Here is a 137,687-nt window from a genome sequence, read left to right on the forward strand (position 1 = left end):
GGACTTGGCATTTGGGCAATCACGACGGATATGTTCCACAGTCTCGGATGGCCCCTTGCATATCGTACACATAGGTTGACCCTACATTCCTCGACCATGAAGTAGAGCAGCCGAGGCAAGCCTATTTGGACAGCATAACCAGATGAATATTTGGACCCGAGGAATCGTTTTAGTGTCCCAAATCTAAGTCCAATCTGAATTAACAGTTTGTTCCACTCCATCAATCAATGCAGAATAAGCTGAAATGATATCATATTTACCATCCTTCGAGAGACCCCAGATGATAGAATCAAGAGACCCAATGTCGAGACTAATGGGCAGGCCATGAATGGTCTCACAAAGTTCCTCAAGCAGAATCATTGAGTCTGGAGAAATCCCAATTTCTGGAGGGCAAAATCAACTATTGTACATACCTCGAATCCTCACATGCTGATAACGGCCCTTGTATCATTGATCTGATGGGAGCATGACCAACCCACCAATCCTCCCAAAAGTTTATTTTAGTTTCATCTCCAATTCTCTACTTAGCTCTTATTTCCCAAGCCTCTGTTCCTGCTCTTAGAGCTTTCCAGGTATCTAAACCCTTCCTAATCCTCGCAAAGAATTATGTTGCGTTTGGTTTCATAGTAGGATTTTAAAATCAGATTTTTATTTTAAAAAAGAGTGATATAAATGAGATCCACCCTTTGACTTATGTTGTTTTGTTATGAAAAAAAGTGCTATAAATGGAATCCACTCTTTGACTTTGTATGAGTTATTTTGTTTTGTAGTGGGTAGAGTTAAGTTAGAATTGTGATTCTAAAATATCACTCACAAACCAAATAAGGCTTAAAGTTGGGCCTAGGGGGCGTCATCCTTTGTAGATCGCTCGACAAGTCCACCCAGGATGGCCTTATTCCTTTCTTCCATACGTCTCTATTCCCAAGCCCACCTTGATCATTCGGCCGCGTGACCATTGACCAGTTAACAAGGTAAAGTTTCTTCTTCTCCGAAGTAGAGCCCCATAAAAAGTGTCGGTTTATCTTATCAAGCCTCCGATTAACTTCTTTTGGAAGGTGCGTGCACTGCATCACATACGATGGGATTGTAGTCGTAATCGAATTTATCAAGACAGCTCGTCCTGCAATGGACATAAGTTGAGCCTTCCATCCCTCCAGCCTTGCTTTGACTTGATCAATAAGAAAAAATAAATCTTTCTCCTTCTTCTTTGAAAGACTTACTGGGAAACCGAGATGTTTTCCCAAATCCTCAGTGGCAGAGACATTTAATCGAGCAGTAAAATTATCTCGAAATTGGGTTGAGGTATTTCTGGCAAATAGAACCCGAAATTTATTCCTATTAATCTTCATACATGATTCTAGACAAAATCTTTGGAGAACCTCCTCAACTGCATTCAGCGTCGCTGACGATGCTACCTTAGTGAGTAGTATGTCGTCTGCAAATAACAAATGCGAGACCGAGAAGCATCCTTGGACTGGTTTGATCCCTTTCCATCTCTTATGGTCTATGGCTTCTTCTATCAGATTCGATGAATATTCCATACATAAGATGAATAGGTAGGGGGATAGTGGATCGCCTTGTCAGATACCCCGTGAAGGAGAGAAAGTCTCAGGGCAGCCCCCATTAAACATAATGGACATGGAAGTAGTTGAGATGCACGACTTAATAAGTCCGACCCAATCATCTGGGAAACCAAAATAATGAAGAACTTTCCTCAAGAAACCCCACTCCAACCCATCGTATGCTTTCTCCGAGTCAAGTTTAAGAATGAAGCCCTCGATATTACCGCTTCTAGTTCTGAACGACTGAACAATTTCCCGCAGAATAATGACGTTATCGGCAGCCCGTCTTCCCTTGATGAAGCTTCCTTGAAATGGTGAAATGAGGTTCTTCAGCATGGGGCGCAAATGTAGAACAAGAACTTGAGAAATAATTTTGTAAATCGAGTTACACAAGCTGATGGGACGATAACTAGCCACTGACTCGGAGGATGGGGTTTTTGGGATCAAAACTATGAGTGCTAGGGGTTGTTTGGAAATGGAGTAGAGTTAAACTCTACTATATTCCAACTATATTTATATATATTTAATTGGGGTTATAATAATAAGGTGGATGGAGAAAATAAAAAAAAAAAGTAATGATTATGTTGTTGAATTATGGGAAAAGATGAGAAAAAGTAATGAACAGTTGAGAGAAAGTAATAAATGTATTGTTGAATTGTGAAAAAAGTAATGAATAGTTGAGAGAATTTAGTATTAAAAATTGAATAAAAAGATAAAAATAATAATTGTATTGTTGAATTGAAAATAAGTGAAATAGAGTTAAAATTTTTTTTTTAAAACTAAACAAAGCCGATTTCTTTAGGAATAGAGAAATCTGCAAACACCTGTCCCACTATCAAAATTACAGGGGACCTAACTATCTCCCAATATCTATGATAAAAGCATGGATGCAGTCCATTTGGGCCCGGGGCTTTGAACTTTGAAGGGGCTTCAAGGATAAAGTAGCCTGTCTAATCTCTTCTGCAGTAACTTTGATCTACGCAGGTATCCGACAGGGCTCGTTGCCAATAGGGCCCCATCGAAAAAGTTTAAAGATGATGAAGAGAATTCCGTACAATAGAGAGTACCAGAGTGATCTTGAATTTCTTTTGGATAACAATTAGATCGTGGGTCCATTCTCCGACAGAATTCCTAATAGTCAATATCTTATTACGCCATTGATTTTGAATGGTTAAAGCGTGGAAGAATTTGGTGTTTCGATCTCCATCGGACACGTAATTCGTCCTAGATTTTAATGCCCATAGTTCCTCCTCTCGATTACGGATTGAAGTGAGCTCTCCTCGAAGATGTTTTTCTAAATCAACCAGGTATTGGTTTGGTCGATTAGCGAGGCATCCTAGAATCCCAGCAAGTCAAGCCAAACAACGTTTCTTTCGAGCGAACACATTTCCGAAGGATTCCTTATTCTACTTAGAAACATTGCCTTGGAAAACCAAAACAGCCTTTATGTGATCAAACTGGGCCTCCTCCCAGGAATGTGAAACCATCCCCTTGAATTCGCCATGAGAAAACCAGATTGATTCGAACCGGAAGCTCCTCGATAGTCTAGGAATACTTCTCGGATTTAGTGATAGAAGAATGGGGCAATGATCCGAATGAGATTTGGGGAGATGAGTAACCACTGCCTCCGGGAATTGAAGCTTCCAAGAGACATTAGTGAGAACCCGGTCGAGCCTCTCTTGGATTAAATCATCGAAATCCCAAAGATTAGACCATGTAAATCGTGGTCCCGTAAAGCCCAAGTCTAGGAGGGCACATTCATCCAACATTCGATTGAACAGAGACATATGTTTAGCCGAAGCAGCACTACCCCCTAATTTCTCCCAACTAGTAGCAGCTTCGTTAAAGTCTCCTAAAGCAACCCAGGGCATTTGAGTAGATGAAGCAACCTTACGTATATTATTCCAAAGTACTACCGTAAATGCAAGAGATTAACCATGATAGATTAGAAGAGCTAACCTTAACCAGCGCGTAAATTTCCTGATCTGTTGGTTCGAGAACATCCACGCGAACACGATTCGAATGCCAAAGCATCCAAACGCCACCAAAAGGTCCACGAGTAGGGGAGCAGGTAAAGCCATCAAAAGGGAACAGACTCACAATTTGCTGGGCTCGATCCCCAGACATTCGAGTTTCAGTGAGTATCACGATATATGGGGGAGTGCTAATGAACCAAATCCATCAGAGCCCTCCTAAACGCTACATTCGCAGCACCTCTGCAATTCCACACCAAGACGTTCATGCGAAATATGGAAGGATCCGTCAAATGGGCAGCTTGTCCTATTCGTCCCATATTTCTAATCATGGTGGGGGAGAGAGAGGTCATCAAACTAGTTATTGGAATGACTTTGAGGAAGGTCTCTACCGCCCCCTCGGGCAGCTACCAATACGTGGCGAAGACACAGATTTTCTTTACTAGCCTCTTCGGAAGGAGACTGTTAAGTTGCTCTTTGCGTTGACAGCCGAGTTGACATAGGGAGTCTCCAGAAGTCTCCCAATGAACGGTTGAGTAGTGGCCTGTTGAGTGGGTAAAACCATTTGGTTTTGGTTCCTCTGATCCCTGCACATATTGTTGTAGATTGATTACCTCCATAGATTCTGGGTGTTGTTGTTCATGAAAGCCGCCGCTTAAGCCGAAACTTGCACCACATATACTGCAAGTAGCTGTTGGAGATCGACTCCGCCTTCTTCTAATTCGATGGGGATCACCATTGTTAGAGGACCTGTTGGATTCTAGTGATATAAGTGTCCACAGCCCTTTGAGAACCCCTGGTCTGACGTCTATCATACTCTCTTGCCCAGGAGAGATCCATCGCGGTCATCGGGTCCACCATTCCTGAGTTCCTTTTGCGAAGAAGACGATCCCAGTAACCTAGGTGGGGACTCTGGCTCCTTTCCATTAGCAGGAGGGGGAGAAGAAGTTTTTTGAATCCCACTTGGGAGAGGATTAGCAGGCAGGTTCTTCTGTGGAATAGGTGGCGGTATGGAATGGCGTTTCTCTGTCAGCATGGTTGAACGAGCCGACAAAGATTTTACTATACCAGAAATTGCAGAGGCGGGACAACCGATGGTCGCTTTGTCTTTAGCGAGAATACCTTTTGGGGTAGACGTTATCCCCTTTGCAGGGTATAACCGCTGAGTTGGGACAGTTGTCCCACTGACGTCAGGTGTCATCTTTATCCCCAGAAGCCCTAATTTATCGCCGGAAGCTTTCCTCTATGATGGCTGAAGTTTTAGTGAACCAGCCTTCTCCGGACCAGAGTTCCGGCCACCAGCGGTCACCTGAGAGCTCTTCGAGACACTTACCACTTCAGTGCGACCGCCTGGACCATGATTATTTTGTTGTTTTTTTTTTACTTTTGTATGCGACCAGCATCCACGCTCCTGGGTTTTCCATTTCCTTGTCAGTTGTGACTTAGATGAGGTGGGTTTCGAGGAATGTAAGGTTTTCTATGGGAGACTATTCGGGAGCTTCAAAGGACAGTGGGACTGAACATGGCCAGAAATACCACGTTGGAAGCAGATTTTCTAAATGCGCTCATATTGAATTATTTGAAGATGATCCTCATTCCAAATGACGTGGGGGAGAGGGTTTGTAAGATCCACATAAATACGCAGTCGGGCAAAGTTGGCTCATTCTCCAAAGAAAGGTGCGACTATCAATTTTGAGAAGAGGTCCTATCTGATTCTCGACCTTTCTTAGAACCTTTTTCAAATAGAACTCCATCGAGAATTCAGGAAGTCTCTCACCCAGACAGCCAGCGAGTAAAGGGTTGCCTTGGCTAGTCGAAAGCAAGGTTCTCAGAGACGCATAGTAAGAAATTGCTGCCCCACAAACCAAGGTCCACCTCTAATTACCTTGTAGAAAGTGCTCTTTCATGCTGAAGGTGATTCGGAAGAATCCATGGCCCAAATCCACACTGGACATGGAGCCTTGAGGTTTCGAAATGGTGTTGAGCCTTTGAGTGAAATTTTACGGTTACAAGAGCTCGATTGAGCAGCTTCACAATAAGGGAGCACCTCCATGGTGCCCTTGTCACCTTCTTTTCTTCTCAAGTCAACAGAACTCTCGGTTCTCGACATCATTGTCGGTATCGTCGTCGTCCAGAACCTCTCTAGGCAAAAAGCGTTTTCAAAAGCACCGGGGATATGACCCACTAACTTGGCACGGTAAGAGATGCGACGATTCTATGGAAGGATCTTTGTAGTGCGAGAGATGTCCATGGAGAAAGCAGGAAGATCATGAGGAGAATAGTGGATTATGAAGAGTGTCCTTATCAGTTAGTGCATTGGACTTTGGCTAATGCAGGTTTGCAGCTTGGTTTGGGAGTTGCTGTTACTAATATAAAAATTCGTAATTAATGAAATATAAGTACTATTTCATAATTAAGAAAAATATTAGTTAATAATTTATAACTGTTGAAATTAAAATTATATTTTAAGATAGACTATAAGTAAAAACAATTTTTACAAGCATCTATTAACATGTCGGAGAAAAACACGTTTTCAATCGCTAAAATCAACTAAACAATTGTTTTAAAATAGTTTATTAAATACTGCTTCTACTTGATAATAAGTAAAAAGAGCACTTATGCAACGATCACCATATTCCCATATGAAGCCGCAATGTCAAGTCGCCGTATACAAGGATAAATCTAGCTTTCTCCATCTCACAATACTAGAATTCAAGATCTTACTTAAGGGAAATAAGTGTCGAACAATATGAACTAACCATTATTAGTTGACACACCAACACTTTTTTCGGCGGATAGAGGAGCCGGAGCCCATGACCCATCAACACTGTAAAAATACCCACTTGGGCCTACACGGACTCGAGCCCATCTGCAACTCAAAAGCTTAAGCTAATAGGTTACTGGACCCAAGCCTCATATAAGCTTGTGGTTTCTTTTTCAATTTTTCGATGTGGGACAACATATCTCAACACCCGCCCTCACGTGGCAACGTGTGGTCCAACACGTGCCACGTGCCTTAAACACCCGCCCTTAACAATTGATCCGAGCCGGGCATTCTCTTCCGTGCTCGGGCAAGGGGGGACAAATACCAAACTAGCCTCGAGCTCCACACTCGGGCCTAACTAGAGGTGCACCTTTAGCTACCTCGAAACTGGACTGGACCACTCTTGAGCCTGATTAACATGAGGCGCACTCTTGGCTACCTCGAAATCGAATCTAGCGTGGTGTGAGCCCACATGAGCGCGCGGAAGTATAACCCGCTCTGATACCATGTAAAAATACCCACTTGGGCCTACACGGACTTGAGCCCATCTGCAACCCAAAAGCTTAAGCTAATAGGTTACTGGACCCAAGCCTCAAGCTGATAAGTGGTGGTACTCAAGTCTCATATAAACCCATGGATATTCTTTTTCTTTTCCGATGTGGGATTTATCCCATTTTTAACTCCTCAACACCCGCTCTCACGTGCAGCGTGTGGTCTATTTCTGCCTACACGTTGTCACGTGCCCTTAAACACCTGCCCTCAACAATTGATCTCGAGCCGGGCTCTTCTTCCGTGCTCGGGCAAGGGGGGGACTAACACGAGGCGCACACTTTGGCTGCACTCGGACAAACTGGGCCTGGCGTGGTGTGAGTCCATGCGCATACGCGCGTAGGCATGCGGAAGCATAACCCGCTCTGATACCATAATAAATTTCCATTGGGCTTATACGGGCTCAGGCCCATATCCACTTAAAAGCTCAAGCTGATAAGTGGTGGTACTCAAGTCTCATATAAACCCATGGATATTCTTTTTCTTTTCCGATGTGGGATTTATCCCATTTTTAACTCCTCAACAAACACTTTGCCTTTTTTTTGTTGAATAAAATATTTCATTAATTAGGAATAAAAATTACATCAGTCGATGGACCCAGGTTTGGATACCCTTCAAAAATACATAAAGAATGAAAATTTGACATTGAGCCAAAATGGCACAAGTCATGGGGAAGGGTATTGTCTTCCTTAGGAATCTCTGAGCAAAACCATTCCGAAAAGTATTTAAGACTAGAAATAATATCCGCTACTATAGTTCTAATCTCACACGGAGTATTATGTGGGTGCAAAATGACATTTACTAATATTAAAGCGTCACTTCGCAGCCAAATCTTTGTTATTCCTCTTTCTGCAGCTATTGATAGGGCAAGGAAGACAGCTCGGGCTTCTGCTTGGACTGGCTTATCCTCGTTGGAGATCTAGAACCAAGATAGTATGGGTGGACTACTCTGGTGTTGTATGATTCTCGATAGGCATGCTCTGTTGGTGTTCCAAGCTACATCCGTGCTGATAATGCTCTAATATGGTCTAGTGGGTATTTGCGATACAGATAGTTGCAAGGGATGTGTTTGTGAGATTCTTTCTCTCTATTCCATGTTGCTTCCACTCTTACTATGCTCCATGAAAAACCTTTTGATTGTTTTGATAGTTTCGTGAAAATCTGCTGGTTTACCTGCATGCAAAATAAGATTTCGTGAATTCCACAGTTGATAGAGAGTTATTGTTGCATATAAAGAAAATTTGGTCTTATCATGAGTGTTCAGTAGTAGAGATGAAGGTGGGCAAACAACAAAATTAATGAGATCCTTTGCACTAGTGGTTGGGAAAAGCTGGATTGGAAATTCCAAGGTGATTTCCTCCAAATAACATGATAAAAGATACACTCTCCGTAGAGGTGGTCTCGTTTATTGGAGCTGGTTTGGCAAAGAGGACGAGGGTCTCACTTATTGGAGCTGGTTTGCCTGACTTGTTAATATTCAACTTTGACATGTCTCCTGTTTATTGGCCTAACAAAAGTTGGATTGTCAATGAGAGCTGCATAGAATTGAGACAAGTATTTGAAATCTAACGGGCCTGAGGGAGATGGAATAAGGAAGGCATCAGTTCTGCGGGGCCAATAATTCAAAACCATGGCCAGGCCATGAAAGGAGAAAGCTAAGGTGTTCGAGACCAGTTGGAGGAACCCCATGGGAAGATCCATAGGCTTATGAATCTATGAGCCTCCATTATTAAAAGAAAACCTTAGGTCCAAAATATGTAAATAATTTCCTTTCAATTTTGTTCAAATGGTTGACTTTCTAGGGTCTTGGTTACGTACCAGATTGATAGCTTCAGCACTATGTTACAAATGAATCGTGCATATCATTGATCAGCACCGAAGAGGAATCTTAGTATGTATAGGTTTCAAAACTAGAGGTACCGATGGTGCTCAGAAAATTACCATGTTCCATATGCTGGGTTCTTCGTGCTTCGACATGCCGCTCCAATCAGGCGAGGTCGAGTTTGAGCCCGAGTTCCCTCTTCGATGCCTTGCTTGTGTTGAGTATACGTGAATGAACATGTAGGGGAAAATTATGGAGGAATCAATCAATGGAGATAGTTTACCATGATTTTAGAGATCTCCTTAACAATAGGGGGCCTTGGTTGTTTCTTTTGAATTGAATGCTGAGAATATTTATTGGGCGGATTTAGGAGGCATTGCTGGGCCTACCCTGCGACTTATGGGCCCGCCTTGCACCCTTGGGCCTTTTGGGCCGAGGCCTTTAGGCAGCGGTTTTATCCATATTTTTTTCTCGATAGATTATCCATAATTAATTTGAGAGTGAAATAGTTGCAGCAAATAATTTTTTTTTTCTGGAGGATATATATATATATATATATATATTAGTTAATGCGCATTTGTATATACATATTCCGTTATAAAGAAAACTCATAGATTTATTATAAAAAAATCTAAATAAAGGGATATAATTAGTCTCACCGACAATATTCGAACATGGAATTTTTTTTTGTGAGCCTTGGTATTCGGAAGCTCAATTGGGTCCCGACTAATTCAGTCGAGCCGGGTCGGCCCACTAAGGGGTAAAACTCTTCCAACGTGGATTTTCTACATTCACAAAAAACTCGAATTCGAGATCTTGTTTAAGTTGAATAAACGCCAAATTGCCTGAACAAACTTACGTTGATAACTCGGAAATTTTTTTATTCCTAAGTAAAGACATGTACTACAACCCATTTTTCTCTATACTTAACCAAGGTGTATTATTGTTCCTTCAAACAAAAAAGCAACAGTTTCCGTATGGTTCCAAAGTCTATCTCCCTATAATTCTACAAGTTTAATAGAGAAAAAGAAACAAACATAAGCCATTTGGAGCACTGTAGTAAAGATCAAAATTGAATTTAAGGTGGTGTTTGGTAACGGATTAGAGTATGATTATACTTAACTCTACGGGATGAATACAAAAGTAGTTGGGGGAATTTATTATAAAAATATTGATTGTAATTATGGTTAAGAAAAAGTATGTGAGGGAATTTATTATTAAATTAAAGAAAAATACAAAAAAGTATTTATTGTATTGTAGAATTGAGGCAAAAGTAATAGATAGTTGGGAAAATATAGTATTAAAAAGTTAATTGTAATAATTGTTAAGAAAAAATATGTGAGAGAATTTATTATTAAATTGAAAAAAATATATAGAAAAATAATGATTGTGTTGTTGAATTTAGCGAAAAATAAAGTTAAGTTAAGTTAAATAGAGTATGATTTAATAAACAAATAAAGACAGACAATTATGTTTGTTTACAATATTAAATTTAATTTTACTTTACTTTACTTTTTCTTCAATTTCAATAACATAATCATTAATTTTCTATCTTTTTCTTCAAATTTTGTTTCATACTTTTCTTATTTATTACTATAATTAATTTTTTAATATTAAATTCTTTTAACTATGCAATATTTTTCCTCAATTTGAACACTTTTTTCCATAATTCAACAATACCATCATTATTTTTTTATTTTCTTCTTCAAACCTTCTTACATACTTTTCTCAACTACTTTTATCTTCGTCTCTTCAAATCAAACTAAATCAAATTAAATCAAACTTAACTTCGTTACTAAACGCAATGGAAGCCACCATTTATTAACAAGTCATCAATATAATTACACCAAATAGTAATGTACTTTTTTAAATATTAGAATAACAATGATAACAATAATAACAATAACAACAATAATAATAATAATGATGATGATGATGATGATAATAATAATAATAATAATAATAATAATAATAATAATAATAATAATAATAATAATAATAATAATAATAATAATAATAATAATAATAATAATAAAAAAATAATGTGAGTGAAACAGTCTGTTGCATCAATCAATTCAATATTTCAAATCGTTACTAAATATGGGAACAAGCAGGGACTGAGAATAAATTCTCATTCCCTTCTAAAATTTCCATAACCGGTCATGGAAGCAAACAAGATAGAAAACCAAGTCCCTCCCATGTGCACCCCTCTGCGACTGCTGTGTAATTAATACACACATACATGTATATATACCCACTTCGAATTTACAAATTTATGTTGGAAAACATAAAATACTACACGAGTTTAGTAGCTAATATTTTCCGTAACACGACAACTGACGTGAGAATTTCATGAAGAGATATCCAAATTTAATTGAAGTTCGAGTTAGCTGTGCCGAGCTGGGTTCATGAGTAAAAATGGGGAACTCCATTTGATGTGTGGAATTGCAATGTAAATATTCGAAACTCATTAAAAACATATCGTGGTTAGAGTTAGATTAACAATAAAACGAGGCTAGTGTCTGCTATTAAATTTAATTGATCGATGAGAATATCGTGATTAATAAAGAAAAAGAAATGGTACTCTCTTTTTTATATAGGTAAAGTACTCCATAAAAATTATAAATACAAACGAAATAACAAAAAGCTCATATGTATACGAATCAGTCAGAAATTTGGACGGGAGTTAGGAATGGTTTAGATTGGATCAGAAAACTGACACCATCACTTCCATCAGACCAGACAAAATCCAGCCAATCGACTTTAACTCTTGTTACACGAACTGGGTACTTCATAGTACCCGACTTGAGACAGCCTATGTGTTTCCATCTGTGTCTTCCCTTCTCCCTATATATCTATGTATACATAAATATATATGCTAGCATCTATCTATGTATATATATGGCTTTCTAGCTAGCTACAACCAGTGCAATTTCTAGGCCGTTTCTAGAACCATTCCCATGTTGATTGCGGTGACTCCCTTCACAAATTGCCTCCTAGTAACCACCAATACATATCTATGCAGCTGTACGCAATTGACCCACGAGCCGTTCGAGCGCCACAGAGGTCAGTCAGTGAATTGAACATGTCCACGAGATGTAGAGGAATTGGATCGAACGGTAATAAATAACACCGCTATATATATATATATATGATACTTTTACCGTGTTATTAATATTATTTTCACGATGGTATCTGAATGGTATATGAAAATAAAAAATAGAAAAAAAAAAGATAGTTCACAAAGGTTTTGAATCGATTACTTATTAAGACTATGGCTATTTGTCCTCCATATGCAAGAATTGGTTACAAATTGGCCCATGGCATAGTAAAGAGGAAGAAAATACTTTTAAATCCAGAATTTCTCAATGCAAGCAATGTTATATATGCTATTACACTGTATAATTATAAAACTTGTTCCTGCCAAATGAATTATTTTTCGATATGCACGTTAATTTACATTCGGAGGCGCAAGGAATCATCTGCCAAAGGAATTAAAACTTGAAAATGATGTTTTTGTTTTCGAAAATCGAGGGTTTGTACTCTTTTCTCTTTTTTTTTTGGCCTAATATCGAGGGTTTAACACACGCAGGAAACTTATTAGTACCCCAACCTTTCCATAGAAAACCGCACGTACATAAAAGTAAACGCATCAGGAAGCAATCCTAAACTTCACATCCATTAATAGTATTTGATATATCTCTGCGGTGCTGAGGAATGTTATATTTTGTGCCACTGTATTAGGATTGATTTTCCAGCATATATATACGAGACATGTAGCCCTCATATGTAAAATAATAAATGTTAATCTCGCTTGTTTCATATAAGCTGTTGTACATTATCAGAAATAGCTCGATCAATTAATTATAATCGTAGAAATCAAATGGTCTATAGTTCTGAGTTTCGACGCCAATGAATCTCATAAGCCGCCAATCAGATTTGGGACCACGCGAATTACAAATCGAAAATTGAGATGTACATAATAACAGTGCAATCCCCATCAGACCAGCTCGATGCGTCTCAATCTCTATTTAACACTCAGTGCAGTATATATATCTTCGAGAGACAAAGAACAAGCTCCCACATAAAGTCAAAGGTCGAGGTTTCATCAAATTCCCATATAAAGCAACTTCGAAAATCCAACACGGCCACACGCTTAGAGATCGCCGCCGTGTATTTTGGAGGAACCGTCGGCGTCAGTACCCACGAGATGGGGGGTTTGCATTGCATGGCTAACACTGTAGCCAAAAACTAGACAGCTCCTTTTAAGACACTTTTACTATAAAAAGGACAGGTCTAGGGTTCCACTATAGCTATATAGGCTGGTCGTTGAGGATTTTTTTTAATAAAAAATAAAACTGTGGGTGTGTGTTTGATGTGATAATGATAATAGCTGTTGACGCACAGTGTTGCGTAGTACTAATAAGAAAAATAAAAACTAAAGGAAGAAGAGACGCGTAAATAGTGCCCATGATGTGATGATCATTCATGTGTCTGTGTGGGTGTGTGTGTGTGTGTGTTCATGAGTTATATATATATCAATATATGAATTGTCTTAAATTTAATAATTCTCTTGTCTACAATTATTTACTGGGGGCGGATTCCGCGGGAGTTGGTGGCAATGTTTGGAGTGTAACAGAGGTTTTGAATGTATTTCCTAGCTAAAAGTTGATGTTTAGCGTAGACCTCATGAATGGCGAATGTTAATTTTGTATCATGTCGATGTTATTCATATATGGATATTGTTTTTTACATATAAATGTATCACATCCATGTTCAGTCGGTCGACTCTTTGTTCGTGACTATATACTATACATAGTAGCATTAAATGGACAAATAAATATTAGTTTTTGTAACTAGTATGTAATTGGTTTGTTCTCTATGCATTTCAAGTTAGGTGATCCCAGATGGTGCCTTAGTAAAGCTAGATTTCGACTCAATATGGTTTGTCATGTCAGTGGGAGAGACATCTTTGAATCCCCTTGTATGATGTACATTGAATCTAATTTGTAACTGGTGGTTATCCAATAACATACATCACACATGAACATGTACATAGTTTCTTCTATGTTACATGTGAATTCCAAATTAATTAATGTGACCACAAGTAACTTTGTCAGTGACTGATACTAGTAACCTAAGAAAAAGTCCCAAAAAAAAAAAGGGCACAAAGACTTCGACAAATAACATAATATTAGTTCTTTCTGAATTTTATGAACTCGAATTTTATATATATACATGTGTGCCTCTCCCTCTATCTGTATATAGCTATATATATAAATATATTATAATAATGAGGTGTTTCAATCTATTGACTAATTAAGACTAATCATATTCCTCACTCATAAATGAATTTAGCTCTATCCACGAGGTGTTTTTGATCGGTGGATTTCAAACAACTACATTATAAGTAAAATCTATCCATTTAAAACTATTAATTTGCCAGTTGTCCAATGCTCATGATAACTTATACGATCCTTTTATTTTCCTGGGGAGTACGAATTTCTAGACAATTAGGAAACAATCGCTTCGGCGTGGCAATATGGAGTGGAAATATGACTACAAGGGGGTCGTAATAATGTGACTGTGGGGGCTCTTGTTTTGACGGTAATGATAATTAATGGAGAGGGCTGGCTAGTATTGTATAAAAGAGGGAATGCATGTTGTGGGTATTACTGTCCCCTTCTCAAGGATTTGTGTGTACCAATTAATTTGGAGATTAGATGATGAAGTGACTTACTGCCATCTATTACATATCGGTTCTCTCAGTATCCCTTCTCTCTCTCTCTCTCTATCTATCTCTCCATCTATTCCCTCTGATAGGAGACTGAAAACCTGCAGTTAACTAATTGCATTCACTATGTGAAGATGTTGATTCTACCAGCAATATTTATTGGGAGCTGACATCTCTGTATCTATAATATCATAATACTTTCTGTTTTTCTTATAGTTGTTAAACTACACCGTTTTCTTATTCTATTGGCTGAGATTAATTTTGTTTGGATATCGGTTAAATCTTAATCGTAAGATGCATGTTTTCAATGGGTTTCGAATTTTTGCTTTGCAAGTAATATGTCTGCCCTCATAAAAATGTAATTGATTGCTACTTGTATCACATTTCGTAATTATTTGATACTTTTTTCTCGCTATCTCTTTGCTACTATAAAGACATCAATAAATTAAAAAAGGCTTAATTATAAAAAAATACAAACTTATCACATTTTATCAATTTTAGTGCGATTTTTGTCCTTAATTTAAAAATAGACAAATTATCAATTTGATATCAATATTAACACCCGTCAACTTTTTTGTTAATTTAAACGGGAATTGTTGCAGGATAGCCGGTGATCTCCGTAGTCGCCAACAACTTTATAGGGGGCGGTGGTAGCCTCCGATGAGGCCCTTACTGCCCGAATTTGAAAAAAAGAAAAAAAAGAAGAACAAATTCGAGAAAGAAAGAAAGAGCGATCAGTGGCGGGAGCCTCATCAACGGACATGCACCACCCCACAATTAGAGTCAATGGAGACATAAGTCATCACAGCCCACCTCGATTGAGGGCGGTGACCACCTTTGAGGCCTCACCGATTAAAAGAGATGACGCCGTGCTAATATTGATGTCAATTTGATAGTTTGTGTATTTTTAGGTAAAAAAAAAGTCATACTAGAATTAATAAAATATGAAAAGTTTATACTTTTTTAGGTAATTAACCTATTCAAAAATGATCAAAGATTAGTAAGCGTTAGCTAGTTCACGCATGGGAAGCCATCTTAACCTTTTAAATTAATTCTTATTAAAAAAAACTTTTAAATTCATCAATTTTTCGAGATTGTAATCGAGTTCATCATGGCCCAGATTTTCTTTTTATCTTTTGGTTTTATTTGCACGTTACACGTATATTCGGCTTGGGTTTATCCTCTTATTAATCAATTTAATTTTTATAGCAATCATCATCATGCAGATAATCGAAAGGCCAGATCTGGTCCTTCGATTATCCGCATGATGATGATTACTATGAAAAATCACTTCAGCAACCTATATATTGTCCAGACATAGCTAGGCCTGATGAGAGAGAGTAAAAACAAAACCAACAAAAACAGAGAGAAACACCTTGAAAGATTGATGAGCTTTTCTTTTCCATCACTCATGAGATGTCAAGATATGCATACACGACATTGAAGCCTAAATTTCTCCTATCAACCGAAGGATTAATCGAAGATAAACGGAAAAATACGACGTAGAAAGTAGGAAGAATATGTAGAATTCTATGTTAGATTGGATCAACTGGACCAAATCAACATATATGTCGTGCATATAGCTAGTTAAAAGTTGTCCCTCCTACTCATCCCTTTCGAGGGCCGGTTCTCTACTTCACCTTTCGTGGATCGCCAAGCCTGAGCTCAAGATCAAGGTCCTCCACCGAGCCAACCTTTAGCCCGGTCGATGACTGCAGAGAACAGCTACGGTCACTTGAGCATGGCCTGAGATAGAGAGCCAATGGCGATGAAGTACTAGTCTTAGGCTTCTTGAAGCTCATCTCCCCATTGTGTCCAAAGGCCCGAGGCCCCATGACTGTATCATTCAGCCCGACAGATAGGGTAGTGTCATCAGAACCATGATCGAAACATGTTGGCTCTTCCTTCCTCAAGAGAAGATCAAATGATCCCTTTCGAGCCATCAAAGGATCGTTCGGACAAGGAATACAACTGCCATCACCGTTGTTCTCCTTAGAGCTTGACACAGGTGAAACCCTGGTTCGAATTGGAAGCTGCAAAGGACTAGAAAAGTTGGGGCGGCTTTGATGTTGAAGAATTTGCACTTCACCGGGAGTAGCAGCGGAGGAGGTCGTGGTGGTGGTGATGAGGGACTGCTTAAGCCTAGCTCTATCCCTTCTATGGACATTCATGTGACCTCCCAGAGCTTGAGCCGATCGAAACTCTCGGTTGCAGAAGCTACACGAGTAAGACCTTGGGGGCCAAACGATCCCCCCGAGGACCCCGGAGGTATCATCTGCAAAAGCCTTCTCCTCCCACGAGAAGTTACCACACAGCTGTGGCGGTCTCAGAAGTCCTCTCCGCTTCATCGACATCAAGTACTGATGAGCTAGCTCCATGTTAGATCGATCAAAGACGAAGAAGAAGAAGAAGCTCTCTTAGCTTATTATGGGTGGGAGAAGTTTTATTGAAGAGTCTGGGATAGAGAGGGAGAAATGATATATAGGAGGAAGAGATATATAATTTGGTAAATCACAAGGAGAGAGCTATTAGGGCATCTAACTGACTTTGGTATGTTGTATGAAAGCTACTGCTAAGGAGAGAATCTGTGAGGAAAAGAGCTCAAACAGCAAGAGTCTTTCTACAAGCTTTAATTATATACATACATACATACATATATATATATATATATATATATAAATATTGCTGGCGCTATAGCAATAGTTTTGGTTTATCCATTGAAGCGATGCGTGACCGGACTTCTTGCTCTCTCATTATTTGCCAACTAATTAATTACATAGGATTTGGTTAATTTATTTGCAAGGCAATAAGTTTTCGATATTTGAGGTGGTGAACCGGAGTTGTGGCAAAGAATTTATCGATTTCAGTTATTTTGAGTTCGATTCTCACATATAGATCCTCGATAAGTCATAGCCTGCGGAAATAGTGTATCGCAACTTAACTAATCACTTCCAAGACCGATATGTTATAGATAGAGGGGAGACCTCTTCGTCGAGATCTTTAGACAGAGACACAGTGACAAGAACTAAAAGGATATACTAAAACAACTACTGCACTATTTTATTATATAGTATAGCTTGATGAAATACTCAATGAATATACAGAATAAAGGCTCAACCTAACTGGGCAATTGTCATTTCACGAAATCTTATTTTATGCCGAGCTGATCAATCGTTATTTAATTAGTCACGGAAATTAATTTAAGCCCCGTGCTTGTTTAGGACATGCCTAAACAAAACAATACGGAACAATTTAATGTTAAACACTAACTTGCCATCGGACCTTTCGTTTGATCCTTTGCAGATTTTCTGCTTGCATGTATGCAAATGTAAGGAACATGCTCGAATCTTGAGCTTCTTTCTTTATTGTCATGTTAAGTCAGCTAGTCAATTTAGAATTTCTTTCATCAATTATATATAAGTACAGTATATAAGAATATATATAGTTATAATCTACATCATCAATTATTTTAGCACATAATTTATAAGATTTTCCAGCCATGCTCAAATTTTCCTCAAGCAGTAAGTAGAAATTTTTTCATTTTGTACTTCAAAAAATTTCAAAAATAAATTATTTTAAAAAAAGTTGTTTATATGAGTATTAAAATACATAATTATATGTACCTATATTTGTAAATTATGCAATGTATATTCAATGATTTAAAAAGGAGAAAAACCGAGAAAGAGTCCTCTCGGGTCTTACGCAAGCAATAACTACCTATTGATTAATTCAATATGCCCTTCTTGGCTCGATTGATATTTGTGGGGATTGATTAGTAATCTAATTAATTGAATGCAATGGGTATTAATTACGATCTAGCTAGGAGCCTAGCTAATTGAAAAAACTATGTTCCCTTTCATTAATTGCCAAGAACCCCAATAATTTCAAGATCCATTTTTTATTGCAAAATTTATCATTTTTGCATTTCCTTTTTGGAAAAGTCATTTTCTTTTTTTGCAATTTTTATACACTTGTTTAGGCCAAGATTTTGCATAGTTCCAAAAGCATAAACGATGAGAGAAAGAGGACATGAACTTGCTTTGCTTAATCATCTAAGCAACTGACCACTAAATGTCGAAGATATATATATATATACTTATGTAAATTTACATTTAAAATGCTACTAAATTGTCTCATACAGATAGATATATTCTATCTAGAATGTCTTCACTATCAACTTGTAGAAGGAAGAAAAATCGATATACAAATGCAACACTAATGGCGCCACTCTTAAATCATGACTTGATCACAAACCAACAAAATGAGATTATATATAAAAATGACCATTCAAGAGATGGGATAATTTAAAATGGTTGTGTTGAGTGTGACATATGGGACATGGACATTGAAAATTTTTCCGTTTATGCGGATTGATAAGACACTCATTGACCGGTGGAGTATTTGTTTATTTAGTTTAATATTATTTCGCCCAAATTTAGTTAATTGTAAGCTATATTCACATGGAGGACTTGAAACAAATATCAATACTTATCTTCGGGAAGACACTCTATGGTCAAGTGAGCTTGTTCATTTTGCTTGTCTTCATGCCCTTAGAACGATTAGGTTCGACCTCTGAAGAAATTTCCAAATGTCTAATTGACCGCTACCAAGCTAGCTAGGGAGCTACAGTCTACCTAAATTTATATGGATATCTAGAAGTCTGATTACATACAAACATATATATATATATATATATTCTCGAAAAATATTGATTTTTATGGGTTGTGATAGTAAAAAATATATATTTTTTTGTATATATAATTTCTTAGTTCCTAATGTCTTTTAATATTTTTATTTATTTTCCTTACATGAAATATATATATCCTCTGTCTTTGTATTTCATTTCTTTGCGTTTGCTTGGCAATCAACAAGTGCAAAGCAAAAGGCACCATAAATTGCAAGGTAGAGCACACATTTTTTCCTCTCAAAAAGGAATGTGAACTTTCATTAAAAAAAAAAGAAAAAGAAAAAAGAAAGAATGTGAGCTTATGAAGCCCAATTTTGTTTGGGCTGATTCCCCTTAGCCCAATAGCACTTTGGACCACAGGTGACCAAAATCTGGTGTCGGTAATCCATACTACTACAAAAGTAAGATCGAAAACTATCTATCACCTTAGCATTCAATTTCCTAAAATGCCCATTCCGAATAACTTCAAAAAATTTGGAGCATTGGATAGGAAAAAAGTTTATGACAAATTTGTAAATTCATTTTTCCTTAACCACCACTCAACTCTTACTTCCACAATTTTCTCCCAACAATAGCTTCATTTTAACTGTTTCTCTCCCTTCCTAGCTAAAATAATTTAGTTCTCTTCCTAAATTTAACTTACAATCTCTTTTTTGGTGTACAAATTTAATTTACCACTTACTCCATTATTCATAAGATCTAGATACAATGACAAGATCAATATTCTGTGGCGAATGCCATTATCAGAGGATTGACAAATAATAATTAAAACTTAGTTTATATAGATTTTTGTGCATAGCGCGGCTACAACATCTAGTCCTAACATATAATATATGGCAACATCTAATTGAATTAAACAAAGTAGAATGTCTAGTTCAGTTAAATACTTCCATATATATATATATATATACATATATATTCCCATGCCACGTGAAGGATCGTTACCATATTATTTGGTAAAAAAATCTACTTTTGAATTATTAGTATCTTTACTAAAGTTAGATTTTCGAGAACGGAGCCTTTATAGGCTTTTGGATCCTCTGTAATTTCATCAATGAGCTAATAGCTGATAGTCAATATCTAAATTCAATCACTTTTTTTTTTCCTTTGAGATCAAATGAAAATCTCATGCTTACTTCAATAGAAAAAAATTTCTTGAAAAATGACTAAGTTTTGATTCTCGCAATTTTGATCCAAATTAGGAATAACCTTACAATTACATATCAACTACAAATTAAGAATCCAGATCCACCTCATTGGAGCTCCATAGGCCATCGCCGAGCTTTTCCTGTCATCAAAGGTTAAAGTTGTACCAGCTAGGCCGGACTTGCGCATTCATACACCACGTGTCTGTGGTATCGAATTGCTCTTTTAACCCTCACATCTTGATCTTAAACCCGATTCATGAAATCCTGTTAAAGCTGGTGCATACCATTACACATTCTGATCATTGAGCGTCCAATAGGCCCCTCCTACGTCCGTACATGGAAAGTAATACGTGGTTACCGTTGGATATGGATCCTGCAAATAACACGACATCATCATTCGACGCGTCTTCCTGACCACACGATCTCTCATTGTTTTCAAGAACCGGCCCATCCAATGATCACAAGAGATCGAGCATCCCTATGGGCCCCGCACGGCACCGGACCGACATTAACCGAAATGATTGCCTGATGATTCGTGGCCATGGTAAATTACTTCATCAGTGGACGCTGCAGATGATGGCACGCGTCACGATTGCACGGGGGCTGTGACCCGATGCTGCAGTGGGGCCCTAGTTTGTTGAAGCTTTGTTGGGTTGTGCCATGCAATGTCCACCGCTAGATTGCGGGCCACGTTGGCGCAGTCAAGTCAATCGTTGGACATGCCCTGCTGACCACATGATTGACCGACCGGCCGGCCGGACTTTGGTGACCCATCAAATGGATCGAACAGAGCCTCACATGTTATTATTGGTTCGAGTTCTCGGAATGATGGTGAGCCATGAGGGAGATCAGCATGCTCCCACCTTAATAATTCACAATGCAAGTAGTTAATACACGTACATATTTGCTATCCAGTATGATAATTCGATCTTGTCAATGTTGTTACCACATGTTAATGTGATGATCATTCTTATCCCATCCTTTCAATTGTCATAAGCTCATCGTCAGTCCGTGGTTGAAACAATCATCTTTATCTTCACAGGGCAATAGCATCAATCACTGCTTCGAAGATGACTTTCTCGAATTAGTTAGGTGCACCGAGGGTATTTTCAATTTTGCATTGGTCCGTACGGATTTAGACTCGTTTCCACACTAAAAACTTGAAACCCACTACATATAAATGCATCTATATATATTTGCTTGTTTGGTCAGTTTGAATTTGAGTCGCTTTCTTAACTCTCAACATACGTCCTCATGTAACAATATGTGGTCTTTTTCGCACTTGCCTATACATATCATGTGCTCTTAAACACTCGCTCTCAACAAATGACCTCAGGTCGAGCTCCTCTTTTTCCTTACTCGGGCTTAATTACCATGTGGTGGACTTCCCCTTCCACATTCGGTCGAAGTGCGACACAGTTGACTAGCCAAGCTTCCATTTTTGGACTCGAATATACTGCCCTAATTCCACACACTCGGGCCTGTGCACGATGTAAACCCACACTGGGGTGTAAAAACCTACTTCGATGCCCTTAAGTGATGAAAATGTTCAGAGATAAAAAGAAATGGAGGAGGAGCGGCCAAATTCTTCTATTGCTTCTCTTGTTTTCATTCTTACAGAACAACCACGAAGGGAGCGCTTAAATATAGTGTACATACGGGAGAGAGACGAAAAATAATAAATGCTACATGTCATAAAACTCATGTATAGCTAAGAAATGATATAGGAAATTTATCATAGAGCCTTGGAATACTCTCCCTCAAATTGGAGCTAGCATGAATATCATGAGTACTTTGCACAGTGGAAAAAAACGATCCTTTCTCAGTGCCTCAGTGAAAATATCGGTCAACTATTGCTTTGTCGATACATAATGAGTAACAATGTCATCCAACTGAATATGCTCCGAAATAAAATGGCACTCGATGTCCATCTGCTTAATGCACTCATGAAATATCGGATTAATAGCGATATGCAAAGCTGCCTGGCTGTCGCAATTAAGGTGCATAGACTCGGAAACAAACAGAAGACAACAGATTGCGAAGCCAAAGAAGCTCCGAGATTGTTGCAGCATGGATTGATACTTTGCTGCATTGAGGAACGAGCAACTGTCGTCTATTTCTTGATTTTCCAATAGATAGGGCAACCACCAAGCGTGTGTCACAAGATAACCTGCTGAGGAATGTCTTGTCATCGGACAATTAGTCCAATCTGAATCGCAGTAAGCTCGTAACTAAGGCATAATAGGACGTAATTTACCAAAATTATTCTTCACTGTTTTTTTTTTCGGTTACAAGTATTCTTCGATGTTTTTTATTGGGGCAAAGAAACGAGAGGCCGCACGGGTCCATACCCAGTCGACCACTTAAAAAAGAAAAAGAGAAAAAAAAAAAGGAAGGAGTGGCTTGCAGTTTGTTCAGTTGATGTTTTTCAGTTGGGAGGAGTATCCATGGCATGAAGGGCCCATTCAACTTATCCGGCTTCTGCAGTGTGCATTGATTTAATTTGAGCCATCGATGGACTTACTGGTCTCAGTTTCATGGGCAGGGCTTCTAGCGGGTCCACTGTCGGGTCAAAAGTCCAACTCATAGTTCCACCTGTGTCGTGCAATTGGGTCCAACCTTGGCCTTGTGAAAAACTTGTGGCCTCAAGATTGCATGATGTGAAACCAAACCATCAGTCTAAGAATAAAGAACTGGTAAAAAAGGGTTCGGTGCAATTATACTTGTTAAAGTAATTCTGCGTTTGATACAAAGCTAATTAGTTACTCATATATATATTTTTTGGTAATATCCGTATTTTTCAAATGCATGATTATATTTGTCTTTTTTTTTTCTTTGTAACTATCGAGACATAACGGTGATGAGATACCGTTGTATAACCATGAAAAATTAAACCATTATATGTAAAATTCATGAATTGATCCTATAAGAGTTTATATAAAATTCCAAAAGTTTAGGACCAAGCCAACATGATCCATGATGACGGTGCATCTCAAGATGATCTTGCAACACGCTTATTATATAGCTAGAGCATCACTGATCACCCATTAGAAAATCTTCCCTCTTTATTAACGTGGTCAGTTCAAGTGGTTTAAACACATTTTTTTCTTAAACAAAGTTTGGTATTTGAGCTTGTAAATAGAAAAAGTTTGTGATAGTGAGCCGACTTGATTTGAGCATGCATTAATCGAAGCGGTGCTCACAAAAAAAGAAAAAGAAAAAGTGTTTCTTCTTTATTCACCCGATGTATTGAGTTCAAAATTTTAATTGGAAATATTTGCACCAAATGATGTATTGGCTGTTTTCCTTCTATAGATGTTCGTTGCCTGCCACCGTTCCATTAGGCACGTGCAAAGTTCTCAGTCGACTCCAAAAGCTGTCACGTCAAGATGCATAATATGTCGATTTTCCCCCAAAGCTTATAGGCAAAAAGAGGAAGGAACTTTCCATTTCTCTTTTATTTGTTAACTCAAAAAAAATCTCAATTGGGTCTTAACTCATTGAGACCGGGTCCCACCACGTGACGTGGAGGGGCCCACAGGTCCTCGTATGCCAGCCTCACGCGTGGCAGCACGTAATGATTGGAGGCCACGGGCCGCCCTTCCACGTGTCGACGGCAGAGGCGGGCCACGACAGTGGGAGAGGGGAGTGAAGGTGAGGGAAAACTTCTGGTGAAGAATCGAAAGCTCGGGGGAGAGCTTCCAGAAGCTTCCGCCGAACTCGTGGCTGAGGATTGCCGAAGCATCTCGAGGCTCAGGAGCCGCCACGTGTCGTTGGCACCACGTGAGCGTCCTACGTGGCGGACCCGGTCCTTCCGAAAATGATACGCCTACCCCTCAAAAGAGCAGTCCGCCCCCCGCCCCGCTTCAGCTTAGGGCGCTTTCCAAAAGGACAAAGCGAAAGCTCGCACCGACCGAACATCACTTAGGCCATTCCCTCCCTTCCGCCCGTCGTCTCTCTCACCTTTGTCGTGAGACTTTTGAAGAGGAAATCCGAGAGCGCTGAGCGGCCGGACGGTTGGGATTCGCTTCTCCCCTCTCTCTCTCCTTCTCTCTTTATCTCTCCTCTGATTTGTTCTGAGAGAAATGAATGGAGAGGGGCAGGTCTTGGAAGAGGAGAGCGTGAAAATGGAGGAGCCCAAGGAGAGGTTGGTCCACATGTGGGGGTACCTTCCGGGGGCCCTGCCCCAGAGGTCGCCGCTCCTGTCCCCGGTGGTCGTTAGGTTGCCGGCTTCGGTTGGAGCTGCTGGGAGCTCGTGGAAGGACGTGTGCGGTGGCGGCTGCGGATTCGCTATGGCCATTTCAGGTGCCAATGTCGACCTCTGTCAGGCCCGATACATTCTCATTTTCATTCAGTTTTGCTGAAATTTCACCCTTTTTTTTTTTGGCCCCTTTTATCCTTCTTGGCTTCCCATTGGTGCTGATGTTATTAAGGGAATGCTCGATTTGCTCCCCTCTTGTTCTTTCGTTTCCACTTACTTGTCTCTGCGATTTCAAGCTCGGGTCTTTTACACGGTCGAACTCGTTACTTACTAAAGTCAAACTCTAGTCAATGGTTTCTCAGCTTAGCTTCATGTCGGGATTTTTACTTGAACGCAGGAAACCAGGTTCTGTGTTCTTTTTCTCTTTGACAATAAGTTTGTCCGTTCATTCAATGCTTCTTTGTTCACTGTTAAGTTAGTTCAGTTCGGGTTAATCGTGCTTCAAAATGTGTTCCTCTCCACTACCTTCTTCGAATTTGCAATATTGACTCGTGATTTGCCATCCTATGTCAAAAGCAGATTCTGGGAAGCTCATAACATGGGGTTCAACTGATGATCTCGGCCAAAGCTACGTTACGTCTGGAAAGCATGGGGTATTGCATCCCTACGTGAAGCTCTGGTGATTGATTTGAATTTTTCGATTTCTCCATTCATTGAAGCCTTACTTAATGCTCTTTTTCCGGATTAGGAAACACCGGAACCATTTCCTCTCCGGACGGATGCTTCTATAGTGAATGCGGCAGCTGGTTGGGCCCATTGCGTTGCTGTTACAGGTAAAAGCTCCTTTTTGCACGCTCCCTACACTCTCTGTAATCTCTATGGTGGTGGAGATAGTTGATATTGCCTTTACGGTGATTACGTTGTGTCCTGTTTCTTGTGTTCTTCTTGCTGAATCAATTTTTGCTTTCTGAAGTTCAGATGTTGGAGAAGTATACACGTGGGGCTGGAAAGAGTGTGTTCCCTCTGGTAAGGTCTTTGGAGATTCTTCTGTCAGTAGAAGTCTAGAAAAGGATGCATTGGACAGACACACCTCCTTCCTGAGTGAACAAGGTAGGTCCATGAGACCATGATCGAGCATGTTGCGGTGATGGTGCATTCTTGATTAGCTGATCAGATGATGACATGAGAAGAGATTTACATTATTGTAGTGAGCCCTCGACCTCAAGGCTTGAGATCCAGCAGTGGTACGGGCACCTTATCTGCTGGTGATAGCAAAGGCAGTGGAGAAGAAGGCACGAAGAGAAGAAGGGTTTCAACGGCTAAACAAGCAGCTGAAAGCTCATCCTCTTCTGAAGAGACTCTCTCGGCTTTGCCTTGTTTAGTGGCATTGAATCCTGGAGTGCGGATTGTGGCTGTTGCAGCTGGGGGACGCCACACTCTTGCCTTATCAGGTAATTTTTCAGTGGCCCAATGGACTTTTTCTCTGAGAAAGATGGAAGTAAGAAGCTCTTTCCTATTCTGTGGGTTGATTTTGAACTTCTGGACGCATGATTCTATTAAAGCAAAGAACTTTGACGTGCAGATCTGATTCTTTGTTAATTTCAGATATGGGACAGGTTTGGGGTTGGGGATATGGAGGTGAAGGACAGCTCGGTTTGGGCTCCAGGATACGGATGGTGTCCTCTCCGCATCCGATACCTTGTGTAGAAACATCTTCATATGCAAAGGAAAGGTCTATGACCCTTCCTCGAGGAAGTGTGAGCTCTGAAATGCAAAGTTACCGAGTCCCTGGGACTTATGTGAAGCAGATTGCATGCGGTGGACGGCACAGTGCAGTAATCACAGGTACTCACTGACATCTGAAATCTCATTGATGGATGAGATTTGGTTTATGGTACTTCAGAATATCGGCTCTTTACCTTTGTGAGATACATCTCCGCATAAATTTTACATGTGAATGCCTCTCCTGTTGTGACAGATGCAGGAGCTCTTCTGACTTTTGGCTGGGGACTCTATGGACAGGTGATTATCCTAGAATTAATTTCCCCTGCTATCTTATGTAAGGCTAAACTGGCATATACGTGGAGGTGAAATCTGTTCCTAATAGTTGTTACTATTATCGTCAAAACTCGACTTAGCCATGGTCCCAGTATGTCGATGTTCGAGTGGTTTATGTTCTCTCCCCTAGAATCTGAATATCCACCACGAGATTCATGTGCTAATGGCTTAAAATTATTGCTGGATCATGTGGATTGTTTTCGAATTGAAGCTGTTGACACATACATGTCTGAGGCCTTAAGAATTCATTCTTGCTCTGAAGGCGTTCAGGATGCTTTTCCTATAAGTCCTTGTCTTTGCAGTAAACTTGAAGCCAATTGGCCTTTTCCATCCCTTATCAATACAGTAACTCATTTACTTCTTGAGAATGTCGTAACGTTATCCTTGGTCTCAGAGCTCTATTAAATGATATTTCCCAGGTTCCGAGTTAATGCTTGTTATTCTCATTTTCTTCTCTGTTGAAAATTTAACATAACTTTATTGCCTTTTCTTTTCCATAAAAAAAGAAAAAAGAAAAAAGAAAAGCAAAATATGTTATAACTTTCTTGATATACAGTCTTTCACTTTCTCAGCGTATTAACCGTTCTGCGGGATCAACATGTAGGTAAAGTAAAATGGTGGGGAAATAGAGCACAGTAGATGTTCAAGATGAAGATCACTAAAAAGGGACAACCTTACCTTTCACTAATCTTGCATCTTTTGCATTATTTTATATCGAGGTTTTTCTCAGTTTACTCTGGTCTCTGAAGAGCTAATTTTATTCATCTATGTACTATCCGATTGCAGTGTGGACAAGGAAGTACCGATGATGAATTGAGCCCAACATGCGTATCGTCTTTACTCGGCATCCCAATAGTAGCTGTCGCTGCAGGTCTTTGGCATACCATCTGCATATCTGCTGATGGTGATGTCTATTCATTTGGCGGGAATCAGTTCGGGCAGTTGGGAACTGGTTCTGATCAAGCTGAGGTACATCTAGGAGGTTGCTCAAATTATTTGGAACATTTATTAGCCTCTCATTCTTTGAGCTGGACGATGTTGCGGCATATGTTTTCTGTTTCCTCTTCTAAACTATATCATGCAATGAGCCGTTTCTGCTTTGCTTTCTTTGTATATTTTGACCAATAGGAAAGCAACTAATTCATGTCTTCTGGATCAGACTCTGCCTAGGCTGTTGGATGCTTCAATCTTGGAAAATGTCCACACAAAAGCTGTCTCTTGTGGAGCTCGACACTCTGCAGTGATCGCAGGTATTATGTCCACCATCACCCTCTGTTTTCCCATCATTTTTCTCCGAACCATAAATCAATGTCACCGAGCCATACTTACAATGAGGAGAAATGTTAAAAGTTCAGTTCATCTCTTCTCTAGGTTGTTATCTAGATATTTAGACAATCAAAATTAAAACTTCTCCGTCCTTTTACGAAAAAAAGGGGAGTATTCAAGTTTGGAACGGACTTCAATTCTGTTCCGTGTTTGTAAATATTCTTGATCTCCTTTAGTCCTTTCTGTCATTCGATTAATTTCTGTGCTTTTGTTTCTTGAAGACGATGGTAAAGTTTTCTGCTGGGGATGGAACAAATACGGGCAGGTACTTATTTACACTTTGTCGCTGATCCTCTTTATGAAATCCAACTTTGAAGAGTAGCGATGGATGTTGGTACACTCAAGATGTCAATTCTCGTTGCATTTCACAGCTTGGGTTAGGTGATGTGATTGACCGCAACATTCCCTCTGAAGTGACAATCGAAGGATGCATCCCGAAGAAAGTGGCCTGTGGATGGTGGCACACTCTACTGCTGTCCGACTCACTGACGTGAATGAAGGTTCCTCTTAACATTCTTTAGAAGCTTGAGATCGACCCACAGTTTTGATAGGTTAGTGTAGATGTTGGATGATGGAAAGGATCACTAGCATTTCTATGTAATATGTAAATACGCCGAGCCATGTAACATATGCTACATTAAATGCGCATGGAATGGCTAAGTCGTCCGATTCTTTCGTGGCCAGACTAAACCTGTGGCCCTAGGTAGTTGCTTACTTCACATGAGCTCTTGGTACATTTTCTTAGGCATATTTTTAGTTGTCGTTTTCTGTTTCCTATAGAGAGGTGGATTTATGTTCCTAAGCCTGCAACCTCCACCTCTTGCTTTCGCACTAACTCCACACAAAATTTGTCGCCTGAACTGCTAGTGCACTCGCAGAACGATGTCACTCTTCACTTAACTCAAACCACCAGGTCTGCCACAATAACATCGTCCACTTTGTCTGCATGCATCGGTGTTCAAGGATCGATGGATTACACGGATATGCCAACAGTGTTAGTTGAGGTAATATCTTTCAGCACAACGCAGTAAAATAATATGACCACCGAAAGAATACGACCACATACTTTTCTTATGATATGAAATAACATTGTCATTCAATCCTTAAGCTAAATGGTTCCACAGACGACCAAAATCTCAGAGAAAACTGGACAAACACTGCAAAGCAATACATATGTGTCCGTAAAGTCTAATTTGGCCTCGGTGTCGCCCATTCAACCCGAAGGATGAGGTTGTCATAACCATAACCATTAAGCTTGTTGATAGCTCTCTCGGCATCTTCCTTGTTGATAAAGTTTACAAAGCCGAACCCCCTGCTAACACCAGTCTTCTGATCTATAGCCACGTACACACGACTGACAGGGCCAAAAGTGCGGAACAGCTCGAGCAAGTCGGGCTCTCTTGTGTCTTCTGACAGGTTCGTAACCCGGACAGAGTTCTCCTCATTCCTACGCCTCATCTCCGTTCCAGTTCTTTCCGCTCCTGCCCTCATGCTCGGGGGAACATAGGCAGCCTTGGTGGTTCCAGGGCCGGATGCAGCTGTCTCCGATGTAGGAGGCTTATCGACGAAAACGTCAGTCTGTGGGGCAAGATCCTTGTAAGGGCACCTCGAAGTCCAGTGATCCCCTTTCTTGCCACAGGTCCTGCACAGCATGAGGACAGCTCCTCCTTTTCCAAGCTGAGCCAAGTTGTCCCCAGCCATCTTGTTTTCTTCAGCCTTGGTGCCTGAGGGTAATTCTCATCATGTTAGCAAACAAACTCGGGGCAATCATAAATCTATATGTGAAGCTGAAAAGGCAAAGAAGATTGCTCTTCCATCTAAAATCTGCAAAGAGATGTGGTCAGATAAAACAGGGCGTCTGCAATCAAGGTTAACACCCCCAAGAAAAATGTAGAATCAACAGCATTCGTAAAAAGGTTGATGCTTACAAGAACGCTGAATATTTGCAATGATCTCATTAGCCTTCCAATTACAACATCGAGGATTAAAAGCATTGGATTTTCAACTTCAACCTCTTTAATTGATCAAATCACATTTCATTAACGAATATTCCGGGCAATCTATAACCAGTATGATTCCTGTCTGCTACATATACGCAATATAGCATCTTTAGATATATAAGCCTACAGAGACAAACAATCAATCGGAGTGGGACGATAATCTCATCCTTGTGCAGTTAAAGGCACGATTTTATAGAGGCAAAATCAATAAAAAGGATAAATTAAACTCTCTATGCCGTCGAATTCTTAAGTAATTCCGTCAAAGGTAGCGCTATTTAGCTAAAATCATGTCAAGTTTTGAGCTTTCAGGCAATTCGCAGCAAAATCCGTGTAAAGAGTAACTGACCAGGAGCCCTGGGCCTCTCCAGGAGGATCTCTTCAGTCGACACCATAGTGAGGCGGCTGCCCACGTCCTCGTGGACGGCGTCCCCAAACTTGGCCCAGTTCCGCCGCTCGACGGCCCGCTTGCTCAGGCGCGCCTTAGCTAGCTTCCTCACGCGGGCGGTGGTGGTGATCTTGACCTTGTACCCATCCTCCCCGAACTTGTACTCGATCACCTTCTTGATGCCGTTCTCGTCGGGGCCAATCACCTGGCGCGGCGGCAGAAGGAAATCGAGATCCTCCCCGTCGTCCTCGTCGAGCTCCCCCCAACGGAGCTTGCTCGGCTTCGCCGGCGCTGATCCGTTCGCGTTGAGTGCCATCATCAATGAGGGACAAAGATCTAGGGTTTGTAATTTCTAGGGCTTTTGAGTCGAAGTGATTCTCTATTTCTATATCAAAGAGGCGGAAGGTTGGTCCGACAAGACTGGGAATATATAAGACTAGAAGGCTGTCCAACTATAGTTTCGGACCGGACTGGACTGGCCGGTCCAACCGACAGGGATCTTATCACAGGCTGGGCCGAGCTGGGCTAGGCCCGATGTTTCATAAGCCACGACTCATGAGACATTCTTGCCTTAACTAGCTAGGAGCGAAAGAAAGATACCCATGAATCCAGCACAATCGATCTGGACTTGCAAGGTTGTAACTGATTCAATCATCTTTCATGGTCACATGGTGCTAATCTTTCTCGGTCCTCGACTACGGTCATGCCCAAATACTTTTTCGAGTCCACCCGTGTTAAGAGGTGCAAGCAAATCTCATAGCAAAAGCTTGTTTTGCGTACAAAACCTCGGATGTTATCATCATACCGACATATGAATATCATATCATTCTCGAATTGTAATCGTTCTAAAATTCCTTAGCAAATTTCACAGGACCAGGATGAAGTCCAGGCTCTTTGCCAGGCCTGGTGAGGCTTGGTGAAGGTGCTCGACCCTGGTGCTCTGATAATCGCCTGAAGACATGCATCGACGATTCCTGCTATAGATCCAGGAGGAGCTGTAGTTTGATCGAGATTGTAATGTTGGCCACCAAGGACGACCCCGACATATGCACATCCAACTTATGTTATCCAAGAACTCGGTAATATGATTAACAAAATCGCGAGATGGAAATAAAAATTTGGGCGGAATTGGATCTTCTACTGGTTTCCCTGCAATTTTGTACAGTCAGAACGATTTTTATGATTTAGGAAGATAAAAAACAAAGGCTTGGCTGTCTTTAATTTAAGGGGCATGGCAATATCAATTTCTCTCCAAGACTCCAAGGCCCTGCCCTTGAGCCTCGTCTTCATCTTCTCCACGACCTCCATCGCCTCCGGCAACCTCGTCGATGGACCCTCTTCCGCCAGCCCATCAAGAAGACCCTGCATTGCATCAACTGGGGGCACCCACATCCTCTTCCTCTTCCTCTTGACCATCTCCTTACATGTCTCCATAGCCGAATCAAAGTCTCCTGCCTCCACCTCGGCCCGGAACAGACTGCAGTAAGCATCCCGGCTAGGCGGCGATATAAGATTAAAAACCTCCCTGGCGGATTCTATATCCCGAAGCCTACCAAACCCATCAATTAGAGCAATATAACTAGCAAGACTCGGGCTATATCCTATCGAGACCATGTCATGGAGCAACCTCTTTGCTCTAACGCATTCGTTGCTTTCGCATAGCCTCATGATCTGGTAGTTGCGAGTAACCACGTTAAATTCCAAGCCATTCTCGGCAATCGCCTCGAGGATGGCATCAAAACCGCTCAAGTTTCGGCTTTTCAGGTGGGCACCGAGGAGGATGTTATATGTGCCGGTCGTCGGGGTCACGTTCCAATTGTTCTCCATCTCCTCGATCCATTCGAGAGCCGAACCAATATCGTTTCGATCGACAAATGCGGTCAGGACCTGGTTAAGGGAAATTATAGTGGGCCTGACACCGGTCCTCTCCGACATCGTCTTGAGGAGCTTGCTGATGCTCGAGGTTTCAATTTTGACGGGCGCTTCCTTCCTCATATGGAGGGCCAGGAACGTGCAGAGGGACTTCTCCGTCAGGCGGACGGATTTAGCGTCGCAGGCGAGATCGAACATCCGTAGACCTCGGGTGGACCTGGCATCGCACTTCATGAGGCGGATCCAGAGGCCTTCCGGGTCATGAGAAGATTGGCCGTCGATAAGACGGTCGACGAGGTCGGAGCGGTGGGCCCTGGCGAGTTTGGCCATGGAGGACAAGTGGGAGCGGCGGCCTTTGAAGGATTTCGAGCATTGATTCAACAGTTCATCCATCTTCTCAGGGTCTCTTTCTGATTCCAAAGCTTTCATGGCCGTGCGGAAGGAGAGGGGCGGTGCCGGGGGCGACCGGGACTTCGCGACGGCGTACTTGCCGGAGGAGAAGATGGACCTGAGGGACGATGCCATTGGAATATGGAGATGACAACGGAGATGGAGCCGCTGGAATTCGAAGGAGTGCCAGTAGGCAGTGGAGACAGTAGGGTGGACTGATTGTCATCCGAGGCTTGTGATTATGGGCTGGGCCCAATGGGCCGAAGCCCGACCCATGAGAAAGTTAAGACTTCATTTCACATCCCAGGAGGATGCTCGAGAGAAATGTGAATTGTATGTGTAGTCTTCATAAATTAATGATGACCTTCGAATTCATTACTGATTGATTTAGGTAATCCATCGACATCCACATCGCATGGTATGATCTGAAATTGGTATTGGCTTGAACAGAAGGAAAGAGATTTTCATTTGACCGAGATGATTTGCCTTTTATTCATCAAAATGTAAGCACTACAATATTGTTACGATGCCCGAAAAAATGAGCAAACAATAACACGACGTATGTAGTATTATCTAACAGCCAAAAGTCCTAATGATCGAGTTTAGATGAGTCAAGGGATTAGCCCAAGCATTGTAACTACCAAAACTCGAGCTCTCTATCGTCACTATCAAAAATTACAGGGCGATAGGTAGATCCTTGTGGGTGTAAGTAACACCTCTATCTCCATCAACAACTTGCCCACTTCCCCGCAGAATCCTGCAATTACAAAAAATATAAGGTATGAGTAAAATTAAATGGTATGAGGCATGCGATTCATTCATGAAAACAAAAACGAATTTTCATTTGCAATAATGCGCAAGGAAAGTAATGGAAAACATAAAAACCAGTATCAAGATGTAGAGCTCATATCGGTACTAGACTCTTACCATCTTGTAGTTAATAATCCTTCGACTCCAACAGGACCGCGAGCATGAATCCTACTGGTACTTATACCCACCTGTATAATGCAATCAAAACAACCCGGTTCAATGAGAAGAGAAAAAAAAAATATATATATATATATATTTGACCACATTTTGGAAAAAGAAATTGTAGCATAACCAAATCAAATACCTCTGCACCTAACCCGAATCTGGCTCCATCACAAAATCGGGTGCTTGCATTGTGGAAGACAGCAGCACTGTAGCATTCACAAATTAATCATGTAAATGTAACTAACCCGAAAAAGTTAGGTAAAAATATAATAAGCATGAAAAGCCATTGAGCAATGAAAAGTTGAAATGTTACCTATCAACTTGGCCTAGAAAGAGTGTCACGACTTCCTCATCTTCAGCTATAATGCAATCCGTATGTGAACTGATAACATATAGTGAAATATCTTTGTTAGTACGTAGTTCTCACAATTAACATCGATTAAATATCAAGTTGGCAAAATGACGAAAAGAAGAAGAAAATTTTACCTTCCATGTTTGTTTATGTGATCAATGGCATCACGAACGTCATCCACAATTTCCACAGTGCAGGCCATTGCATTGTATTCACAATGGAATGAGCCTGCTTGTGGAATTTCCATGATCGAACCCACCTTCGGACCACTATATAGCATTACCCCTGCCACATATTTAACACATAATGTTCACCTCAAGTTTTAAAGTCTTGTCCAAAATGCCAAAATCCCCTATTTGTTTGGGGAGAAGTCTCTGATATTCTTTGTTTCAAGATATTGAGAGAAAAGTAGAGAGGTGTTGGATTGAACTACACATCTTTGTAGCATGTAATTTAACATAAAACTTTCTCTATTTTCTTCAATTTTTCAAAATGAAGAACATGAAAATTTGGGGACCAAAATTTATTTCCATATTAAGTTATTTACTCAAAGATATCCACAAAGGCAATACCTTCATTTTGGAGCCCCGCGACAAGCTCGTTAAGACCATTAGTCTCCATCAAATCCTTGTGAACCAGAAGTGTTTCCTTTGCAAAGGAAATGAATGACCATATAATTAGAAGTAGAGGAATATGGGAGATCAATAAAAAATTCAATGGAAGAAAATATAAAAATCCAATGAGTTTATAGTACCATTGCATTACATGCCGCAGGATAATCTGTTTTTGCATCCATAATGACACGCCTCGCCATATCCATATTAGCGGATTTATCAACATAGATGTGACAGATTCCATCTGAAATTATCAATAACACGAATATCGTTAGAAGTTCTAGAATTAGTGAACTTCGAATTATACAATATAAATATTAGGGTTGGCATTGTAATTTCTCACCAGCATGACCCAGAACTGGGATTTTAGTTGACTCCTTGATCTGGGAAACAAGCTTATTGCTGCCTCTTGGGATTATGAGATCAATAACATCATCGAGCTGGCCAAATAAAAATGGAAAAAAAAATCAATTTTCGTTGCCTTCTATGCTTCTATTACTAATATAGAGAAATTCTTTTTTTCCCATGTGTAATTACATATATATATATATATATAAAATATATACATCATTTACTTCTTCTAACCTTGAGCAAATCTGGAATCTCGTCCCTCGAAGTCACAAGTCCAATAAGCTTCGGACCAACGCTGTCTGGGATAGCTTCGGTGATAACCTGTAATATTCGATTCGATGAAATAAAAGTAATACTTAATACTATATTTTATCAGTTGTTATAGTATAAGTACCTTGTGCAAAATAGCATTTGATCGCTTTGCTTCTTTACCCCCTTTCAGGAGCAGCCCATTGCCACTACGGATCGCTAGCGAAGAGATCTGCAAAATTTCCGAAAAAGACAGTAGTAAGGATTTGAAGACTATGAGGTAATTTTAGAAGAAAACACCTAAATATATAGTTCTTTTCATTCACCTGGACCAGAGCATCAGGACGGGACTCAAAAATAATTAGGAGAACACCGAGAGGGCATGATCTCTTCTCCAAGATCAGTCTATCAGCAAGCTACAGAAAAAAAGCATATAATTAGAATGGCAAATTTGTTAAGCATTATACCAAGTCCTGGATTCTTTTATGAACATCAGTAAACACTAGTGTGTTTCATAGGAGTGTGCTCTTGGAAGTTGATCACATTGTGCATACGGAATGAGATGGAAGTATTTTTCCATTACCTCGGTTTTCTTCAGTATGTTTCCTATTGGATCTTCCATGTTTGCAAGTACACGAATCGAATTTGAGAGGCTGGAGATCTGCATCATCTTGCATGTATCACAATGGTTAGGGAAATATAGCATTGATAACATCACTCAAACAAGCCCAATGGGTAATGCAAAGAACAAAAAAGAGCTAGGATTTAGCAAATATATAGCACTTTACTTTCTGGGGTGTCAGAGTGAGTCGAGCTATTAATGCTTTTGCATATCCGGCAGCTTCAGCAGCAGCAACATCGGCCCCGTTCTCACTAATGATTTGTTGCCGGTTCACTTCCAATGCATCGGCTATGTCAAACAAGATTTTATTCCTGTCATCTGAAGAGATAGCCTGTTAAAAAGTTGAGGTTAGTTCCACTGGAAAAAATGAAGGTTAGTTTAGAAGTTAGTACTAAATTCTGAACCAATATTGTTGATCGGTACTAGAGCTTGACTCTATGTTACTCATAGATCATTCAATTGTTGACAAAGATCAACCAGATAAATGGAAAAGACAAACTTTATGTCACACCTGAAGGCGTCTGGAACTTTCCCTCGCCGAAACTGCCATATCCCGTGCACCAACTTCTGTAAATGATGCCCACAAATGTGCATCTCGATGAAATAAGGTTCCGATTCTCTCTCCATCGATAACCTTAATGACATTTCCAGCAACATAACCACTGTAAAAGGAGAAACAAAAAGAAATGATAACATTAATATATCTGTTAATTGTCATAAGTCGGGATGTAACTATTTATTTTGCTTTTAAGCCAATACTTTTGTCTTTCTTTCATTTTTTTTTTGGGGATAAACAAGCCAATACTTTTGTCGAATGTAGACTATCAGCACCGAGAGGTTCCCGGCGGCACCAATTACTTTGTCAGCTCAATCGTGTACGTGATAGACTTATGGAACATAGCGAGCCCAGTGTCGAACATGCAGAAGACCATGAAATTTCACTTATAGGCATTGGAAACCATACCTAGTGATGATTACAGGGATGCCTGAATCTGCTGCATTCACGGCGGCTTTTACTTTGGCGGTCATTCCTCCTCTGCCCACACGAGACATCTCCCCAAAGGTGATCTCTTCTTGATGCCTTTCCTTGATGTATGTGCTTATCAACTTTGACTGGGGATCACTTGGTGGGCCGCTATACAGTCCATCGACATCACTCAGTAAGATGAGGAGATCAGCCTTCAATTCCAATGCGAGCAGTGCTGCCAGGCTGTCGTTGTCCCAGAATATTCCTGATGAATCCTGCAACGAAATAAGGAACCATACATAGCGATCGGTATCCATGGAGAAAATTAATGGCTGAAGTAAAATGTGAAGTAAGAATAGTGAAATTCTCATACTTCATAAGGAGCTCTCCTGGTACTGATTGCATCATTTTCATTAAATATCGGAATAACCCGCATCTGTACAAGTGATTGCACCGTCTCACTAAGTTGCTTCCTTAGTTCCGGGTAATGAAAGTCATGGTCCGTCACCATGACCTGCGCCGATGTCATGTCCAGCTGCATGAGAAAAAACGATCGCGTGTCATATCCCCTGAAATTATTTCGGCCCGACAAATAGTTGCCCAATGAAGTTTCGAAGGATTCTTTGCAAGGAGAAGCATAATGTGACCTGACTAAATAATTGATCGTACAAGGCCATGAGACTGTTTTGTCCAACAGCTGCGCATGCTTTCCCGTCAAGCTCGCCCTGTGGATTTTGGAGATCAGCGATGCTGCAATGACAGAAGTATGTATGGTTATTTGACATCATTTATGACTTCCCATCAAAAGAAACTCATTAAAGCGATATCTTTTACTGATTACAACATAAGGGAATTATCAAAACCGACCTGCTGTTCACGAGTTTCCGGTACCGAAGCCTCTGACGTCCAAGGCCGACGGCACCTGATGATACGAGAACAACCTCATACCCTTGCGAGTTGAGCTCTTTGATCTGCATTTCCCATAGAGTAAATAAAACCCAATATTAATTGATTCCAATGTATAGGATTCGCGTGCAATATATATACATTTGTGGAGAAAATTCAATTGATCGAAGAAGCAATAATGATGGTGCCACATACCTGCTCACATAGTGCCCCAAGTCTTCCAAGAGCTAACCTTCCATCACCACGAGTCACGACAGCAGTCCCGACCTATTCATCAATCGAGTGGATCCTTGTAAAAATGTTCATAAATTACCAGCAAAAAATCCCCTTTCCATCGAGCAAATATTTAATTAGTTTGGGCTGAATGAATTGTGATGTCAAACTTCAAAAGCTAATCAGAACTGGTCGAATAAATATTATAAACATATAAATGATCTTTCTTCTCACTGCCAATGGTGCAAATACGTATGCATGCATTGCCATGATCAAGAAAAAAAAAATGAATCGTTTGTATATAGATATATTAGGGCCACAACAGTCGGAAACCTTGATGACAATGCGCCGGACATCTCTCATGAAGGCTCGGGTTTGATCCATGTTGTCCATTGTAGCTTAAATGCGGAGATTAGAAGGGAACTCTTTGTCTGCAAAGAAACATTAGGGTTTCAGGTAACAGACCATCTCAATATTGGTCTACTCTAATAATTAGTGGTTTCCTAAACCTAATCCCTAACTGGAGATCCGCTTACCATTCTTTTTTAAATTAATTAATATTTTTTGCATCCTAAAAAGATTCCCAATCCGATATTGTTAACTAACTTGAAATTAAATCGGTTGGGATTTTAACATTTCAATATTTACTTGGAAAAATTACGGTACAAACGAAGCGAACATCAATGAAAGGAAGACAATGTTAATTTGTAGAAAATCAGGAACCCAACATCAGTGCGATTGTAAAAATTCATCACGAAACTGATGAATATTGTGATTGAATTCACTGGATTTTCTTACCGGAATGGGGGACGATAAGATGACAGTGAGGGACACCAGCTTATGATGTCTCTGCTCGGGCAAAAGAACTCGATGCCTATCCCATGCGATGCGAGGGCTTCCGAATCAATTGAATCCCAGGAGAGAATTATTGATTAACTCTGCTCATGGGAAACAATCATTTAGGAGTAATGTGATTGTTATTAGAAATATTAGGCGGATCTTGTGGGGTTTTTATATTCTTTTAGGGCGAATTTTGTGGAGCTTTTAATGTTTGCTTCGCCGCATACTAACAACCATTGAATGTGGGATGGCGGTTGCAGCCAGATTTTTCTCATGTATAATTTTACAGTGTATATAGATAGTATTTACTATAAACTACTTTCAATATATGGCAATTTCCGAATCTAATCCAAATACACGTAAAATACGCGATTTCGAAAATGGCGTATTTCATGCGTATCTCAATAATGATTGGTGACTTATGGGCAGCAAATTGTAGCCACTGTCCAGACAACAATAACCTAATAATTAAAATGTATTTTCCCCCCTAAATTCGAAAAAAAAAGGCCAAGTTGTTCAAGCGGGCGTTCACATTAAATGATTTTCGAATATATCCTAACCATATAAACATGTGCGTGTACGTGTCTACGTCATCGAATCACAAGTCGAGTCGGTCATCTAAAAGTTCCTCGATCCATATGAATGGGACCCACTCTTTGACTTTGTATGTGTTATATTGTTTTGTTGTGGAAAAAAGTGATATAAATGGGATCCACTCTTTGACTTTGTATGAATTATTTTGTTTTGTAGTGAATAGAGTTAAGTTAGAATTGTGATTCTAAAATATCATCTTGAAGCCAAACAGGGCCCTTATCTAGCTGATTTAGAAAGCATAAAAATGAGAAGAGTCTTTCGAATTAGTTTCCAGCAGCAGATTCATTTATGTGAGATAAACCGTCATTGCAACACAACTCTGAAGAAAGCTTGGCTATGGATAGGGAATGAGAAAATGCGAAATTAAAGGGGAAGGTGGGCTTGCATTTACATGTTATTACCATTACTACATCTCTCATTTTTCACATCTTGCCACATCATAGATGACAACTATAAGGCTCAAAATCGTATGCATGCAAATTTCTTTTTGTATCCATCTTCAAAGTAAAAATTCACAGAGTGCGTTTGGTAACGAAGTAAAGTTATGATTTAATTTGTTTTCAAATTTTTAAAAATTGAAAATTGACTCATAATATTTTTATTTTTTCAAAAATTACCCAATCTCCCCTCTCTCTCCTCACTGTCTCTGCTGCTCTTCGTTCCGTATCGAATCCCCAACTCAGCCGCTAGAGGAAGCTCAAGGCCTCGCTAATGCACCGCGAATGACTATATCTGCCATAGCTAATGCCTACGCTGTTTAATTCTGTGAAACATGATCAAGATGTATGCGACCATTGAAGTTAAAAGGTGCAAGTGAAGCTGTTGTCTCGATCGACCACCCATTCACGTCTACTCTATCGTCATGGTCGTCAAAAGGAGCTTAACTCATCGTTACACAACAATTCGGATATATCTCTTAATTGAATGTGAAGTGCTTATTAAACATTAGATTCACATATATAGCTAGCAACATTAAATTTCCTTAATTCATCCAAAAAATAAAAATCATAAAAAAGATACTTGGTTGGTTTCAAAGTAGGATTTTATGGTGGGTTTGGTTTCAAAGTTAAAATAATTTTAATTTTGATCGTAGAAAATGACAAATGGTTGTGTAGTGTGTTGAGTTAAAATTAAAGTTAAAATTTTTGACTTGAGAAATATGTATTTTTATTATGTAGTGTATTAAGTTAAAGTTAAAGTTAAATTTTTTGTGATTTTAACTGCGAAATCAAATAGAGCATTAAAATCATACTTTAACTTAATTCTATCCACCACAAAACGAAATAACTTATATAAAATCAAAAGGTGAACCCCATTTATACTATTCTTTTTACATAACAAAATAAAATAACTCATACAAAATAAAAAGTAAATTTCATTTATATCATTCTTTTTTAAAATTAAAATTTAATTTTAAAATCCTACTTTAAAATCAAATACACCGTAAATTTTCTTGTGTTTGGGCCCATGCAATTGGTTCTCGCAAAACGACACCTCCCTCGGGTAGTTAGATCCGTCGTTTTGTCTGTCGTCTTCAGCCTCATCAATTCTTCTTCACCCTCCGGCGATCTTCCCTCCTCTGGTCAAGCCTCGGAGGAATCACCTCACCACCATCTCCGATCTTCCGATTCACTCCAAGCGAAAATGCCAGCCATGACGGACCTGTGTTCCATCCATTGCTTCACTCTCCTCTTCCTCCTCCTCGCTTCCCTCGCCTCCGCTTCAGCTCCCCCGTACCTCTCCCCGGCGATATTCGCCCCGAGCTACCAGAAAATGCTGGACAACTTCAGGATTTTCGTCTATAGCTCCGACAAGACCGTCAATTTGAAGTCCCCCGTTGAATCGCTCTTTCACGCTTCGCTCATGAACAGCCCGTTTGTGACGCGAGACCCCGACGGAGCCGACCTGTTCTTCGTCCCTCTCGACTCCGACCTGTCCACGCGTTCCACATCTCACGTGGTTAGGGATCTAAGGACGGAGCTACCGTACTGGAATCGGACTCTCGGTGCCGACCACTTCTACATATCCTGCTCCGGTACTGTCGAGAAGTTAATTCGAGCTATTTCTTTGTTCAACGTCGTCGCCAATCATCAATTTAGCTGCTTTATTAAGATTCTGGTTGTAACGTTCTTCAATTCTATTTTTCGACAGGTATTGGGTACGAGTCCGATCGTAATCTCGTGGAACTGAAGAAGAACTCGGTCCAGATATCGTGTTTCCCGGCACCTGAGGATAAGTTCATCCCTCACAAGGATATAACACTACCTCCTTTCATCACCTATGGCCTTGTAGAACCTCAGGCTCCGGTGAACAATTCAGCGAAGTACCTTGGGTTTGCGAAGCACGGGGCCCTGAAGATTCCCGAGATGGTCGTCGAGCTGATCAAAGACCCCGACTTCCTGATCGAACAGGAACCATCCAATCGAGTGACTTACGAAGAGAGGTTCAGGAGTAGCAAGTTTTGCTTGTTTGATTACGAGGGCGATGTCTCGGGGATTGGGGAGGCGATGCGAGTGGGCTGCGTTCCTGTGGTGATCACAGTCCGCCCGATTCAGGACCTGCCATTGATCGATGTGCTGCAATGGCAGGAGATGGCTGTGTTCCTTGGAAGGGACAAGGGAGGGGTTAAGGAGCTCAAGCGGGTTCTGGGCTCGGTGAGTGAGGATAGGTACGAGAAGATGCGGGGCTCGGGTATAAGCGTGGGCAGGCATTTCATGTGGAATGATCCGCCCCAACTGATGGATTCATTTCATATGGTGATGTACCAGCTGTGGCTGAGACGGCACACCATCAGATATGCCCGACGGGACTGGGTGTAAAACTTTGAAATCACAAACTGTAGCAGTCGGGTGATGGTGAATGCAAATCGACCCCGACCCAAAACGAACTGCAGTATCACACACGAAAACAGGTTCTCTTGTACTATGTTGTTGAGTTTTCCATAAAGGATCGAAATGGCTCAAGAACAAACTAAGCCTAAAACTGTGTCATGAATATACTCATCGTTAGTTCGCTCATCATTGATGATACGTGGTTCTGTCCAATCCGTGATGCTAACATATGAAATCTTGTTACTTTGCAGCTTGTTTTGGTTTTGTAATATCACTTGGGGAAAGTTCTGATGCGGTTCATTGAGCTGAAAGTCTGATTTTGAGAGGAAACCAGAGAACTTTGCTAGAGCTGGAGCTTACACAAGCATTTATCGAGCTCAGTCAACCCTATTTGGATTTGAGCTGCTCGTGTATAACTCTATATCACGAGCTGAACTTGAGCTCGGATCTGAAGTATCGACCGAGCTCGAGCTCACCAAAAATTTAATCGAGCAGAGCTCGAGCAGCGGGCTCCATTAAATCCGGTGCCCAGTATACTGTCACTCTCAGTCTCAATCCCAGGACTTTGGTGCTTTTAAAAATGATTTCCCCGAACTCTCGAAGTGCAGGATTTGCCCCTTAAACTCCAGCGCTTTAAACTTCCACTCCCTAAACTGTCAAATTGGAGAAGTAATTCCCTAGACTAGCATGCATAATTAATCCATTTAAAATATGGGAACCACCAGAAAGGTTATTGCTGTAGGATCAAAAAATGAAGATATTCTAGCGATTGAAAAATAATAAATAAGGCGAAAACTCAAATTGTAATCGATATGAAAAGTACAAATCTAGTTGTTGGCAGTAGGGTTCACCATGATTAGACAAAATTGACGATGTGTGACACCTTTAGTATGAGAAATCAACCTTAGCTAACTCAAAATTAAATCTCAGCTTGCGATGCAGATCAACAATAACAACTTATTGCATCACTCAAGGTTTCTCTTCTTTTTAAAAATCAAATTTTTAGCCTTTATTTTAGTTTTCTAATTTTATTTGCGAGCCTCCAAACTCTCATGAGCCACATTTTAGTTTTCTCGTATGATAAACTAGACGAACGCATCCGCGCTACGCACGACAAAAAAAATGGAGAAATTATTAGAGAAAAAGAAAAATATGAAGGGTCAGTTGACAAAATAGAGAGAGAACCAGATGTGAAAATGAAAGTGGGTGAGTGGACTTGTAAGTTATTTGATGAAATTATTAATTTGTACATGATATACCGATTGTAATTAATTAGAAAGAATATTTCATGGACGTTTTGAAAAATAAAAAATGACATCAAATGTGAAACTTTTGACCTTATAGATGACATTAACCAGTTCTGGTAGCGGGAGCAAAATTTTTATTCTCGATACTTGCGGGGGCAAATTTTTCACTTTGATAGTTTGAGGAGTAAAATATAAAATGGAGCTAATCTACATCCACCTAACTCGTTAAAAAAAAAAAAAAAAAGAGCCCCCTCTTTCTCTCACTTCAGTCTTCCCCCTCCCTCCCATTCCCCATCTGGTCACCATTAAGCACCAAATCCTTGTCCGAGCTCCTCCTCCTCTCATCCTCCGGCCGCTGCCGCTAGCTCTCTCGCCACCACCGCGTGGCCGAATTCGGCTAGCCCGTCACTCTCCGCGAGCTCTCCGACTCTCTTCTTCGCTCCCGTTTCCCAGCTTCCGAGGTCCGTTCAATGGATATAAATTACTTTTGGATTTGTCATTGTCATTTTCGGGATCCGAGTTCTGAATGATGCATGGCATCAAGTGGTCTAATTTCAGTTGGAGTTTGAATATTTATGATAATCATTTCGGTATCAGTTCATGCACTGTTGGAAGTGAGCTTCTTGACTCTGTTTAACTCATCCGTAGTCGGTTTGTTCTGCTGATTCAGGTTGCAAAAGCTGGGAAGTAATGGATGACGGTATGAATAATCACTATGTCTCGCTGAATTTAAATTGAAAGTGTCTTTCTGATTGGACTTACTCTGTTCTTGGGATGTGTCGTGTTTACTGCTAGCTCTGTTGATTGTTTTGCTGTTTCATTGTCGTGCGTGAAGGAGGAAATGGATCGATGAAGCCTGCTGTTTCCCCGTATGAAGAGGCAATGGAGGCTCTGTCCTCGTTGATTACCAAACGCAGCCGTGCTGATAAGAGCAACAAGGGAGATCGGTTTGATTTGCTCTTTGACTATTTGAAGGTGATTGATTGTGTTTGGTAGATGCTGAAAATTTCTATTTTAGCATAAACCTCAGGACCATCGATTGTTTTTTATGATTTATTTACTATTATTTTCAATCTTTCTATTTCAGATGTTGGATTTAGATGAGCAAATTTCAAAGATGAAGGTTATCCACGTTGCTGGTACAAAAGGCAAGGTAATAGCCGTACTTTCTGATGAAAGCAGATTCATTTGCTTGATTCTTAGGAAAATTTTGCTGGCGCAAACAGTTTTAAGTCGAAGGCTGATTTTTATTCTTCAGTTTGTTTTTCATTTCAAAGTGCTATTTGTTAGCATCAGTGAGCATTATCGATATGCTTTGGTTATCTTGACAGTCTTTTACTACATATTTTTGTAATCTAACTTTGTGCATCAATCTGTAGAAGTGATATACTTTGTCATTTTCCATGAACTGATACCTACATATCTGTTTTTTTTTTCTTTTTTTTTTTTTTGGTTAGTATAATAAAAGTTTGCCTGTTCTAATATATCTCCCAAATAACGCTCATTGTATTTTTGGCAATTTCCTTGTGCTGATATCATTTTTCTGGTTGGACCAAGGGATCCACATGCACATTTGCAGAATCCATTCTACGTAATTGTGGCTTCCATACAGGACTTTTCACTTCACCTCACCTTATTGATGTTCGTGAAAGATTCCGATTGGATGGGTATGATTTTTAGATTCTTTAAGGAAATGTACCAAATAATGAGTAAGCCCTTGTTGGTTTTGCTCTGTTTTGGCTGTTTGATCTTTCAGGTGCATAGCAAATATTTCCACGTTGCAAAGTTTTCTGTCATGACAACACGCTGAAGTCTTCTCGTCCTTCTTTCAGTGAGGACATATGTGAAGAGAAGTTCTTGGCATATTTCTGGTGGTGTTATGATAGACTGAAGGTATGGACACTTATCTGCATCCCCATCACCCATCACTTCTGTGAAATTAGTAGGTTCAATAAAAATAATGATATGATTGTATAATGATGGATTGAGTTTAGTTGGCTGGAAGAAAGCCAATCGCATACTACCAAGTTTTCATTCGTTTTGTGCCCACTTTTTGCTTGAACATCAGAGCATGTTTGTTTGCATTCTCTGATTTTGTAGGATATTGGTATATTCTCAATTTCAATTGCTTCTGTTGCAATCAGAGATCTACTTTGCTGTTCCATGTGCAGGAAAAAACTAGTGAAAATATACCAATGCCTACATATTTTCGCTTCCTTGCATTACTTGCATTCAAGATATTTGCTGCAGAGCAGGTACAGTGATTTCATAGATGCAGGTTTTCTTGCTGAGATTTTGCAGTTCTCAAATGGTATTGGCTCAAACTCAAAGATGTCGATTTCTTACCATATTTTGTAGGTTGATGTTGTCATCTTAGAGGTTGGTTTGGGAGGAAGATTTGACGCAACAAATGTGGTAAGTACCATTCTGTCATAGCAAAAAACAAAAAAAACAAAAAGAAAAATCGCTCACATAAAAATATCAATTTTCTCGTTTAAGAAAGCATCAAATTTTGAACTAATAATAGTTTCCTTTGTTGGCTGTGGTAAATGTCTCATTTCAAGATTCGTCAATATCCTGACTTATATGACACCTGACTGCATTAGGGATATTTCTAAGATGATAGTAAATTGCATGATATTTCAGGTTGAGAGACCAGTTGTATGTGGTATAGCTTCCCTTGGATATGACCATATGGAGATTCTTGGTTAGTTTCTTTGCTTTTGTAATATTTATATGGCCTTTAATTTCTGTTGTGTTCATTTGCTATATGAGTTTTTCTCTCTAGCAGTTAAGTTCTTGGACCTTTTTAGAAACATCTTATGGAGGAGAAAGTGTTAATCCAACAAGCTCTTTCTTTATTTTAGGTTATGTAGCCTGCAGTCTGGGATGTGACCCCAATTAACGTCTTTTTATTAAGCAAGTGTGCTTCATAATTGCCAAGTTATTCGTAATTTGTCCTGCCCTCGTCATTTCTGTGATACCTCTATATCCCAAATTCTAGCCTGCAGAACCGCTTTTGCTGACCGTGGGGTAGCTGTAGCAAACTGCTATAGTCCTTGAGTTTCCCTTTTTTGCAGTAACCATTTAACAAGTATTGCCTATTGTGCTGCTGCCTACTTTGTGGTTCTAAAAGTGGGAAAAATGTCTGAATCTTTTAATACTAAGTTTCAATAGTCTCGCAATGTGTAATTTTGGCCCTATGTTGATTTTCTTGAAGCGTCACAATTATGTGCCTAATAAACTCATAACATGTTTAAGGTGATGCCAACTTTCACAGGATTTATCCGTTGCTTAGCTTAATTTTACCTTCTGCATCTTATAAACAGGTAATACTCTTGAACAAATTGCTGGGGAAAAGGCTGGTATCTTCAAGGTGTTATTGACACTGCAGCTCTGTGCATGCTACCAGAAAACTTTTCATGACCTGCATGATGTTTGTCTTCAGAAATTCTATTGACATTTCTAATCCAATATCCAATGATGCAGCGTGAAATCCCAGCATTTACTGTACCTCAGCCTGATGAAGCTATGCGTGTGCTTGAAGAGAAGGCTTCCCAACTGGATGTAAGTAACAGTCCTACCATTGGTTATATGCTATATGCTTATGCTTATTACATGTAAATGTGTATTGGCATCTCCGTTGAGATAGTCTGCCTTCTAGATTTGTTCATGAAGTATTCTTAGCTGATGAATATGACCTTAATTTTCCTTTCTGCTGTTTCTTTAAATAAACGAGGTATAATATTTGGATGGCTGTGAGATCTTGAGTTTGGTAATTTATGATAGAAATTCTATCCTTTCCTTAGGAGTCGTTTCTTGTAGCTTTGCATTGGGAAGTTATGTCAAGTCTTCTCACCTTATCTTAAAGCTGTTATGCATTACCAACTAGTAGTTTTCAGCTTCGATGAGTTGGGGTTGCAAAGATATATCTGATATGAGTTGTCATTGCAGGTTCCTCTTCAAGTAGCGCCACCATTAGATGCCAACTTGCTTAAAGGTCTGAATCTTGGTCTTGTGGGAGAGCATCAATATGTCAATGCTGGTCTTGCGGTTGCTCTGTGTTGTACGTGGCTTCAAAGGACTGGTCATCACGATGTTTGCATGCAACAGATGGTGTGCATGCATAATTTTTTTTTTTCCTCCTCAATCTCAAGATATTTATGTCAGCTTCTTTTTTCTCAGCATTGCACTTTATTCCCCAATTTTTCTTATATGGGACAGAACTCTTTGCCGGAGCAGTTCATAAATGGGCTGGCAACTGCCAAGTTGCAAGGGCGAGCTCAGATTGTCCCCGACCTGAGTTTCGGTCCTGAAAACACAGGCAGCCTAGTGTTTTATATGGATGGAGCCCATAGTCCAGAAAGCATGGAAGTATGTGCCAGATGGTTTTCTCTTGCAGTTAAAGAAGACGATCAACGTCAGATGCATCATCAGCTCCAGGACAAGTCCACATTCATTGACGAATCGATTAAGAATCCACATGACATGACACAACAGAGGACTGCCATGCAGGTACAATATCAAATTTTTAACATCTGGAATTATGTTTAAACATGCATGAGGTCTTCTAATGCGAAATCTTCATTGAGAAATTCCAATTGTGCAGTCAAATGATGTCTTTTCACTAAAGTCTAGATCTCCCTGTGAATTACTTGTTCCGTCTTGTACCCTTGCAGCTCTCTTTTGCATCCCTGGACTAAAGTTTTTGTGAAATTCTCAGATACTTCTGTTCAATTGTATGTCAGTCCGAGATCCTCAAGTTCTTCTGCCCAGCCTGATGAAAACATGTGCTAGTCACGGTAATTGCCTAAGGACATTACTTTCATGAAAATCCCTCTAGTTACAGGCAAAGCTGACTGTTTTGGCAATTCTTCCTCCTTATATTACGATGGCGGATGAGCTGAGAGATGAAAATGCAATCAGAATATGTTTTAAAAATCCTATTCTCTGGAACCATTCAAAGAAATACAAGTAATTAGTTTTTGACCAATATAAAGATGGCAATAATTATAGTCCCCTCACGAGTCTGCTTTCCTAGAAAGAGGGCCTTTTAGCTAGCTATTCGAAACATTATTAGCGCAATTCTAGCTAATTTCTATATTATTAGAAGATAACATTTAGTACAACTTTCCAGCATGCTATAAGTTGAATTGTTGTATTGATGTTACTAATATTGAGATGCGGAATGTATATTTGATCATTAGTCTAATATAGTACTCTTCATCTACTTTTAGGCATACACTTCAAGAAGGCTCTCTTTGTGCCGAATATATCAGTGTATTACAAGGTTGGAACAAACTCTTTACCGCCGAGTGATCCTCAAGTCGATTTGTCATGGCAGATTGCTCTTCAAAGGGTGTGGGAGAACCTCATCCAGGGCGAAAAAGGTACCTATTATTTCACATCCGATTGCAGAAAACCAAACCAGTTTTTTGTTTACCTTTTCTCAGAAAAAGAAAAAGAAAAAAAAGGAAGGATTCAAGTCAGTACTACTGCTTTACTATATTTTAGGAAAAAGGGTAAAATTATGTCTCTATTTGGTGAATATTGAACAAGAAAGGAACTCAATGCAAAAATATGTCTCCTAGTAAATATGAAACCTGGACAATTCCACTACTACCAGATTGTTATCTCTTGAGCTGGGCTGGGTTCTTTCAAGGCACTCATTTGTTCTGACTTTCCACTTTTTGCCCTACAGGAGGGGACGCGAAGAATGCCGTTGCTGTTTGTGATGAAACTAAAGATGATATGCAGCTATGTGTTAATAACTGCGAGCACAGCGCCGTGTTTGCTTCTCTTCCGTTGGCTATTAAGTGGCTGAGGGACACCGTTCAACACAATACTTCTTTACGCTTCCAGGTATAGTCATTTTTCTTCAAGCAATGTTACCCTATAAGAATCAGCTTGGACAAAACAAAACAAACGCATTTTTCTTTCTCAGAAAGTAAAGAAAAATCTGTCAGTTTTTACTGCACGAGACTTGAGCTAAGCCTTCGTGGCTTTTTCTTTGGGGGATTCCTAATACTTTGGCATCCTGAGTGAGTTAAGATTTCTTTTGGACAGTTATCATGGATGGTATTATCGGATAGTCTATTCACATCATGATAGAGGCAATTGTAATTTAAGTACTTTCATTGTACTAATGATAATTCTACTTGGATTCAGGTCCTTGTTACCGGCTCTTTGCATCTTGTGGGCGATGTGTTGAGACTCGTCAAGAAGTGATTCAAATGGAAATCCTCCTCTCCTGACTGTCGCTCTCTCTCTTGCTCTTTGTTGAATTGGAGACGTCCACTTCACAGACAAAAGTAGGATCCGGGCTCTCCACCACTGCAGCCGAGAAGGCACTGTCCATTTGCAAGTCTTTGTAGATCTAATTCGATCCAGTTAACATTAGGAGCATGTTTTTTATTTCATCTTTGATTGATGTAACGCTATGGTTATTCTAGTCTGCCTTTGTTTTCGTCTTGCGTTTATGGAGGATATTCCAATAATATGAAAATTTACAAAACGCCCTTCCCTGAAAAAGGATCACAAAACCACAGCTTGTAAGATCGATTGTCTTTTTTTCTTCGATGTCATTTTTGAAGCCCATTGTAAAGACTTACTATAAATACCAAAGAACATAGAGCGATTTTATTTCTTGAACTGGAATCTATATTTTCAGGTCACTAATTCAACTCCTTCGATGTCCTTATAATCACTAACATCATTTCTTTGCACATTCTTGTAAGTGTAATTTCTAGCAACGAGCACATATATGCACAAGTTCAACACGGTCATTGCCGACAAAAGCCAATAGAATTTATCGAGCCGGCTTGTGTTCGGGGTCCGGCTGATCCAACTCTTCCCACCCACTTCTCTGGTCATCCGGTTGACGATAGTTATCAGAAAATTGCTGAGGAAGCTCCCGCCCCCAATCACGCTGAGATACACTGCAATCCCTAGGCTCCTCATCGAGTCGGGTACCTCATCGTAGAAGTACTCCTGCAACCCGACTAAGGTGAAACCGTCACCTAGCCCAAGGATCAGGAACTGAGGAGCCAGCCAAAACACGCTTGGAACTATCCCTTCTTTGACACCCCTCAATCTCTTCATTTCAACCAATGCCGCCACCGCCATGGCCACAACTGAAAATATCATCCCTATTCCAATTCTCTGGAGGATGGCGAGGCCTCTCTCCTTACCTGTCGATCTTCGAAGTGCCGGATTGAGGATTTTCTCGTAGAAGGTAACAGAAATTATCATTCCAACAGCTGCAAGGGCATAGATGGAGGCTTGCGGGATCTGGAAACTTTTCCCAATTTTCCGGTTCATGTACTGACCCTGTTTGACGAAAAAAGTTGACGATTGTGCAACGCAAACTCCAAACATTAGTGAAGTGAGCCATATCGGGATCATGCTCATGACAAGCTTGGTCTCTTCGACCCTCGTCACGGTTCCCAACCTCCAATGGTTGCGTTTCCCTTCGGGTGCTCTCCTGTCCCTTTCATCCATTATTGCGGCTTTGTCAAGAAACCTGTGGACTCAAATACCAGAAACAACCAAGACGACAAATGAACATGTTAGTCGTGTCGAGACTCTCTTGATTATGTTACTGACATCAAAGGAATATGCACCCGAAAAGTCTGAACCCGTCTCGACTTACCTGAGCCTATTGGTGTGCTGCAGGAGCCTCCCCTGCTCTCTCTTTTCAGCTCTCGTCAATTCAAAGAGATCATCCACACTAGAAGGGCACCTCAACTTCCTCTTCCTCAGGGCTGCAACCAAGACCTGCCCTAATGGGGTCAAAGGGCTGCCCTCAGGCAGCCTAAACCTGTAGAACCTCTTCCCACAATAAAACGAGACAATCGTGACTGCCATCGTTACGGCGAGGACGAGATCAGCGACTCCCCAGCTCACATGGTCCTGGAGGTACACTATCACGGTCACGCCTAGAAAGAGCCCGCAGCAGAGTGCAAAGTTCCACCAGTTGAAGTAGGACATCTTCTTTTTGCGCTCCCCAGGGTGGTCATCATCGAACTGGTCTGCCCCGAAGCTTTCCAGGCAGGGCTTATGTCCCCCCGTCCCAAGGGAGATGCAGTAGAGGGCGAGGAAGAACAAGACCTCGTGGGTCTTTGACGGGCTCTTGCATGAGGGTGAGTCAGGGCACGGGCCTAGGCGGGGGATGTAATTAGACATTGTTAGGAGACTCAGGCCCTGCATCGTCAATGCAATGACAGATTATGTATGGTCAGTTAGGTCGCAATCTCAACATGAAATTACTGTCGGGGACGATAATAGGACAGGAATTAGCACATGCTACTGATTGTCGCTGTAAGAAAGTTTCAGAAGCAGCACGATCCGATGCCCCGGAAATGTCAGAGCCGTCGTAAGTGATGGTATAAATTGATGATACTCCTTTCCATCATCTTAAATTTTTTCTGAAATTTGAGTATCCTTACTAACACGGTACAGCAATACAAAATTCAACTTTGAGATTTATTTCGGATTATTCCAAGAAAAAAATGTTGGAAGAGTTACCATACCACGAGGTAGATGAGGGAACAGAAGACGACCATGTTGAACCTTCCGACATATGCATCTGCCAAGAACCCGCCAAGCAGAGGCATCATAGTGGTAACGCCTGCCCAATAGTTGACATTTTTCGCCGCTGTCTCCAAGTCCTGATGCATCTCAGCAGTCAGGTAAGATATCAGATTCGTCGCTATCCCGAAGTAGCTCAGTCTCTCACTGAACTCGATCGCTGCACCATGACTTCCCGACATTAATCAGCCACGAACCAGTAAAAGATCCAGTAAAACTCAAAAAAAAAAAAAAAGTAAAGAGTTCTGATCAAACACTCCAAAAAGTTTTAAGCATCGAACACGAACAAAGAAAAGAGCGAGAGGAAGTATACTGATGATGAAGAGGGAGGCTTTCCACACGCCGGTAGAAGCACGGAGAGGGATCCTTCCCTTGTAATCGACAGACGAATCGTACACCCATTTCTCTTCATCTCTCTCGCTTTCTCTATGCTGTCCTTCTTCAATCTCTCTTTTCTTGGTCCCACTGCCATCCTCCATATCCCCCCCTCAAATCCTTGAAGTTTGCAATGGACAAATGAATTGTTAGATGAAGACAATTGAGCTAACCTACAAGAGGTGCCTTGAAGGAAGACATTTATTTTGTCCTTCTGTGGGAGATGGAATGGATAGTATGGTTGCCTTCTCCTCTCTGTTTTCTTACATAAATGAGGGGGCCATCCATGGCTTGATATTCGATTATTTCACCAATCAAACTTTATAGGATGACGAAGAAAAGCGTAGGGGTGATAAAATGAGACAGCGATCGATGGAGTGTGAGATGTCATAGTAAACTGTGCAGCTATGACTTTTCAACTCGTACGTATAGATGCGCTGCATGTGCCACGGCCCAGGCGAATCTTAGTCGATCCTCATTTTAAAGTAAATAACATGATCGCAATGTTTTAAAAACTATATGACTCCTCATCTCGACAAAATGGAAACGATCGTTTTAGGGGCCTCTTCCTACCCAACAGAAATCCAGTTGCCTTCTCCTTTTTTTCAAGCTCGAACCTCTGTTGTAGGGTTCCGTGCAAGCACTCTAATTTAAACCGAAATCGGGCACAAGAACCTGATAATCCAGGTCGAAAATCGGCAACTAGTGACAAGAAAGACACCATTTCATCCATTATTGACCTATTTGCAGAGATTTACGGAGTGTTCGTACGTGAGGACGATGGGGGACAGACCACGTACAACTAACAGTGCAAAACTCCATTTTGTCAGGAGAGATTCCCCCGAAATTCTACCGTCAGGAAACACTTGAGTTCAGCAAATAATATCAGGCCTCGAAAAGGAAAAGGATAAAAAAGAAGCTATTCGGCCTAGCACTCACGATTGTCAAGCTGTGCCCACTTTTCAACCTTATTGGCCCCACCAAAATTAAAAAGCATTGTTTATGTGCCAAACATGGTCAATACCTCGATTTTTGTTATGAGCGTATCTATCTCCATGTGATTAATTATTAAAAAGAATCTATCCCCACGTGAGTTTGGTTAAATTAATGTATGAAGAGTGTATTTCAGTTTTAAAAATAATTATTCTTGTCCTTTTCCTTTATGGGCTTTTTTTTTTGGATAGTGTTAAAATTGCAAAAAATATTACTTTTGTAATTTAAAAAATCAAACATTAAAATTATTTTTTCTCTCAACAAGTATACATCAATACTGTATTGGTTATTTTACGGGCTATTTTAGAGTGTTGGAAGACGAGTCTTTATCGGTAAACCGAGCTCATCTAAGAGTCTTGGCATCTCGTCGAAGTCTTGGAATAATCTAGATCTAGATTCAGTTCGTCATTTTATGGGCTATTTTAGTGTTAGAAGACGAGGGTCTTTATCGGTAAACGGAGCTCATTTAAGAGTCTTGGCAATTTGGCATCTAATCAAAGTCTTGGAGTAATCTGGATCTAGATGAGCTCGTTTGGGAGCGCGGTAGATACTACTAACGGCATTTACATCCAATTGCTTCCAAATTGATGTTATTTATGCTTGTCATTTAAGGTTGCTTTGTGTCTTAGGTTTTAAATACTATTGTAGTCTCAATTTGTTGGGCTCCAAATTATAATTATGAAACATTGGAAAATTTATATTTTTACTTTTGTAAAGAATAATGTGTATTATTAGATTATTTATTTGTAATTTTTTAGAAAAATATTGACATTTAGTCTTTGATAACTCTTTGGATTTGACCGGCAATACAGTGGTCTCATGATTAAACTCTAAGTGCTCAACTTGAATATCACGAGTTCGAACTCTTATGGAAATATTTCTTTTCCATTGTAACCTATGCACATATCCTTACATACCGTACTTAGGACACCCTAGTTTAGCCATAGATATTGCTTTCCTTTTATTTGTTGAACCCGGTTGTATACTTACCCTTTTAGATGAATGAAACAGATATAATCTTTTCACCCAATTCCGTTCTTGACATGGTATCAGAGCAGTGGTCTTGAGGCCAACCGACTCACCTCATTGCCGGCTGATATAGTCGAGCTTCCATCTACCAGCGATTCTTGTTGAGCGTCTTCCTTCACGCTTCTAATCTATCCTACATTTTTTTTCTCTCACATTTTTCTCTAATCCATCATCATGTCGAAAGCTGCGGATTAGAGTACTTCGGGTGGAGGCGTACCACTTGTCTATGTCTTCACTCCCTCTGATGGGCCTGGTACTCAACTTATTTCCTGTAAACTCAATGGCAGGAATTACAATACTTGGTCTCAAGCGATGAAGACAACATTACAGGCAAAGAATAAGCTCAGTTTCATTGAAGGCAAGGTCAGGCAACTGGCAAAAGGAGAAGCTTACCATGAGCAGTGGGTGACATGTAATTCAATGTTAGTCTCGTGGATTTCAATCACTTGGATGAAGACTTGCAGAACTCAGTTGCAGGGGCAAAAGGAATGCAAAAGCGCTTTGGGACAACCTTAAGGAGCATTTTTCTCAGGGCAACGAAACAAGAATCCATCAATTAAAGAACGATATTTGTCTGCTCAGACAGGAAAATAGGTCAATTTTTTAGTATTATTCAAAATTGAAGAGTCTTTGGGATGAATTAGACTTATACCTTGATCTGCCGACTTGTACTTGCAATGTCGAAATTCAACTTGCTGCTCACAAAGAAGAGAGAAAGTACATCAGTTCCTCATCGGGCTCAATCCCGAATTTTCGACAATTTGCTCACAAATTTTGAGCATGGAACCCTTACCGAGTGTCAATAAAACTCACTCCATGGCCGCGCATGATGAAGCTCAGCGCCTTATCACCCAGGGCAGGGATTCCAATAATGAGACGATCGGTTTTGTGGCCAAGATCGGTACCGAAACTGGCGGCAACTCTAACCCTAATTTCGGCTCAAACAGGGCGATTTTAAGCCCCGCGATCGTCCTTTATGCGACTTCTTTGGGCGTAACGGCCATTATCGGGCCACCTGCTATTAATTACATGGGTATCCAAGCTCTGAGCAGACGAATAAGAGGACTTCAAAGGGCAGCTCATCGGGGCAATCTCGGCAGGGAGGAGGAAGGAGCTCGTAACCGTCGTCTTCATTCCTTTCGCAGCAGTGTGGGGGAGGCTTCGGACAATCCCAATCTGGAGGCTCGTATACAATCGGCCCATCACAAATAAGATTGGCCCAGTTCAATGGTGGGCAATGGAGGCCGAACAAATCTTCTCACCAGCTCTTTAATCAGAGCCCAAGGAATTACACTGCAGCCTAGGCCCATGTGGAGCAGCCCGCGGATTTAAGTAAACTGGCCCATTTATCCGATGCTCAGTTATAGCAGCTTGTTTCCATGGTTTCTCGCGATGATGGTGAGATTAATCGACCAAGTTGTGAGAATTTTGTACCCATTACTTCAGAATTTGATTGGATTATTGATTCGGGAGCTTCAAGACACATGACTAGTAGTTTGGCTAATCTTTTTTTATGTCATTCCTATTAAGGATGGTCCTACTATTCATGTTCCGAATGGGACAACGAAAGCTACATTTATGGCCAAGGTTTCTTTTGGAGCCAATCTAATTCTTCATAATGTCCTTTATGTGTCGGATTTTACTTGCAATTTATTGTCTCCATTAGTTCGGGAACTTAATTGTAGTATATACTATATCTCTGGAGTAGGTGAACTTCACGCGGGGGGAGGGGGGGTCTAGTTTCTACAACAAGCATCTTCATCCATTCAGAGACTACGGGCAATGAGAGCAGATAGTGAAAATATTTGGCACAAGCGGTTGGGACACCTTTCTCCTTGCATTAAGTTTGAGAATGATACTATTTCTATATATGGCTCGGGCAATAATGAACTATGTGACATGTGTTGCCGAGCGAAACAAACACGTTCCAGTTTTCCAATTAGTTCAAATAAAGCTTCTTTCCCGTTTCAATTGGTCCATTGTGATATATAGGGGCCTTATAAGGTCTCATCTATTTCTAGTGCTCGATATTTCTTGACGATTGTGGATGATTATAGCCGTAGCATAAGAGTTTATCTTTTATGGGAAAAATCTGAGGCACAAGATTTCCTGATTAATTTTTGCAAGCTAGTTAGGAATCGGTTTGATCGGACAGTGAAAATAGTGACAAGCAACAATGGTTCGGAATTTATGAGTCGAGTCGTTCAAGACTATTTCTCTGACAATGGCATCATCCATTAATGAGAGACAGCGATCGATGGAGTGTGAGATATCATAGTAAATTGTGTGGCTATGACTTTTCAACTTGTAGATATAGATGTGTGTGAATGTGCCACGACCCGGCGAATCTTAGTCGATCCTCATTTTAAAGTAAATACCATAATCGCAATGTTTTAAAAACTATGACTTCTCATCTCGACCATTGGAAACGATCAGTGTAGGAGGCCCAATGGTTCAGCTCTGCCCTGGTCTTTAAGGCTCCAACAATACCCCGATTTTTATTGTGAACGTCCCTATCTCTATGTGATTAATTATTAAAAAGAATCTATCTCTACGTGATTTTGGTTAAATTAATGTATGGAGAGTGTATTTCAGTTTTAAAAATAATTATTCTTGTCCTTTTCTTTTATGGGTTATTTTTTTTATAGTATTAAAATTGTGAGAAATATTATTATCGTAATTTCAGAAATCGAACATTAAAAGTTATTTTTCTCCCAATAAATATACAGCTAGATTGGTTATTTTATAGGCTATTTTAGAGTGTTGGAAGACGAGTCTTTATCGGTAAACGAAGCTCATTTAAGAGTCTTGGCATCTTGTCAAAGTCTTGGAATAATCTAGATCTAGATGTAAATTCAGTTGGTTATTTCATGGGCTATTTTAGAGTGTTGGAAGAGGAGAGTCTTTATCGGTAAACCAAGCTCATTTAAGAGCCTTGGCATCTAATCATGGAATAATCTAGATCTAGATATACATTTAGTGTTCGTTTGGGAGAGCGGTAGATACTCCCAAATGGCGTTTACATAAAATTGCCTCCAAATTGATGTTATTTATGCTTGTCGTTTAAGTTTGCTTCGTAACTTGTGTCTTAGGTCTTTAAATACTAATGTAGTTTCAATTTGTTGGGCTCCAAATTATAATTATGAACAATTGGAAAATTATATTTTTACTTTTGTAAAGGATAGTGTCTAAGTGTGTATTATTAGATTATTTATTTGTATTTTTTTAGGAAAATATCGACATTAGTCTTTGATAACTCTTGGATTTGGGTTCTTTGAGGCTCAAAACTGTGTCAAACCAAGGACCCATTATTCAATAATGCTAGCTATCAATGAGGTGATTGAGCCTTATATATAAGTCCCAAATCTTTCCCCTTTTATAACAACGGATGTGGGATTTGGGGCGAGACACTCAAAGCCTAGAGGTATTTTGCTGTTTGCAATGCATGGCTTGACATGCTTTTATGTGGTCACAGTCCTGGCTCAAGTAAGGAGTTCTACGAGGTTCATCATGTTTTACGACGGTTTGCTGTATGCCTTCAAGCATAGTGTCATTTTTAGTTTGGTAATGGTGCAATCAATTCCCGGAACAACCCATCTGGTTTGGCCTAATCTTCTAATGACTTGTCACGACTCAGCATGCATGAACTATTGATGTGGTCCAAATCGTGTAGCTTTTGCACTTCCCATATATACTTGTGGGGCTGAAGTTGAACCTCTGAAAAGGTAAGCACGTGCCTTATAAAAAGCTAAAGCTCTCCCCATCAAAATTGGTTGCATTAGCAGTCCCCTCCTTAATGAGCTGGCTTTATTCCTCGTCCACTTGAGTTCTCCTTTAGCTCAATGGTCTCCCCAACCCCCCCTAATAAAAATCCTTTCACCTCTTTTCCTTGCATTTTGTTATTTTATGCTCTTATGAATTATGAAATTGGAAACCACAATTTCTTTTCCCAGGATTTAGGAGGCTTTCCGGATTATGAATCTGAGGGAAATACAGCTTCTTTTCTTTCGGGAATGAGCTTTCTGACAAACTCCAAAACAAGCTTCAAGAAACATGTTTTGTCCCCTGTACATATATGTGTGCGCGCGCGCGCGCCCAATATAATTTATGATATCATCAGCTGGTGGTCCAACCAATTTTGGATGATGACTTGATATATAACTTAAATATGGGTGCAAAAGCAGATAAGATGGATGATGATGATCTCAATTTCGGAATCCGACAAGAGAGAGTTGCAATGTATACCATTCTTTGTGTCAATGGTTGGCGGCATATATTCCAAGTGTGTTTTTCCATAAAGCTGACGTTTGAATGATTCCCAACAAGTCATCAATTGATTCCTGACATATAGGACTACTTTTTTTAATTTGATTCCTGACATATAGGATTCTCTTTCTCTAAAGGTTTCTATATATCTACTGACACGCACATACACACACACATATATATATATATATACACGATGAAAACTTCGACTAATTATATATGGATTCTCAAGATAGGCAGTACCAAAGAAAAAACAGAGACTAGATATGGCGTGTGATACAAACCTTCGCTTCAAGTAGGCAGTATCATTCTGTGGTGGGTATGCTCCAATTTAGAATCTTCCATGCCCATCCTTAGGTTTGATATTCGGCGGGAAGCAAGCGTCCTGCAAACACCACTATATACCCCAATGAATCTGAACACTCTGCCATCAAATTTTCAGAATCATTCTTTATGGGATCACTCGATTAACCGGAGAGAAACCTTCAACTATACTGGAACGAGCAATATCGGCCCGCGACCCACCACATGATTACTTCTTTGTGCATTGGAATGTTTTACTAGGGAAGATATGGTTCGATCTGCGGCTCCACTCCTCTTTTATGGTTATGGAAGACAACTTAAGAACAGTGAACTTTCCAATGACAAAAGGGGGATGGAAAAAGAAGAAGAGGGGACTCTCATTGAGCACAATAATGATTTTTTACAAACGTGTGATTCGTGTTTCACGGGTTGTTGTTCGACGCATATGTATACAAGTGCTTTTAGATTCACCACTGTCGGTTCGATAATATTTTAAAGACAATATTATCGTTTTGCTTAAGGTTTGGAAAATTGACACAAGGTATTTGGCTCCTAATAATCTGTTTTCCCGGAGGACATCCACGGAGAATATACTTCAGTGGTGGATCAGAACACAGTTATTTATCTTATATCTAGGGGGCGATGTGAAAATGATTTTATGCTTGATGAGCTTGAAGAACCAGCTCACGGCCAGCAAGGTCGATCCGACCTGTAGCAGGCAGCTTAGGCCAGTTATATTCCAAAACTGACCCAGGTGTGCAAGCGAGGTCGACTTTGATGACGAAAACATCGATCCAAAGTTGAAATCGACCAACATGATGCTCAGCTTAGCCAAAGATCATCTCGCTCTTCTCGGATTGGGTTGGCACGAGTTTCATGCCACCTTGGTATACGTATAGAATTTAATATATGGGAAAAAGACATTTTTGGTATTATAAGTTTAGCTTTCGGTCAATTTTGATCCTCTAAGTTTTAAAAATTTCGAACTAGTCCTAAACGTTTGATTCTTAAGGCAATTTTGGTCTGTTTTATGACTTATAGGACCAAAAATACTTTTCTTTTTCAAAACTTATAGGATTACATTTAATTGAAAGTAAACTTATAGGACCAAAAACGTCTTTTTCAAAACTTATAAAACCGAAATTATCTTATGGAGCAAATGTATAGGACTGATTCGGTAATTTAAAATCTTTTAGGACCAAAATAGACTGAATGCCAAATTTATAAGACCTAATTTTATCACCCAAAAAAAAGTTTGTCAAAAGGAATATTGACAGTTTATCAAAATGGTCACAGTTGTGGTAAACTAATTTTTAAGAATTCGTGTTAATGGACCAATTTCACTTTTAAGGGTACTGTTATCGATCGGGACATAATCATTATTTTCTAACATCCATCTCTTGCCTTTGAATTTTATTGGGAAGTGCCGTTTACGATATTTATAACCAACTGAAAAGTATACAACTAAAAAAATCAAGAGGCCAAGGCGTCGTCTTCTTCTTCTTTTTCTTTTTTTAATGGTACGCCTCGCGTGATCAATTCTGATGTGAGGAATTTTGTAGTTGTTTGCCCTAAATACGGTTCCACCGATCCTCGTCAATGGCATACATATAGTTTAATACAATAATTTGATTTAATCCAATAAAAACTCAACTGAATCAAAGAACTGATCGGAACTCTCAACCCAACCCACCGACCGCGTATGACTAATTCATTTCAATCCTAATCCAACCGCTCGTTGGGATTTTGTCGTGTCTTTTCGTGCACCGTTCGTTGATATCAACTTGGGATAGACAGTAAGATCTCAATGCTAAGACTCTATAACATGCATATAATTTTTTTACAGCGAGTTAATTGGGGCATGCTTAGCAAGAAAACTTGGTATTCTGCTTCCACCGGAATGCAGTCCAGGTAAACCAATTTGCTTAACTGGTTTGGTTCAACATTACTCGTGGCGTAACAATAATTGTGAACGAAAATCCCATTTGATATAATGAAGGGATCGGATTAGTTATGTATGGTGTGGAGAAATAAAAAATATGCACCGAAAAAGTAGCCATATATATATATATATATATTGCTTTACTCGTATTTAGTCGAATCTAATTAAGTTAGCACAGGAAAATACTAACCTCCGCAAAAGCGACGACCTAATCAAAGTTTTCAGCCGAAGGATCGATTGGAAAACAACTGATTTAATAGGTCAAGAGAAAAAAATAAACTTGATGTACGCAGCCTTCGTCCTTAAATAATTCTACAAATAAGTAATTGAGGTCCAGCCTTTTATCTGTTTTTTTTAATCTCCTTTTGGGACAAAAAATGGTTCTTTAGAATATTCTATCATGTTGAGAAATGAGTTAAGTATAGTAATTATTAAATAGAGAAGTCAAAGGAAATCTGATCCTAAGAGCTATTTTGACTGTCGGAAAGAAGATTCGTGATGGAAGAATTTTAAGCTTCCAGAAACCCTTTGAAATGTAAAATACCTTACTCGGAGGATTACCTTTAGCATTTTTCCCCCCTTTTGTCTAGATATATACCTTTTATCACTAATTAAGTGGTGAATATATTGAGCAAACAAAAAATTAAATTAGATACGAGTTTATGAATTATAAGTATCAATATTTGAGGAAATTAATATTCTCACAAATCAATTAGTTAAATAATGCATAATAATCATTCAACATGTGATTGTTGCATCATAAATATTCATCGGCAATTTCCATGCATAATATTCGGTAAATTGCGCTCGTGGGAATTAAGTTTGATTCTAGAATTGAACCTTTCATAACAACTCTTATAAGTTTCGGCTTGGAGACTTCATATGACTTGGTAAACAGATTATAACAATAAAATGTCCATATTTTGAATAGTCAATTCTTCTGCTTACGTTGTCTCTCTACATATAACTATAATAGTGTCAACTTCAGTGGTGTTTGCGACCAATTAAATTAAAGCATTTGCGTCCTACCAAAAAAGAAAAGCATTTTCGCACAGAGATTATGCAGTTGATTTTCCTTCTCATCTTCTGTGGATCCGATGAAGCTTCTCCATCGTGTTCTTCCTTTCCTACTTCTTGTGATTTGCCTCAGTATAGTTCTAACAAGTGCTGCAACGTCTCACGATGATGATCGAAAGGCAAGTGTCTAAGCTCACGAGTAATTACCAATTAATTGTTTTCTGTAAAATATGTGGGGTTAATCTCTGTCCATCTATATCTAGTTAAGATTAAACAGTGTTCTGCGTAGATTTAACTTTTACTATCCGTCAAGGCAGATGACATCCTGGATCTTTGTTTTAACCAGAATATAGATCTCTATAACGTAACAGATTCCTTATGATTAATTATGATTGAATTGATGTCTGGGATTTGTGCAGGACTATATTGTGTACATGGGTGACCGGCTTAAGGGCGTGTCTTCAACATCGGCTCTTTACATGAGCATGCTACAGAAAGTCATTGGCAGGTAAAACCTTTATAAATTTCTGCGTTAGTACTAACAAGAGACAAGTACTCTCGTAGTCATAGAATCGTGAGGAACACATTTTAGTCATTGCTTTGATCCAATCATTGAAATATCCTTCTTATCTCAATTATTAAGCCCGGGGAAAAATGTTAATGTATACTGATATTTATAGTAGAAGGTGTCTTGAATGATTTTTATTCGTTAAGAGTTGAGAATTCCATATCGGAAAAGTACTAAGAAAAATCTCGGTAGATAACACGGTTCAGTTCCTTCTTCGTTTGCCATTGATCATTAAAACAGAGTCCTTTCTTTTCTTAAATAATTGGGAAGTTATGCAGTCATGTAGGACCAGAAACTGTTGTTCATAGCTATAAGAGGAGCTTCCACGGATTTGTGGCCAAGCTAAAAGACCATGAAGTGCAAAAATTGGCTGGTAAATGTTCTCATAATTTGCTCTTTCAGTGTCAAACATATGTTCAAGAATTTTTTTCAAAATTGATTGATTAATTAAGCTTATTAATATCCCCTGTACAAATAACTAGGAGCGGAAGGAGTTGTATCGGTGTTTCCAAATGAGAAATATAAGCTCCACACAACGAGATCATGGGACTTCCTGGGCTTCACCCAACAAGTCGACAGGCAGAACACTGTTGAAACAGATATAATTGTGGGGGTTCTGGACACCGGAATATGGCCAGCATCAGACAGTTTCAGGGACGACGGACTTGGTCCGCCGCCAAGCAAGTGGAAGGGCAGCTGCATTCCTAATTCGTCCAATTTTACCTGCAGCAAGTACAATTTTTTTCCTTTTCCTCCGTTATCATTTAAGTTGAATGTAGTTATTGATCCAACTGGCCAAAAGAAAAGAGGCAGTTAATTTAGATGGGTCAACGAGGGAAAAAAAAAACTATATTGTCAACATATGTATATCTTCTAAGACTCTATACATGGTCTGCAGTAAAATCATTGGAGCAAAATATTATCGAACTGGAGGATCGATAGGACCGGATGAGATCATGTCTCCTATCGACACTGTTGGCCACGGGACACATGTAGCTTCCACTGTGGCAGGCCAATCGGTGGCCTCAACGAGCCTCTATGGGCTGGGTTCTGGGACTGCTCGCGGAGGAGTCCCATCTGCCCGGATTGCTGTTTACAAGATCTGTTGGTACGATGGGTGCTACGCGTCGGATATTCTGGCAGCCTTTGATGATGCGATTGCAGACGGGGTTGATATTATTTCCCTCTCTGTCGGTTATACAACCCCCAGGGACTATTTCAACAATTCCATCTCAATCGGGTCTTTTCATGCCATGAGGAATGGTATATTGACATCGGCCGGGGCAGGTAACGACGGCCCCGATTATGGAACTATATCCAATTTATCACCTTGGTTTCTTTCGGTTGCTGCAAGTACGATTGACAGGAAGTTCCTGACCAAGGTCTTTTTGGGTAATGGCATGAGTTATGAGGTGCGGAGAATAAAATTACATGTATCAGAGCTAAGAGTTGCCAAATGAACAACTTATAATATTGCAATGTTTGAGACAACCATCCATGATATTGCAGGGAGTTTCAATTAACACAGAGGATCTCGCGGACCAATACCCTCTGATCTATGCCGCAAATGCGCCAAACACCACCGGTAACATATCTCAGTCAAGGTAATCAACCGCATATGTTACGTACTTTGTTGACATAAATGTCTAGAAATTCACACCTCATCAATTTATGTAGGTATTGCTTGATGAACACATTGGATCCAAATTTAGTTAGGGGGAAGATTGTACTTTGTGACGCTTTAGTCGGCGGAAGAGGGCCATTCTCTGTGGGGGCAGTAGGAGCCGTCATGCGTGACGAATTCCCTGAAGATGCTGCTTTTAACTTTCCCTTGCCTACGTCCTATATCAGTCAGACTGAGGGCGAGCGTGTCCTTTCTTACATCAACTCGTCCAGGTATCGACTTCGATGAAACCTGCACATAACGTGTCAATTCAATATTATCTTTCTAGTAAATTAACAAAGTCAGTGCCATAACGTGTGGTGGGTGATTGTATGGCATGGGCAACAGCAATGCGACTGCTACCATACTAAAGAGCACGGAAGGGAATGAAACTCGCGCACCATATGTTGCCTCCTTCTCATCTAGGGGCCCGAATATGATCTCCCGAGACCTTTTGAAGGTATTCTAACCCCCCAACATTTGCCTCTTGATGTTGATCTGATCCATACTACTCCTTAAAATTAATTACACAATTTATTTAATTACATTCTATTGTTGATCAACTCGTCACAAGGACTTCAATATTAGATTCCTCCTGATTATGACTATTTTTATCACGTCATCAATTATCACAGCCGGATTTAGCTGCCCCTGGAGTCGACATCTTAGCTGCATGGCCTCCTAACACCTCGATCTCGAGAGTCAGAGGCGATGACAGATTTTCACCGTACAACATAATGTCTGGGACATCCATGGCGTGCCCTCACGCATCTGGTGCAGCCGCCTATGTGAAATCGTTTAATCCGACTTGGTCTCCCGCTGCTATTAAATCAGCTCTCATAACTACTGGTAATGCCTTCATCAGTTCTCTGTTTACAATCTAAAGGCTATATACATAAGAGAAATTTCTGTCAGGCCAATTTTGATGCGGTTGCATGTTCATTTCTTCGTAGCTATGCCAATGAGTAACAAGACCAACCCCGAAGCAGAGTTTGCATATGGTGCAGGCGAGATTAATCCTCTCAAAGCCATAAATCCAGGGCTCATCTATGATGCTAATGAGACCGACTACGTGACATTTTTGTGTGCACAAGGTTACAATACAACCACTTTACGATTGGTGACTGGGGATAACAGTACTTGCTCCGGGGCCAATAATGGAACCACCTGGGATTTAAACTACCCATCCTTCGCACTCCCGACTTCATTCTCAGAAACAGTCAATCGCACATTCACCAGGACGGTTACAAATGTTGGATCTCCTGCATCTACATATAAGCACAGGATCACCACCCCAGCTGGGTTAAAAATTAAAGTTCATCCTAAAGACTTATCCTTCACATCTCTCTCACAGAAACTATCATTCAGAGTCACAATTGAGGGAACTTTAAATGACAAAGCGATAGTATCAGCTTCTTTGCTATGGGATGATGGTGAACATCAAGTGAGGAGTCCCATTGTTGTATATGATGTTAGCAAACTCATCTCAGTATAGTCTGTAATTAATTGATGGATTACATTTGATTGACTTCAGCATCCAGAGAATGCAGCAGTAGTTTTATGTAATAATCTCGATATTACAATGTTCACTGAATAAAAAAGTTCGATACTATGTTGTACTGTACTCTTCCAAGAGTTCATGATGATCTTGAAATGGGTTTGTGAAAGAAAATTCCAAGGTAAAATAGCTTGTATAATCAGTAGCTTCAAACCCTCAGGTGCATTAGTTATCTTCTTGAATGCGGATTTGCTACGAGTTGTCTCTCACCATAATAATTCGGATATGTATGTGGAAGATCTTCCAGTTCTAGGACAACCGGTTCAATCCTACGCTGGGACATCAGGACCAACCGAGCTGCAGATCAATACAAGCGAGCATATAGATGTCTCTCTCTCTAACAGTGAGATGCAGAGCTCAGCGCAATGGGCTCCGGGGGAGAGGAGGAAGGGACTGTGCCTTCTCCTCCTCCTGATAACGGATAATCGGCTCTGCATCACATCTTCAAAGAGAGCCAATTTCTGACCTCAGAGGTACCGAATTCCTCATCAATTCTGTTTCGTGGGAACCCCGTCCCAAATTCCTGTTGATTGCTCTGTTTCTCACGGCATTTCTGGCTGTTTCATTTGCTGTACAGCCATTCCATGTAGTCCTTTCCCATCTTTGAGCTTTCTTTATCTATTAAGATTTGGGTTCGATTTGTACGTTGCCTTCAATGGTATGAAGTCGGGTGGTTAATGGGGACAATGGCTCATTGATTCATGAAAGTGAAATCTTTGATGCAGACACAGGTTAAAATAGAGGGCTTGTGTGTGTGGTTTGTTCCTCATGGCAAATTCAATACCTAAACATCTGTATAGAAGACTTCGGTTCTCACCCATTCTTAGATGTGGAGTGGAAACTTATATAGTTATGAAGGACATTCTTGTGCTATGTGTGATACGAATGCGATTTCTCAAGTAATCTAACTTGTGATCATTAATGGATGTAGCTTATGAGTGTGTGTGTTATCTCAGCGTCATATGGATGTATAAGGGAATGGTTTCTCTGAGAACTTTCACATAGGAGGATCTACTCCTTATGGGGAAATGAATTCACAGATGCTTTTCGTGTAAGTTCGTTGGCGAGCATGTGCATTTTTCTTAAGATATTCTCCTTATTCTGATTGTTTAATTTGGCAGTCTCCAGGACCACCGCTCCTGAGGAGTCTGTACGCGTTCTTGGGGAACTTTACCTTGAGGGGATTGTTAGCTGTCTCAACTCATATCAACAGGACATCGCGAAACTCTCTGGTATACTCTTCAATGATCTGGAAGATAGATTCAAACAATATTTCTTCTCCTGCAAAGAGATCCCCAAGTGTTCTACTTCTACTTGAGAGAAGATTGCCCACTGGCCTCTATATTTCTGGTGCTGAATCGAGGAGTTGGTCCTGCTCTTTAGATGCTCTGTGACAATCTTGACCTGGCCCGGCTTTGATGAGAGTCTTATTCTAGAAAAGGCTAAATTTCTCCTCTCGATATTCAGGAGGCTAATCTCCTCCGATATGAGTGGTAGGAAGATGCTTCAATATTCCGCCAAGCCAGTAAAGCTAATGGAGAGCAGTTCATTATCTTCAGGAAGTTCTAGAAGAGACGAACTTGTGATGTAGATAGTTACACCACTTCAGTTCTCGAGGATTTCTTCGCCTCCTTACTTTTTTTGAACCTAAAGATCCATGCCATTCATCCTTTTTATGCGCTTCTGGAGGTAGTTCCCTAGAATCTCCAATTTACTCGAGTAAGATTTCTGCAAGTTTGAGAGCAAAAGCCTTTCTTCCATTTCCTTACTCGGATTTACCTTCCAGAGCAGGTTTTGCAGATGAGCTTCTGGCAGCATAATTGTTGGAGAAATTGGGGAGTGTGGATGACAAAATGTCCTACACCGGTTGAAAAGAAAAAAATGGGGAAGTTTATAAAAGACAAAGGCTCAGTAACCCATTGGCTTAAACTTTTGGATTGCATATGGACTCAAGTCAAAATTAAATCCATTTTATTTGAAAATTTATCCAACTGGTATCAGAGTCCATGGTTACAATCCTGGGCGTGTAAGGCCGCCCTTAGTGCGGCGCAGTGTGCAAATGCGCAGGTTCATATGACTCGTAGGCTCGAGTGTAAGCGTAGCATGCGCCTCGAGCATGCACGTGTCCCGATGTCGGGACTTCGAAGTGAGGGAGGGTGTGATTAAGATGACATGATACCATGTAAGGGTGGGATGTTAGAGAAATTGGGGAGCGTGGATGACAAAATATCCCACACCGGTTGAAAAGAAAAAAATGGAAAAGTTTATAAAAGACAAAGGCCCAATGGCTTAAACTTATTAGGTCCATTTTATTTGAAAATTTATCCAACAATAATCACTAAGGAAATGCTTTGTGCGTGCTTTATCCCATAAGCCACTATTATTTAAGTTCAATGTTTGTATTAGTGAAATCGAATTGATCTTGGAGGATGTGCTCATCTAATCCTGCTTGTGTTTGATGTTCAAGCAGTCGATAATGCGTTGGACAGGTTGAATAGGCAGCATGTGAAGGAACTCCGATTTTCCGAAGTTAGTTTGTCGGCAGCACTAATTTTACTTCTCGATCCCCTTTCTGCTGTCTGCTTCACAACTGTTCCAGGCACATCCGATTCTACTCGTTTCAGATACTATTGATGCTTCTGACATGTTGCAGCGAAATATGGGATTTTCATGTTAGATAGATCGACTTCTTCTTCATAGCTCACTTGCTTGAGGCGAGATCAGAATCTCTCTGGAGACTGCATATGCAGAATAAGCCTTTAGAGAGTAAGGATGACCTTCTGCCCACATCCATCGCATACATTAAGGAGAATGCAGATGCTCTAGAGGAGTCGTGCAGAGACGAGATCTCATCAGTCTTAGTCTCTCTAACGTTCTCTTATGTACCCGATGACGGCAGCCCCTATATCAAACGAAGTGGAAGCCCCGAGGACATTTACCTTTCTCGTCCATTTAGAGGTTAATGAGTTACTCCATTGCGAATCATTTGGTGTTTAAGAAGACATGGTGGGAATAAGGGCCATTTGAATGAATTGATGGACTATTTGGCATTTGTCATGCAGCGGGTATGAACTACAGCTTGGTGCAATGCGTTGCTCTCAACAGTTTGATGTCCATTTACTGGTTCAAAGTTCATTGCACGAGATGTTACAGGCTCATCCAAGTGGCAGTGATGTCCTTCACTGCGCTCGATCAGAAGATATCATTCATGGTTACAGTTCAAGGTTTCATAAATCGGTCCAAAGTGTCAGCAGCATTGTTGTGGGATGATGGTACACATCAAGTGAAAAGCCCAATCGTCGTGTACGTTGCATCATAAACCCAGTTTATATACAACGGTTCATGTATAATATGTCTCTGTATGTGATATGAGTCTGTGTGATAATTATTTGAATTGTATTGCACCAGAATGACTAAAGCTATAGGAGTGAAAACAAAACGACCGGTAGCTGATTGGATAGCCTTCCCTTCCCGTTAGAGGAGATGATCAGCATTAATCTTAGCTTGTTATTTTTTCCGTGATCTCTCGTATCTCCTCGTAGTATCCATAAGTATCTCCACTATGATTAGTACTAGCTTGTTCTCCACTTTCGTTGTGCTGACCCTCGGTAGCAAGATTGGCCCTGCTGCATGTTTTGTTTAATTTTCTCAGCATTAGATCATTGGCTTGCTTGTTGGTTTTTCCAATTAATACTTAGATATGAGAACTCCAATTCTTTATGACCTTGTAGAAACTAAAAATACAGTTACTGAAATGAAATTCGTCGTTGATTGTACCTCGCTTACCTCGCTACAGAGGCCTTCTTAATATCACGCAGATAATGACCCATGTATCTACGTACGGAAACGATTTTATTGTTTCTTACTCACCACGTACTTACTAGAAAAATCTATGTCGGAATTTCTCCTCAACCTTGGTTGGCTTGTTCTTAAAGCTCTCTATGCGGTTAAGATTTAACTAGTAGCCGTTCGAGGAAATCAATTGAAAAGTGAATAGACATTGTTATCGTCAAAGGGCCGGCTTTTATATTTTAGTACCCTCCAATTGTAGGCGGATAATTCTATAGTAACCGTTTGGGGAATCAATGGAAGAGAAAGATTGGACTTCAAGTTTCTGTATAAAAAGCCCCATTTCTTGCTTCAAATCTCTGTTCCTATAATATAATCGATGGCTACTCAAGCCTCAAGTGTTTTGCTGCTCAGTTTCGTTTCTTATCTACTGATCGGTTGAAAAGGAGCGCCCGATGATCAGAAGGCAAGTTCCTTTAATTCTTATTGGATTCTTCAATTTAATGTTAATTGGAAAGTACAGAATGCCAAGCTATGTCTGTCAGTCCGTGTTTTCTCATGTAAATGAAACTTTATATTTTAAAAACAGATGTTCACAGTACAATGGGTCATATCCGATTAATTGTCCACCCTAGGAAACTTCATTCCCGTTGCTTTGATAGCTTAGGATAGAAGAAAGAAAAATAAATTTTGTTTTCCTTCGACACTTGTTTGGCGCATTGCAGGTCTACGTGGTATACATGGGTGAGCGGCCTGCGGCCGAGTTCTCTGCATCACAGGTGCACACTAGCATGCTCGAGGAGATCATTGGAAGGTACTTTATTTTTGTTCCAGCCAGGGAATACTTCACTTAGATGCTACTAACAAGCAACGGAGAAAAGCTTTAATGTTCTGACTTACTAAACTCCCTGTCAAGTCGAGCGCCGGATTCATTGCTGCACAGCTACAAGAGGAGTTTCAACGGCTTCGCTGCGAAGCTGACTGAAGATGAGGTGCAGAGACTAGCCGGTGTGTTTTCTATGGACTTTCTACCTGCAATGCATGCATAGCTTCAGCAACTATTTGCGCGATTTTGTACGACAGTTAAGCATTTGGGTCGAAAATTTCACAGGGATGGAAGGAGTAGTGTCTGTTTTCCCAAATGAGAAGAAGCAGCTTCAGACATCAAGATCATGGGACTTCGTGGGCCTTCCGCAGAACGCCCAAAGAAGGCCAATTGAGCGTGACTTAATCATCGAAATATTGGACACAGGAATTTGGCCCGAATCGGAGAGTTTCAGCAATGAAGGCTTTGGCCCTCCAACAAGCAAATGGAAAGGAAGCTGTCAAACATCGTCCAACTTCACTTGCAATGAGTAATCAGCACACGTAGCATGACTATTGCAATGTTTCATGCATCAATATGCATGTTTTTAGTACTACTCGCAAGTACATTATTAACCTTGTAGCTCGTTTTATAATCGGTTATGAATTGTGTAGCAAAATAATTGGAGGCCGATTTTATTGGAGCACAGGCCAAGTACCTCAAAACGACACCGCCTCACCGAGAGATACAGAAGGTCACGGGTCCCACACTGCATCGATAGCTGCCGGAAACCAGGTGACTGGAGCAAGCCTCTTTGGCCTTGCTCAGGGGACAGCTCGAGGAGGGGTTCCCTCTGCACGCATCGCCGTGTACAAGATCTGCTGGTCAGATGGATGCTCCGATGCAGACATTCTTGCAGCATTCGATGACGCGATTGCAGATGGTGTTGATATAATATCATTGTCTGTCGCTGGACCCATAGCGAATAATTACTTCGAGGATTCGATTGCTATTGGAGCTTTCCACTCGATGAAGAATGGCATACTCACTTCAAATGCTGCCAGTAACACTGGTCCTGAACCTGCAACCATCTCAAACTTTTCGCCATGGTCTTTGTCAGTCGCAGCTAGCACGATAGACGGGAAGTTCATTACGAAAGTTAAACTAGGAAATGGTCAGACTTACCAGGTGAGCTCATCGGCCTGCCCGAATACGAGTTCATAACCTGTGGAATAGAATGCCACCTATCGTAATCTCACGTCCGATGTTCCTCGAAGCAGGGAGTCTCCATCAACACCTTTGACCTCAAGGAGCAAATGTATCCTTTGATATACGGAGGAGATGCGCCTAATCGCAAAATGAATTTCAAGGAAGCCAATTCTAGGTAAATCAGAATAGAATCTACTGCGATATTTCCTTCTCCATCTCCATTATTACATGGGGAATGATCAGCTTACTATTATATGCGTTGAAAGCATCTAATGAACGTATTCTGAAAACCAAAAATGCAGGCTCTGCAAGGAGAACTCATTGGACAGCACCTTAGTAAAAGGGAAAATTGTTCTGTGCGATTCGTTAATCGATGGGGAGAACCCACTAGCTGCCGGAGCATTGGGCGCTATACTGCAAGATAATGGCTTTAAGGATTTCACCTTTGCTTTCCCCTTACCTACCTCATACTTGAACTCGAGGGATGGCCAAGGCGTTTTCAACTACCTCAACTCAACAAGGTATTAGCACATTCATAAGTTAAATTTTTCATTTTACACTTTCGGAAAGAATTCTGTGATTAAATGAGCTATTTCGCAGGCAAAGAAGTGAAGATCATCTCTAATAAACCTGTTGGCATTTTTACCTTATTGGGAAAAAAAAAAACTTGATTGGTTTGCTTGTTAGAGATTAAGTTCCAAAATGACTCCTTTTGGGCAAGCCAGTTAGTGGTTTACTATATCCAACCTGGGAAATCTGCAGAAATGTCTGCTGAAGTATCTAAGTGCTCCTCTTTTTTCATATACTCAGAAACCCGACCGCGACTATCCTTAAGAGCGAAGCAACCAAAAATGATGACGCCCCAGTCTCCAGGGGACCTAACCCCATCACGAGCGACATTCTTGCAGTAACTTTCCTCTAACTTATTAGACTTACTTTCTTCGGAGATCCTTGTTTTTTGCAGCCTGATCTGACAGCTCCTGGAGTTGACATTTTGGCAGCATGGTCCTTTGCTTCCACAGTGACCAGAAAAGATGGAGACAATAGGCACGTCAGTTACAACATTATTTCCGGCACATCTATGTCCTGTCCACATGCAACAGGAGCAGCCGCATATGTTAAATCATTTTGGCCAACATGGTCTCCGGCAGCTATTAAATCGGCTCTTATGACAACCAGTACATCCCAAATATTTCTATTAGTTGTCGTTGCAGAATTCAAATTGAAAGCTTTTGCCCTTAAAACTTACCCAAGAAATCTTCCTTGATGTATGTTGCTCTGCATTTACAGCCTCTCCCATGAGTGGCCTGAAAAATCTCGATGCCGAGTTTGCCTATGGCTCTGGCCAGATCGACCCACTGAAAAGCTATAAATCCAGGTTTGGTGTATGATGCTGGCGAGGTCGACTATGTCAAGTTCCTGTGTGGACAGGGTATCAACACCAAGCATCTCAGACTCATCACTGGTGATAACTTGGCTTGTTCAGATGTTATCAATGGAACAGTGTGGGACCTAAATCATCCATCATTCACTTTGTCAACCACTCAAGCCACAACTCAGATCACACGCATCTTCCACAGGACGGTCACAAACGTAGGCTCTCCGGTCTCTACCTATAGGGCCATCGTGAATGTTCCAGCAGGACTTAAAGTTGATGTGGAACCGACAGTTCTTTCATTTAAGTCTCTGGGCAGAAGATTTCTTTCACGGTGATGGTCAAAGCGACAGCGGACCTGAATATTCTGTCCGGAAGTTTAATATGGTCCGATGGGGTTCATTCGGTAAGGAGCCCTATAGTAGCCTACATCCTCTCTGATCAGTAGCTTCACTCTGCATGCTTCATCATATCTTTTTCATTTATCGAAGAATGAAGATGAATAAATTGTAATTTTTCTGTCAAGAATGAATGAGAGCCGTAGTATGATTTTTTCTTCCATGGAAAATAACATAATATGTTCTGATTTAGTAACACATCATACACTTTTTCGAAGAAATTGTAAACAAAAGCTTGCAATCTGTCTGTTAGTTGTCCCATAATCCTCTGAATGTTGGGAATGCTCATATATCTTCCAGTGCAAAAACCACGCGATAAAAAGCGTGACCCCCGTTGTTCATCCATCTCAGCTGGTCCAGATGCCACGATCATCATAATCCGTGATTCTCCGCCCTGGCCCCTGGCTTTTGATTTCCTCGTCATTATTACTGCCATATATTTCAACTGAAGCCAAGCATAATTTGCTGGATACTGAACACATGGAAGAACCTGCACGACCGAGCTTTTAACACCTTTTACGAGCAAAGCCAATTTCATCGATTCGAGGAGCATCATCCATCGTCTTCCAATCCCATTGAATGTACTGTATGCATACATAAACCAAATACTAGCCCATTATAATAGAGTACGAACAATTACGGAACAATTACAAACAACAAAGTGTTCACATGCTCTTATGTATTAGTTCAGAGAAAACAGTCAATTTTGTCATTGAAAGATTGATTTGCCAACAGTTTTGTCCTCGAAAGAATTTTGCCAACAAAATCGTACCAGAATTTTGATTCCGTCTATCAAATTAGTCCCACTGTTTAAGGGCGTGATGGAAATCTGACGTGGATACACACGTGGTCTAACACCGTTACTAGATAATATGAAATAACCAAAACAATGTCGTTTTGGATGACATCGAAATAAAAATATATCTATATAAAAGAAATAAGGACAAAATTGACAGTTTTCTCATTAGTTTTTCAATTTCTCAGCATTAGATCGTTGGCTTGCTTGTCGGTTTATCCAATAAATTTTCCTATATAAGTGAACTCAAATTCTTCATGCACCGTGTAAAAACTAAGACTAAACTTTATGGAAATAAAACTCTTTGATGATCGTATCTAGTAACACGGAGATGATGATCCATGCGTTTATGTAGTGAAACAATTATTATGCTTTCTTCCTCATCGCGTGATTACGAGGAAAATCTGCTTCAGATTTTTTTCTGATGTGGTCGACTCATGATCTGTATTGGATGATAACAACCTCAGTCGTCGTTACTGAACCTTTCAATGTGGTTAAAATAATCAGTAGCCGTCCGTACGGAGGATGCCATAAGATTTAAAAAAGGAAGCGTGATGGACATTGTTAATGTCATAGGGCCAGGTTTTATTTTAATAACCTCCTTTTGTAGGCGGATAATTCTATATGTACACATCGTTGGGCTTCAAATTTTTGTATTTAAAACCCATTTCTTGCTTAGAGTTTGGCAAAGAAACTTAATCTCTGCTCCTATAGTACAAACGTTGGCTAGTCAAGTCTCAAGAGTTTTGCTACTCTGTTTCGCTTCATCTCTACTGATAGGCTGCAGAGGAGCATCCGATGATAGGAAGGCAAGTTTCTTTAATTACTGGATTCTTTACAGAATGTCTTATTTATCTTCTGCTTTCATCTAGTGGTTACCGCGTAATAAGCTATATCAGTTTGTATACAATTTTACATCATAAATGAGACTTTATATTCGCCGGCCTTTTCAAGACATACAACCTCAGAAATCGAGGTAACAACGGGCACGGGCCAAGTCCGGCTACTAAGTCACCCTAGGAGAACTTGATTCGCTTCGATAGCTTAGACACAAGAAAAGAACTTTTTTTTTCCCTTTCCTTTCGCCAATTCTTGTTTGCCGCCTTTGGCTGACCACTCTGCATCATTGGTGCACATTAGCATGCTCAAGGAGGTGACTAGAAGGTACTTTATTTTCGTTCGAGCACATCAAAACAATTAATTTCAGCTGATTTTCACTTATTGCTGCTACTGACAAGCAAGGAGAAGGTTTGATGTTCTGACTCGTTGTCTAAACTCCCTGTGCAGTCGAACATCGGATTCGTTGCTCCACAGCTACAAGAGGAGTTTCAATGGTTTCGCTGCTAAACTGACTGAAGACGAGGGGCAGAGACTAGCTGGTGTGTTTCCTATGGACTTTCTACCAGCTCAGTTGCATGAACAGCTTCAGGAACAGTTAGCACAAAGTTAAAACTGTTGGATCGAAAATTTCACAGGGATGGAAGGAGTAGTGTCTGTGTTTCCAAGTGAGAAGAAGCAGCTTCAGATGTCAAGATCATAGGACTTTTTAGGCTTTCCGCAGAATGTCCGGAGAAGGCCAATGGAACGTGACTTGATCATCGGAATGTTGGATTCGGGAAATTGGCCCAAATCCGAGAGTTTCAGCAACGAAGGCTTTGGCCCTCCTCCAAGCAAATGGAAAGGAAGCTGTCAAACATCGGCCAACTTCACTTGCAATAAGTAATCGAAATCCGTATCACGACTATCTGCAATGTTTTATGTCTCAGTATATGTATTTTTAGTACTTAGTTGCAAGTACATTAAACCTTGTAGTCTATGTGGTAATTATTTATGAATTTTGTAGCAAAATCATTGGGGGCCGATTTTATCGGAGGGTAGGCCAGGCACCTCAAAACAGCTCCAGAGAGATACAGGAGGGTACAAGTCCCACACTGCATCGATAGCCGCCAGAAACCTGGTGACTGGAGCGAGCCTCTTTGGCCTTGCTGGGGGGACAGCTCGAGGAGGGGTTCCCTCCGCACGAATCGCCGTGTACAAAATCTGCTCAGATGGATGTTACGATGCAGACATTCTTGCAGCTTTTGATGACGCAATTGGAGATGGTGTTGATATAATATCATTGTCCGTCGGCGGATCCATAGCGAGAAATTACTTCGAGGATTCGATTGCTATTGGAGCTTTCCACTCAATGAAGAACGGCATACTCACTTCAAATGCTGCAGGAAATTCTGGCCCTAGTCCCGCAACCATCTTAAACTTTTCACCGTGGTCTCTATCAGTCTCAGCTAGCACGATAGATAGGAAGTTCGTCACGAAAGTTCAACTAGGAAATGGTTGGACTTACCAGGTGAGCTCATCTACCTTCTCATTTACGAGTTCATTTCCTGTGGAATGCAATGCCACCTATCATGATTTTGCTTCCGGTTTTTCAAAGCAGGGAGTCTCCGACAACACCTTTGACCTCAAGGAGCGAATGTATCCTGTGATATACGGCGGAGATGCCCTGAATGCCAAAATGAATTTCACTGCATCTGATTCCAAATAAATCAGAAAAATAAAAGCAAACAGGTTGTACTACTGCAGAACTTTTTTCATCTTCTTGTTTATCACTCAGGGAATGATTGAACAGTATATTGTATGCACCGAGGTCATCTGATAATATATTCTGATAGACCGAAATTGCAGGCTTTGCCGTGAGAACTCATTGGACAGGACCTTAGTGAAAGGGAAAATTGTTTTGTGTGACTCATTTATCAGCGGGGAGACTCCACTAGCTGCTGGCGCATTGAGCGCTATATTGCAAGATAATGGCTTTAAAGATTTCGCCTTTCTTTATCCCTTACCCACCTCGTACTTGAACTTGAGTGATGGCCAAGCTGTTTTTGATTACCTCAACTCAACAGGGTATTATTATGGTCCTAAGTTACATTTTTCGTTATACACTTTTCGCGGAGAACTTTTTGTTTAAAATGTGCAAATTCATGGGCCAAGTCGTGAAGATTGCGGTCTCTTCCACAGCTGTTGGCATTTGTACGTTATGGAACATTTGATTGGATAAATTTGAATAATTCTTATCGGCTTCTATTGTCTTTACTTTTGGTTTTCTAGAGCAGAAATTTCCAATCCTACCTGTTTTGGGCAAGTTGGGTTGTGGTTTACCATATGCAACTGGAGAAATCTGCCGAAATCTCTGCTGAACTATCTAAAATTTCCTCTTTTCATTTGATCAGCAAACCGACTGCGACTATCCTTCAGAGCGAAATAATCAAAAACGATGATGCCCCAATTGTGGTCTCGTTATCCTCCAGGGGACCTAATCCCATAACAAGTGACATTCTCGCAGTAACTTTTCGTAACCAATAGACTTCTTCTCCATCTTCTCCTTCTTCTCGTCTTTTCAAGTCGGAGTTCTGTCTATTGTGCAGCCTGGTCTGATAGCTCCTGGAGTAGACATTTTGGCAGCATGGTCCTTAGCTTCCACGGTGACCAGAATACATGGAGACAATAGACATGTCCATTACAACATCATTTCCGGGACATCCATGCCCTGTCTTCATGCAACGGGAGGAGCTGCATATGTTAAATCATTTCGGCCAACATGGTCTCCAGCAGCTATTAAATCAGCTCTGATGACAACTGGTAAACACCCCAAAAATTCCTTTTAGTTGTCATTACAGAATTCAAATTGGAAGCTTTTGTCCTTAAAACTTAATCAGGAAATCTTCTTTTATATATTCATGTTCTGCATTTACAGCCTATCCCATGAGTGGCGTGAAAAATCTTGATGCTGAGTTTGCATATGGCTCTGGCCAGATCAATCCTTTGAAAGCTATAAATCTGGGTATGGCGTATGATGCTGGAGAGGTCGACTATGTCAAGTTCCTTTGCAGACAGGTTATCAGTACCAAGGATCTCAGACTCATCACTGGTGATAACTCGGCTTGTTCAGATGTTATGAATGGAACAGTGTGGGACCTAAATTATCCATCATTCGCTTTGTCAACTACTTGAGTCACAACTCCAATAACACGCATCTTCCACAGGACGGCCACAAATGTAGGGATTCCAGTATCTACCTATAAGGCCATTGTCAATGTTCCAGCAGGACTTAAAAGTTGATGTCGAACCCACAGTTCTTTCATTTAAGTCTCTGGGGCAGCAACTGTCTTTCACAGTGACAGTAGAAGCAACCATGGACCTGAATATGCTGTCTGGAAGTTTAGTATGCTCCGACAATGTTCGTTTTGTAAGAAGCCCAATAGTAGCGTACATCCTCTCTGATCAGTAGCTTCACTCTGTGTGCTTCATCATATTTTTCCATTTATCGGAGAATGAAGATCAACAAATTCCAAGTCTTTTGGTCAAGAATGAAAAAAAAAATTTCATGGAAAACAATGGAATATGTTCGTAGTCACCCAGCATGTATGGCTTCAAAGAAATTATGCAGGATTACTTGGAATTCTGTCAGTTATCCCACAATACTCTGAATGTTGGGAACTGTTCGGATATCTTCCGATGCAAAACCACCTACTACTACCATGTTTGGTACACTGAATTGTAATTCAAACTCTACAAAAAGCAGAAAAGGCAATTTCTAGTCACGCTCACTGTCATTCATCCATCCATCTCAGAAGGTCCTGATGCCACAATCATCATAATCTGCACTTCTCTGCCCCAGCTTTTGATTTCCTCATCATCAAATTTACTGCCATATATCGAATTACAAGCCAAAGGATAAATTTGTCATGTTATGGAACACATTTAAGGACCTGCACAACACACCTTTAAAACCTTTTGCGAGCAAAGCCAATTTTGTCAGCTGAAGGAGCATCATCCTTCATCTTCCAATCCCATTGTATGCATACATGTGCATACATAAACCAAATGCATAGCCCATCAGAATATTGTGAGAATAATAGGCGATATGGGCCAACTAGGAAACCACACAAATTGGCATCTAGAAATACATACTAAATATGATAAAATTGTTTCTTGCCATATAGGAACACAATGAAGAGCAAAATCAATTTCTTGCATAGTTTGATGATATGTGAACAAGAACATATCAGATTTCTCGCCCCGAACCCTCTTCCCAACTTCTGTGTTGATAAATACATATAAAATACAGGCTTATATGAAAGTTCTAGAGATTTAAAGTATCGGATTTTCCTTCTCAATGGAAAGCCAAACAATTTCCAGAATTTTGCTTCTTCACGGTGTGATCTGTACCCTGCTTGTGAAGCTGCAGAGGAGCTTCTGCTGATGATCAGAAGGCAAGTGCATCTGATTATTCATTATAGGCCTTGAATTGTACTTACGTCTGACTCATTTTCATGCTATATGGATACAATACAATGTCAGTGAAGCGGCTAAAGAACAATAAGAATGTCTCTTAGTATACAGCATTAAGCTGACATCGAGTCCCAGAGGTTTGTCGGGTGTTCTGCTACTCCTGGACTTTAAATGATAGCTTATTAGTCAATTCTTTTGGTGCATCCAGTAATGCAGGTGCACGTCGTGTACATCCGAGAACTTCCCAAGTCAGATTTCTTGGTAACAACTCTCCATACTAACATGCCGGAGGAAGTCATTGGCAGGTGACTGTCTTACTGGCCAAAACGAACAACGGCAAATTAATTTTTAGGATAGGTTCTTCCAGTAGTCTGTCGATACATGCGGAGACGATCTTCTCCCCTTTCTGTCGATATTTGGACGCTTATAAGGTCCGAAGAAGACCCATCGAAAGTGATTGAAGCGCCAGAATGTTGGACACAGGAATTTGTCCCGGATCTGAGAGTTTCAGAGACGAAGGGTTTGGTCCTCCCCCAAGAAAATGGAAAGGGAGCTGTCAAACCTCATCGAGCTTCACTTGCAACAAGTAATTATGAGAATCCCAACTGCAATTCCAATTCTTATCCCTGCATATAGATTTGTGAATTTTCAGTATCATTCAAATATAAACAGAGGTTCTGTTTCATATATTCCACATCATAGATGCTAGTGACTAACTGATAATTGCGGACAATAACAAATTCGTTGACTGCACGTATTCGAGGAATATAGGCTATAGACTAACCAATAGGATCATTTCATTTTCTTACCGTGCGCCATCTTAGCAATATATTGGAGGTCGGTACTATCAGAGCAAGGGTCAAGTGCTTCCAGGAGAATTCCCCTCACCAAGGGACTCCGATGGCCACAGATCTCACACTTCCTTGCGATCGCTGCCGGAGCCTGGTGGCACATACAAGCCTACTAGGCCTCGGCTCGGGGACTGCACCGGGAGGGGTTCCTTCTGCCTTGCATCGCCATGTACAAGGTCTGCTGGTCTGATGACTGTTTCGGCGTGGACATCCTCACAGCATTCTACGATGCAATTGCTGATGGGATCGACATCATCTCAATGTCACTCGGCTGATATGTTAGAGAATATTTTGAGGATCCGATTGCCATTGGAGCTCTACATGCGATGAGGAAAGGCATATTCACATCCAGCTCTGCCGGAAGTTCCAGTTCCATCCCTGCGTCACTAAAAAGCTTTTCACCATGGTCCATGTCGGGAGCTGCAAGTACCATTGACAGGGGGTTCATTACCGAAGTTCGACTTAATAATGATGGTGCTGAGTTCGTGTATACGGTTCTGTCCTCATCAATCCCCTGAAAGCTCTGTACCCCGGGTTTGGTGAATGATGCCAGAGAGGTCGACCATATCGAATTTCTTAAACTTAGACTAATAACCAGCGACAAAACCGCCTGTTCATATGTTACCAATAGAACAGTAGGACATGAACTATCCTTCCTGAGCTCTGGCTGTCAACCAGTCATCCCAGGAGTTCCGTTACACGCATCTTTTAGAGAACGTTAACCAACATTTGCTCTCTGGCTTCCACTTACAAGGCCGATGTGAGGGCTTCTCTTGGACTTATGATCAAGGTCAAACCGAAAATCTCCGGTCCTTGGGGCAAAAGCGGTCATTTAAAGTGATAGTCAGAGCAACCATGGATGTTAGCGCTTTAGTGTGGACGGGCTGATGGCATTCACCGAGTGAGGGGCCCGATAGTAGCACATGTTGTCCAGAACAACATCGTTTAATGTATCAAAGTAATATAAGATGGCAACAAGATGTGAAGAACGTTAACAGTAAATCCTATTCATTAATTTGTGCTCATTGGATGTGAATGTTTGATTATTAGCTGTCAAGAGTTGTCATACATTGTGCCAAGAGTAGCTGTCATGCACGTACGTTTGTGAATTTATGAGACTGTTGTTGATGAAATCGTACCAAATATCAGATTATCATAATCAATGCTGTTCAAATAGTACTTGGAACCGAACCTCTGGATCGGGAACATATCCAAAACTTGAAGAAGGTTTTTTTGGTTGGCATGGCACGTGATAAAAATAAGATCATCCGTTGTAACTTCAATTATCACTGGTGCCATTGGATTGATATTATACAAACTATTCAAATGTAAGTTTGTATCATACCTGTGCAATGCACAATCACGTATCCATATAAGGAAAAAAAATTGCGTTGGTCTCTCTCTCTCTCTCTCTCTCTCTCTCTCTCTCTCTTTTTGTGTTTTTGAAAACAGTTTTAATGTTGTATTTGCTTCTTCTTCTTTTTTTAATGAGATCGCAATATATTTCTAATTTAATTAAGACAAAAAGTAGCTCGAATATCAGCTTGATGTTTTACGTGAATTTCCAATTCCAACATACACCTGTATATATAGTAGCGCAATTTACCTAATTGTTTGTGGTTACGTCTAATCTGACTTGAGATTCTTTTTGTCTATCAATTACGAGGCTCATGTGCCGGGTGAAGGGGGAAGAGTAAGAAAAATAAAGAAGTAGAAGAAATTTTACAAGCAAAATGAAACCAAAGTCCCTCAAATTTAAATAGGTGCGTGTAGTACATATCATTCCTTTATCCTCTTATGAGATTGATTAGTTCCAATAGCTACAAAACTAAAATTAAATTTGAAACATTTACCAACTAATAAAGTACAATTTGAAAAGATAATTCTTCAATGCGGAAATTGCATCATGTATCCAAACCTTTACTTGTAATCTTAGTTCTATCCTAACCTCGATTTTTTTTTTCTTGAAGTATCCTAATGTTATTACTTTGGTTTTACGTCTATCCCGTCACGACCATGCCGTCCTTTTTAACTGAAATTGTTAATGTGGCGCCGTTAACTATTGACGTGGACATTTTGTGTCGGCTCCTTGATACATGGACCAATTTTTCTCCGCCACCTCAACTCCAACCTCTCCATCTCTCTCTCTTCTCTCTCTTCTCTCTCTCGATTCCAAGGCCATCAAAATCAGAATCTATCTCTCTCTTCTCTCTCTCCTCGCCATGCCTCGCTCTCCATCTCGAGCTTTACTAGCAGGTCCTGCAGCTCGACTGCCTTCTAGGAGGCATGCGCCATCTTCTGGTCTTTCTGGGCTATCGGCATTTAGGACCTCGACTAGGCCGGCTTCGCGAGCACCACCATCTACCGCTTCTTTTGCTTTTGCGCCAAGAACGGCGACTCCGATTAAAGATCACCCTATAACAACTCGCCGAACAATACTAACCTAAAACCAAGATCAAGAAACAGGTACCCATCACCAAAAGAACCTGCCTTTTCGCACCCCAGCAAGAAAACATAGGAAGATCTGTTTGTTTATATAAAATGGAGGAGAGTTAGAGAGAGATTTGAAGATACTGATGAGATGGGTGGGAGAGATGAGAGAAGGGGTAACTGAAAGCTTGAAAAGGATCCAAGAGAGAGAGAGAGAGCTTTCTGATGCTCTATTTTCTCGCACAACGGACATTAAAGCAGGGGAATGAGCTTTTTCTTCTTCTTTTTTGAGCTAATTCTTGTAGATATGGTGACTAAACTATTGAGTCAGAGATTGCAAAAGAAGAATGGAGGGAGAGAACGGAGGAGAAATTCAATTCCAAGTTGGGTGAATCTGTCATTCATTCATCCATCCATCCATCTGTTCGTTTGCGCACACACACACACACAGCCAAAGAGATAGAGAGAGACAAAACAAAGAATCACACAGACATCCATATGTGTTGTTTTTGCCAAGAGAGAAGACGGAGAGAGTGTGTGTGTGTGTGTGTGTGAGAGAGAGAGAGAGATAGGAAAGGAGAGGAAGAGAGATTGATGGTTGTGATGGTGGTGTTGGTAATGGAATGTAACAGAGGAGGAGAGGAAGTCGAGGGTAGAGATGGGGTGAAGAAGAGAGTGGTGATGATGATGATTATGATGGCCTTCGAATCGAGAGCGAGAAGAGAGAAAGAGAAGAGAGAGATATGGAGAGGTTGGAGCTGAGGTGGCGGAGAAAGATTCCGCGTGTCAAGAAGCCCACACAAATGTCCACTTCAACAGTTAATGGCGCCACATCAACAATTTCCATAAAAAAGAATAGCAGAGTCACGATGGGATAAATGTGGAACCAAAATAGTAACGCTAGGATATCTCGGGAAAAAAAATCAAAATTAGGATAAAACTAAAACTATAAGTAAATGTTAGGATACCTCCTGCAATTTTCCCTTCTTCAATTTCCCTTCTTCAATTTCCCTTTGCTCCGCATCGTTATCATCAACCCATATCTACAAAGATCTCAAGATAATGGACAAGCTCGACATTGCCCAGCCAGAAATTTGCCGTGTAGGGCCCAAAAAGATTTCCCCTTGAAGAGTCAGAAAAACACACACACGCACATATTTGTATATCTTATATTATATATAAAGTACGGTTTAATATATAAAGTTGTCCACAGTCAAGAAAGTTTCCAAACTTTTTCTTGCTATTGATATATTCTTAGCTATCCAGAAGGAACCTAAAGGGCTAATGATATCAAGAGGACAACGATTCTCGATCAGCCGGCCAGCCCCTCTGTATGTATTACATTGATCATCATCGATCAACTTCATCCCGATCCTTTCGTATCTCTCTTGCATATCTCCCCTGATCAACAAAATCAGATCATATACACATCTTGTCATTGTGTAATATTCCTCCACTAATTTTCCATTTCACACACGTGATCCACCAAAACAATATTATACATTGTTATTTATCGAATGAAAATAACGGTCGCCTCTTGCAGGACGAAGCTGGCACTACACGGAAATCCCTGCGGAGGTGAATTCTAAACAGGGGACGACCCATGTCGAGTCGGAATAATCAGTAACAGGTAAATTCTTCATTGCTAGGTTGTTCGCAACTCCTCTGTAATATCCTTTTTTCATTTTTGGGTGAGACCGGGTTAAATAGATGAAGGATAAGCATTCCAACTTTGGCTTGGCATTAGATGCTGGCAACTTTTATTATTACTCAACATGTCCAATTTTGTAGAATATCCAATGAGTTTGATCTTCAATGTTTGTACAAGTACATCGTCTTGTAACCAAATCGAATCTCTGCAATAATAGAGGGCCATGTAGGGCCAACCCCACTACCTTTTGACTAGGTTAGTGCAAGGTCAATTTAAATTTGTGTATTATAAAATGCAATTAATGAAGAGATAGAGGTATCGGAAGTCCCACTTATTAAAATTGAATTTAGAGTTTAGATTAAAGAAGAGTGTCACACTGCGTGATTCCTTTTCTCGCCCATCTGGAACTTAAGAGCAATCATGTGCCTTGACAATTTCCATAAGAGTTCTTGTTTGGTCCTGGATGATATGCAAGAATGGAATGAAATGAAATAAATATTTCATTCTTTCAATTTATTTCTTCATTTGATGTCATTTATGGGAGTTGGAAATGAGCATTCCCACATGATAACAATTTTAATTTCTATTTTTTTTTCAAGTTGTTGGAATGTATATAATCTCAAAAAAGATAAGCACTAATCGTTTCATTTTAACTACTTATTGTGTAACAATCATACATTTTCTTTTAATTTTATATATCTAAGAATATCTATTGAATGATATTTTGGTAAATAAGCCTAATATTATATAATTATATTCCTTCGTATTGTTATATTCAATAAAAATATCACAATTTTTCTCTCAATACCATTACATTTCATTCTATAAACCAACTTTTATTTCATTCCATTCTCGCATTTTTTTTCAATTTGGTGGAATTTATATTATCTCAAAAAAGATAAGCAATAATCATTCCCTCATTTTAACTACTTATTGTGTAAGAATCATATATTTTCTTTTAATTTTATATATCTAAGAATATATATTGAATGATATTTCGGTGAATAAGCCCAATATTATATAATTATATTCCTTCATATTCAACAAAAATATCACAAATTTTATCTCAATACCATTACATTTCATTCTATAAATCAACTTTTATTTCCTTCCACTCCCGCATATCAAACGAAACATATAACCAAATTATACTAAAAGACCAGAGTTTATCTTTTATTTTTCAATTATAAGATAAGCTCATGAATAAAATATAGTAAAGAGATTACTGAAAATAATTATGTAATTTAAACGTGGCTAAACTTTTACAGTAGCCGGAGATATTGTCAATTGAAGGTATTCTTACAAAGTATGAATGTGATTTAATTGACCTAGGACCCTCACTATACCAAAGTAGTTTATTAACGATTAAGTAATCAAATTTAGTAGTTAAAAAATTATCTTTAACAATTAAAATAATTTTACGATGCATATATTCAGTTGCCAAACCCTTGAAGTACCGAGTTGTGACCACTGATGTGGAATCAAGTTATTTTAATTGTTATAAGTTTTTTAGCAACTATATTTTATTCTTTTATAAGTAAAATTTAGTTGCTAATTAAATAATTTATTAGTTGCTAAAATAAACTCTTTACAAACTAAATTTTTCACTAAATTAATAAATAATAATATGTAGTCATGCTAAAACTTATCACAATTAAACTAATTTGATTATGTATCAGTTACCACGATTTTGTAACTAAAGGGTTTAACAATTATAGATATGTACGATTGAAAATATATCAGTTGTTAAAGATTTTTTTCTACAATTAAAATTGATTAATTAGTTGTTAATAATAATCTATCTAATTGGAGGAGCAATATTAAGTTGCAGACAAATGCAGAAAATAATTTATTATTTATTTACATTAGGTCAAAGACCCTATTAATTAAAGGTCAGCAACTTTTGCTGTCCACCCCATCCCTAAAGGACCAAAGAGGTTGAAGAAAGCATAAATAAGGGCAGGAAAGGGCGCTGACATTCTTTAAGGCTGTCTCTCTCAAGAAAAACCTTAACATATTCCCATCACACACTTGATTCTCCATAGAGAGTTCGCAAGGACACCAAGCTAAGAGAGTTGAGATCTCTCATTATCTCTTGATCATCAATTGCTTGGGTAAGAGGAATGTTAGGAATATGTTCGAAGAGAGAGTCAACTCAAAGATCTAGTAATTTGTGGCCGGGGCATCGCATCAAGTTGTCGTGTTCGTGCCCACGGACTAATTCCCTTATATTTTTCCTCCACGTCGACTGACACCGACTTTGATGACATATATGAGATACCAAGCCTCAAAACTGACACGAAATTAGTAGAAGAAACCGAAAATATGCCCCCGTACAGGAAAGCATGATAAAAGCAAATGCATTTGATGAGAATTGAGAGGGGGAAGAAAATCTAATACGAGAGAAATGTACCGCTGTATTTTTAACCTAATATAACTCTAAGAAGAGATTCTTCTAATCGGCTGGTGATTCAAAATCATTTTTACGTTTCTCGAGATCCCTGCATTTTTATGTTTTCTACTAGTTTGTTAGTAGATTTGTCGAGATCCCTCGATAATTTTTAACATGGAAAAATTATGACCAAGATAAGAAATATAGGGCAAAGGAATGAGAAAGAGACTATGCAATTCATAGTAGCTCCTTTCAACTGAAAGCTGATGATGAACTAACGATGAACAGTGCACAGACTTGTATTCCCAAGTGTCTTAAAGCTTGATTGCACGTATATAAAGCTCGATGGAGTAGATAGAAACTGCATGCAGGGAAGGATTAGACAGTCGACGACAGATCGGGCGACATTGTTTCCCTGCCACCTTAATACCAAGAATTGGGAGTGATGAATTGAACCGATGACAATAGTCAAAGGTTACTGCCCGACATGTCCACTTGGCAGCATCTGGGACTTCCATGTTTCACATGCCCCATCTTGAAGAGGGACAGACTGAGTTCAATGCATGCACATGGGAAAGCAACAAGCCTCTCCCCCATTCTAGAAATTATCCTGTGCTCTTAGAATATCACAAAAATATTATGATATATGACCACATCAGATATGGTTAGGGATTCGGATAGATGATTTATATTTTTAAAAAAAATCCTTAAAAGGGATTGATATTTCATACAATGCGATTGGTTTCGAAGAGCAGCTTTATCGGCTTATATATATAAACATAAGGGGAGGACGACGTATTCGAATGCAACACCAAGAGAACCATATCTCTCGCTGCAAATCTTCACGTGCCCTCTCTGCAGTGATTTCCAGACATCCTCCCTTTGTTTCACTCACCACTGCAAATCTTATCCAGTCTGCACTCTCCCCCGTCTCTCTCTTTTCTATTTATTAGTCGCTACCGGTTTTGTTCGTTAATTGCTTCAATTTGGCCGACCCAACAAAGGGAAGAGAGAGAGAGAGAGAGAGAGAGAGAGAGAGAAATAGAAAAAAGAAATATGGAAAACAGCAAAAAGGGGCAAATGGGAAGCTCTTCTTGTTCATCATCTTCATCTTCATCTTCTTCTTCGAGGTATTCTTCATCATCTGACAGCATGGGACATCTTTTCGGTCCTCCCAAGGAGCACCACTACTCCTCATCGTCGTCTTCATCTTCCTCGTACTCGACTGGATCAACGTTCGGGTCCATCTTCCCACCGCCCTCAGCCGTACGTATCAAAATTACATTCAACAAGACTCACACTTACTATTGTTATGGCATTTCATTCGACTAGCTACACATGTTTGCCTTTAAAGGGTATTTTGGAAAAGGGTTTCAAAAAACTTATGACCCTTTGGCCCTATATATGATAGTTAGTTAATTTATGTTGGTGTTTTTGTTTATCTAATATACTTTGGAATGAAAACCTACTTCCTTAACCATTTATTTACATATATATATACATATATGTATGTATGTATATATGTAGATTTTTAATACTAGATAGATAGATATATAAAACTGATGACTTGTAGCATTTTGCATGAATTTCCGGGGGAATTTCGCAAGAGACTATAGCTTTATGAGTCAGCAAGATAACGATAGATCCTATAAGGAATAACTCTTCGTCACAAAGAAGCTGCGTCAGAAATTACTGAATAGGGGGGGGGGGGAGAGAGAGAGAGAAAGAGAAGGATTTCCCGATTCAACTCGATCTAAACTTTCTAGTACGGCGATACTTCCGTTAGACTATACGAGATCAATAGCGATCATTTATTGATTAACTTCGCATGTATACACACACTGTGATTTACTAGTTCGTTAGGTTCTTTCACCGCTGAATTTTGATCCTTGACAGTCAAACTTTGCTTAATGAGAATCTGAAAAAAGGTGGATGTTGATTCTTGAATTTGTTGCCCGCTTTCATTGTTTTCTTCATCTCTTTTTTTTATTTATTATGTATTAGCTAGCTTAAAAAAAAAAAGGAATAAAGTCCAAAATTCTCATAGGATCTTCTTGATTGATTTATACGGATGTTTAGGTGCTGGGGAGAGACTCGTCCCCGTCTGGAGCATTCACGGGCTACTCCAGAAGCCAAGATTTGGGAAATCAATTTGGGATTTGGAATAACTATGGAGATCATCAAGGTACTACATAAATTATATATATATATATATATATATATATATAAAAGATTAATTACATGTTGGTGCGAATATTCACTTATAGACCAGACAAAAAAAAAAGGAGAGTAGAAATTAGAATAAATGGTGAAATTATTACTGTTGTACATATATATAAGAACTGCTTAATATAAATAGCTTTTATTTTTTGGGTGAATAGTAGCTTTTATTTTTCATTTGTGTTTTTTTAAACCTATTTTTTCAACAAGCATAGGTCAAGTCTTTAAAGGGGAAAGCAAGGGAAGGAGCTCCACCACCAGTTATAATCAGCAGGAAACAGCTGAGCCATGCTACATGAGCTCATCCATTTACTATGGTGGGCAGGAAAACTATTCCCCCAGAACCCAGGCTTCCGAGTCTCAGCACACGGTAAGATTTATGGTGCCATATATCAGTTGATTTCCTTTTTCTTTTTATGTTAATAGTTATAATAAGGGCATCATATGTACCACAACTACCGTTCCAATGATAATCTAAAGAGAAAAGATTACTTCCAAACTGTATTAAGGGGTCATGGTTGGTATGTAATTTTATGTGGAAATGTCTTCTTCTTCTTTCTTTTTAATGAAACAAGTTAATAACGCATGCTATGCTGCGAGTCAGTAAACAATTTTGTTTTCCGGCTGAATAAAAAAAAAGTGAAGCGTCTCAGGCATGTCTTAATTTTCACATGTTGAAATAGTGAAATACTCGAAACCGTTCTCTTTCATATCGGTGTTAATGTGTTCTCTATATTGCTATCAGCTCAAGAAGGACGGAGAAGATGACGACTCAGGTAGTGCCTCAAGAGGGAATTGGTGGCGAGGTAATTAATGGCTAATCTATTTTAATTTCATCTTCTTTTGCAACAAACATTTTGGGAATGATCTGATCTTCTCTCGCAAGACAATCTGATATTTCGTTGTTGCTCTCATATCAACAGGTTCGCTATATTACTGAGACTACACGCCACATACATAATATGGCATGGTGAGCCAATCTCGAGGTACTTGGAACTTTTGTTTTGATTTGTCGACTCGTACTGTCGCTAAGATATTGTTATTGTCAGAAGTTCATCAATATTGAACTTTTCGTTTTCTCCTGGGAAACCAATTTTCACAGGAACGATGAAGCTCAGTATTGTTGGACCTCGGATTCAACATGTGCCCCAATCGACAATGTTAGGAGCATCATGAATAATATATAGTAGTGTATGACTTCTACAGACTTGGACTATTATAGCCGATCAGGCTCTTTTTGCTCCGGCAATATAGATATGTAATTAAATAAGTTATTCTCCAATATCGATATGTAATTAACTAGACTCTATATATGTATGTGAGTTTTCCAGCTTTGGGAAACTAATATATCCCGGTTGCAAATGTTGCAATTATTTCTTTTTGATTTCAATTTTCTTGGCGTGAATTTTCTATTACTGTTTTGCTTATGGTGCATACCATTGTGAATTTATCATTCGGAAATCCAGAAACCTACCCGTTTATACTACTGGCTTACACTAATTTAGGCCCCATGTGCCCAGAGGAGAAGGGTTTGACAAATGAGATCGTACAATCTTTCTCACAAAGGCAAATGAATGTTCGATAATTCATCAAACGTATTTGATTCTCAACTATATGTGACTGAGGCCATCTCAGCATCGAGGCTGATGTGGTCGAGTAGCAATATTAGGCCGTTGGGCACGATCAAATATAAAAAAAGCTCATTAGTAGAAGAGACACCGAATAAAGGGAACAAAAACGGGGAGTGGACACGGAATGAAAGGAATATAGACACAAATATTGAGGACCAAGGTGTAATTCTCCCAAAGAAGGCGGAGACAAAAGGAGAGGACACGAATCGATAGACACACAAATATTGAGGACCGAGGTGTAATTCTCTCAAAGAAGATGGGGTAAAAAATTTTGAAACGCCGTTGCCGGGGATCGAACCCGGGTCACCCGCGTGACAGGCGGGAATACTCACCACTATACTACAACGACTTCTTGTTGCTTGTGGCCTTAGAAATTTCAAGTTTGTAAGCTACGATTGATCCCCGAAAGCAGACAAAACAGATTCATACGACGATGCGGTTCTCTGTTTCTCTATCTTTGTCTCCAGTCTGCAGTTCCAATCTCAAACTCTATCCATCTCTTCTTCCTCTTGTTGGCCTGTGTCTTCTTCTCCTCTTTTGGTCAGATACGCCAAAAGACATAATTGAATGATAGCGGTCGGGTCATCTCAAACAAACAGCCTGCTAATCCTTACTTCACTGGAACCCCTTAATAATTAGGTTGTTATTATTAATTAATTAATTAATTAATTATAAGATAAGTCATTCCTCTTCGTCTTCCCCATTCTTCTTCCCGATGATTGCAGTCCGCTGTTTGAGCTCGAAGAACGATCGTCCCCGTCCAATCGGCAGCTTCACAGTACTCCCTCGATCTCCCCTTGTCTTATTTATTTATTTATTTATTTTCCCGGTTTGGGCCTCTGGACATGTATAAATGGGCGTATGTAGCTCGCCCAATTGCAGCTCCTTTTTGCCTTTTTCGTTACCCGAGATTGTTTTAATCAGAACTTCCTGATCTGGGTCGTGCCGGGGATGGAGACCCTTTGGGCACAATTCTCAAAGTGGCTGCCTTTTGTCGTGGTTTGTGATGGAATTTTCTTTTTACGGGTGCAGGAGGAGGAATAAGGACGACCATTCGATGCAGTGAAAGTGGGAGAGGAAAGGCTGTCTGGCTACCGTCAAATTCATGGCTGAGCTCCGTAAGCGCATTTGCTGAGTTCTGTGATTGGCAATTTGGTCATTCATGTGGCCTCTGTATCTGTTGTTGAACAAGATTCTAAAGCCAGAGGAAGAAGGAGGAGAGGTGGAGAGAGACCGTCTGCTTGGATCCTTAGTAGGAGATGATTTGGATTTAGTTCAACCCGTCGTGGCATACGGGAATTTGTCCCTTGACGGAAAATGCCGTGCTTCAGTTGGGCCTCGGGCTCATTTCATAGATGTGAGTACCCGACTCCTATGGCTGACTGAACTACCTCGAAAAGATTCCATTTTCCCTTGAATGAGTTGCTTGTGATGTAAACTATATGTCTATAGAACATCCCTTTACTCTGTAGGTTCCTCACATAAATCAGCTTTGTTCCTGGGATTGTGGGCTTGCTTGTATTTTGATGGTTTTCAGAAATATGGGCATCGACAATTGCAATATTGAGACGCTGGCAGAACTATGCTCCACGAAAAGGTGATGCTTCACCCTGCAGGTTAAATTCTGGAATCTGGTTTATATATCTAGTTCATAGACGTCTCTTCTTTGGATATTGTAGATTTATACTGTAGCTTGAGAAATAGAAATAAGCAAGGTTGGATATCATTAGATTTCTACCGTAGATTCAAATGCTATGCATTGACCTTCTTTGGCTTGTTAGTGGCTTTAGCCCGAAACTGCAGTTTTTTCCTGCAATAACACAAGAATAAGATCATTCTTGCCTGCTATGTTACCATGGGGACCCAGGCATCATGTAATTTTCATTTGAATATCATGAGTTACTCCTAGCAGTTCACCATATTTCTGTACATAACATATCAGTGCATCTCATATTTCCTAGGATCAATGATCAATTGTCTCTTGTACTGAATAGCCTAATCTCCAGGACTGCAGTTCTTCTCCCTACTAGAGTTGCGCGAATTGACTACTAGTTTGATGCTGTGTGATGACTATACATAAATTACGTGCCTTCTCCTTATTTTGAATATAGAGAGATTACTATTGGAATTATACCTCAGCTATCATGAGCTGACATGAAAATCCCTGACATATTTCATTATTGATGCCGTGTTTACAGCATATGGACCGTTGATCTGGCATATCTACTGAAGAAGTTCTCTGTTAATTTTTCCTACTACACCATAACTGTCGGAGCAAATCCAAACTATTCTGATGAGACATTTTACAAGGTGCTTCAGAGTCTTGAATAATCAACATCTCTTTAGGGTCTTAGATCCTTGAATGAATTCTTCATATAGCTATTAGAGGGTGCAAATTAATTACGGCAGAGCTAGCTAAACATGTATCTGATCATTCCTTTAGTGTCCTATCATATATATTGGTCATTGATACGGTGCATATTTTTAGAGGCTTATAAGTAGACGAATAGTGATAGGTCTAACATTGAGTCGGAAGCATTTAACATTTCTGAGTTCTAACATGTGTAGCTACAAGCAACATTTATTCGTATGTCAAACTATATATAAAGAAGTATGGGCATTGCCCCTTCTTTGATGCAAATTATTAATCAAGCATTAAAGGCCTACATTTTCAACCAAAAACTTCTGAGGGTAGTCCAGAGCAACATATTAATGCCTCTTTCTTAAAATAAAATTTGGGATTTATTATGTTTTCTGGATGGATACAAAGTGTGCATTTCCATGCTGATATCGTGAAATTTTCTCATTTTTGCCTGCAATATCGATGGTGCCTGATACTGCAATTTTATACTGGGCAGGAACAACTGTCTACAGATGTAGTGCGAGTAGAAAAACTATTTCGTGAAGCGCTGGCCTCAGGAATATCTATATTGGTATGACTGCATGGGGCGATTGATCAACTAAATTATTTCTTGTTTCTATGTAAATTAACTAAGATCAGAAAGTGGCAATGATCAATTTATGAAAAATTCTTGCCATTTGAAAGATAAACGTTCTCAAACCCATCAATATATGTCCCCTGGATCATTAATTTATGAAAAATTCTTACCATTGGAAAGATAAATGTTCTCAAACCCATGAATATATGTCCCATGGATCATTGTGAAGTTATCAAAGTCTGTAGTTGTTAGCAATGATGACATGCATATTCCTGTTTTATATACTTCTTGTTGTTGCTTCTATGGAAACTTATAATTTTTCGATTACTGGTAAAACTGCATCCTGGCTTCAGCTGGAAATCGGAGGCTATCAGTTATTTTGTGAAAGCTGCAGTCCATCTAGATAAGTTGATGAACTTCCTTCTCTAACAGTGCAGGTCAATCAGTGAGGAAGAAATTTCCCTTTCGATATTGTCTGGAAAATATATAGCAATTGCATTGGTCGATCAGTACAAATTAAGGTACAGATTATTAAACTAATGGCATTCAATTGGTATTATTACGGCTATCATGTTGTCTTCTTAATCCATTAGGTAGTTTGTTTATATAGTGTCAGATCCTCTTCCATGTTTCCTTTGCAAGTGATGCCTAATGTGCTCTTAGAAATTCTTGTGCAGCAGCCGGACTTGGCTCAAGGATATTGGTCTCTCCAGCTTCGGCAACGGCAATGAAGGCTACACTGGTGAGAAACCGAATCTGGTTTTTGGGTTATTAAACATTAAATCATGTCTTCTTCCAATTTATTCTGAGCCTCAAAACCTTTCCCATCTTCTCCGTGTTGACTTTGTAACTCTAGCATCTTGAGATTTCTGTCTTGATCTCCTTGAAGCATTACCCTTACTTCTGAAGTTGTCCATCAATCGATTGACTTGTTCATCCTTTTCTTTTTCTTTTTCTTTTTTCTTTTTTTTTGGATAATTAACTTGTTCAACCTTAAGCTTTACCTAATAAAACTGCAGGTCACTATATTGTAATATGTGGCTATGACACTGACAAAGATGAGTTCGAGATTAGAGATCCTGCCAGTTCTAGGTATCCTCGTTGTCCATTACCCTGACTCAGTTGCTAATTGTTTCTTGATTGTATGATGACAACAGATTCTAGTGAACATCTTTATTAGATTCTTAAATTTGTGGGGTTGGTTTGCTTCTCTGCAGGAAGCATGAGAAGGTTTCATCGAAATACCTAGGAGAAGCCCGCAAATCCTTTGGCACCGACGAGGATCTTCTTTTGGTAACCCAACTATTCAAGTCACCAGCTGAAAAATATACTGCATGACGTACATTGGATATCCTACTCCTATATAGATGATCGAAAGAACTTTCGGAACTGCTTTGCTTGCTCTTTCGAGATGAAAGATGAAATTTCACAGATCAATACAAAGTTAAAAGACCTTCATCCATGGATAAGCACAAATTCTATCGATTTTCCATCATATTGAAATTATAAGCTTATTGACTGCAGAATCATTCCCTTCGTTTTTCGCGTTAAAATAAGCTTTTGGCAGCAATGAAAGATGCTGATCAAATGATATGACAATGCAGATATCTTTGGATAACGGCAAGAATGGGGTCTGCTGTTCATCCCTACAGATTTCTCCACTTGTGAAATATCAAACCATGATGCCGGAGTAAGACGTGGTTATTCAGTATATTTGCGCATAGCTAAGGGAAGCTCTGTTGTGCGTCTGTACAGAACAGTAGTTTACGGAGGCAAATAAGGCTCGCTGTACAGCAAATATGATCTGCTCTCTTCAATTCATATTTGTATATTATGTACATTTGAATGATTGATTCCTTCCGTAAAGACATCGATTCAAATAAACTCCTGCTCAATTACGTATCCTCAAACAATTGTAACTCATTATCTCGGGTTTCTTCTTTCACCTTTTATTTCGAAGAATTATTACGACAAAATAACGGCGTGATAGTACTTGAATTAATGTGCTGCAGGTTTATTTCGTGACTCCAGTGCCGTCGCAGCCGTCGCCATATCATATTCTTTTTTGCGGCGAATTTATTGGGTTTGAGAGGAATAATGGCGACATCACGAGCATTGAGTTGAGACACTGGTCACGAACATTGGGCCGATGCAAATAATTCATCATTCCAGCAGCTTTGTCAAGATGCGTGACGAATCAATGTCTACTATACTCCTTTCTGTTCGTTCTGGCTGAGAAAAAAATATCCCTTCAATTCATTACCTAATCTGCTCGAGAATGGAATTCGCAGATCTATTCGAGTTTGCTTCCTATTTACTGGTGAAGGGCGGTCAGAGATCAAAGGAAGAGTGAAAATATTTTGCTGAGTTCTGATAGTTATAGTTTTAAGGCATTATTTGCAATCGGGCAGCCACACGAGGCTCGAGAAAAGCTTGGCCGAACTCGAAGGCATGGATCCCGTCCCTTTTATCCGGATGAGGCCGCGACTTACGGACTGTTTTGTTTCTTTTTTTTTTTTTTGTGCTTATATTTATGAAAGGCTTATAGAGGGAATGATCGACCGTAACATTCATCACGCGTGAAAACATCAGCACAAAACATTCGTAAATAATGTCACAAACAGTTTCCAATTCTATCCATCGTCTTCTTATCCAAAAAGGCATTTATTCATGATGAGCCTCTCAATTTCATGATTTCAAACTATTAAATGAGTCGCATCAACCAGAATCAACATTCATTCGACATGATGATAAAGGTCATTCATGTCATCCGAACATAGCGATATGATTATTAATCCGATGCATGCCATACGTTGTCGCGTCATGACATTAATCATAGGAATCCGGGCTTAAATTGTTCCGAGAATTGCTGCTTCCAATGTTATCTTATTTGTTATCAATATATACAATTTACTTTTAGAATGAGTTTTTGACTTTTGTTATAGGAAGAAAGAAAATAAATCATAAACTAAAAATACGGATTGTGAACGTGAGCTTGTTGTCCCTTTTATTTTTTCTTAATTTCTTTTTCCTTAAAAATAGAAACTAATAAATGAATTTTGTTTATAATAAAGTTTAACTTTAAGAAATAGAGTGGTAGTATTAATATGAGAAAATTCTCTTAAATAATAATATGAGATAATATAATATCAGATTAATAAAAAAAAAAAGTATCTTGTTTGGTTTAAAGGATCCTTCTACTTCTTGATATTTTATATTGAAAAATTCAAGCCCTCCACTTTTTTTTTCTTTCTTTTTTTAATAAGCCATCTCTCCACATTAATATACGGAGTAATGGTGGAGACATGGGCTAATATATTTTGAAGATTGGGACGTTGTGTTCAAAGTGATAATTTTGTTGGGGAAAGGACACATCTTCAAGCATCTCTTCAAACAAATCCCTTCTTGCCCAATCCCCATTGTTCTCTCTTTTTTATTTTTTATAATATTTTTAATATATATATATATATATATATATATTATTTTTCCTTTATTTTTTTCTCCCAAAACAATGAGACATGTCTCCACTTCATCCCATATTGTTTGCCTTCAACTAGGGTGCTCTTCTCCATGCCCATAACTGAAGAAGCTTACTTTTTGTCCCCCTTTTTTTTTTTTTCCTGGTGGGTCGAATTTGCATCTCCCAATGAAGGGTTGGTCTTGAAAGTACACTAAAGATCTTTGGGTAGATTCATTCAGTCCATAAATGAATCATGGTAAAATTATTAATCTAATTAATGCGGTATACCGGAAAAGTATATTATATATGTTAATTAATTGTGTTCATTGCTAAAAAAGAAAATATAAATTGGTAGATATGAAGATAGTTTAGCATCTATATCTATATAAACTATAAAATCCGGAACCATTTTCCTGCCACATAGGATAAATGAGTCATTATATTGAGTGACTTTTCATATTTAACGAATTGATAAATGATATTTGACTTATATGATTGTGACACGTTATAATTCATTAAATATAATAAAATATCTATTATGATAGAAGTCGGAAGGTTTACATAATTTAATAAAAAAATTAAATATTTTTAATAATATTATTAAATTATTATTTTTTATAATTATAGATTTGAACAATACTCAAAATTAAAATATTAAGGCATCAAAATCTCTAACCCGCATGTTCGTGTATTGTTCATTTATCATCGTAAAATGTTTCCACTCTATGTATATAGGATAATCGAGAAGACGTTTTATAACATTCTTATGTATATAAGATATCGAGAAGACTCAGATTAAGTATTGCATTGAAATAGCCTTACTATCATCGTTTCTACTCTACGTTTCCTCAATCTATCTCGATAAATTTTCTCGTTATTAGTACAGGCTTCATCTTCACCATATCCCTCTCCCAACAGTAACATATATTTGATTTTGAAATAGCCACTTAAAATAATTATTAAATATTAAAGGTAATTACTAGAGTTATATAATTAAACTTTGTTGAATAAATTACAATTCTTTAATTCCTTTACACCGTCCGCGCAACACGCCTACTTTTACTCAGTTTAAGAGAATTTGTATGGCACATTCGCATTAATTAAGCCATAAACAAAACATTAAACCCTCATCTCTGCCAAATAAATTTTATCTCATCTGTGATATTCCTTTGTCTATTCCTGCTCGAGAGTATTCTGCCTTACGTTGGATAGACATAAAGAAATAAAATTGAGAGAGATGATAAGAATTGATTAAAGGACAACAGTAATTAGACACCGCCGTCCTAAATTGCACCGACGGCGGATTAATTAATCAGGACTCATCATCACCGTCATGCTTCATCCTCATTAATCTCATAAGAACTGACAAATTGCACGATAATTCAAAACTTATTAATATGATGAAAATCTCTGACACAAATTAATTACTTATATATATAATCAGCAGCTCCAAAATTGATATATTTTTGTAATTTGGAAAATGAAAGCATGCAAGACACACATGCATGTGAGTCCATTAACCAGCCCCACTGCTGGTGGCCATCGATCACTAGACGACACATTTGGATTTGGGAATGGATTGTTTAATGAGTGGAACATGAGAGACCGTCGTGCGAACAGATCATCGATCATCAGTTCAGTTCAGACACAACACACAGATCTCTTCTCCCCCAATATATTGTAGTTATGGCTTTTGTTTTGTGTTTTGGTTTTTTGTGTCTTCCATGGCGGCCGCGGGTATAATTTATATATATTGATTTCACCTGCATCAGAAGAAAGGACAACGATCCAACATCTTCTATTAGGACTGGACCACATAGTCTTATCACATTCAATGTAAGTACAGTATTAACTATTAAACTAAATTATTATTAGCTTTCTTCGCATTCTTCGCTTTCTCAGTACATAATTCAGCCGATCGCGTCTCGGGGAATCAAGACACGTATGGTGTCCGATAACATTATATATAATTTGATCGGGAACGTATAAGATAATGATAAAGAACGGTTGAATAAGAATATTCTGTGTAGGTGGACCGGTACTAATTTAACATCAATCGGTTAGTCATGCTTGGCATCAATTCGATGAGAAAGGCACCAGTGTACAGATCATTTTAGCTATACGAGATCGATTTCGTACTCATATTGCCATTCGCGTGGAAATTAGGACTGCATCAATCAACAGAAAGTCTCCCTCTCACGCGGAATGCAATTGGCTTAGACAATCACAGTCCGTCCGAGACCCGCTTATGCTGGCGATAGTGTCCCATCTCCACCAACACGTTTCTCATGCACATACATAAATATATGTTTAAGAGTCCCCTACTTAAATTGAACAATACATTACCATGTGTTACATCAATAGGCAGGGCTATTATTTGGCACATCCTTAATCTGCTTCGTACCCGAAGGTCGAATTTAGAACAAGGCATCTTATTTGCCCCATTTTCTTGTTTCGATATAGACTTAATTCCAAAACTGTTGAATAACTATGTGTAAACGAAAACTACCGAGAGCATTCAGAAATTATGAAGCTATATTACCTGCCCAAACAAACTGTAAATACAGACACACACACATATATCCAGATACATACATACATTGGAAATGCATTTTGTCCCTCGTGTTTGACTTTTCAGTTATGACCCACACCCCTGGCTGCACTAGCTGGTGCATGTGACTTCCCCTGTGACAGTGCTACGATGGAGATAGGTATTTGCAAGATTTCATTTCACAAACCTAATTAATGCAATGTTAAATTTTTCTAATTTTTAACATTCTCTCAAGAAAATGCAAATTAATTAAATACTTCTACCAAAATCCAGAGTTTATTAAAAAACGAACGTTATTGGGTATACAACCAGGCACAATGACCCCCAACAACTTCCCCAAACTAAAAGATATCGAGCTTGGTAGGGCAAATGGTGATAATCGATGCTCCCTTAGCAGACTTTACCATATATAATTTGATAGCGCATCGGAAATTTTGTATTCATTTTGGTACGCACGACCCGGCATCCAATAATTTAGTTAGTTTCACCTAATTATAATTCAAATTCAAAACCGATCTGTCTGTTAAAGAGTAAACCTTCTCCTACTAGTAAATTTCATTCATTCACAAGATTTGAATCTAAATTTTTTTTTAAGAGAGCGGACGTCAAATCATCTTATCCAATCAAACTCAAATTGGTGAAATTATTTATATTCTTTGATTGATAATAGAATGGCAATTTGAAAGGTATATGTGGGGCTCGTAAGTATAGGTCTCGACCTGTTGACATATAAAAGCAACCCAGGAAGATAAAATATACTTTCAAGAACAGAATTATTGCATGCTAGAGTAGAGGTATTACATTTTTCTAGCTACCATCTCAATAAATGAAGTACGATAATCTGGTCATCAGCCTAGCTCGGTGATCTGATCAGACGATCTCCTTCAATCCTTGTGGGTCAGTTCAATTCAGGATAACTTCTATGGACATTGATAGAACCATACATGAGGGTCCATCCACTGCTGGATGGATCTGCCTCAGTTGGCATTACACGAGAAAAATCAATCCAATGGTTGGAAGAGGCTCATCTTTGATATGCCTTGGGGGTGCGAGGTAAAAATTTCTCTTAATTCAAAAGGCAAAACAAAATTCATTAAATTCTCAATTTTCACCCCTAGGGTTTTTTTTTCGGCGTGCACCTTATTATTTGGAAGCGTATCGGACTTTGACTAATTCACTTCGAGACGGATTGGTCCACTTAAAATAAAATTCTTACAATCATCAATTTTCTCAACTTTGAGGGTTTTTCAGTGTGCATCTTGTTATCCGAAAACCCATTAGACCCCAACTAATGAAATTTGAATCGAATTGATTTATTAAGGGATAAATCTCTCTCTTTGATTTTCTCCATTCAAAACTTAAACGCGAGATTATATTTAAGGAGAATAAGTATTGAGCCACTTGAGTCAAACTACACTGGTTCATCCCCTAAGGTTTTTACCTTCACAACATTTTCGCAAAATTGCAATTCCACCATAGCATGAATAAGTTACGTGTTTGCCCAAATAGGAAACCATAATTAGGAAAAAACACCCATAACTATTCTTGGTAGAAAATTACATTTGAGAAAAGAAAAGTGAGTTTCATTTCATTACATAGCAAGAACCACAAAGTCTTTTGTGTCGATTCGAACCATTTCCGATAGAACCAAGTCGAGCTCGAAACTCAGTATTCATGCTCCATAGTTATCTCAGTAACCGAACTACTATACTGCAGTCGCAACTTACGATTAACAACAACATAAGTTACAAGATTATAAAAAAGGGAAAATAGTAAAGAAGACGTGGGGTTAGGAAGTGGACACAAAAAGCTAAAGCCACCTTCCCCCGTGACTTTAGAGAACTTCGTACTAAGCTACAAAAGATATTGCTCCCATGACATCTCTCAATGGGATTTTGATTATGATTTTCTGCCAATGTTTTATTCCTAGTAGGAGATGAAATAGCTAATAAACAAAATCTGACCGTTCAGTTCAAAATTCGAACTGACCAGACCACACACATTCCACCAAAAGACAATAATAGTATATTGCTCTGCTGCTTCTCTCTGCCCAAAAAAAAAGGACAAGAAAATAAAAATTAAATGCATATAATATACATTAGCTTATAGAATACATTTTTGTTCTGTACAAACGAGAGAGGATAGATTTGAAAGCGACGGTTGCTTTCGGCGGGAAAATTTGAATATCATCCATTATTGTTTTCATAATTATATTATATGAAGAAAACTTTTATCGTGCTACGTGGTTTTAGATTTTTGCAACGAAACAAAAACTTGTACTGTCTTGTCGTTTACGTTTTTCGTACTTTTTAAAGAAATTTATCTATTATTACGCTGATAAGTTGAAACATAGGAAAAATAGGTTCTATTATTTTTTTCTATAGATTCTGGAAAAAGATTGGTTTTGTTACTGATTGCATTGCTTCTCATTGAGTCATGGTGAAATTTTTATTTCTAATAAATTATGATTATACATATATACGGTCAGTGATAAATTATAATAATTTTTTAAGGATATTTTGAAAGTTTAGTTCATATTGCGATCACAATAGTAAGAATAATAATGGCAAAAGAAAGGTCTCTTCTTAGTATTTAATCAATAAATTTAAAATTTAGTGACTATCAATCATTTATGGTTGTATCTTATCCGAGCTATGAAGACCAAATGGAAGTGGGTGGTAGTTTGTGCTAGCTAGCTGGCGGACAAACCCCACCAGGACAAAACGCATGTCCAAAACTTAAAACGGCAGTCCACTACGAGGACAAAGTTCGGTTGGTTTATCATTTTTTTTTTAAATGTTTGCTAAGACTTGATTTTAAAATTGGAACATATTCATTAATTCCCGGTATCTTAACAGATAGATTGATGTTTTTTTTTTTTTAAGAAGCCAGATAGATCGATGTTATGAAATGTCAACCGGCCTTTGCAAGACAAAATGACATCGCTGGCTTCTATGCCTCGTGAGAGCAGCATTTTAACCATTTAGCTTTAGCCATTAAAATTTTAACAGTAAGGACTTTGACTTATTGTTTAAGGAGAAACTCATATATCCATCCGATTTCAAGTTTGAAACCTCTTCGAGTCACCGGAATACCTTTGCGCGTGATTATCCATTTCGTGCGCCATCGGCGGTTCACGACTTCCGAGGGATTAGTCGGGTGAAACCCGAATAATCCCAAATCAGGTAAAAAGAAAAAAAAAGCTTTAGCCATTAAAAACATCTAATATTCATATACTTGGATCCCGATTGACCTCTTGGATTGTATATATATATATATAAAATTCCTAATTGTTTAAATAGCGTCAATTTAATATAAATTAGAGTTATAATATGATAACAGTTTATACAATCGTAATTTACTAGTACCACCAATTGCAAAATCGAAGACCTTAATTCAAATACATTCATATTCATAATTCCAAGGGCGAAGTTCAAGCATATAGAATAAAAAAATCACTGCTTGCGAAGGATCATTTGAATTTGGCGATTTGAACTTGAAATCACCAGCAAAAAGAGTTCATAAAGTTGGAGAAAGAGAAGAGAGTGACGAAGGCAAGCCCAAAAAGGGAAAGAAAAACAAAGTCTGCCATTAATTAATAATTACAGAGAGAAAATATAATGAATAAATAAAGAAAGAAAAAGGAAAGGCAAGTTTAAGTGGATGTATAAAATACAACAATATCCCAAAATTTCTTAGCAGAAAATAAATCCCGAAATTAACAATATTATTATTATTATAAAAAATACTATTTTTTCCTGACTGATGTGTCTAAAAATGTCTATAATTCAAAATATTACTCACATCGTTGAATAGTTCTTAATATTGCTTAAATTACACAACACATGGCATTGTGATTGAAATTTTGAATTATGAAAGTTATTCGGAAGAAATAGCAACACAATATTATTAATTATTGCACACAATTTTGAAAAAAACAGAAAGAAAAAGGAACAAAAAATCTACAGTCCTCATAGACTCTTACGTCAATCACAAATCAAATCAAATCAACAACCAAGCCAACTTGTAAAAAATAGAAAAAAGATCAATAATAAAAATTAAAAAAGGAAAAATCAAAAGGCATTTCCCGCTCTTTTGACTAACGGTACTGTCCTTTTCGACAGGTAATTGTAATCCTCTCTTGCCCCCACCCCACCTCTCCTTCCTCCTTTGTCTTTTCCTTTTTTCTTTTTCTTTTTTTCCCTTCTCCCCTCCATTTAATTAAATATAAATATAAAATGTCCTGGAAAATGGCGAAACAAATAATAAAAAATACATATTTCCTCGGTTTTGGCGGGAAACTTATCAAATCCGGTTCATAGTGCGGCTTTGAATCCGGCGCATGACCTGGCACTTTCGGCTTTTGAAGACGTAACGGCCCTGTAACGCCGGTTGCATCACCGTCCAATCTGAGGCGTCGAAGAGTGGGGACATCTAACGGCGCGAGAATACGGCCGTGAAGCGATCCCATCCAGGTCTGTACTCGAGTAGGAGACGCATTGACAATTTATGCTGCTGAGTCTGTAGGGTGACACGTCAGCAAAGATTCAGATTCCATGCAGTAAGATATATATTAACGGTGGGCCATGATTTCACTAACCCCGGGGGCCACCGGTCTTTCATGCTACCACACCCACCCGTAACAAAGTCAATATATATATATATATATATATATATATATGTATATGTATGTATCCAATAAAAGTGATTAGATTTTCGACAAAATTTTGCCCAAAGTAGAGAGATTGCATGTGTCCTATGTTATGACTCGTGCAATTTGCCTACAAGATCAGTTGGGGAAAATTTTAGTCGTCGAAATCTGTGAGATCATGATATTTGACTTAAATTTACATTAATTCTGTCAGAATGAATGTTTTGATATAAGGGATTAGATATAAAATTTAACTATGTGATGTGATAAGCATTAGGAAAAAGGGATACCATCGTAAATGCGTGTATGTACGATGATTATAAAAAGGTCTTGATGATGATAGTTTAATGCCGATCGCATGATTGTGTGATGCTAATCATGTAATGGTTAGCGTGCAATTCTGATATTAATCCACGAGATGCTCTTAAATTTTAAGATTTCCATTAGTGGAGATAACAATCCATGAGATAACTTTTCCTAAAGAAATGTCATCTATATATTATATCTACCTATACAAAATAAATAAAAATAATCTATATATTATATTTACATGCATAAAATTTTTCAGGATGACTTGAGTGCAAAAATATTTCGAATCCTACTCTATAGCTATCATTGTTAACCATTGTTGGATTAGTCATTCGAAGTTTTGCTCACCTTTACCGCGTAATTAAACATACGGACCGATAAATTCGGTCCAAGACTTTCGATTGAGGATCAATAGTCCAAACAAGTTCAAGTTATCTATAGCTTATAAGTCGACTAACAAGAGAAGAGGGAGTGTTTGGACCTCCTTATGTTATGAATTAGGCTTTCCACTTTCTTCCTTTTTAGTATCAATCGAATACAATTTCCATTGAGTTATTCCTTATATTTGTTTAGAATAAGAACTCCCTGTAAAGGAACTTTGTGCAAGAAGTGCACTCTATGTTGCGTAATTCATTATATTTAGAAATGTCTATTTTCGGTGAATTTGATGATCATTGAAAATTTAAAATTATCATAAGGTAAATATACATTCTTTTGATCCCATCCAATATTTTGAATTATTTCTTACTTTTGTTTAAAACGAGAACTCTTTCTAAAATAACTTGTACAAGGCAACGCAAACCAAGTAGTGTAATTCATTATAGTAGAATCGTCTTCATTTTTCTTTAATGAAAATTACATTACAATTGTCTCCTTCTAGTAGATTTGATGGTCGATAAAAAATATACTTTATTTGATTTTGAAATTTATTTTTAACTATACTTCACTTATGTTCAATTTAACAATACAATTATTACTTTTTTTTCTTTAATTTTTTTAATCATTCAATTCAATTTTTAATATTAAATTCTCTCAACTATTTATTACTTTTTCACACTTTTTTCATAATATAATAATACAATCATTACAGCTCAATTATATATATATATATATATAAAGTTAGAATAGAGTTGAATTAATTTCAAATAACACAAATTATCATGATGTAAATAATTTGATTAAATCAATTAAACAAGAAACTGATTTAAAAAAAGAAAAGAAAAGAGAATATGATGACCTATGATGGGAGGATAGAGATGGGATAATGATTATGTTCCACGGCTTTAATTAATGTCGCAAAAGTGCTGTAATCAAAGCAGTAATTAAAGGGGAAGGAGGGAGGGAGGTGCTGTTTGTTTGCTGCTCTCTAAGAATGAGAGGGGAGACTATGATTTGTGGGCTCCCTCCACCTCATCTTCTCGTGATTTTCCAAAAGCTAAAGTAGAACATTCCTTATGTCACGTTAATTTAATTATTCGCTGGACATCGATTATCCAACGAGATACCAAATCTAATTGATGTTTCGATTAGATTTTCAACAATTTGAATAATGCTTTTTGTGATAAAAATCTCGTCCACTGAATATTCTTATACATTATCGCCAATATCTTAACTATTGAATTATAAAAATTATTTTCGCCCAACTTCGCCATTTTGTGCAAAAAATTCTCGACTCTCAATACATACAATAAATGAATATGCGTGATTTCTTTTACATAAGTGATGATATTATTAGTAAGCTCCTTACACTTATCTGATACAAAGCTCAAGGTGCAAAAACCAGCAAACTAAAAGGGCAAAATTGATATACAGATTTTGAACAAAAAAACAAATTTATAAGAATAGTTTTGGGATCTTAAAATGTAAATTTGGAATGAATACTACTGCGTTTGATTTCATAGTAGGATTTTAAAATTATATTTTGATTTTGAAAAAGAGTGATATAAATAGAACCCACCATTTGACTTTGTATGAGTTATGTTATTTTGTTGTGAAAAAGAGTGGTATAAATGGAGCACACTCTTTGACTTTGTATGAATTATTTTATTTTGTAGTGGGTAGAGTTAAGTTAGAATTGTAATTTAAAATTGCATCCACAAACCAAACAATTCCCTCTCTCTCACATCTGAACATATTAAAATTTATCAAAGTATCAGAATCCTATACAATCTTTTGAAAAATTATGAACTTACTCCCTCTCCATATAAATTTGCGAGAGATACTCTCTTTGTTTGGTATATTCAGATGAGTCGAATTATGATAAAAAAACATTTTCCCATATTGTAAATGTAAGAGGTCCAGAGTTTCAAAACGATGATACCATTGCCTTTTCTTTCTTCTATTATATCAAGAGAATATATTCATAAATGTATTACGTGATTGTTCTTCTTTCTTTTATATTATACCATGCGATTGTATAATATACTTGTAAATATCTCATTTACTATAAGCGATCGAAATCATCTCCAATTCAAAAGTTCAAATAATTAGGAGTGCATTTGGATTTAGAGTTGAGTTGAGTTGAGTTTTGGTTTAAATTGGTTTGTAATGATTGTATTGTTGAATTATGAGAAAAAGTGTGAAAAAGTAATAAATAATTGAGAGAAAGTAATGATTAAGTAATGATTGTGTTGTTGAATTATAAAAAAGTAATGAATAGTTGAGAGAATTTAATATTAAAAATTGAATTGAGTTGTTAAAAAAATTTTAAAAATGAAAAAAAGTAATGATTGTGATATTGAATTGAAGATAAGTGAAGTTGAGTTTAATTGAGTTGAGTTAAAAAAATTTCAAAAAATAAATACACCCCAGGAATGTCTTTGGTTTTGAAAAAAATTTTAACTTTACCGAATTCAACTCCACTTATTTTCAATTTAACAACACAATCATTACTCTTTTTTTTTTCATTTTTTAAAATTTTTAATATTAAATTCTTTCAACTATTTATTTTTTTCTCAATTCAACAATATAATCATTACTTAATCATTACTCTCTCTCAATTATTAATTACTTTTTCACACTTTTTTCTCATAATTAAAAAATACAATCATTACAAACAAATTAAAACCAAAATTCAACTCTAAAATCAAACACATTCCTAGATATTATGCTATCTATATAATTCAAACTCAATATTAAGAAACAGACCCCTTAGAAGCATGTTCTTTAGAGGTTAATATCGATAGACATGGTAGTAATAATAATTAACTCATGTGAAGGGAAGATGTATCAATGGTAGTACTTGTAATCTCTACATAGGAGGATGTTCTCAATGGCAACATATATTCAAAGACTCGAGATTAATAGAAAGAGTCGAGATCTTCTCTATACTCAGCTCTCTAGAATCTCTTAAGAGCAAGTGAAGATCTTTTTTTTTTTAAGAGTAAACGCTAGATAAAATTAACAGGGGCATCTGATGACAGAATGTTTGAAGTCTCCCAAGTCGACCCAATTGGGCAAACTGACAAAATTGGGGCCTTTTATAATTCGAACTAAATAATTGCCTAAATTACGATAACAGTAAAAAAAAAAAAGGTTTAAATCCTAAACTGTCATTAGATTCCATATTACTTTCGTTATATGAGCCAACTAAAGAAAAACTAAAGGGTCAAAAGCATATCTAACCACCAACGTCCCATAATCTTTCACCCGTAAAATTTATAGTGATTTTATACTTCACTTGTAATTTAAATTTATACAGATTTTAAATAGTTTTTACTCCGCTGAACGATCCTTAACAGATTGTAGGGTTGATGTCACCCGACAGGAACGATGAATTATCAAAACCCTTCCATCTACATGTCATTAAATATAACTAGGTTATATTAACTGCACCAAATTCTTTACATGATACAGCTAGCCTTAGTTGTGCCCATAAAAGAAGTTTATAATAGCAGTGGCACTAATGTAATTTCGCTCGAATTATAGCAACAAAAGAGGAAAATAAAATTGATTTTTTTATTTTGGGCAGATGTCTCTTCAGGAGAGAGACCTTGAATCCTTAATAAGAGCAACCTTGTCTTCAACATTCTCTACTATACTCTCTCTCTCTCTCTCTCTCTCTCTTCCTCCTATGCTTTTGTTTTGGCTTTTGGGCAGAGAGTGAGAGAGACCCTTCTTTTGTTGGGCCCCTCTCTCTGGTCTGCCCTGCAGATCCCAGCAATCCCCTCCCCCTCTCCCTCAGCTTCCCCATTATAATATCTTCTCTATCCGGCAAATCCTCCCCTCAACTCTCCGCCTCTCCTCCTCCCCCCTCCATCCCTGTCGTGGCCTGTCTCTCTGACTTGCTCCCGTTTCTCTCTCAAACTTGCTTTCTCGGTCCCTTTGCATGGCGACGAAGACCCTCGACGACTCGGTCTTCTGGAACGGCCTCCTCATGGAGAAACCAAGCGGGATGGACTCCGGCTTCGGACTCGGCTGCCCGGGGAGCTTCCCCAGTGAGTTGCCGTACGACATGGACTCGCCTGTGGAGTCCTCCCTGAGCTCCACCACGGACACGACCGAGAGCGGTGACGACGAGCCCGAGGAAGGGGACGAGGAGGAGGACTTCCTCGCTGAGTTAACTCGCCGGTTAACTCGGTCCTTGGCCCCCGAGCCCCAGAAACCCGCCGGCGCTACTCCCTTCTCCGGCACCAAAACCGAGGTAAAAGCAAAGCAAGAACCAAACATACTCTCAAGTTGTTCCGGGCGTGTTTGGCTGTGGAGCTCTTTTGGTTTTGGCCCCTTCCACGGCAAAAAAAGCTTTTTGGAAAAAAAAAATGAAAATGACGTTGGAAATTTCTTTCATTTTGCTAGACATTTCCAGAAAAATATTATTTTCTTTTAAGCTGAGAAATGGAAAAAGTCAGCTAATAAATCATCTTTCCACCAAACAAGACCTAACTCATATTTGCAAAAAATGGGAAATTTTGAGAAATCTTTTTTTTTTACCCCCTTAGAAAAAGCAGATTTGGCACTTTCGGGAAAGTCGGGCATGAAAAAAGACGAGAGATATTATTCGCCGGTGATCTTTTTGACTGATTCGTTGCTCGTCCCACTGACTTGCCGTTTCCTTTGGGGGTCTTGTGCTGGACTCAGAAGCTATGGGCCGTCTCCGGGTCGCCCAAGTCCACTCTGAGTGGACTCAGCGGGTGGCTGCCGAGCCACGGCGGCGGGATTTCAAGAAACGGCAGCCCCAACGGCGGCTCAACCGCGCCTTCACCTCCGACGACGCCCTTCGGGGCCGAGACTGCCCATCCCAACTGGGATCTGATCTACGCTGCGGCTGGGCATGTCGCAAGACTGAGGCTAACCGGTGAGGGAGCCAAGACACAGCCCCGACAGCAGCAGCCAGTCGGAGGACCGGTCTATCCGATTAAAAGCCACAGCCTAGACACTGCAGCTAATAAGATCCCTCATTACGGCTTCTGCTCTGCCCATAATCAGACAAATCAGGTACTAATCTGGATTAAATAGTTAATGATATCATGATAAGGTTGGTGAAATCAAGATTGTATTTTCTTAAATAAGACCCTAAGGCACCTTTTCTTGAACATTGTTTTGGTTTATGTTTCTTGTATTCTGGGATGTAAATGCCAAATGTTTTGTCCTTTCTTTGGTTCTTAGCTTCTCAGGTTTAGGAATAATCTCTGCTTAATTAGTACAAGGAGCTCACTGGGTGTCTTGACCCATTCTGCTTAGCCGTTTCTCTTTTTGTCGGCGTCAAAACCTAAAATAAGAGCCGACTTTGCTCTCATTTTCTTAATTTTGAACGTATTGTGATCTTCAGTAAAGGTTTTTGCCGCTTGATTTGGGTCTCATTTTGTTCTATTGTGCATGGTATCAGAATGTAAGAGATGAGCAAATGCTGAAGAGCTGCTCTCCAGTTTGGACAAGAACCGTGAAAATGAACTCATTTACTCAGCAGAATCAGCAGATCCGGAGCAGAGTCAGAGGCATTCCGTATGAGAGCAACAGTGGAAGATGTGGTGCCGGCCAGCCCCTTGGGCTCCCCCAATCTGCTTGGCCTTCTCTGCATGCCCGAAACGCCCAGCAAAACCAAAATGGGCAGAACTTGAGATCTTTGTTTCTTAATGGGTCTGGCAGTATGAAGGAGCGTGCTGGGACCGGTGTTTTCTTGCCCCGCAGATACGAGAACCCTGCACCCGAACCGCGCAAGAAATCAGGTTGCGAGAAAGATTTGCATGTGCATTCTTCTCGGATCTGGATCTTTTTTCAATGAAATCATGAGCTATTTTCCACATCTGTATTTGGGTTTTCCATGTATTCTGTCTTGTAAACTGTCTTCTGATGTCTGAATAGGTTGTTCAACAGTACTTCTCCCTGCAAAGGTCGTTCAGGCCCTGAATTTGAACTTGGATGACATGAATGCTCACTCTCAGCACCGTTTTAGCTCTGATTATGGTGAGTGATGTCCCAGCAATATATCAGTCGAATTCAGGCAAACTTATCTGCCTGTGAAATCTCATTGATGGTTATCTGTTTTTATAGATGTTATAATGGCGAGACGAAATGCTCTCTTGGCACAACAGAAAAGGAGTCTTCACCCCGACGGAGGCATGACCCACGAAGTCCGCCTGCCGCAAGAATGGACATATTGAACTTAAAAACTAAGTCGAAGACGGCTTCCGGAGTCTGTTGTCTTGTGTTTATTAGATAAAGGGAGTTTAGGTAAAGTTCAAAGAAGCTTATTGTATTTGTTAAAAAGATTGTCAAGTGGAGAAGTTTTTAAGTTAAATTAGTAGGGAAGTGGGAATAATTATCAATTATCCTAGTTTTTTTTAGGAGATTGCTGCTTTTGTGGGTTAGGCTTTTTTTAAATGGAGAAGGGGAGGATTAATTAGTGGAGTTTGTTACAATAAGTGGGGGTTAGCATCAAGTTTAAGGTTGGTTGGGGTTTGATATGTTCTTGTAAAAAATGGAGGAAGGTTGTTTTGTTGGTAGTGGAGTTATCAGCAACAGCTCTTTTGTAATATCAAGGTATATTAAAGTAATAAGAATGATTTATTAGATTCTATCAACGTTAATAATGTCTTTTTTGCTGTATTGACGTTAATCATGCTTAATTATTTTTAATGATCTTGGTGGAATAAGAATAATTAAATTGAATATGTTGTATGATCTCTTTGTGGGTATGGAGATGTCTTCCTAATGAAGTCTTGTGGGATTGCTAGCACTGTGATGTTGTCTCTTTTCCAAAAAGAAAATGGCAATGGCTAGAGCAAAAAAAGGAGATGATGACTAGTAATAGCAATAGTAATCAAAAGAGTATTATTGCATCTCATTTTTATGACCTAGTCTATGTCAGAGTTGTAATCAGTTTGGCCGAATAAATTGAGAATACTTTATACTTGCTATAAAAAAAAAAAAAGAAGATTACAATTAGAAAGTGTTTGCTTTATTATGTATAAATATTATATTATATAATATATCCTTGAATGGTAAAGAATGCTTCAAGTTGAAGCATCTGATTTTGATATTGATTTTTGGAGGGTAACCGCAGCAGAAACAGAGCAATGGCATGGATTGCCGTAGTGATCTTGCATTGGAACTTTATTTTTCCATATGTTTTTCCTGTTTTCTCTTTAATGTCCCCTTTTCCTTTTTCTAAACAAGGCAAATAGTGCTTTATTATTGTTTGGGCCGCTCTAGTCCTACATTATTTTCCAGGTCGGTTTGGTCCTTGGAGCAGTTGCAGTCACTCTGCTTAGGATAAGTGGTGGTCCAATGATTCCAAACTTACACCGATGTGATTTAGTAATTTCAAAGTCCGTGGTTCGAATTCTCTCAAATTCACGTCAAAATATTTATTAGAAGTTTGCTCTTTAGATTTGAGTTTGGGTGATTGGATTATGTGAATTATACATGTGGTGGTGCTATATTAATCCGGATAGTACTTGCACCGTTTGTTCAATTCGTTTGATATATTCACGATTAAATATAAGAACTCAAACATTGCGCGGTGACAATAAGATCCCTATTATTGCTACCCTCCTTTTATTTTGAACTTTACTGCTACTCACCTTTTATTTTTTTGTACATTAAAAAAAGGACAAGTGGCATGTTCTTATGCTATTTTAATTGAAATTAGATGAAAACCCGCGCATTGTGCGGTCAATTATTAAATAATTTAATGATAGAAATAAAGAAATATAAAAAAATTATCCGTATTGTTAATTAATGTAAATTTTGATCTTAATTTATATAAAAATGATTGAAGGATTTTCAATTACTAAAGCAACGACATACTAAAACTAGAATAAATATTTTATTAAAACAATCAATATCGAAAAAATTAGTTTGAAAAAGAAATTAGTTAAAAAATTCATTATACAAATCAAAATTCAACCAAAAAATAAATAAGAAAAGTCTTACCATTACTTAAGCAATGTTCATAATGAAACTTCATGACTCTCAAAGTTATGCGCAGTTGCAATACCAAAACGTTCATAATGAAACTGGAATATAGATCATATCAAAACAATCAATATCGAAATAGTCAATCTCGAGTAAAGTTCATTCAACAAATCAAAATTCAACAAAAAAAATTGGAGAAGATTATTAAAACAATCAAAATATTGAAGCAATTAGTTTAAAATTTGCATTAGAAAATTCATTCTACAAATCAAAACTCAACCACGCAAAAAAAAAATTGAGAAGAAAGGAAAAGAGAGGTTTAGAATTATATATAGAATATTGTTCCAATTTAACCGATACTCAGATAGGTAGAGGACTATTATATATAAAGATATGAAATTGTCAGAAAACGACAATTATATATTTAATCTATATATACTTAATCTATATATTAAATTGAAGCAACAACTATTTCTTTTATATTATATATTCTATTGCATATTTTGTTCCCTTGTATATATTTTGTTGCCTTATGTCATATTTTATTCCCTTATATATATATATTACATTGTGCCTTATATATAAAATTTATATATTTACTACATAACTAATTAATAAAATTTCTTTAATAAGAATATAACAATTTTCTCGGTATAAAAGATGATGTAGCGATGTAAGAATTCAACTATGAGCTCCATTTTATTTTTTGATGATGTGGCGATTAGCGGCGTAAGAATTTGGCCCAGAACTTTGTTTTTATATATATATATATTGATATAAATATAGAAATATAAAAAATATAAGTAAATGAAAAGTAAAAAGATTCAAGTATATCAAACGTGAACATATTTTGATAAATTAGTTTATGAAACCAAATTAACTCGATCAAGTTTTCTGAATAAAAAATTATAAAATATTTTTAAAAGTAGCTAAGGTTTCGTACTAAGAAGAAAAAGAAAGAGAGAAGAGAGGACATCTGACCCACAACCAAAAATATCGATTGGAAATAAACAAAGTCATGCACCAAACTCAAATTAAAGTATATTTAGTTCATACAAAACATGAATTAAGAGTTTACTTAGTTGGCGCACTTGCTTTTCCCTTTGCATGCCTCTCTTTGTTCGACTTGTGCAATATATATATATATATATATACAAACGACACAATATGAACGACAATATTATAAGCAAATAATATTGTATAAACAACAATTTAATTGTAGTTAATATTATAAGAATATATTTGCTCACAATGCGAATGGCAGCTCTATAAATATTATAAGTCCTCGTTAATATTGGTTTTCTACATTATATTTTGCTACAATTTATATGAATGGCAATTTGATATATGAACGACAATTCTGCAAATAATATATATATATATATATATTCTATTTTATAATTAATGATAAAAAATTAATACATAAATGATGACGTGGCAAAGTGAGAGATATTCGTTTTTTAATTTTGATATGGCGGCATGAGAATTCGGCTCGTGTTTTGTATATATATATATATATATTACTCTTTTTTTCGGATTTATCATTTTTTCCATTTTTAGTCTATTTCTTTTCTGAAATAATTTGAGAACAAATATTTTAATGCTATAAGTAGTAAAATTAATCTGGAAAAGGATGATATATCTTTTATTTACCGAACAATGTTTAATTTCACTGCAACGCAGTAAATATTTCTTTTGCTATATATAAATTGTGGAGAATTTTGAAGCCTTTCTTTGTTTCTGTTATGGAGACAATTAACCCATGGGGGATGGGTTCCGAAACTTCTGCATTCTTGTTAAGTCGTATTCATCTAAAAAGTTAAAAACATAAGAAATTACATTAAAAACATGTCTCGATCGTTTGAAAAAAATTTTATTTTTTCGTATTTCTATTTCAGAGAAACTATTCCGTGGAGCAATGAGAGTGGGACACATATCATTCCATCATCTTGGATGGATCATCGTAACTTCATGAAGAAGTCACGAGCTGAATAAAGTTGGACGTCTAAAGCTTATCACTTCACGACTAAGTCAGTCTACCAAAAAGATTGTGGGGGGATATCGTTATTGCCTCTCATATGAATAAATCTGCCACCACAACTCAAGTCTAATCCCTATCTAGGACGGTACCTTCCGACGAGGATTTTTCCATCCATCAATAATGCATGCATGTCGATTTAAATATCCAGCTAAGATCCCATCACATGTGATTCATAGTCTAATTCAAACTCGATCCCATTGCATGTAATTTGTATTATAAACTTGTGAAATACCTTTCATGATTCTGATGTGGGACAATTCAAATTGTCCCTAACTTCCAACATTAAGATCTTCGGCTTGATGTTCCTCCATCGAGAGAAATTTTTTAAGAAACTTGGTTGAATTAATCTTCTAGTTTTCTTTGCCCTTCTTCGATCTATCGAATAGAGGTTCACATAACACACATAAACTGTATGTATGTCATTTTCATGAGTGGACAAGACTATAGTGCACTGAACTAGAGATTTACCGTATATACATGGTACATATTTGTAATGCGGGCGCGATAAAACCTGCATAACCAACAGATAATAGAATCTTCGATTGACCGCCCCCGGTGAATGGCCACAGGCCGGCGAACGTCGATTTTATACACAACATATGTAGATTTGACATGAAAGATTATCGGCCCACGCAATAGGAAACTTTATTATTATTATTATTCAAATGAGGCTGGAGTCCCATTCAGCTTCCGGGCCTAAAGGGAAACAATATCTTTCCCTCCACATGTCTTTTCGGGCCAACGATAATAGTTCAATTCATTTAAAGCCCACCTCGTCAATTTTAGCTTATTATTATTATTATTATTATTATTATTATTATTATTATTATTAATTAATTTATTTATTCATCAGCAATATTAATAATTTGGAGGGGAAAAAAAAATAAAACGTGCAACTCGCGCGGTGTTAGACGTGTACCCGAAAGGCGTTATCACCTAACAAAATATGTTCATACGTACATATGGACGTACATATATGAATAGGGTAGATAGTTGAGAGTTTTGAGACCCGTGATCCCACCACATGAAGAGGAAAATCATCAGTCAAAAGTTTAAGGTTCAGCCTCCAAGCCGCGGAGTCATGGCCTCCTGGATCGGTTGAGATAGTTTGAAATTACAAGGTTGGTGATGGTGAGATATTTTAGGAAATTTTTTGGATTATTTACTTGGAATCTTGGCTTAGAGTTAAAATTATAGAAGATCAAGAAAAAAAGATAACTTAAAAAAGATAAGTCAAAGTAGGTAGAAGCAAAGCGATAGAGGTAATTAAAGAAGACGAAGGGTGCACGACCCGAATAGGTAGAGGAGATGAAGGACACGCGATATCCAAAGAGCGGAAGGATCTAATTCATTTAAGTTTTCAATTAAGTGCGAGGATAAAGGCCGCCTCATTAGGTAAATCTTATATATTCATAATCAATTTCTTTTGTATATTGTACTCTCTTTTTTTTTTTTTTGGTAATAAGGGAAATATATATGTCTAGTACAAGAAAAGAAAAGAAAATTAAATAAATGATTATATATGTCCCACTAGTGATAATCAAACTCAAGACCTTTTGTTTCTGAGCGGCGTCTTGTACCACTGCATCAAAATCCCTTCCTCTGTATATCATAATTTTAGAAAACGAATCTACCAGGTTGGCCTGGTATAACTTATTGCGCATGTAACTTATTCAATGTTCAAGCCATGGGGACTGAAACAATTTGTCCATGCACTTGGACGGCTTTGTGGTCACAAAACTAAGTTATATGCCATGTATTTAATTTACTTATGGTACGATCAATAGTTGTCATCCTCCTCCTCAAGCCTCTCTGTCCAAGTTTCTTCATCAGCATTAACTAATTCTGTCCAAGATTTGGTCCCACCCTGCATATATCCTTGTCAGAAGACTGCGTTTGTCCATGTTTTTTCCCACGACTTTCGCGATTATCCAATATCTCTACTAGTTGTATAAATGTGCACCGGTCGAACCTAAACTTCATTAGAAGGTTGAGTTTTCATCGATGGGGGACTTGGGAGATGTCGTTTACAAACCGAGGAACGGTCATGGCCTAGTCCTCTTCCCGCTCCCTCTTCAAGGGCACATAAACTCTATGCTTCAGCTCGCTAACATCCTATACTCCCAGGGCTTCTCCATCACCGTCATCCACACCGAGTTCAACTCTCCTTCGCTTTCGAAATTCCCTCACTTCACCTTCCGCTCCATTCCCGACGGGCTGTCTGGGGAGGGGCACTCGAGTATATCTGATATGGGGATCCTGACCCTTCTGTCAGCTCTGAACGTCAACTGTGTCGAGCCGTTCCGGATGTGTCTGGCGGAGACGTTGCAGTCAAACTCGGATGCCTCTAAGGACAGGATTGCCTGCCTGATCTCCGATTCCGTCTGGCACTTCAGTCAGCGTATAGCTGACGAGCTCAATATCCGGAGGATGGAGCTGCGGACAACGAGTATCTCGTCTTTTTCCGGCTTCTCTGCCTTGCTGAGTCTTCACAAAAGGGGTTATTTTCCCCTGCAAGGTGCATATATAAACTTCATATCCATTATCACGTCATATCTAGGCATAGTGGAACGGCCTGTTACATTTATTAATTCAAATATTTATTTTACACATTTTTCTTGATATTATATGCGAATTATTCAGTTGTGGATATGTTTTTCTTACGGTAATTCTGATAAACATCCCTTAGATATGAAGCTAGAAGAACCTCCGATGGAGCTTTGGCCACTCAGGTTGAAAGACCTTCCTATTCTCGAGACGGAGAACCCGGAAGAACTGTATCGGTTGCTTGAGAGTATGGTAAAAGAACTGAAGGGCTGTTCGGGACTAATCTCGAACTCTTTTGAAGAACTCGAACCAGCTAAACTGAATGAGAGTGGCGGCATGGAAGTTCCTGTCCCGGTCTTCTCAATTGGTCCATTTCACAAGTACTTCCCCGCCTCGTCGAGCAGCTTGCTGAAGCAAGACAAGAGCTCCCTCCTATGGCTAGACAAGCAAGCACCTAATTCAGTCCTCTATGTCAGTTTCGGAAGCCTTGCATCAATCGATGCAGCTCAATTTGAAGAGATTGCTTCGGGGCTACTCGAGAGCGAACAGCCATTTCTGTGGGTTGTTAGGCCGGGGCTTGTCCACGGGCTCGACTTGCTGCCCGGCAGGTTCATGGGCGCGGTAAGTGGAAGAGGGCTCATTGTGCAATGGGCCCCCCAACAAGAAGTTTTGGCCCATCCGTCGGTCGGTGGGTTCTGGTCGCACTGCGGGTGGAACTCGACATTGGAGAGCATATGCGAAGGGGTGCCTATGATATGTATGCCGTGTTTCGGGGACCAAAGGGTGAACGCGAGATTTATAAGCCATATCTGGAGGATTGGATTGCAATTGGAGGGTAAGGCTCAAAGAGGGGACATAAGGAATGCAATTAGGAGATTAATGATGAGTGAGGAAGGGGAGGAGATCAGAGGTAGGATGAGGAACTTGAAGGCGAAGGTGGATTATTGCGTAAAACCCGAGGGTTCCTCGTACGATGCTCTTCAAAGTTTAACCACTCATTTGTTGTCATTCTAGCCGATCATTTTAAATTGTTGTCTATTAATAAATTTTACGGCCGCGAGAGAAAGGGAGTTTAGTGCAGTAATTTTCACTCCTATCGCGAACTTCAATATTGCTTTCTGTCTAGAGAATTATGAAGAGTTGAATTGAAGAACTTAAGTGATGTTTGATAAATTAAGTGCTTAAAAAATTAAGCACTTAATTAGTTAAAGGAATGAATATATAGGAATAAGGGAAGAATAAATAAGGATGAGAAAAGTTTTATAAGAAATAAATAGCACCAATAAGTGAATAATGACTTATTTTACTTATTTTATTAAATAATATTTTTATTAATGATTAAGTAATTTAGATCTTTATCTCTCATCTTTCTCTCTTTCTTCCATTCGTTTTATCTTATAATTAACTTGTAACTAAGCACTTATTTAATTAAATTGAAATAATTTTTTTATTTAATGATTAAGTAGTTTATATCATTATCTCTCGTCATTTTCTCTTTTCTACATTCATTTTCTCTTATAACTAATTTATAATTAATTTTTAAGTACTAAGTTAGAATAAACACACCCTTAGTTATGGCGGAATAAATATTTCTCCACGATGGAGGCTTGAAAGACATATTCTCTTTTATGAGCCATTAAATGCATCCTTTATGTGGATTTGCGCTATAGGCAATCAATTATTTGTGTTTTCTACGTTTCTCAATATATAGTTGGATTCTCAAGTGGGCTTGAAGTCTCTGATAAACATGGACAGAAGGCTTCTTTTTAGTTTGCTGAGTCTAACCATAATCAAGTGATTTTTGATAAATTAAGTACTTAATTAGTTATATATATATATATATATATAGGAAGATAGTAGAAACGATAAGGGTGAGAAAATATTTTGTGAGGAATAAAAAGTACCAATAAGTGAAAAATAAATTATATCTTTAAGTCGAATTTTTTTTATTTACTCATCAATTGATTTTTGATTCAATAAGACTATTATCTTTCATCTTACTCTTTTCTCTCACTTATTTTTTCATATAACAACTTGTAACTAACTTTTAATTACTTATTTAATTAAGTTGTAGACAAACATAATTTTAGAAACATGATCTAAACAAGAAGATACAGTAATTCTTTTTCTTTTTCTTTTAAATTAAATGTAGTAAAACAATAGAGAAATAAAAATGGACGGTTTGAGAATTTCAATTAGCGAGAATCAAACTATGGATGCAGTAGTGGCCTGTGGATTTTTTTTTTCTTTTTTGGCTGAAATAGTGGCCTGTGGATGACTAAACTAAGTAGCTTGTCTCCCGTAGCTGATTAGTTCGAACATGAAGTACTTATTTCGGTTATAAGAGAGGGTCGTGAGCCAAGTGCAGCTAAATAAAAATTTTAATAGCTAATAAAGGGACATGAGTAATTCCATCAGGTATCGAACTTGAAATCTCTTAAATACTAGGTGAGGGCGTGTGTCACTGCGCTACATACTCTTCAGTTTATTTGGGTTAACGTGGATGATGTAGTTGGCATATGTTCCGGGATTGAACTTCTTGAATAAAGGTTTCTCATGGTACTAAAAGAAAGACAGTTGCCAAGGGAAATAGACAATTATCTGTGCATTTATGTGTTTTTGTAAGGCAAACTCATACATACAATAGAGAATACTAGTATTCAATCCCGCGCATTGTACGGGTTTGTGTTCATATATTTATATTTTGTACGAATAATAATTATCACAGTTTGAGATACTAATTTACTTATTAGTATTATAATTATTACTATTATTGAAAATAAAAATTCTCAACAATCAATTTTCAAAAATAATTTTTAATAGAGTTGCAAGAATGCTTTTGAATAGTTCAATTATAATTTTATTATCAACGTTCTTATTATGTCTTATAAATTTATTTAATTTCTTTCACATTTTTAGTTTGTATTTTATATAATTATATTATTTTATATTATTGCAAATTTACGGAATCTTCATTCTAGATAAAGATTATTGTTATTCTATATAATATCATTTTTTCAATTTATATAATCTTTCTTCGTGGGTAAGGATTGTTATTGTTCAATAAAATGAGCCACTATATATATTTTTTATAGTGTATATTAACTCGATTTTTATATATTTCTTATTATTTTAGAATTTATTAAAATGTAATCATTTCTATGATTCATAATTCTTATTTTTAACACATTAAATATTGCATTTCAATATGCTAATACATCTATATGTTTAGTTTTTATGATAAATTATATATATGTTTAATTAAATTTCGTAAAAATATCGAAATTTTTATTATCAAATTCTATAAGGTAGGCTCAATTTTTATAATGTCACGTTAAGTTAATCATTTATATACATTTATCGAATATATATAATTAAGAAATTACGACAAAAAAATTTCTCTTAATTGTATTTAGTGAGATATTTAGGTACATTAAATTGCATAGATTAAATATTTTAAATTATTATTCTTTGTTTTTTAATTTTTTCCATATTTTTAATTTTCTTTTTATTATTATATATAGTGAGTAGGAGATTTAGATACATTAATTGTACTTATTGAAAATTAAAAATTATTATATTTATTTTTTAGTTTTTTTTCATATTTTTTTAAAATTTTCTTTAAAACATTTATTATGTTCCCGTGTAAATTTTAATTATATATAGATAGATGTGGATCCTAGCTTTCAATCTTGAAATTGTGCATGGAGATACATATATTCATTCACCTATCTCGTAAAAACTGATGCGTAACCGTCAAATGGCCCGGAGATTTTGATGCAATAATCTATGAATCAAATAAAATTTCCCAAGGAGATTGAAGAACTGCATACATCTCGTATAGTTTGGCCTTTCCTGATAGGCATTTTAGGTAGAAAGATGAATATGCATTTCTTTTTTTTTTTTGGTGGAAAAATATGCATTTCAATCTAATGAACAACGTGCACATCAATTTTCCTTGCGTCCACCCATTGACAGTATGTTCTCAATCAGACGGTTCATATTATCCCAAGAGGAACCACCGACACTTACAGCTTCCTTTGCCTGGTTAGCCTTGGCGAACACGGACCTCGATAGGTCATCCCTCTTTTCCACCATCAGATCATTGATCATCGTCTTGACCACCGTCCGGTCGCACCTGTCTTTCATGTCCAAACCGACCTTCCAAGCCTCGCTCACGAACCTACTGTTGACTTGCTGGTCCGCAAAGTACGGCCAGCAAACCATCGGCACCCCTGCTGTTATGCTCTCGATTGTCGAGTTCCACCCGCTGTGCGTCAAGAACCCCCCAATGGCCGGGTGGGCTAGAACCTCCTCTTGTGGCGCCCACTCGACGATGCAGCCCCTCTCCTCAGTTGCAGCTTGCAGCTCAGCATCGATGTGATCTTTCGGAATGCCAATTAGTATGACAGATAGAACCATTATTATAAGGTATGGAAAGACTTTGTTATCATATGGAAAAGATTTGCTTCAGTAGTATAATTGGCTAAGTGCAGCTCACCATGACTTCCTACGGAGTCTGGCCTCAACACCCAAAGGAATCGGTAATTGCTATTAACGATGCCATGCCCGAATTCTGTCAGCTCTTCCCTTTCTAGGACCGCTAGGCTGCCGAAGCTCACATACACGACTGATCTCACCGGCTGCTTATCTAGCCAAATGAGGCAGCTCCGGTCCTCTTCCCAGAGGCTGTTGGAAGACTGACGTATTGGGAACTGACTGGCTGCAGGGAGCCGGGATTTGAGGTGCGCGTTGAGGGGACCTACTGTGTAGATGTTGGCGCAATGGGCACGGATCTGATTGAGTATCGGCCCTTCCAGGGCTTCAAAGGTATTGAGTATTAGTCCTTGGGCCCGAGTGGTCTGGCTGGTCTGGAGTGTGATGTTCTGAAGCTGCGGGTCAGACAGGTCGGCTACTCGACAGAAGCCTGGGAGATCTCTGCATCGCAGTAAGCCGTCTGTACCCGGAACACTTGTGACAATCCTATCCATATCTTGGTTTCCTTTGACAAGGAGGTTCCAGATTCGAGAAAATATTAGATATTAGATGGGACTAACCCAAGGTCCACCCCTGCTATGACAATTTAGAATTCGTAGGAGATTGCCCGTTCTATATAATGTGAAGGATATTCCAAATTTTCCTTTTTCTTTTGTGAAACAAATTTCAAAACTCCAAAGTCCAATTATTTGCAATATGAAATAATATATATGCGTATTTTTCTTTATGTTTGCTAAGCTGAATATAATGAATACATATACATATATATATATATGGTTACCTTGGATAGGAAGTTCCCCTGCTTCGATGAGTCGGGGGATGCAGAAATAAGCCCAGAAGCAACAAGCGCTGATCGTTCGGAACATGACCACTGGCAACCCAAACTCTTCCCCGGCATCGATCATGAAGCTCATGAAACCATCCGCTATGATGCACGTTGGAGGCGGCTGGTCATCTGACGGCGCCATCAACTCTGCGAGCACATCCCTCGCCCTGAGTTTTAAGTTGTTGAAAACCTCGAGTAAATTGTCCTTGGACCGGGCTGTCTCTGAAGGGAGTCCATCGGGGATCGTCTTGAAGCGGAAGGTGGGGTGGTTGGAGAAGCGGGAGGTGACGTCGGAGCAGTGGAGGAGGCGGTTATGATTGTGCTCGGAATTGAGGAAGGTGATCCTTAGGTCGTCATCGCGTTGGAGGCAGAGAATCAGCAGCTCGGCTAGCTTAAGCATGGAGTTGACGTGGCCCTGGATTGGGAAGGGAAAGATAACCACGTGTGGCAGGGCCCGAGCTGGAGCCTCCGGCTGCAGGGATGGCGATTCATGCGCTTGATGATCCATAGAGAGGCGTGCTAGCAATGGCTCTTCTGCTCAGAGGAATGAGATAAGTTGATTAGGACCTCTACTTTATATTTCCATTGTTATAATCAAAAACGCCTCAGCATAGAAAAGGTGGGGGGGGGGGGGGGGGGGGGTGGGGGGGGGGGGGCTGCGCACCAACTACCAATCCCCACAGACGTAACTGAGACCGAACCGCGAACAATTTGACGGTGGGATTCGGCCCTAAGGGTTACGCCCTGTAAGAATTATTTCAAAAATTCCTCTCAATCACTTTTACTAATGATAAAAAAAGAAACATATACATATCAATATTTTTTTAAAAATTTCCATATGGTCCACTTTCCTTTTGTCTGGTCATATTTTGTCCTCCTGTCGTCTTGAGTGGGAAAACTTAGGATTGTTCCAAGAGCTCACAACAGCCCAAACTTTTGGAAGTGAATTTGAAATTCTTAATTTATTCTGAGATTGTATTTAGAAAAATTAAGCCCCTGCATTTAATTTTAGTGAGATTGCATATGGAAAGTGAACTACACTCTTCTATACGACCTCGGAGCTGGATTCATATCAATCCAAGTCGTTCATAATGTTGGGAAAGGACAAATTGCAAGAAATCCCAGTAAAAACGAGATGATTAGGAGATTTTCTAGAATTCCATTAGGTAAAAGCGAGGTTTTGGACCTGGAACGTGATAGGGAGGGGAAAGCCGCGCAAAAGATCCCATAGATGAAATTTTCGAATGGATTTCACATGGTTAGAATAAAAACAAAAGGTAGATGATGAGAGATCATATGAAATGAAAGCCGGCAGCTTAGCTCAGGACTTGTCGTCGTCCGATTAAGTTGGTCCAAATTTTGTAAAATAACTAGTTGAAAATCGAAGAATCAAATCAATTTGGATGGAATGGGACATTCCTGATTCTCCATTTTTTGCTACCTGCCATGTAGCTAGCGTGACTACATGACACTCTCCTCCCAAACGATATGTGCATTCCACTGAAAATGGGTGAGAGGGAGAGAGAGATTGAAGATTCTCACCCTGTCTCCTAGCCGAAGATCGCTTGCGCTTCGCTGTGCATAATATCATTTTTTGGACTCAAAATTTTACTTAATATACTTTTTAATACATATACAAGAAGTACATAATATTTCGAAGAAATCATGTGTTAGGATAAAATTACGACATCATTTTCACGTAACCTTGTCATATATTATTCGTAATTAGCGAATAAGGCGTTTCAGAGAGGCAGTTCATGGTTGATGCTCTTTATAAGTTTGAGCCTTGCTCTTGAAAAGGAGGATGAGGGGATTCAGAATCCATCTTGTAAAGGAGAATTTACTGTTTTGAGTGCATGGAATGCTTTGAGGACGAAGAATCTTTTTATAATCACATAAAATTTTCCAAGGAAATCATTGGAGAACTGCATACATCTTGTATATAGTTTGGCCTTCCTGATAGGCATTTTAGGTAAAAAGATGGTTATGCACTTCAATCCGATGAACATTGTCCAGATGCATTTTACTTGGGTCCACTCATCGACCGTATGTCCTCAGTCAGACGGTTCATATGATCCCAAGAAGAACCACCTTCACTTACAGCTTCCATTGCCTGGTTAGCCTTGGCCACAGCGGACCTCGATAGCTCATCCCTCCTTCCCACCATCAGATCTTTGATCATCGTCTCAACCACCTTCCGGTTGCACCTGTCTTTCATGTCCAAACCGACCTTCCAAGCCTCGCTCACGAACCTACTGTTGACTTGCTGGTCTGCAAAGTACGGCCAGCAAACCATAGGCACCCCTGCTGTTATGCTCTCGATTGTCGAGTTCCACCCGCTGTGCGTCAAGAACCCTCCAATGGCCGGGTGGGCTAGAACCTCCTCTTGGGGCGCCCACTCGACGATGCAGCCCCTCTCCTCAGTCGCAGTTTGCAGCTCAGCATCGATGTTATCTTTCGGAATTCCAACTAGTATTCAAAGTTAATTAGAACCGTTATTATAAGGTATGGAGATACATTGTTATCAAATGGAATGGATTTGATTCAGTAGAACTCCTGTCAAAGTGCAGCTCACCATGACTTTCGATGGAGTCTGGCCTCAACACCCAAAGGAATCGGCATTTGCTATTAACGATGCCATGCCAGAATTCTGTCAGCTGATCTCGTTTCAGGACTGTTGCGCTGCCGAAGCTCACATACAGGACTGATCCCACCGGCTGCCTGTCAAGCCATGGGAGGCAGCTCCGGTCCTCTTTCCGGAGGCTGTTGGATGAATGGCGTGTCGGGACCTGACCAGCTGCAGAAAGCTGGGACTTGAGGTGTGCGTGGAGGGGACCCACCGTGTAAATGTTAGGGCAATGGGCACGGATCTGATCGAGTACTGGCTCTTCCAGGGCTTCGAAGGTATTGAGTATTAGGCCTCGTGCCCGAGTGCTCTGGCCGGTCTGGATCGTGACGAACTGAAGGAACGGATCAGACAGGTCGGTGACTCGGCATAAGCTCGGCAGATCTCTGCATCGGAGTAAGCCTTCCATGCCCGGAGCACTTGTGATGAGCCTATCCATGTCTTCGGTTCATCCATCATGGAAGTTTCAGGAATCGGCTCATAAGTTCGAATAAAATGTCTCTATAGGATTTATTTTTTTTGCAGAAGATAATTCAGGACTCTACAGGATTTAATCAGCAAGAAAAAAATGGAGACATAGAATCATTCATGTATATATATTACGGGCGAAAATGAATGTCTTATATGCAAAAAAACGATTACCTCGGATTGGGAGTTCCTCTGCTTCTATGAGTCGGGGGATGCAAAAATAAGCCCAGAGGGAACAGGCGCTGATCGTACGGAACAAGACCACTGGCACTCCGAACTCTTCCCCAACATCGATCACGAAGCTCAAGATCCCATCTGCTATGATGCACGTCGCGGGCGACTGGCCATCTGCCGGCGCTGTCAACTCGGCGAGCACATCCCTGGCCTTCAATTTTAAGTAGCTGAGCATCCCTAATAATTTGTCCATGGACCGGGGAGCCTCCAAAGGGAGTCCATCGGAGATCGTCTTGAAGCAGAAGGTGGGGCGGCCGGCGAAACGGGAAGAAACGTCGGAGCAGCGGAGGATGTGCCTATGATTGTGCTCGGAGTTGAGGAAGGTGATCCTTAGGCCATCATCGCCGGGGAGGCAGAGCATCAGCAGCTCAGCTAGCTTAAGCATGGAGTTGACATGGCCCTGGGCTGGGAAGGGGAAGACTACAACGTGCGGGGGTTCCCGAGGCGGAGCCGCCGGTGGTGAGGGTGGCAATTCATGAGCTTGAGGATCCATAGAGAGGAGTGTTAGCAATGGCTCTTCTGCCTGAGGGATGGGATGAGCAGACAAGCCTCCGCTATTTTCTATTTCCATTGTGCGTTACTAAACACTGTTGTGCTACGGCCCATTTTTCTATTGACTCGTCGTCTTCTCTCCTCCTAAGGTGTTGAGTGGGGAAATCATGCCCAAATTCTTGAAAGTGACTTTTCGAACTCTTGATTTGTTGCTAATTACTTATATTTAGCAAAATCAAGCCACTGCGTCTCCTGAGATGCAATCTGGACCGTGAAACTATACACTCTACTACCACACTTCCGAACCGGATTCATATCTAATAATCGAAGTTGTTCTCAATACTGGAAAGACTTATTGTCAGGTAATCGGGGTAAAGAAAAACGGATTATGAGCCTAGAACGGGGTATGGGAGGGAAGAAGCAGCGTAAGAGATCTGATAGATAGATGAAATAAATATCTGAATGGATCCCAACATGGTTGAAATGAAAAAAACAAAAGGTAGAGGACTATTGATTATGGAATCAAAGGGGGCAGCTCACTCGGGACTTCTTGTTAGTTTCGGTCGGTCCAAATTTTTTTTTTTTGCAAGAACTGCCTCAAATTTGAAGAGTCAAATCAACTTGGGTGAATGGGCCCTTTGGACCCTGTCTCCTTTCAGAGGAAAAGTGGTCCATGATCGATGAGTCAGCCTGGCCGGGTAGAACTTATTAAATTTCCATTTGATTTACACGGACCTAATCTCATATTCACTTAAAAGTTTAAATTAATAAATATTGGTATTCAAGTCTTATATAAATTCATAGTTATTCTTTTATTTTTTTTCATGTGGGATTATAATTCCCAACACCCACCCTCATGTGTAACGTGTGGTCTATTCTGCCTACACGTTGGAACATGCCGTTAAACATCCGCCTTCAACAACTGACCTCGAGTCAGGCTCATCTATCGTGCTCGGGTGAGGGGGGACTATCACGAGGCACTCTTTTGACTGCTCTCGATATTGGGTTGGCATAGTGTGAGTGCACACACGAGCATTGGCGCGTATACGTGTGACCTGGGCTCTGATACCATATTTAATTTCTATTAGACTTATACCGACCTAAATCCATATCTACTTAAAAACTTAAGCTGATAAGTGTTGGTATCCAAGTCTCATATAAACTTATGGTTATTCTTTTATTTTTTTCATGTGGGTTATAATTCTCAACAGAACTTTGGTTCCTTCTAACTAGTTAATAAAATCTAAAAATGTACACTGCTAGACGCGTGGATTGATGACTAATATATATATATATATATATATATATATGAAAACAAAACCTGAACCGAATTCTCATGATGTCACATAATTAAAAACAAAAAACGGTACGGGACAACTCAGTAAATATATACAAGGGAACAATAAATGCAATAGAATATATAGATTATATAAACATGATATAACTCAGTAAGGACATTATAATAATTTGCAATGCAATAGAATATATAGATTATATATAACATAATATAACTCAGTAAGGACATTATAATAATTTGCATTGCCATAAATATATATAAGATATAGTTGCTGCACCAAATAAATGCTAGATAATTTGTGCACGGCGGGTGACAACTTCTAATCTTTCTTAGCAGCAATCTCACCAAACAATTGGATTTACCATATACAAAATATCATGTATTTGTACATATATTATAGTCGAATTTATATAGAATGAACTGTGTCATAATCCCCATCACAGTAGAGTTCACATGGAGCCTCCATCACAGTTCTCTGCTGGTTTGAACGTCCATTCTACTTAAATTTATTTATTTTATTATGTCAAAGCATTTTTACTTGAAGAGTTAATCTTATGGAGTTCACAGATTGGGTTTCCAAGGCTGGAGGAAATACTTCTTTGCCGAATGCCGCAGCTGTGGGATGATGAGTTCCCTCTAGGTTCCTTCTGCAGACTCAAGTTTATGAAAGTTCAAAAAATGAAAGAACCTAACAGCTATCTTCCGATCAAATGTCATGGGGAGATTCCAGAATCTGGAGTCACTATCAGTGTGGAACTGTGATAATGCAAATTTGAAACTAATTGCTTTGATATTGATTTTTTTTTTACTATGGTTGATGCTTTAATAATTGAAAATCTTTCGATATTTCTTTTTATTATTATTTTATAATTCAATCGAGATCTTTCTTTCCTGAGCTTTGAGTTCAATATACTTATTTATTTATTTAACTTTTATAAAGCTTGATTTGAGTAGACATAACAATGATGACATTAATATTGATTATTTACTTTGGAAAATCAACTTCATTTATGAGTATATATTTTCAGTTTTACCACCCTTTATTTGATACATGGTCAAATATACGATAATTCTAGACTTCTTTTCACTTATTTTACTTTTATTGGATAATTATCTCAGATTGTGTAATATAATGTTGAAGAAAGATACTCCCTCTATTTCTGCTTTAAATATTTTTGTATATGTATATTAGTAAAAGTAATAAGAGAATATACTTAGTATCTCAAATTTTATACAGGCATTCTTACTTTATAAGATTAATATTTTTAAATTTTCTCATCATAAGTAGTTTTTCACGCTCATTTTACATGTTAAAATGAAACCAAATAAGTAATAAATTAATTTCTATAGTTTTAGATTCTTTTTTCTAAATTCCTAATTTTTTTTAAAACTCAATCATATATATTTATATATAAAGATCACTTTTTACATTATTTAACAGTATGGATAAGTTTTGATATTTCAAGATTTCTATATTCAAATTCTTTAGTAATCGTATGTGCAACGCACAGGTCTTTATCTAGTCTATATTATAAAGATGGGATTTGAAGGATCTCATGGGGGACACTTGCCACCCTGGCAAAGTTGTAGCTCCGTCCCTGCCAACACCAATCGATTTATGTCAATTTGATCGTTTCCAAAAGGATTCATCATGTTTCCTCTTATCTTACTTTATTTATTATGATATTTTGCTTGGAGAAATTATTATTTTCTAAGGTTGATATATTTGCTCGCATTTTTTCATTCAATTCTCTTTTCACTCATTTGTATAAGAATTTTCATTTTCTTTTGCTTGATATATTTGCTCACATATTTTAATTCAATTATATTCTTTTCCTGAGTTTTCTTAAATAATTTTTAAATTTGTGCAAATATTTACAACATTTTTCTCTACCAAAATGATTAAAATATTATTATAAGATTCTCTTGTGGAACGCACGGTTATTCAATTAGTTATATACATAGTTACACTTATACATAATAGAGAAATAAGTATTAAGAACTACTGCATGCATCTTGCAGTATTCATAAAAAATGTTATAGTGTGAAAAAGGTTTTAGAATACTTATCGGTCTTTTATGAAAGAATGAGGAAAAAGAACAACATGATGGAAATTTTTTTTTCATGTTACAATCATTGCGCATGAAGGTGACTGAGTTGGCCGTACATATTATATCGGAGCTATGTACGTCTTGATAACTTGTTCACAGAGAAGTTTATTGATAAATCAAGCTATCTTGATTCTGGTAAAGAGCTGAACCGATGCACATAGATCTATCTGGGGTTTAGTAGTGCAGTGTAGTTTAACTTCATTACAATTTCAAATATTAATATATATATTTAAGTGTAGTTGTAATGATGGTAAGAGGAAAAAATATATGTGAGAATTATTATTAAATATGAGAAAAAGAGAAAAAATAATTATATTATTGAATTGATAGAAGAATTGAGCAGAGTTGTGAATTTATTATTAAAAAATTGATTGTAATAATGATAAAAAATATGTGTAAAAATTTATTATAAATAGGAAAAAATAAAATAGTAATAATTTTATTTTTGAATTTGAAAAAAAATGAAGTGCAATGGAGTTGTAATGGAATTAAACTCCATTAACAAACGGGCTATAATAATCTTGAATTAACCTATCAAAATTACATGGGCAATTATTCCTAGTCGAGCTCCCTAGACTTTGATTAGCGTCAAAAGGGTTCCTGAATACTTATCAATCTTTTTTGAAAGAATGAGAGGAAAACAAAAACGAGCATAGGAAGTTTTTCATATTATATACCATTCATTTTTTTTTGTGCACACCTCGATATCTAAAAGTTCAATGCGCCCCCAACTAGTCTAGCCGGATCGGGTTGGCATACTAAGGGATAAAACTCTTACATCGTAGATTTTCTTCATTCACAAGATTCGAACCTGAGACTTTATTTAAGAAAAATTAATGTCAAATCGCTTAAATCAACCCATATTGGTTATTATATATCATTCATTGCACCTGAAAGTGATTGGATTGGCAATATATATTACCGCGAGTTGTTTACATCTCGATAACATGTTGATAAAGAAGTTTATTGATAAACTACCCCAAAAAAAAGAAGTTTATTAATAAATCAAACTGTGTTGATTCTTGTAGAGAGCTTCACCAATGCATATACATAGATCTAATATCTTGAATCAACCTATCGAAGCTACGCGAGGAATTTGCTCCCTAGACTTTGATTTCTACAACAAGAAGCCGCCAACTTTTTCAACTTTTCAGCTGAGCCCCTGAACTCATCCTCTCTGTCATCCAATAACTCCCCAACCATCTTTCCACGGCATCCCCATCATACTTCGGGTCCTTCATGTCCAACCCAACCTTCCACACCTCACTCACAAACCTCGCATTCAAGAAGTGGTCCGCGTAGCACGGCCAGCATGTCATTGGCACCCTGGCGGTCACGCCCTCGAGCACGTAGTTCCACCCTGCATGCATAAGGAAGCCCTCGATCACAGGGTGATCTAGGACCTCCTCCTGTGGGGCCCACTCCACTATTCGCGCCCTCTCCTCAGTCGCCTTCATAAGCTCATCTAGGAGGGCCCATCCGTCGCTGGGGATTAAACCCGCCCTTATTGCCCGCACGAAGTGCTTCCCGATATTGACCAGGCCGTGCCAGAACTCTAGGAACCGATCCGCCGTCTTGACCACTATGCCACCAAAACTCACGTCCACGACTGATCTGGCAGGCTGATTATCGAGCCACCCCATGCAGTTCCGGTCTTCTTTCCAGAGATTTCTACTTGACGACCAGAACGCCATTTCATGAGGGGATCTTGATTTGAGAGGGGCATGGAGAGGTCCGACGGCATACAGTTTTGGAGTTTTTCCAGGGGTGTGTTCGAGTACAGGCAACTCAAGTTCTTCGAACGTGTTGAGTATTAGTGCATCGACCCTAAAATTCTGTTGGCCTTCATTAACTACGAATTGCAAAGTTGCATCGCTCAAAGTCTTTACATCTACAAAAGCCTGGAAGATTTGCTGCAGAAACCCGTCCAACCCCCGGATGCTGTTTATTGGCACGTCCAAGTCATTCCCCGTAAATGGGAGAGGTCTCCAACTTCTACGAGTCGAGGGATACAGGAATAAGCCCAATAGCAGGAAGCACTCACTGTCCTGAACAATATTTACGGGCAATCCAACCTCCTTAGCCACGTCCACCGCTAAACTTAGCACTCCATCGGCTATGACGCATGTGATTGGCGGCTTCCCTGATCCAGAACCGAGCCAACCCGACACCATCATCTTCCTGAACACGGGCCTCGTCATGGCTCTTGTCGAGTGGAACATATCCATAATGCACTACCCACACCGTGGATGGTCTTCAGGCAAACCATCTGTCAATGTCTCGAATCTGAAATGGCGGTACCTCTTAAAGTGGGAATGGATCTCCTTACGTTAGAGCAGGCGGCTGTGGATTGAGGAAGGTGACCTCAATGCCACTGGCCAGGCAGAGAAGCTCGGCCAACTCGAGCATCGCATTGACATGGCTCTGAGCCAGGAAGGGGAAGACGAGCACGTGAGGTCTCCAATCATAGTGCGCTTAAATATCACTCATGATGCTCTTACAGTTACATTTCAAGATAATTAAATCCGGTTAACCTCAATACAACTTTCTGTTCATGCATCTCTTTCCATTATAATAAGGACAGTTCTATTCGCTTAACGTAAATGCAAGATTCATGATCATGGATTAAGATTAGACAGCTCCGTTTGGTTTCGCAATTAAAATCACAAAAAATTTAACTTTAATTTTTAACTCAACACACTACACAATAAAAATACAAATTTTCCAAGTAAAAATTTTAATTTTAACTTTAACTCAACACACTACATAATAATTTATCATTTTTCACAATCAAAATCAAAATTACTTTTAACTCTTAGACCAAACGCATCAGACAAGTCACAACATTAGGATCATGAATCTTTCATGGTTATCTCCTTTTTAGGCTAAAGGAGAGTCTCAAAGAGACCCTCTCCGGCCATCCACCTGCCTCAAGAGATTTTTTAGGGGGGAAAAAAAATTCTTCTGATTGAAAATGAAAAGAATAGCTTAAATGGGAGAAACGAAAGCACGGTTTCTCCTTAGTCCTCAAAAGCAATAGAAGAGAGAGAGAGAGAGAGAGAAGCATAGAACAGCGATGGAGCGGAAACCCTAAAAATATCGAAGGGGGTTGCGATTCAATTTCCTTTATGCACTTCCGAGATAGATATAAGACATCAACGATTTGGTTTTCTCTGCAATTTTCTACCCATACTCTCTGTGTATTGCTTTCTTTTAACTTCTTCTATTTCGTTAATCCATTTTCATCTTATTCGCAGGAACTTTGTAGAGGTGAAACAGAGGTTCTTTACTCTGATTTCATTGGGCAAAGACGAGAGATAGAGTGGCAATGTCGGACTTCAAGTTCGGGTACTTCTCCATGTTTGAGAAATCATAGCACAGGCTCCTTCACACTCTTTCCTGTCGGAAAACTGCAGATATGCCCAAATGCGAAGCAATTGGTGAATCTGTGGTGTGTATTTTGGGAGATTGCATCACAAAGGTCATATCTTTTAAGCCAATATAATAAAGGAGGAAGAGAGAGCAATAGCTGATGAAATTGATTCTGCAGGTTTGTTTTTAGGATTCTGGGGAAATGACAGGATTTTTTTTTTTTGGGACTAAAGTTTCTGAGTAGATCTAACTTCGTCGGAGAAAAGGGGGGGAGATTACTTGCTGATGGATCTAAGATATATTGTGCCTTTTCTATGTTCATTATTTGGTTTAGATTGAATTATCATCCTTTATCTCCATAATTTTTATCAATGCACTTACTTTCATTTGGAGGGATTTTCGATTGTGGTTTGGTTGAATTGATAAAATGGAGAAGTTTAGAGGCAACAAGCATAAATATAACGAACTCGGTCAGCACTCTAATTTCAATTTCGTTGTGCCTTATTTAGCGTAAATAACTCACCGGATATATTAATAGCCGATGTAATTGATATTACTAAACTACAGATTTAAAAGAAGAAAATAAGACCAACAAAAGTGCTGGTTGAGTGGTAAGCAACTCACCCCCGTAAAGAGGAAAATACAAATTTGAATCTCGGGAAGTGCACTTGTTGGGAGGGAGAATAATCTTTAATGCTCGATCTCTCGACTGGATTAGTCAAAATGCATTAGGTTTCTGAATACCGGCGTACACACAGTAAAAAAAAGAAAAAAAAAGAAAAGGAGGTTGAATCATATGTCGATATACCTGTCATCTCATGGGGAGAGTTTACAATAGGCAAAAGAGAAAATGCTTCCGGCTTCCAAAAATCGCTGTGTATTGACACAAAATACAGGTACAAACATTAAATAAATTTCTATTTGTTGTCGAGATCGTTAGTTCTACTTATTTTGAATATTTATGGGCTGAATTGTTTTTTCTGTTTTGAATATTTATGGGCTGAATTGGGTTCCTAGCTTTGTTTTAATTCATTCACATTGGTGACTTGGATTTATTTTGGAGTTTTAAATATTGAAATATAAGTAACATGATTTGCAAGTTAAGGCATTGTTATGAAATAATTTATCAATATTTGTTTTGTAGGGATCGTGAAAGGGCTCCTTGATTTTGGTCTTGTAGATTGTAAGTATGAGAATTGTGGTCTTAATTATGGCTATATTAATATCGAATCTTTCCATTTTTATAGACTAGGTGTAGAAAATATAATCCTTCCTTCAAAATTGTTGTATCATTACCTCTCTTCCTAATATGCCATTCGACAAAACAAAGAAAACAAAGGAAAGCAATTTTTTTTTTATCAAATCAACCTATTTTGGCAGTTGATAACATTGTTATCAGAACCGGACCGAAATGGCAGCTTTGAACCGCCGGACCCATTGATCCGGCCGGTTTTAAGCAAAATTTCATTAAACCGGCCGGTTCTATGGGTTTCCTATTTAATGTAAAAATTGGTTGGTTGTGTAAGGATTTGAACTCATGACCTCTTACTTTTCATATTAGCATACTACCAACCAAGCCACCACCATTTTTTTGTTCTTTTAACTCTACTTTTAAGTACTTATTAAAATAAAATATTTATTTTGAAGTAAGAAATATTAAATATAGATACTTTCTTATACTATTGTTATATTTCTTTAAAATCATCATACTTTTATCTTAATTATCATAATTTTTTTAATAATATGAATATTTATTTTATTTTAAATAAACGAGCGGTCCGACCCATCGAACCCCCGGTTGGACCCATAAACCCATGACCGCGTACCCCTTCCGGTTCATCATCCGGTCCGGTTCTGATAACACTGGTTGATAATACTATGGTAATATTTATAACAATCGCTTCTATCATTTTATATTTTCAATGAGTTGATAATTTAAATTGCAATCTTTCCTTATTTTATTCCTTTTTAATTGCACTTATTTTCTACTTGGTAATTTAATTGATTGGGAATCCTTCCTGAAAAATACATGGTCAATCTTGAAAATTCAATATGGTTATGAATTTACTAATTGCTAAATTTCCTAATTTGCTATCAATTAAATTATCTAATAGAAAACATCAAATAAATCAGATATGTGATGGGCAAAGTTTATGAATTTGCTAATATCACCAACTCTTACTCTCCGTAATTATGATATTTAAGTTGGTTCTTCTTTACTTTTCTACTAATTCCCATTATCTTGCTTTTCACTATTCGTCCATGCGATCAAAGGAATGACATTTCCTACAATCTTTGACCGTACTGTATTTCTCTGTTCAATTTGAACATCACCTATCGTATCTTGTCCGATGCTGCTGATTTTCTTTTATATATATGTAGTCCTAGGGAAATATGAGAAACAAGTACCATGTCATTAGACTTAATGATTTAAGATATGTAACCTCATATTTTCATCTATGATGTTAGATGATAATGTAAATATGATAAATACGCACTAATCCATCAATGTACTTAATGTACCACTAATTATATTAATGCAGTCTCAGCAACGCGGGCGGATCTATACTAGGGTATATATAAATGTCAGCATAGTCATATGATTTGATTGATGGGGCTGGACGAATCCGATCACGATTCGGCGGGCTGCGTCGGCCAGCAGTAGCCCAAGACCGAGGCCCACGAGTAGGAACACTGACGAACGCCGTAGAACCTTGTAGAAACAGACAGAGTAAAGCAGAGCAGGGGACAGCCGTCGTCATCCAAAGCAGAGAGATCACGAGAAAAATCTTCAGTGTTCATCCACGAAACTCCTGGAACCCCATCTTCTCTTCCTATATAAACCCTCCTCGATCAATTTCCTCTGCGCCAGTTCAGTTTAGGTCAGCGAGAAACAACCGGAAAAATCTTGCTTAACGCTCTGTCTGAACGTTTGCGAGCTCAGTGCTTTGTTTTGCTTTCGTCATGGCGATGATTCCTAGTTTCTTTGGTGGGAGGAAGAGCAACGTCTTCGACCCCTTCTCCCTCGATCTGTGGGACCCCTTTGAGGGCTTCGGCCCTTTAACGTCGACTCCGACCCTCACCCGGGATGACGCCACTGCGATCGCGGCCACCCGGATCGACTGGCGGGAGACCCCTGAGGCTCACATCTTTAAGGCGGACCTTCCAGGGCTGAGGAAGGAGGAGGTGAAGGTCGAGGTGGAGGACGGCAGGGTGCTGCAGATAAGCGGGGAAAGACGGAGAGAGCGGGAGGAGAAGGGCGACACATGGCACCGAATGGAGAGGAGCACGGGCCAGTTCACGAGGCGGTTCAGACTGCCGGAGAATGCGAAGATGGACCAGGTGAAGGCTAGCATGGAGAACGGGGTCCTCACTGTCACCGTCCCGAAGGTCGAGGAGAAGAGGTCTGAGGTCAAGAAAATCAACATCTCTGACTAAACCCGGAAAATGGCCGAGTTTCGGTAGCCAAGGAAGTACCTATGCGGTGGATATGACAGAGTGGCTTTGTGAGGCAGAGAAGCTCCTCTGCCGTAGTCTGTTTTGCCTATAGAGGTTTTTTGTGCAGTCTATAAATATAAATAAAATATAAATATGTATATATGTATGTATCAGGTGCATATATATGTGTATCTATATATGTAATGGTTATATGAGTTCGTATCTTGTCTGCGTGAATAAAACTCTGTGATCCATAATCCTCCATTCTACCGACGTGTTTATGTTTCGGTAGACTAAATTTTCTGATTTTATTTCTTCAGTTCATGGAATATCTATCGAAATAGATAAGAAAATTCCTCCGTCGAGATGGACTTGAAGCTCGTTCGTAGTCTCATCTCGTTGTCGATCAGGAACCTGTGGCCTGCAGTTTTCTGTCATTGTTAATGGCATTCGGAAGTTTGCGCCGGGCGATTGAGGAGATCAACGTAGTTCATACTCATCCGGAGGATGGCTCGATGTTCTATTAGTACGAGCTGACTAGTTGGGCTGTGCTTCTATCAGAACATATGGTCGGGGCTTGTATAGGTCTCTGAACTTCTTGTGTGTGTGTGTGTGAGTTGGCTTCGGTCCAGTCTTTCCACTGGAAAAAAGTCGTGTCAGGAAAATCTTACATTGTACAATGTTCGGTGTTCTATTTCAATTGAGAATCCCTTGCTCAATTTGAACTGCATTTACAATAATGTCAAACGTGTAACAAAATGGTTTTTGATTGTTTTACAAAATAATTGGACGACGACTCAAGTAACGACTAAAGCTGCTGCAAATATAAGCTTGCAGCCGCATCTATCTACGTGCACCTAATAGCCGGGGAGCCGGGATACGTTCTTACGCTCCTGAATATGATGATATATGTACAAGACGAGGACTACAATTTATATCATGGAATTAATTACATGTCTTCTCTGCAGATGTCATCTTCCTCATTGATAGCGACGACCTGAGAGCTGCCATTTGATCTTGTAGACCCTGATCGCCGAATGCCAACTCGAATCACCTTTGTGTCATTGCTTGTGGGTGGAGCATCGACCCCGCAACCCTC

At 38.9% G+C, this 137,687-nt stretch overlaps 20 protein-coding genes, 1 non-coding gene and 1 pseudogene across 30 annotated transcripts in view; 11 read left to right on the plus strand and 11 right to left on the minus strand.

Moving 5' to 3' along the window:
- Positions 1 to 2,968: 2,968 nt before the first annotated feature.
- LOC116187768 lies at positions 2,969 to 3,433 on the minus strand. The gene has a single exon (XM_031516697.1). The coding sequence runs from the start codon at positions 3,431 to 3,433 to the stop codon at positions 2,969 to 2,971; it is 465 nt and encodes a 154-aa protein (XP_031372557.1).
- Positions 3,434 to 15,764: 12,331 nt separating this feature from the next.
- Positions 15,765 to 17,004, minus strand: LOC116187200 (probable transcriptional regulator RABBIT EARS). The gene has a single exon (XM_031515832.1). The coding sequence runs from the start codon at positions 16,780 to 16,782 to the stop codon at positions 16,036 to 16,038; it is 747 nt and encodes a 248-aa protein (XP_031371692.1). The 5' UTR covers positions 16,783 to 17,004; the 3' UTR covers positions 15,765 to 16,035.
- A 7,086-nt stretch (positions 17,005 to 24,090) lies between these two features.
- On the plus strand, positions 24,091 to 28,629 carry LOC116187400 (ultraviolet-B receptor UVR8). 2 transcript variants are annotated; one of them, XM_031516067.1, is made up of 11 exons: positions 24,091 to 24,544; positions 25,020 to 25,093; positions 25,189 to 25,273; positions 25,419 to 25,550; positions 25,649 to 25,891; positions 26,046 to 26,285; positions 26,419 to 26,462; positions 27,285 to 27,467; positions 27,658 to 27,748; positions 28,046 to 28,089; positions 28,170 to 28,629. In XM_031516067.1, the coding sequence occupies exons 1-11, from the start codon at positions 24,325 to 24,327 to the stop codon at positions 28,203 to 28,205; spliced, it is 1,392 nt and encodes a 463-aa protein (XP_031371927.1). In that variant the 5' UTR covers positions 24,091 to 24,324; the 3' UTR covers positions 28,206 to 28,629. The 2 variants fall into 2 exon arrangements, with proteins under 2 accessions (XP_031371927.1, XP_031371926.1); XM_031516066.1 differs by having other exon boundaries at positions 24,092 to 24,544; positions 28,196 to 28,629.
- Positions 28,630 to 28,862: 233 nt separating this feature from the next.
- Positions 28,863 to 30,611, minus strand: LOC116187401 (eukaryotic translation initiation factor 3 subunit G-like). The gene is made up of 2 exons (XM_031516068.1): positions 30,171 to 30,611; positions 28,863 to 29,548 (listed from the first exon to the last, which is right to left on the minus strand). The coding sequence occupies exons 1-2, from the start codon at positions 30,526 to 30,528 to the stop codon at positions 29,013 to 29,015; spliced, it is 894 nt and encodes a 297-aa protein (XP_031371928.1). The 5' UTR covers positions 30,529 to 30,611; the 3' UTR covers positions 28,863 to 29,012.
- A 735-nt stretch (positions 30,612 to 31,346) lies between these two features.
- LOC116187771 (pentatricopeptide repeat-containing protein At5g18475-like) lies at positions 31,347 to 32,606 on the minus strand. Its single transcript, XM_031516702.1, has one exon. The coding sequence runs from the start codon at positions 32,604 to 32,606 to the stop codon at positions 31,347 to 31,349; it is 1,260 nt and encodes a 419-aa protein (XP_031372562.1).
- Positions 32,607 to 32,938: 332 nt separating this feature from the next.
- On the minus strand, positions 32,939 to 38,680 carry LOC116187399 (delta-1-pyrroline-5-carboxylate synthase-like). The gene is made up of 21 exons (XM_031516065.1): positions 38,519 to 38,680; positions 38,054 to 38,151; positions 37,703 to 37,774; positions 37,469 to 37,572; positions 37,249 to 37,351; positions 36,975 to 37,136; positions 36,599 to 36,876; positions 36,146 to 36,296; positions 35,801 to 35,965; positions 35,596 to 35,673; positions 35,339 to 35,428; positions 35,158 to 35,244; positions 34,998 to 35,084; positions 34,756 to 34,852; positions 34,553 to 34,656; positions 34,371 to 34,446; positions 33,933 to 34,083; positions 33,760 to 33,828; positions 33,586 to 33,652; positions 33,399 to 33,469; positions 32,939 to 33,228 (listed from the first exon to the last, which is right to left on the minus strand). Exons 2-21 carry the CDS (start codon positions 38,111 to 38,113, stop codon positions 33,147 to 33,149), a joined length of 2,154 nt encoding a protein of 717 aa, XP_031371925.1. The 5' UTR covers positions 38,114 to 38,151; positions 38,519 to 38,680; the 3' UTR covers positions 32,939 to 33,146.
- Positions 38,681 to 40,661: 1,981 nt separating this feature from the next.
- Positions 40,662 to 42,575, plus strand: LOC116187117 (probable glycosyltransferase At5g25310). 2 transcript variants are annotated; one of them, XR_004151986.1, is made up of 3 exons: positions 40,662 to 41,189; positions 41,306 to 42,065; positions 42,237 to 42,575. XR_004151986.1 is itself a non-coding variant. In XM_031515722.1 (2 exons), exons 1-2 carry the CDS (start codon positions 40,799 to 40,801, stop codon positions 41,971 to 41,973), a joined length of 1,059 nt encoding a protein of 352 aa, XP_031371582.1. In that variant the 5' UTR covers positions 40,662 to 40,798; the 3' UTR covers positions 41,974 to 42,211. The 2 variants fall into 2 exon arrangements, 1 of the variants encoding a protein (XP_031371582.1); XM_031515722.1 differs by lacking the exon at positions 42,237 to 42,575 and having other exon boundaries at positions 41,306 to 42,211.
- Positions 42,576 to 43,486: 911 nt separating this feature from the next.
- Positions 43,487 to 49,878, plus strand: LOC116187116 (folylpolyglutamate synthase). 3 transcript variants are annotated; one of them, XM_031515718.1, is made up of 17 exons: positions 43,487 to 43,693; positions 43,903 to 43,932; positions 44,068 to 44,207; positions 44,320 to 44,385; positions 44,790 to 44,899; positions 45,065 to 45,125; positions 45,404 to 45,487; positions 45,591 to 45,647; positions 45,879 to 45,939; positions 46,562 to 46,608; positions 46,722 to 46,799; positions 47,187 to 47,348; positions 47,457 to 47,747; positions 47,956 to 48,034; positions 48,470 to 48,622; positions 48,934 to 49,094; positions 49,401 to 49,878. In XM_031515718.1, exons 2-17 carry the CDS (start codon positions 43,923 to 43,925, stop codon positions 49,458 to 49,460), a joined length of 1,620 nt encoding a protein of 539 aa, XP_031371578.1. In that variant the 5' UTR covers positions 43,487 to 43,693; positions 43,903 to 43,922; the 3' UTR covers positions 49,461 to 49,878. The 3 variants fall into 3 exon arrangements, with proteins under 3 accessions (XP_031371578.1, XP_031371579.1, XP_031371581.1); XM_031515719.1 differs by lacking the exons at positions 43,487 to 43,693; positions 43,903 to 43,932 and having other exon boundaries at positions 44,790 to 44,873; positions 44,989 to 45,125; XM_031515721.1 differs by lacking the exons at positions 43,487 to 43,693; positions 43,903 to 43,932; positions 44,068 to 44,207; positions 44,790 to 44,899 and having other exon boundaries at positions 44,370 to 44,385; positions 44,989 to 45,125.
- On the minus strand, positions 49,846 to 52,486 carry LOC116187115 (protein NRT1/ PTR FAMILY 5.6-like). Of its 2 annotated transcripts, none has more exons than XM_031515717.1 (4): positions 52,135 to 52,486; positions 51,764 to 51,992; positions 50,884 to 51,434; positions 49,846 to 50,754 (listed from the first exon to the last, which is right to left on the minus strand). In XM_031515717.1, the coding sequence occupies exons 1-4, from the start codon at positions 52,221 to 52,223 to the stop codon at positions 49,899 to 49,901; spliced, it is 1,725 nt and encodes a 574-aa protein (XP_031371577.1). In that variant the 5' UTR covers positions 52,224 to 52,486; the 3' UTR covers positions 49,846 to 49,898. The 2 variants fall into 2 exon arrangements, with proteins under 2 accessions (XP_031371577.1, XP_031371576.1); XM_031515716.1 differs by having other exon boundaries at positions 51,764 to 51,981; positions 52,135 to 52,485.
- Positions 52,487 to 61,717: 9,231 nt separating this feature from the next.
- Positions 61,718 to 65,601, plus strand: LOC116216044 (cucumisin-like). The gene is made up of 10 exons (XM_031551961.1): positions 61,718 to 61,925; positions 62,166 to 62,254; positions 62,593 to 62,687; positions 62,797 to 63,046; positions 63,213 to 63,726; positions 63,824 to 63,918; positions 63,992 to 64,210; positions 64,326 to 64,437; positions 64,613 to 64,826; positions 64,931 to 65,601. The coding sequence occupies exons 1-10, from the start codon at positions 61,827 to 61,829 to the stop codon at positions 65,470 to 65,472; spliced, it is 2,229 nt and encodes a 742-aa protein (XP_031407821.1). The 5' UTR covers positions 61,718 to 61,826; the 3' UTR covers positions 65,473 to 65,601.
- A 2,678-nt stretch (positions 65,602 to 68,279) lies between these two features.
- Positions 68,280 to 73,220, plus strand: LOC116187776 (cucumisin-like). The gene is given in 13 exon segments (XM_031516706.1): positions 68,280 to 68,493; positions 68,598 to 68,746; positions 70,050 to 70,138; positions 70,241 to 70,332; positions 70,436 to 70,679; positions 70,804 to 71,317; positions 71,410 to 71,513; positions 71,641 to 71,859; positions 72,149 to 72,245; positions 72,303 to 72,516; positions 72,629 to 72,699; positions 72,701 to 73,028; positions 73,031 to 73,220. Coding segments are annotated over 13 exon segments (2,466 nt in total). The 3' UTR covers positions 73,162 to 73,220.
- A 1,241-nt stretch (positions 73,221 to 74,461) lies between these two features.
- LOC116187777 lies at positions 74,462 to 78,351 on the plus strand (annotated as a pseudogene).
- An 8,965-nt stretch (positions 78,352 to 87,316) lies between these two features.
- On the plus strand, positions 87,317 to 90,124 carry LOC116187229 (uncharacterized protein DDB_G0271670-like). Of its 2 annotated transcripts, none has more exons than XM_031515870.1 (6): positions 87,317 to 87,789; positions 88,603 to 88,708; positions 88,959 to 89,113; positions 89,489 to 89,549; positions 89,667 to 89,729; positions 89,846 to 90,124. In XM_031515870.1, exons 1-5 carry the CDS (start codon positions 87,580 to 87,582, stop codon positions 89,681 to 89,683), a joined length of 549 nt encoding a protein of 182 aa, XP_031371730.1. In that variant the 5' UTR covers positions 87,317 to 87,579; the 3' UTR covers positions 89,684 to 89,729; positions 89,846 to 90,124. The 2 variants fall into 2 exon arrangements, with proteins under 2 accessions (XP_031371730.1, XP_031371733.1); XM_031515873.1 differs by having other exon boundaries at positions 89,667 to 89,713.
- A 527-nt stretch (positions 90,125 to 90,651) lies between these two features.
- On the minus strand, positions 90,652 to 90,723 carry TRNAD-GUC. The gene has a single exon. It is a non-coding gene; the product is annotated as a tRNA-Asp (tRNA).
- Positions 90,724 to 90,858: 135 nt separating this feature from the next.
- LOC116188988 (guanylyl cyclase 1) lies at positions 90,859 to 95,226 on the plus strand. 3 transcript variants are annotated; one of them, XM_031518464.1, is made up of 10 exons: positions 90,859 to 91,152; positions 91,407 to 91,731; positions 91,847 to 91,971; positions 92,573 to 92,684; positions 93,233 to 93,307; positions 93,746 to 93,834; positions 93,991 to 94,055; positions 94,333 to 94,405; positions 94,531 to 94,606; positions 94,918 to 95,226. In XM_031518464.1, the coding sequence occupies exons 2-10, from the start codon at positions 91,537 to 91,539 to the stop codon at positions 95,005 to 95,007; spliced, it is 900 nt and encodes a 299-aa protein (XP_031374324.1). In that variant the 5' UTR covers positions 90,859 to 91,152; positions 91,407 to 91,536; the 3' UTR covers positions 95,008 to 95,226. The 3 variants fall into 3 exon arrangements, with proteins under 3 accessions (XP_031374324.1, XP_031374325.1, XP_031374326.1); XM_031518465.1 differs by having other exon boundaries at positions 93,994 to 94,055; XM_031518466.1 differs by lacking the exon at positions 90,859 to 91,152 and having other exon boundaries at positions 91,827 to 91,971; positions 93,994 to 94,055.
- Positions 95,227 to 108,333: 13,107 nt separating this feature from the next.
- On the plus strand, positions 108,334 to 111,299 carry LOC116189322. Of its 2 annotated transcripts, none has more exons than XM_031518945.1 (5): positions 108,334 to 108,926; positions 109,364 to 109,717; positions 110,109 to 110,448; positions 110,585 to 110,686; positions 110,774 to 111,299. In XM_031518945.1, exons 1-5 carry the CDS (start codon positions 108,612 to 108,614, stop codon positions 110,881 to 110,883), a joined length of 1,221 nt encoding a protein of 406 aa, XP_031374805.1. In that variant the 5' UTR covers positions 108,334 to 108,611; the 3' UTR covers positions 110,884 to 111,299. The 2 variants fall into 2 exon arrangements, with proteins under 2 accessions (XP_031374805.1, XP_031374804.1); XM_031518944.1 differs by having other exon boundaries at positions 108,337 to 108,926; positions 109,361 to 109,717; positions 110,774 to 111,297.
- Positions 111,300 to 116,637: 5,338 nt separating this feature from the next.
- On the plus strand, positions 116,638 to 118,380 carry LOC116189323 (UDP-glycosyltransferase 76B1-like). The gene is made up of 2 exons (XM_031518946.1): positions 116,638 to 117,198; positions 117,370 to 118,380. Exons 1-2 carry the CDS (start codon positions 116,685 to 116,687, stop codon positions 118,239 to 118,241), a joined length of 1,386 nt encoding a protein of 461 aa, XP_031374806.1. The 5' UTR covers positions 116,638 to 116,684; the 3' UTR covers positions 118,242 to 118,380.
- Positions 118,381 to 120,999: 2,619 nt separating this feature from the next.
- Positions 121,000 to 123,147, minus strand: LOC116189325 (7-deoxyloganetic acid glucosyltransferase-like). Its single transcript, XM_031518949.1, has 3 exons — positions 122,506 to 123,147; positions 121,729 to 122,229; positions 121,000 to 121,612 (listed from the first exon to the last, which is right to left on the minus strand). The coding sequence occupies exons 1-3, from the start codon at positions 123,056 to 123,058 to the stop codon at positions 121,176 to 121,178; spliced, it is 1,491 nt and encodes a 496-aa protein (XP_031374809.1). The 5' UTR covers positions 123,059 to 123,147; the 3' UTR covers positions 121,000 to 121,175.
- A 1,268-nt stretch (positions 123,148 to 124,415) lies between these two features.
- On the minus strand, positions 124,416 to 126,544 carry LOC116189324 (7-deoxyloganetic acid glucosyl transferase-like). The gene is made up of 3 exons (XM_031518947.1): positions 125,819 to 126,544; positions 125,126 to 125,617; positions 124,416 to 125,019 (listed from the first exon to the last, which is right to left on the minus strand). Exons 1-3 carry the CDS (start codon positions 126,447 to 126,449, stop codon positions 124,574 to 124,576), a joined length of 1,569 nt encoding a protein of 522 aa, XP_031374807.1. The 5' UTR covers positions 126,450 to 126,544; the 3' UTR covers positions 124,416 to 124,573.
- Positions 126,545 to 130,920: 4,376 nt separating this feature from the next.
- Positions 130,921 to 131,979, minus strand: LOC116187778 (7-deoxyloganetic acid glucosyltransferase-like). Its single transcript, XM_031516707.1, has one exon. It carries the CDS (start codon positions 131,977 to 131,979, stop codon positions 130,921 to 130,923), a length of 1,059 nt encoding a protein of 352 aa, XP_031372567.1.
- A 3,881-nt stretch (positions 131,980 to 135,860) lies between these two features.
- LOC116188470 (17.4 kDa class I heat shock protein-like) lies at positions 135,861 to 136,861 on the plus strand. Its single transcript, XM_031517851.1, has one exon. It carries the CDS (start codon positions 136,115 to 136,117, stop codon positions 136,586 to 136,588), a length of 474 nt encoding a protein of 157 aa, XP_031373711.1. The 5' UTR covers positions 135,861 to 136,114; the 3' UTR covers positions 136,589 to 136,861.
- A 438-nt stretch (positions 136,862 to 137,299) lies between these two features.
- Positions 137,300 to 137,687, minus strand: part of LOC116188469 — a 2,658-nt gene continuing 2,270 nt past the window's right edge. Inside the window, exon 3 of the mRNA XM_031517850.1 lies at positions 137,300 to 137,687. This exon is cut by the window's right edge and continues 486 nt beyond it. Coding sequence (XP_031373710.1) covers positions 137,538 to 137,687 — 150 coding nt within the window. The 3' untranslated portion in view covers positions 137,300 to 137,537.

The sequence above is a fragment of the Punica granatum genome, chromosome 8 (assembly GCF_007655135.1).
Source record: "Punica granatum isolate Tunisia-2019 chromosome 8, ASM765513v2, whole genome shotgun sequence".
NCBI lineage: Eukaryota > Viridiplantae > Streptophyta > Magnoliopsida > Myrtales > Lythraceae > Punica > Punica granatum.

What these genes read in the sequence shown, in the direction of transcription:
- LOC116187778 (XM_031516707.1), bottom strand. Translation starts at nt 131,979, where the DNA reads ATGACGAGGCCCGTGTTCAGGAAGATGATGGTGTCGGGTTGGCTCGGT.
- LOC116187200 (XM_031515832.1), bottom strand. Translation starts at nt 16,782, where the DNA reads ATGGAGCTAGCTCATCAGTACTTGATGTCGATGAAGCGGAGAGGACTT.
- LOC116187229 (XM_031515870.1), top strand. Translation starts at nt 87,580, where the DNA reads ATGGAAAACAGCAAAAAGGGGCAAATGGGAAGCTCTTCTTGTTCATCA. An exon ending in TAACTATGGAGATCATCAAG is followed by an intron (nt 88,709 to 88,958) that starts GTACTACATAAA and finishes CAACAAGCATAG; the next exon opens with GTCAAGTCTTTAAAGGGGAA. An exon ending in CTTCCGAGTCTCAGCACACG is followed by an intron (nt 89,114 to 89,488) that starts GTAAGATTTATG and finishes TATTGCTATCAG; the next exon opens with CTCAAGAAGGACGGAGAAGA.
- LOC116189324 (XM_031518947.1), bottom strand. Translation starts at nt 126,449, where the DNA reads ATGGAAATAGAAAATAGCGGAGGCTTGTCTGCTCATCCCATCCCTCAG. An exon ending in AGAGGAACTCCCAATCCGAG is followed by an intron (nt 125,618 to 125,818) that starts GTAATCGTTTTT and finishes GATGAACCGAAG; the next exon opens with ACATGGATAGGCTCATCACA. An exon ending in AGACTCCATCGAAAGTCATG is followed by an intron (nt 125,020 to 125,125) that starts GTGAGCTGCACT and finishes TTTGAATACTAG; the next exon opens with TTGGAATTCCGAAAGATAAC.
- LOC116189325 (XM_031518949.1), bottom strand. Translation starts at nt 123,058, where the DNA reads ATGGATCATCAAGCGCATGAATCGCCATCCCTGCAGCCGGAGGCTCCA. An exon ending in AGGGGAACTTCCTATCCAAG is followed by an intron (nt 122,230 to 122,505) that starts GTAACCATATAT and finishes TCCTTGTCAAAG; the next exon opens with GAAACCAAGATATGGATAGG. An exon ending in AGACTCCGTAGGAAGTCATG is followed by an intron (nt 121,613 to 121,728) that starts GTGAGCTGCACT and finishes GCATTCCGAAAG; the next exon opens with ATCACATCGATGCTGAGCTG.
- LOC116216044 (XM_031551961.1), top strand. Translation starts at nt 61,827, where the DNA reads ATGAAGCTTCTCCATCGTGTTCTTCCTTTCCTACTTCTTGTGATTTGC. An exon ending in TCCAATTTTACCTGCAGCAA is followed by an intron (nt 63,047 to 63,212) that starts GTACAATTTTTT and finishes CATGGTCTGCAG; the next exon opens with TAAAATCATTGGAGCAAAAT. An exon ending in TCTTACATCAACTCGTCCAG is followed by an intron (nt 64,211 to 64,325) that starts GTATCGACTTCG and finishes CATGGGCAACAG; the next exon opens with CAATGCGACTGCTACCATAC.
- LOC116187400 (XM_031516066.1), top strand. Translation starts at nt 24,325, where the DNA reads ATGAATGGAGAGGGGCAGGTCTTGGAAGAGGAGAGCGTGAAAATGGAG. An exon ending in CCATTGCGTTGCTGTTACAG is followed by an intron (nt 25,274 to 25,418) that starts GTAAAAGCTCCT and finishes TCTGAAGTTCAG; the next exon opens with ATGTTGGAGAAGTATACACG. An exon ending in ACACTCTGCAGTGATCGCAG is followed by an intron (nt 27,749 to 28,045) that starts GTATTATGTCCA and finishes TGTTTCTTGAAG; the next exon opens with ACGATGGTAAAGTTTTCTGC.
- LOC116189322 (XM_031518944.1), top strand. Translation starts at nt 108,612, where the DNA reads ATGGCGACGAAGACCCTCGACGACTCGGTCTTCTGGAACGGCCTCCTC. An exon ending in CCCATAATCAGACAAATCAG is followed by an intron (nt 109,718 to 110,108) that starts GTACTAATCTGG and finishes GCATGGTATCAG; the next exon opens with AATGTAAGAGATGAGCAAAT. An exon ending in CCGTTTTAGCTCTGATTATG is followed by an intron (nt 110,687 to 110,773) that starts GTGAGTGATGTC and finishes CTGTTTTTATAG; the next exon opens with ATGTTATAATGGCGAGACGA.
- LOC116189323 (XM_031518946.1), top strand. Translation starts at nt 116,685, where the DNA reads ATGGGGGACTTGGGAGATGTCGTTTACAAACCGAGGAACGGTCATGGC. An exon ending in GGGTTATTTTCCCCTGCAAG is followed by an intron (nt 117,199 to 117,369) that starts GTGCATATATAA and finishes AACATCCCTTAG; the next exon opens with ATATGAAGCTAGAAGAACCT.
- LOC116187115 (XM_031515716.1), bottom strand. Translation starts at nt 52,300, where the DNA reads ATGGAGGATGGCAGTGGGACCAAGAAAAGAGAGATTGAAGAAGGACAG. An exon ending in GTTCCCTCATCTACCTCGTG is followed by an intron (nt 51,435 to 51,763) that starts GTATGGTAACTC and finishes TTGACGATGCAG; the next exon opens with GGCCTGAGTCTCCTAACAAT. An exon ending in CAGCACACCAATAGGCTCAG is followed by an intron (nt 50,755 to 50,883) that starts GTAAGTCGAGAC and finishes TTGAGTCCACAG; the next exon opens with GTTTCTTGACAAAGCCGCAA.
- LOC116187117 (XM_031515722.1), top strand. Translation starts at nt 40,799, where the DNA reads ATGCCAGCCATGACGGACCTGTGTTCCATCCATTGCTTCACTCTCCTC. An exon ending in CTTCTACATATCCTGCTCCG is followed by an intron (nt 41,190 to 41,305) that starts GTACTGTCGAGA and finishes ATTTTTCGACAG; the next exon opens with GTATTGGGTACGAGTCCGAT.
- LOC116187401 (XM_031516068.1), bottom strand. Translation starts at nt 30,528, where the DNA reads ATGATGGCACTCAACGCGAACGGATCAGCGCCGGCGAAGCCGAGCAAG. An exon ending in GGAGAGGCCCAGGGCTCCTG is followed by an intron (nt 29,549 to 30,170) that starts GTCAGTTACTCT and finishes AATTACCCTCAG; the next exon opens with GCACCAAGGCTGAAGAAAAC.
- LOC116187768 (XM_031516697.1), bottom strand. Translation starts at nt 3,433, where the DNA reads ATGCCCTGGGTTGCTTTAGGAGACTTTAACGAAGCTGCTACTAGTTGG.
- LOC116188470 (XM_031517851.1), top strand. Translation starts at nt 136,115, where the DNA reads ATGGCGATGATTCCTAGTTTCTTTGGTGGGAGGAAGAGCAACGTCTTC.
- LOC116187771 (XM_031516702.1), bottom strand. Translation starts at nt 32,606, where the DNA reads ATGGCATCGTCCCTCAGGTCCATCTTCTCCTCCGGCAAGTACGCCGTC.
- LOC116188988 (XM_031518464.1), top strand. Translation starts at nt 91,537, where the DNA reads ATGTGGCCTCTGTATCTGTTGTTGAACAAGATTCTAAAGCCAGAGGAA. An exon ending in CTGATGAGACATTTTACAAG is followed by an intron (nt 92,685 to 93,232) that starts GTGCTTCAGAGT and finishes TATACTGGGCAG; the next exon opens with GAACAACTGTCTACAGATGT. An exon ending in GTCGATCAGTACAAATTAAG is followed by an intron (nt 93,835 to 93,990) that starts GTACAGATTATT and finishes ATTCTTGTGCAG; the next exon opens with CAGCCGGACTTGGCTCAAGG.
- LOC116187399 (XM_031516065.1), bottom strand. Translation starts at nt 38,113, where the DNA reads ATGGACAACATGGATCAAACCCGAGCCTTCATGAGAGATGTCCGGCGC. An exon ending in TCACTCTGACACCCCAGAAA is followed by an intron (nt 35,674 to 35,800) that starts GTAAAGTGCTAT and finishes AAGATGATGCAG; the next exon opens with ATCTCCAGCCTCTCAAATTC. An exon ending in CAAATGCTATTTTGCACAAG is followed by an intron (nt 35,085 to 35,157) that starts GTACTTATACTA and finishes CGAATATTACAG; the next exon opens with GTTATCACCGAAGCTATCCC.
- LOC116187116 (XM_031515718.1), top strand. An exon ending in AAAAGGCTGGTATCTTCAAG is followed by an intron (nt 46,609 to 46,721) that starts GTGTTATTGACA and finishes CCAATGATGCAG; the next exon opens with CGTGAAATCCCAGCATTTAC. An exon ending in ATACTTCTTTACGCTTCCAG is followed by an intron (nt 49,095 to 49,400) that starts GTATAGTCATTT and finishes ACTTGGATTCAG; the next exon opens with GTCCTTGTTACCGGCTCTTT.